This window comes from Tiliqua scincoides, chromosome 8 (assembly GCF_035046505.1).
Source record: "Tiliqua scincoides isolate rTilSci1 chromosome 8, rTilSci1.hap2, whole genome shotgun sequence".
In the NCBI taxonomy this organism is placed as follows: domain Eukaryota; kingdom Metazoa; phylum Chordata; class Lepidosauria; order Squamata; family Scincidae; genus Tiliqua; species Tiliqua scincoides.
In genome coordinates this window covers 24650763-24794941 of record NC_089828.1, presented here as the reverse complement: position 1 = coordinate 24794941, position 144179 = coordinate 24650763, and the positions used below count along the sequence as shown (strand labels likewise).

General features: G+C 45.3%; 1 protein-coding gene and 3 pseudogenes across 1 annotated transcript; 2 read left to right on the top strand and 2 right to left on the bottom strand.

Annotated features, from left to right (window-relative positions):
* Positions 1-43859: 43859 nt before the first annotated feature.
* KLF13 (KLF transcription factor 13) lies at positions 43860-114050 on the bottom strand. Its single transcript, XM_066636352.1, has 4 exons — positions 112966-114050; positions 66462-66739; positions 52088-52309; positions 43860-44266 (listed from the first exon to the last, which is right to left on the bottom strand). The coding sequence occupies exons 1-4, from the start codon at positions 113516-113518 to the stop codon at positions 44240-44242; spliced, it is 1080 nt and encodes a 359-aa protein (XP_066492449.1). The 5' UTR covers positions 113519-114050; the 3' UTR covers positions 43860-44239.
* Positions 72187-72300, bottom strand: LOC136659773 (5S ribosomal RNA; annotated as a pseudogene).
* LOC136659743 (5S ribosomal RNA) lies at positions 92164-92286 on the top strand (annotated as a pseudogene).
* A 3348-nt stretch (positions 114051-117398) lies between the features above and the next one.
* LOC136659664 (5S ribosomal RNA) lies at positions 117399-117515 on the top strand (annotated as a pseudogene).
* Positions 117516-144179: the final 26664 nt, after the last annotated feature.

Genomic DNA, 144179 nt, shown 5'->3' with positions numbered 1-144179 from the left:
TTAATGGCATGTTTGGCGTTGCCCAGGGGGTCATCCTGCTCCCCCAAAACAAACAAGTCTTGCTTTCATCAATAGGTGGTGATCCTCCCTGTTCCCAAAATGAAATTTATTTTTCTCCCAGACAAAATGTGCTTCAGCGTATATGAAGTGTATCATGATGTAATTGATTACATTGGGAAGTTGGGGAGGAAGTACTTTCATCCTCAAGTGAAACTGTGCCTATTCTTGTAATGGCAGAACCAGAGAGTGAGAAAAATAATAATGGACTTTGATTGTAAGTGGCTTTTCCGCGCAGACCATGTTTCAGTTTTGCAATGTACAAACTGTGCTATCTTTATTTGAAGGTAGGGGAAACTTTGTAAAGTTATTGCCAAACAGGATATGGCATAGAATTTAAATGACTTCAGTAACTTGTTTGCACATTTGCTTTTCTGTGTACATGATTGTTGTTTTTTTTTTTCCTTTTACAAACAAGAATAGTATATTGGTTTCTTTTAAAAAAAAAAAATCCCTAAAGAATGGTGTTTGTAAATGTGTTCTATTTGTAGACATAACAGGCTGTATTATGTTGGAATTTTTCCAAGCCAAGTTTAAATTATAATATAGAATTATTTTTATATTATTTTCAAAATATGCTACAAAGCAATATTTTGCGCCTTTATTATAGAGAGTTGTCATCATTTTAATAGGCTGATGTGGAAAGTGTGGTAGTACTACCCATGTAAAGAAAGCTTTGTAAATGTTCTGAATGCTCTTTGTCTGTGTATGCCAATGTCTACTGAAGGTTGGAATACAGAATGATTTTTATTGAAAGGCTTTATATGGTGGTTTATATATTTTGGTAAAAAAAAAAATACAATTCGTCCCCTCTTTATTTCTCTATTGAATCCTGTTTTCTAAGCAGATTGTATCATAAAATCTTCAGGAGATTATTCACATGATTCAGCAAAAAATAAAAATAAATTCTTGCATCATGACCCTTCCCAGTGCCAATTTTATGACGCACAATGGCCTGATTTTTCCAGAGCAAAGTAATACTGTCTGCTGACAATACCTTTAAAGATACAGAATACAGCTATTGTTGCCTACAATTTGCTTGATAGCCTGTATTCTAGAAGTTCTTCTGCAAATAAAAGAATTTCCACTGAGGCAAGAGGAGAGGAATTACTTTTTGGGTTGCCCCCTTCCCTGTGCAGTCTCCTGCACCCCAAATCTGCTTCTGGAAATCCCCCAACTCAGGAGGAGTTTTCCAGAGGACTGCATAGGGAAGGGGGTATCGGTCATCATCATTCTTTGTACAGATAAAACATCCGGCATTCTCAGAAGTTGTTACAATACAACCCAGTTCTGTCTCTCTGTGATCAAAGTGATATGAAATACTAATGACCTACAAAACCACTTTGACCAGATAAGACAGACTGTGTACACACCTAAGTCAATGATGACTCTTAATATACTACTTTTGAACCTAGTGTCCATCCAGTTTATCTGGAGGAAGGGTTTACATGTTTACTTTTTCTGCATCATTCTTGTTGGTGGTGAATTTCTATACCAGTGAATTTCTATACCAGATAATAAAAACTGGCTGCAGTTGATGTCATAAGGTGGTTTCCATCATAAGACATAGATAATAAAGGGCGCAATCCTAACCCCTTATGTCAGTGCTTTCCAGTACTGACATAAAGGCAATGCAGCTCTGAGGTAAGGGAACAAACATTTCCTTACTTTGAGGAGGCCTCAGTGAGTGACACCCAACTGCAGAGTGCAGCACATGTCCCATTGGCACTGTTATGCCAGTGCTGGAAAGCACTAGCATAAGGGGACAGGATTGCGCCCTAAGTCACATAAAACAATGGGACTCCCTTATACCCTCTGGACTCATAGGTATTGCCACCACTGCATTTTATCTGGAAGCTTGAGTCCTGAAGCTTGGTGCATGCGTTGTAATCAACAGATGCAAGATGTCATGAATCCGAAAGACAAACACATAGATCTCACCCCAGGATCCTCAAAAGTTCCCAATGATTTGAGAAAAGCACCCATCTTACCCCACTAGTACCACTAAGATAAGGGAATCTAGGGACACTTTTGTGTCGCACAAGTGTACTATATTTCTCTAAATTTTAATCAACTTTCATCAAGTATAATTCACCATTATAAGATGCAGTGCCCGCAATCTGAGACTTTATTACCATGCATTCCCCAATAAATACAGTCGACAACAGGTATGGGATTAAATGGGCCACTTTATTAACTTAAAACAAGCGCAACAAGGCAAAATAGGTAAACAATACCCAAACTAAGTGCAGGGTTCTAAATGGGGGAAACGGCCCTAGCCGTCTATGTCCCCCAGTCTCATAGAGCATCCACCCGACTCCAGGCGTAGCTCAATAGTTATTAAGCCCGCCTTTCACCGTCGCCCAAAGAGGGTAAGCCAGCCAAACTACTATGCCTTCAAGTCACCCTGCAAGGCCCCAAAGTTCAGACCAGGGGTAACCTGAAGGCATAGTAGTTTGGCTGACAGACCCTCTCCCGTTCCTGGAGAAGCGTCCTGCCCGGTCGCTTCCAGGAACGGAACTGAGCCGGGTCTAGTGCCTGCGTGCTAGATCAGGCTCAGTCGTCCCGCCCCCCAATGCCAGCCAACCAATCAGCTGGCAGCAAAGCCCTGCTGCCGGCTGATAGGGGGGTTAGCCTGGCAATCATTGCTAGCGTGCCCATACAGGCATGCTAGCTGCCTTACCAACCGATATCCACCACTAAAGGGGTTAAACGGGGCTGTACCCTGGCACAGCTATTCAATCTATTTCAGAATAATCTTGCTTCAGCCTTAGAGAATGCAAATAGTCATTGCCCCAACCTTGGTAACCTTCAGGTGCTGCTGCTTTTATATGCGGATGACACAGCTCTCTTACCTTGAACTCATGTGGGCCTCCTAAGGTGGCTTAACAGATGTGTTGAATATTTAACAGTCAGTAAGCTGGAGATCAATTACATCAAGTCTAAAATTATGATTTTTGCAAAGAGATGGAAACCTTACAGTTGGATTAATAAGGGCAATAAGGTAGAGCAGGTCTGCCAGTTCAAATACTTGGGCATTACAATTTCACTTTAGGCCAGTGATTTTCAACCTTTTTTGTCTCACGGCACACTTGCAAGGTATTAAAATTGTCAAGGCACACCATCAGTTTTTTTGACAATAGACAAGGCACACCATGCTGTTGATTGGGCGCTCACATCTCCCAATGGCCCCATTAATAAAGGACTCTCCCCCAAACTCCCACGGCATACCGGCACACCATTCGCGGCACGACAATGTTCCATGGCACAGTGGTTGAAAACGGCTGCTATATGCACTCATGGGCTTCCCATCATAGCTCGCTATTTAACTTGGCCAAGCTTTTATCATCGTCAATTGCAAGATTTTACTATACCCAGGGCAACAGATGTGTACCAGCGGTCCTGGAGGTTAGTAAAGCTACAATTGCAACACAAGACCTATATGGTGTTCCGGTCTGGTTCAGGGCATCAGTTCAAGCTACGGAGTGTATTCAATCTATTTTTCTTTGGAAAATTTTAAGCATGCAGCACTGCATCCCCTATACCAGGCATGTCCAACTTCAAACAGGTCGTGATCTACTTTTTCTGGCCAAAAGTGCCAGTGATCTACCACCATGAAAATTAAGTTTCGAATTAGTTTCAAATTAAATTTTAACCCAATAAAGTTGGAGGATTCCCCCCCCCCCACATTTTTAATGAACCTTCTGTCATTTACTTGGATGTGATCAGCCATTAAGCAAATTAAGCAAATACAAAACAGAGAGACGAAGATCCAGTAAGAACTGCGAAGGAAAATGGAAAGTACATTTTTTCTTAAAGTTTTATGAGTAATAACTTTCTTTAACTGTCTTAATAACTTTCTTTAACTTTTATTGAGTAATTTGTGTTACATTTAGGTTGAGTATTGATCCAGGCTGATCTTGCATAATCTTTAATATTTCTCTCTTGCTCATTAGTGAGACGTCTGAGCCTGCATTTCATCCACCAGCTTTTGGAAGTTGGGTGAATATTGCATGAGGGCCAGTCTCAGGGAATCCTGGAGATGTTCATCTGTCATGTTGGAACGTTGTGTACTCTTTGTCATTTTCAGATAGGAAAACGCAGATTCACACAAATAAGTTGAACCGAAACACGAGTGTACAGCTTCACTGCATCTTCTCAAGTTGGGAAATTTGTCTCTAGGCACTAGCTTCCAAAACGATTCTTGCTCAGCATGAGAAAAATGTCATTTTTAAGGGTTAATATTTCGTTTTCAAGAGATGGCTTGTTCAATGAGTAATTTTTACTGATAGCAGCTGCAGTTTCTTTAATGTCCACATCTACTTTGAATGGGTATGACAAGTACTCCACAACTGTTCTGATTTTTTGGAAGTCACAGAATCTATTTTCAAATTCCTGGATAACAGAACAGATTTCTGTCACATACTTCTCGTTCTGAAAAACAAAATTTGGATATTGTCCCATATGGTCCTGCATATTAGGAAAATGATCAAAAGTGTTGTTTACAAGGTCAGTCATCAGCTCAAATTTGCTCTTGTAGGATGAAGCTGTACTCATCATCTCGCCAATGCATTTGTTTTTACCTTGTAGTTCAAGGTTCATATCACTTAGTTCGCCTATAAAGTCAGCGAGAAATGCCAGACCACATAACCACTCCTCATCTTCCAACTCTGCTTGGACATCTCCCCTCTCCTTCAAAAAACTTATTTCATTCAGCAAATCACGAAATCTTTGCAGAAATTTGTGCCTACTTAGCCACCTTACATCTGTGTGCAAAATGATTTCCGCTGCCCCTTCATCAAGAGTAAGTTTGAAAAGCTGTCTTTGAAGTGATGTTCCATGAACTGAATTTACAATTTTGAAAGTGATGTCCTCAACAGTCTTAGTATTGAGTCTCTTGCTTGCCAAAACTGGCTTGTGAATGATGCAGTGGTAAGAAAGGAAATCTGGTAAGTCATCATGCTGTCTACAGAGGGCTATGAAACCGTTAACCTCACCTGTCATTGCTCTTCCTCCATGAGTAGTGATGGAAATAAGTCTATAAAATGGAAGATTACACTTTGTCACAAAAGAATGGAAAGAACTGAATATTTCCTGATCGGTAGTTCTCCCTTTTAAAGAAATCATTCCAAGTAGTTCTTCCTTAACACTGAAGTCTTCAAAAACCATCCGGATAAAGACTAGTAACTGGGCCATGTTTCTTGTGTCTGTAGATTCATCCAGTTGGAGTGAGAAAGCAACACAATTTGAAACATCCTCCAATTGTTCAGTTGTGTCTTTACACATCTTTTCTATTTGCCGCACGATGGTGTTTCTTGACAATTGTACATCTTGAATAGCAGCTATGCTCTCTTATTTTTAAATCCTTCAAAAAGATTGTCAGCTGCTTCAAGAAAACAATCTTTTACAAATTCTCCTTCACTGAAAGGTTTGCATTTCTTTGCGATCAGGTTGCTGACCTTGAAAGATGCTATGGTTGCATTGACTGAATGTGACCTTGGCTTCGCCATCAACTGTTGCTGAGTAGCCAATTTCGATTTAAGTTCTTTGAGTTTCAGTTTATGAATTTCACTTTTGGGTGGAAAATCAACATCAAACTTGTTGCTATGCAGAGCCTTATAATGACGTTCCAGATTACCCTTTTTGGACAAGGATACTGGGGCGTTACAAATTAGACAACAACACTTGTCTTTCACCATGATGAAGAAGTAGTCCATTTCCCATTCATCATGAAAGTAGAAGGTTTTGCTCTTCTTTGGAACACTCATCTTCGTTATACTGGGGTGACTGGATGTTAGAATGCCAAATCTGCTACGTTAGTATAAATGCTGGCTGAATCTGGTCCAAAACTGTCACTGTCCCAAAGTATTAAAGATCAACAGGAACTGAAGACCTCTGGATGATGTGCAGTACAAGGACTGGCGATGCCAAAACCACATATGCAGTTCTAAAAGTAAAAAATAAGAATTCATCATACTGACACCAATAATCAAATACCACCAAACAATCATCAAAAAAACTCAAACACCTGTCCAGCAAACCAGATAAAATCAAATACTGCCAAACCAGTTCAAATACCACCACACACCATTTAATAAATTCTGCACATGGTGTAGAATCAACGCAAAGTCAAGGCGAAATACAATTGCAGTGTAGAATCAACACAAAGGCTAGGCAAAATAAAATTGCAGAGGCAAGCAAAAGTCACAGTGGTTTGAACCAATTCGAAGGCAAGGCATAGGCAAGTTAGAACAAAATTGGAAAAGCCCGCCAAAATCACCAAATTCTTGACACTTTGTTGTGTCTGCCCGAAAACGTTTAATGAAAGCGAACTATAAGGTGACCAACAACCAGCACACGACACAACTAATACGGAAAGTGTATTCAGTTAAAGCCCAGGCGAATGGATATCACCTGGTATATAACACACTTCTAAGGGGTGTTGGGGCGGGGCAGGAATGGGTGATTCTGAGAGGCAGGAGACCACATATGATGCCGGGCCTGTGGCGTCTTGTCATGGGGCGCAGGCGGCGGCCCCCTGGGGTACCCACAAACTATTGGCATGAAAACAACAAGCGCCTGCAATACACCCACAGGCAAGATTCCCGCAAGCAGGGAAAAAAGACGGGCAAAGGATCAGCAGCGGCGGCAAGCCCTCTGCAGACAACCTGCCAGCAAGAGCTCTCTCCTAGCAGCTGCTGGAGCTGCGAGCTGCTGGAGAGATCGAGCCAAGTGGGGCTGGCGATCTTCTTCTGACCAGTCTGCAATTTACAGGTAGATCGCGATCTACCCATTGGACATGCCTGGAATAAGGGCTTTTTCCGAATTCAGCTTTCAATGTCAAGTCTTATATTTGTATTAATTAATCCTCTGTACAAAAAGAATTATAACTAGTCTAGTGTTTAAGCCTGCAATTCTGTTCACACTTACTTGGAAGTGTCATTGAACTCAGTAGGACTTCTGATTAGATGTGCATAGGATTGTGCTGTAAGTGTATATAATTTGAAGTTTGCCAGGCAACAGCAAATATTGAGAACTGAAAAGATTATGACCTCATCAGGATTGTGGTACTGCTGAAATCTACAGCTTCTTATCTAGGTTTCCATCCTGTTTTGATAGCTCTGCTGTCACTCACCAGTCCTTTCAAGTTGCAGACTTTTGGGTGAAAGGTAGCTGGAGGGTGCTGTTCTAGCTTCTTGAACTGAGCTAGACTCACCCTTGTGTGTCTCCTGCCTTTCTTGATCTGTTGTTACTTAGGAGAAATCTTGTCTTGATACCACAGCCATTTGCTGAGAAATCGCTTTGAGTGGGAAAGTGGGAGGCACTGACAAATTATCTTTTCTTTCTTCCACCCCACATTAGGAACTCCAAGCGTTGTGAGCAGGTTGACTAACAGGAAACTGCCTCATAAGAACAGAAGCAGAACCCTAGTGGATCAGGCTAAGGCCCTGTCTTGTCCAGCTTCCTGCATCCCACAGTGGTCCACCAGATGCCTCAGGAAGCACTCAAGCCAGCATGATACCTGTATTCAGCTATCACTCCCTTGCATCTGGCATTCAAAGATAGGCTACCTCTAAAACTAAAAAGTTGCATATAGCCAGGAACCATGGGGAGTGGCTACCAGATCAGAGTGAAAGACAAGGCTGTGAAATATGTATAGTGAGGGAACATCATAGAGAAGTCCCTGACTTGCATGCATGCCAGCTTTATGACAGCGCACAGACCAAAAGAGCCATTCAACCTTCTTTGCTGTGTGGATTTCATATTCATGATTTGGAAATCAATGACTTCCTCAGAACCATTCTAAACATGCATGGCAGACTATGTAAAAGGAAGTCCATACCTAGAGTACTGGTCAGTGTTTCTGATCCTTTCCTGGAGTTCCATTCTTGCCCCTTCCCTACTGTGGTTGAAATGGAGCACTATAATTTTCTAGTTGAGGGAAAGGGCTGCTGCCACTCACTAAATCTATCTACAGACTTTTTTAAAAAAAGAAAAGATAAAAGTCAGTATTTCTGACTATTTCTGGCATCCCCTTTTAGCACCCTGCTCTACTCACTCATTAATAGCTAACACAGGATCACTGACATAAGCACAAGAGCTGTGATCCTGAAAAAGCCACCATGACTCTGGGGAAAGCCTGAGGGAGCTGAGCTCTGCAGGGGAGGCTGGTGGAGTTTAGAGCAGTACTCCAAACATCTTACTAGGTGGGCAGGACATTGGGTCTCAAGGTATGCAGGCCTCAAACAAAACAGAACTTCCTACCAAGGAATGGAGTGATGGCAGAGCACTGCTTGGAAGAGCAGCAGTTAATCCTTTAAGACAATACATGCAATGGTCTTTTTAGAGGAGGGAAAAGCACTGTAAAGGATAAAATCATTTTATTTACTGTACTGTACAAAATTAAATCATACTGGAACAAAAATCATAAAGGGGCAGTCTATATTGAGCAGCTGGAGAATAATGAGGAGGGACTTCTAGCAGATCTTCCATCTACTTCTGTAAGCTCCATTATAAGAATCATATTTTAGGCATGTGTGGCGGATAAAATACCTGGGTTGGTGTTTTATTTAGGTCTCTCCCAAGGTATTTCTAGGCTTTGGATTGGTTGTTGCTCACAGCAAGGGGTTTGTGTCTTCACAATAACAGGAACCGCCCTGGAATTGCCTGGGGGAGACATTGCTGTGAGACTTAGCCTAGAATGGCAGCAGTGAGTTAACTGGCTTGGAGGAGGATTCCGAAGAACTATTTCCAGAGCAGGATGCTGATTTTCAGTTATTGGTGTGGGTTGGTCTTCCTTTTAGGCCCCTTCCATTGTATACCTTTGCTTTGGATTGGTTGTAGCTCAAAGTAAGGGGCTTGTGTCTTCTCCACTACAGGAACTGTAGAATTGCTCCTTGAGACTTGCCTGAGGGAGCCATGGCTGTGAGACTTGGCCCAGAACAGCATCACTGGATCAAATGATCAGGAGGAGGATCCAGGAGAGCTATTTCCAAATCCAGATGCTGACTTTGGGTTCTTTGTTGTGGGTTTGTCTTCCTTTTAGGCCACTTCCAGGGTAAATCTTGGCTTTGGATTGGTTGTTGCTTAAAGCAAGGGGCTTGTGTCTTCACCACAACAGTAACTGCCTTAGAATTGCCTGGGCGAGCCATGGCTGTGAGACTTTGCCCTGAACAGCAGCGCTGGATCAAATGGCCTGGAGAAGGATCCAGGAGAGCTATTTTGAAATCAAAATGCCGACTTTGGGTTCTTTGTTGTGGCTTGGTCTTCCTTTTAGGCCCCTTCCAGGGTAAATCTTGGCTTTGGATTGGTTGTAGCTTACAGCAAGGGGCCTGTGTCTTCACCACTACAAGAACTGCCTTAGAATTGCCTGGGGGAAGCCATGGCTGGGAGACCTAGCCTTGAATTCAAGCAACTGGCTTGGAGGAGGATTCTGAAGAATTATTTCCAGACCAGGATACTGGTTTTGGATTATTTGCTGTGGGCTGATGTTTTGTTTAGGTCTCTCTCATGGTATATCTAGGCTTGGATTGGTTGTAGCTCAAAGCAAGGGGCTTGTGTCTTCACCACAACAGGAACTGCCCTGGAATTGCCTGGGGGATACATTGCTGTGAGACTTAGCCCTGGATGGCAGAGCTGGATAAAATGGCCTGGAGGAGTTGGAGGATCGAGAAGAGCTACTTCCAGAGCAAGATGCTGGTTTTGGGTTATTTGCCCTGGGTTGATGTTTTGTTTAAGTCTCTCCCATGGTATATCTAGGCTTTGGATTGGTGGTAGCTCAAAGCAAGGGGCTTGTGTCTTCACCACAACAGGAACTGCCCTGGAATTGTCTGAGTGAGACATTGATGTGAGACTTAGCCTTGAATGGCAGCAGTGAGTAAACTGGCTTGGAGGAGGATTCCGAAGAACTATTTCCAGAGCAGGATGCTGGTTTTGGGTTATTTGCTGTGGGTTGGTGTTTTGTTTAGGTCCCTCCCATGGTATATCCAGGCTTTGGATTGGTTGTAGCTCACGGCAAGGGGCTTGTGTCTTCACCACAAGAGGAGCTGCCCTGGAATTGCCTGCGGGAGACATTGATGTGAGACTTAACCGTGGATGGCAGTGCTGGATAAAATGGCCTGGAAGATTTGGAGGATCCAGGAGAGCTACTTTCAGAGCAGGATGCTGGTTTTGGGTTATTTGCTGTGAGTTTATGTTTTGTTTAGGTCTCTCCCACAGTATATCCAGGCTTTTGATTGGTTGTAGCTCAAAGCAAGGGGCTTGTGTCTTCCCCACTAGAAGAACTGCCTTAAAATTACCTGGGGGAGCTATGGCTGTGAGACTTAGCCTTGAATGGCAGCAGTGAGTAAACTGGCTTGGAGGAGGATTCCGAAGAACTATTTCCAGAGCAGAATGCTGGTTTTGGGTTATTTGCTGTGATTTGTTGTTTTGTTTAGGTCCCTCACATGGTATATCTAGGCTTTGGATTGGTGGTAGCTCAAAGCAAAGGGCTTGTGTCTTCCCCACAACAGGAACTGCCCTGGAATTGCCTGGAGGAGACATTGATGTGAGCCCTGGATGGCAGAGCTGGATTAAATGGCCTGGAAGAGTCGGAGGATCCAGGAGAGCTACTTCTAGAGCAGGATGCTGGTTTTGGGTTATTTGCTGTGGGTTGTTGTTTTGTTTAGGTCGCTTCCACGGTATTTCTAGGCTTTGGATTGGTTGTTGCTCACAGCAAAGGGCTTGTGTCTTCACCACAACAGGAACTGCCTTGGAAATGCCTGGGGGAGACATTGATATGAGACTTAACCCTGGATGGCAGAGCTGGATAAAATGGCCTGGAGGAGTTGAAGGATCCAGAAGAGCTACTTCCAAAGCAGGATGCTGGTTTTGGGTTATTTGCTGTGAGTTGATGTTTTGTTTAGTTCTCTCCCATGGTATATCCAGACTTTGGATTGGTTGTAGCTCAAAGCAAGGGGCTTGCGTCTTCACCACAACAGAAACTGCCTTGGAATTGCCTGGGGGAGACATTGATGTGAGACTTAGCCTTGAATGGCAGCAGTGAGTAAACTGGCTTGGAGGAGGATTCCGAAGAACTATTTCCAGAGCAGGATGCTGGTTTTGGGTTATTTGCTGTGATTTGTTATTTTGTTTAGGTCCCTCACCCCGTATATCCAGGCTTTGGATTGGTTGTTGCTCACAGCAAGGGGCTTGTTTCTTCACCACAAGAGGAACTGCCCTGGAATTGCCTGGGGGAGACATTGCTGTGAGCCCTGGATGGCAGAGCTGGATAAAATGGCCTGGAAGAGTTGGAGGATCCAGGAGAGCTGCTTCCAGAGCAGGATGGTGGTTTTGGGTTATTTGCTGTGGGTTGGTATTTTGTTTAGGTCTCTCCCATGGTATATCTAGGCTTTGGATTGGTTATTGCTCACAGCAAAGGGCTTGTGTCTTCACCACTAGTAGAACTGCCTTAGAATTGCCTGGGGGAGACATTGCTGTGAGCCCTGGATGGCAGTGCTGGATAAAATGGCCTGGAGGAGTTGGAGGATCCAGGAGAGCTACTTCCAGAGCAGGATGCTGGTTTTGGGTTATTTGCTGTGGGTCGTTGTTTTGTTTAGGTCTCTCCCATGGTATATCTAGGCTTTGGATTGGTTGTTGCTCACAGCATAGGGCTTGTGTCTTCACCACAACAGGAACTGCCCTAGAATTGCCTGGGGGAGACATTGATGTGAGCTCTGTATGGTAGAGCTGGAATAAATGGCCTGGAAGAGTTGGAGGATCCAGAAGAATTATTTCCAGAGCACGATGCTGGTTTTGGGTTATTTGCTGTGGGTTGGTGTTTTGTTTAGGTCTCTCCCATGGTATTTCTAGGCTTTGGATTGGTTGTAGCTCACAGCAAGGGGCCTGTGTCTTCACCACTACAAGAACTTCCTTAGAATTGCCTGGGGGAGCCATGGCTGTGAGACTTAGCCTTGAATGGCAGCAGTGAGTTAACTGGCTTGGAGGAGGATCCAGAAGAACTATTTCCAGAGCAGGATGCTGACTTTCGGTTATTGGTGTTGGTTGGTCTTCCTTTTAGGCCCCTTCCATGGTATACCTTGGCTTTGGATTGGTTGTAGCTCAAAGTAAAGGGCTTGTGTCTTCTCCACTACAGGAACTGTAGAATTGCTCCCTGAGACTTGCCTGAGGGAGCCATGGCTGTGAGACTTGGCCCTGAACAGCAGCGCTGGATCAAATGATCAGGAGGAGGATCCAGGAGAGCTATTTCTAAATCCAGATGCTGACTTTGGGTTCTTTGTTGTGGGTTTGTCTTCCTTTTAGGCCCCTTCCAGGGTAAATCTTGGCTTTGGATTGGTCGTAGCTCAAAGCATGGGGCCTGTGTCTTCACCACCACAGTAACTGCCTTAGAATAGCCTGGGCGAGCCATGGCTGTGAGACTTTGCCCTGAACAGCAGCGCTGGATCAAATGGCCTGGAGGAGGATCCAAGAGAGCTATTTTGAAATCAAAATGCCGACTTTGGGTTCTTTGTTGTGGCTTGGTCTTCCTTTTAGGCCCCTTCCAGGGTAAATCTTGGCTTTGGACTGGTTGTAGCTTACAGCAAGGGGCTTGTGTCTTCACCACTAGTAGAACTGCCTTAGAATTGCCTGGGGGAGACATTGCTGTGAGACTTAACCCTGGATGGCAGTGCTGGATAAAATGGCCTGGAGGAGTTGGAGGATCCAGGAGAGCTACTTCCATAGCAGGATGCTGGTTTTGGGTTATTTGCTGTGGGTCGTTGTTTTGTTTAGGTCTCTCCCATGCTATATCTAGGCTTTGGATTGATTGTTGCTCACAGCAAAGGGCTTGTGTCTTCACTACAACAGGAACTGCCCTGGAATTGCCTGGGGGAGACATTGCTGTGAGACTTAACCCTGGATGGCAGCGCTGGATAAAATGGCCTGAAAGAGTTGGAGGATCCAGGAGAGCGACTTTCAGACCAGGATGCTGTCTTTCGGTTATTTGCTGTGTGTTGGTGTTTTGGTTAGGTCCCTTCCATGGGATATTTTGGCTTTGAATTGGTTGTTGCTCAAAGGAATGGGCTTGTTTCTTCACCTCTATAAGAACTGCCCTGGAATTGCCTGGGGCAGCAGTGACTGTGAGATGTCGTAACCCTGAAGGGCAGCATCTGTTCAGTTTCAGCTCTTGCATGTTGTAGCCTGGGCTTCCTCTGCTCAGCATCATAGCCACCATATGGCAACAGTGAGACCCTGGACGTGGCTCTGAAGTATCCCCATCATGTTTTGCTTGCAGTTCTTCTTTGAGGCCCAAAGCCTGCAAGGAACAGACAATATACCATGTCTCCATGAACACATAAATTTGCCCACCCTCCCAGCAAAGAATACTACAGTACCTGATAAACTGCTCTGCCTGCAGAATGTATCAGAACAGTTAAATGTAGCATAATTTTAAGACTACAAATAACAAAGGAAAAACTAATAGTATAAAGACTAAAAACCTAAACTTAGGACTATTGGTATAAATTTTAGTAAATAAAAGCCTAAACCTAAGCTTTACTATCAATAGCACAAGTAGGGAAGTAAATTTCGAGCACAGCTGTGTGTCTCCACCTATCACTAATGAAAGCTGAGTTGGAGATGAGTTATCTCCTCTGCCTCCCCTGTTTGTCTGCTGTGGTGGGATTGTTCAACAATACCCCCATTGTCTAGCATCATAATGCCTTATAAGGAGCTAGCCTTATATGGTCAAAGAACCTTGAGGGAGAGAAGTACTTGTCCTGGCCAGAGGGCTTTTGCAGGCTTCTGGTCAACAGGATCCTGGATCAGACTGACCTTTTGGCCCAATTCAGGAAGGCAATTCTTATTTTAGACTTTGTGGTGGTTACCACAGTAGAGCCTCCACATTCAGAGGCAGCATAGCATGGTGCTAGGATCAAAGGCCAGCCTGTCCTCTTCAAGCCCTGCTTGTGGGCTTCTGGATAGCATCCAATCACCCTTAGAGAAAACAGATGGCCCTTTGCAAGAATCTAATCCAGTTTGCTGTTCTTTCTCACTCAGCCCTCCTCAATATCACCCATTTTTAATATTTTTTTCTCCATGCCAGTTGTTTGAATTGTGTGCTGCTTGAAAACATTTGTGTCTTCACAGTCTATGTGATACAATCCAAGTGACTTTGAGAAGGAGCCCTTGAATACTTATTCTCCTAGCCCTTTCATTTTGGGAGAAAGTTTCACGGGGTGGTTTTTTTATAAATCTGGGAGAAGCACTCATGCTTTGGATTAACTATTATTCACTATTGTACTTTCTAAGTAACCCTGCCAGTGTTTCTACAATGATGCAACAGTTATCCATTTTATTTACTTATCACTAAAAAGATCAGAGCTATATACATGGCTTCTTCCCCAGTGAGATCTCCATGTTCAGGTTAGTCTTCCTTGGGTAGGTCCTTCCTATAAGGATAAGCAGGCCAAAAGAAAGAGTTCCTGAGGGCGAGTTGCTGCCTGGACTTCCCCCAGTCTGGCCTAGCCTCTCGCCCAAGCAGGACTAGAGTTGGGTCATCTCCCTGTGTATGTGACCAGCTAAAGATCATCACCTAAGCTAGACAATTGAGTCAGGTTACATTCAACTATACCTCAACAGATACAAATAGGATAGACAGAGCAGCTACATTAGAACACAAAGTACTTGCTGAAGATAATCCTTCCCTTGCTAGAACATACAAAAGGGAGCGGTGTTATCCTGAACATGGTGCCCCTATTTCAGATTTTTGGGCATAATTCTTAGCCCTTGTTTGTCCATCTTTCTTTTAGCAGCATTCTATATATGCTGTACTAGGGATAGGCTGGGATAGGCTGGTAAGGCTTATGAATAAAGGGCTTTTATGCCCAAATTCTGCATTTAACAAGGTATCAAAGCATAAATAACATGCAGCTATGTAGTGTTGATATAGTCCAATCCAAAAACCAATTGATTCGATTTTTGATTTAACTTGGCTTTACCATTTAGAAGAACCAGACTCAGATAGCATTCTGGATAGGAGACTGCCTGGTTTCACGTTATAATGTAATTGGAGCCAATAGCGTATGGTTAAAAGCCATGCTCTTGATACAAAGAGCAATTGTCCGGTCTCCAAACATAATGCAGAGTATGGGACAGATTTAGGTAAACCCAGGATAGCCCTCAAAAATTTAGCTTGGATACTCTCAAGAGTGTGATTTATAGCACTAATCCAGATAGGGCACCCGTACAGGAGCTGTGCTGATACCTTGGCATTAAATACCTTGAGAGCAGCTGGTATATAACGATTGCCCTGACTAAAAAAGAATCGATTGGTGCTCTGCAAAGTGACACGGGCCAAGTTGGTAACCAATTTTTGATGAGTACCCCAGCAAAGATTGTAGTGGAAGTGAATTCCAAGATACATATTTAAAGCTTTTGACCTGTTCCAGTTTCTCCCCTCCAATAGACCAAGTGCCTGGGCTCCATGATTTTGAAAAGACCATAACTTTGGTTTTCTGAGAGTTCAGTTCGAGTTTGTTACATTTCAGATAGTCAGAAGTTCTATTTAACAGTCGCTTAAGTCCAATAGGTGTACAGGATACTAGCACTGCATCATCTGCATAAAGCAATGCTGGAATATGCATTGAACCTAGTTTGGAAAAATGTCCATCTATCTGAAGCAAAAAGGGGGTAAAATCGTGTAGAAAAAGATTAAAAAGAGTGGGTGCTAAAATGCACCCCTGTTTCACTCCCCTTTTGACCTGAATTTTGGGGGTCAATTTCCCCCAAGATGAAAATTTAATTTGGCAGGTGGTGCCTGTATAAAATTTCTGAATAAGAGTTAGAAGTCTAGGGTCTATATTGAGTTTAACTAGTTTGTCCCATAGCAGCAATCTATTAACGGAGTCAAAGGCTCCTTTAAGATCCAGAAATGCAACATATAATTTTTGATTTTTTAGCCTTGTGTACTTGTCAATCAAATGAGCTAAAACAGCACAGTGATCAATTGGGGAAGATCCTTTTCGAAATCCTATCTGATCCCACCCTGGAAGGCCCAGATCTTCCATCCAGGATAGCAGCTTGTTTAAAAGATGTTTTGCATAAAGTTTTCCCCCCACTGATCAAAGGCTTATAGGTCTAAAATTGGAGGGATCACGATGGTCGCCTTTTTTGTAAATAGGCACTATAGTAGCATTTGTCCATTCAGCTGGTATTATACCTGTTTCGTCCACCACTGTGAATAATGAGGATAGACTAGGGGCCCACCATTCGGGGTCCACTTTCAGGATCTCTGACAATACCAAATCTGGCCCAGGAGCTTTCCCTTGTTTACTTTGAGAGACTAGCTCTATAATTTCTTCAGTGGATACAGGAGGCCATGGGGTGGTTGCTGAAGGATTTAAAGTAAAAGATGCTAAGCCACTTTCATCCTCTTGGCAATATAAGGTGGAGAAAAAGCGGCACCACTCGTGTGGGGTGATGACCATCTGAGAGCGAGGTGCAGTTTTCTGAGCAGAATAGGTGATTATACCCCAAAATTGCTTAGAATTTTTATGTTCTATGGCAGCTAGTAGTTTATACCACAAGCGGGAAGCATAATTATGTCGCTTTTCTTGGATCAGTTGTTTCAGCTGCTTCTTTAGAATAAAATATGTATTGGGAATTTGAATATCCCCGAATAGCAGTATTGCTGGTAAATGGATCTAATCTGATTTTTGAGATCCATATAATCCCTATCAAACCAAAGGGATATTGTTTGGGATTCGTCCCCTGTACCACCTTTAGCAGAGGGTATACTAGTGTAGGAGACTAAAATGGATGAAACCCTAGAGATCAATAACTCATATATCTTAATTAGTTCTATCGGATCTGACTCATTTAAAAGTTGGATTCTATAGCTCTTGCACGGCTCCGTGTAGAGCGGTTTGCTCATTTTCTGATTAATTGTAGTATTCCACATGATTTTAGGCCTAATTTCATATTCATTTTCAAACTCTACATCAGGGGTAGAGTACTGGAAAGAACCTAAATCTAGCTTGAGTATTAAAAGAAAATGGTCACTCATTCCTAGATCATCAACCAAAAAATCAATAACATTGACCTTGAGGTGAAGTGGAACCAAGAAATAATCTATAACACTGGAACCAATGGCTGAAGCATAAGTGAATTCACCTGAATTGGGGAAATCTACAAGGCCATTTAACCATATTATATTAAAATTGACACGGAATCTGGCCAAATAGAGGCCAGCTGCATTTGTTTTATTATCTTTGGAAAATCTTTCTAAAGAAAATAAATCAAGGAGAGATGAATCAGGATCTACGTTTGCGGCAGTACTGAGCAACGGCTCTGAATTTCCAACCCTGGTGTTGAAATCCCCACCAATAAGACAATGGCATGAAGGAAATTCCATGTCTAACTCCTTGACAATTTTAGAGAAGGTGATCCAATTCTGGGATAATAATTGGTTGTTCAAGCTAGGAGGAAGATAAACATTTACAATTATTAACTGGAGATTGTTAAGAATAAGCTTGACTGCATGACATAATTTGCTAGTTGTCTTGGTGACCACCAGTTCTGAATTTAGCTGGGAAGAGACAAAAATTGTCATCCCCGCTTGCAAATGCCCCTTGGAGCTTATTCTATAAGCTGGAATGTTGTAGGAATTAAAACCTTGAAGGTGTAAAGGAATTTGAGACCAGGTTTCCTGCAAAAGGATTACGTGAAAATCACATAAATATCTCTACAGCTTCTGATCTAGGTTTCCATCCTATTTTGATAGCTCTGCTGTCACTCACCAGTCCTTTCAAGTTGCAGACTTTTGGGTGAAAGGTAGCTGGAGGGTGCTGTTCTAGCTTCTTGAACTGAGCTAGACTCACCCTTGTGTGTCTCCTGCCTTTCTTGATCTGTTGTTACTTAGGAGAAATCTTGTCTTGATACCACAGCCATTTGCTGAGAAATCGCTTTGAGTGGGAAAGTGGGAGGCACTGACAAATTATCTTTTCTTTCTTCCACCCCACATTAGGAACTCCAAGCGTTGTGAGCAGGTTGACTAACAGGAAACTGCCTCATAAGAACATAAGCAGAACCCTAGTGGATCAGGCTAAGGCCCTGTCTAGTCCAGCCTCCTGTATCCCACAGTGGTCCACCAGATGCCTCAGGAAGCAGTCAAGCCAGCATGATACCTGTATTCAGTTATCACTCCCTTGCATCTGGCATTCAAAGATAGGCTACCTCTAAAACTAAAAAGTTGCATATAGCCAGGAACAATGGGGAGTGGCTACCAGATCAGAGTGAAAGGCAAGGCTGTGAAATATGTATAGTGAGGGAACATCATAGAGAAGTCCCTGACTTGCATGCATGCCAGCTTTATGACAGCGCACAGACCAAAAGAGCCATTCAACCTTCTTTGCTATGTGGATTTCATATTCATGATTTGGAAATCAATGACTTCCTCAGAACCATTCTAAACATACATGGCAGACTATGTAAAAGGAAGTCCATACCTAGAGTACTGGTCAGTGTTTCTGATCCTTTCCTGGAGTTCCGTTCTTGCCCCTTCCCTACTGTGGTTGAAATGGAGCACTATAATTTTCTAGTTGAGGGAAAGGGCTGCTGCCACTCACTAAATCTATCTACAGACTTTTTTTAAAAAAGAAAAGATAAAAGTCAGTATTTCTGACTATTTCTGGCATCCCCTTTTAGCACCCTGCTCTACTCACTCATTAATAGCTAACACAGGATCACTGACATAAGCACAAGAGCTGTGATCCTGAAAAAGCCACCATGACTCTGGGGAAAGCCTGAGGGAGCTGAGCTCTGCAGGGGAGGCTGGTGGAGTTTAGAGCAGTACTCCAAACATCTTACTAGGTGGGCAGGACATTGGGTCTCAAGGTATGCAGGCCTCAAACAAAACAGAACTTCCTACCATGGAATGGAGTGATGGCAGAGCCATGCTTGGAAGAGCAGCAGTTAATCCTTTCAGACAATACATGCAATGGCTTTTTAAAGGAGGGAAAAGTACTGTAAAGGATAAAATCATTTTATTTACTGTACTGTACAAAATTAAATTGTGGGTTGCTCTTCCGTTTAGGCCCCTTCCATGGTATACCTTGGCTTTGGATTGGTTGTAGCTCAGAGTAAGCGGCTTGTGTCTTCTCCACTACAGGAACTGTAGAATTGCTCCCTGAGACTTGCCTGAGGGAGCCATGGCTGTGAGACTTGGCCCAGAACAGCATCGCTGGATCAAATGATCAGAAGGAGGATCCAGGAGAGCTATTTCCCAATCAGGATGCTGACTTTGGGTTCTTTGTTGTGGGTTGGTCTTCCTTTTAGGCCCCTTCCAGGGTAAATCTTGGCTTTGGATTGGTTGTTGCTTAAAGCAAGGGGCTTGTGTCTTCACCACAACAGGAACTGCCTTGGAATTGCCTGGGCGAGCCATGGCTGTGAGACTTTGCCCTGAACAGCAGCGCTGGATCAAATGGCCTGGAGGAGGATCCAGGAGAGCTATTTCCAAGTCAAAATGCCAACTTTGGGTTCTTTGTTGTGGGTTGGTCTTCCATTTAGGCCCCTTCCCTGGTATATCTTGGCTTTGGATTGGTCGTAGCTCAAAGCAAGGGGCTTGTCTCTTCACCACTACAAGAACTGCCCTGGAATTGCCTGGGCGAGCCATGGCTGTGAGACTTTGCCCTGTACAGCAGTGCTGGATCAAATGGCCTGGAGGAGGATCCAGGAGAGCTAATTCCAAATCAAAATGCCGACTTTGGGTTCTTTGTTGTGGGTTGGTCTTCCTTTTAGGCCCCTTCCAGGGTAAATCTTGGCTTTGGATTGGTTGTTGCTTAAAGCAAGGGGCTTGTGTCTTCACCACAACAGGAACTGCCTTAGAACTGCCTGGGCGAGCCATGGCTGTGAGACTTTGCCCTGAAAAGTAGCGCTGGATCAAATGGCCTGGAGGAGGATCCAGGAGAGCTAATTCCAAATCAAAATGCCAACTTTGAGTTCTTTGTTGTGGGTTGGTCTTCCGTTTAGGCCCCTTCCCTGGTATATCTTGGCTTTGGATTGGTCGTAGCTCAAAGCAAGGGGCTGGTCTCTTCACCACTACAAGAACTGCCCTGGAATTGCCTGGGGGAGACATTGCTGTGAGACTTAGTCTTGAATGGCAGCAGTGAGTAAACTCCCTTGGAGGTGGATTCCGAAGAACTATTTCCAGAGCAGGATGCTGGTTTTGGATTATTTGCTGTGGGTTGATGTTTTGTTTAGGTCTCTCCCATGGTATATCTAGGCTTTGGATTGGTTGTAGCTCACAGCAAGGGGCTTGTGTCTTCACCACAAGAGGAACTGCCCTGGAATTGCCTGGGGGAGACATTGCTATGAGACTTAACCCTGGATGGCAGAGCTGGATAAAATGGCCTGGAGGCGTTGGAGGATCTAGAAGAGCTACTTCCAGAGCATGATGCTGGTTTTGGGTTATTTGCTGTGGGTTGATGTTTTGTTTAAGTCTCTCCCATGGTATATCCATGCTTTGGATTGGTTGTAGCTCAAAGCAAGGGGCTTGCGTCTTCACCACTAGAAGAACTGCCTTAAAATTGCCTGAGGGCGCTGTGGCTGTGAGACTTAGCCTTGAATGGCAGCAGTGAGTAAACTGGCTTGGAGGAGGATTCCGAAGAACTATTTCCAGAGCAGGATGCTGGTTTTGGGTTATTTGCTGTAGGTTGTTGTTTTGTTTAGGTCCCTCCCAAGGTATATCCAGGCTTTGGATTGGTTGTAGCTCACGGCAAGGGGCTTGTGTCTTCACCACAACAGGAACTGCCCTGGAATTGCCTGGGGGAGACATTGATGTGAAACTTAACCCTGGATGGCAGAACTGGATAAAATGGCGTGGAGGAGTTGGAGGATCCAGAAGAGCTAATTCCAGAGCATGATGCTGGTTTTGGGTTATTTGCTGTGGGTTGGTGTTTTGTTTAGGTCCCTCATAAGGTATATCCAGGCTTTGGATTGGTTGTTGCTCACAGCAAGGGGCTTGTGTCTTCACCACTAGAAGAACTACCTTAGAATTGCCTGGGGGAGACATTGCTGTGAGAATTAACCCTGGATGGCAGCGCTGGATAAAATGGCCTGGAAGAGTTGGAGGATCCAGCAGAGCTACTTCCAGACCAGGATGCTGGCTTTGGGTTATTTGCTGTGTGTTGGTGTTTTGGTTAGGTCCCTTCCATGGGATATCTTGGCTTTGAATTGGTTGTTGCTCAAGGCAATGGGCTTGTTTCTTCACCTCTATAAGAACTGCCCTGGAATTGCCTGGGGCAGCAGTGACTGTGAGATGTCGTAACCCTGAAGGGCAGCATCTGTTCGGTTTCAGCTCTTGCAAGTTGTAGCCTGGGCTTCCTCTGCTTGGCATCATAGCCAACATATGGCAACAGTGAGACACTGGACTTGGCTCTGAAGTATCCCCATCATGTTTTGCTTGCAGTTCTTCTTTGAGGCCCAAAGCCTGCAAGGAACAGACAATATACCATGTCTCCATGAACACATAAATTTGCCCACCCTCCCAGCAAAGAATACTACAGTACCTGATAAACTGCTCTGCCTGCAGAATGCATCAGAACAGTTAAATGTAGCATAATTTTAAGACTACAAATAACAAAGGAAAAACTAATAGTATAAAGACTAAAAACCTAAACTTAGGACTATTGGTATAAATTTTAGTAAATAAAAGCCTAAACCTAAGCTTTACTATCAATAACACAAGTAGGGAAGTAAATTTCGAGCACAGCTGTGTGTCTCCACCTATCACTAATGAAAGCTGAGTTGGAGATGAGTTATCTCCTGTGCCTCCCCTATTTGTCTGCTGTGGTGGGATTGTTCAACAACACCCCCATTGTCTAGCATCATAATGCCTTATAAGGAGCTAGCCTTATATGGTCAAAGAACCTTGAGGGGAGAGCAGTACTTGTCCTGGCCAGAGGGCTTTTGCAGGCTTCTTGGAAGCATCTGGTCAACAGGATCCTGGATCAGACTGATCTTTTGGCCCAATTTAGGAAGGCAATTCTTATTTTAGACTTTGTGGTGGTGACCACAGTAGAGCCTCCACATTCAGAGGCAGCATAGCATGGTGCTAGGGTCAAAGGCCAGCCTGTCCTCTTCAAGCCCTGCTTGTGGGCTTCTGGATAGCATCCAATCACCCTTAGAGAAAACAGATGGCCCTTTGCAAGAATCTAATCCAGTTTGCTGTTCTTTCTCACTCAGCCCTCCTCAATATCACCCATTTTTAATATTTTTTTTTCCATGCCAGTTGTTTGAATTGTGTGCTGCTTGAAAACATTTGTGTCTTCACAGTCCATGTGATACAATCCACGTGACTTTGAGAAGAAGCCCTTGGATACTCATTCTCCTAGCCTTTTCATTTTGGGAGAAAGTTTCACGGGGTAGTTTTTTTTTTTAAATTTGGGAGAAGCACTCATACTTTGGATTAACTATTATTCACTATTGTACTTTCTAAGTAACCCTGCCAGTGTTTCTACAATGATGCAAGAGTTACCCATTTTATTTACTTATCACTAAAGAGATCATGGCTTCTTCCCCAGTGAGATCTCCATGTTCAGGTTAGTCTTCCTTGGGTAGGTCCTTCCTATAAGGATAAGCAGGCCAAAAGAAAGAGTTCCTGAGGGCGAGTTGCTGCCTGGACTTCCCCCAGTCTGGCCTAGCCTCTCGCTCAAGCAGGACTAGAGTTGGGTCATCTCCCTGTGTATGTGACCAGCTGAAGTTCATCACGTAAGCTAGACAATTGAGTCAGGTTACGTTCAACTCTACCTCAACAGATACAAACAGGATAGCCAGAGCAGCTACATTAGAACACAAAGTACTTGATGAAGATAATCCCTCCCTTGCTAGAACATACAAAAGGGAGCAGTGTTATCCTGAACATGGTGCCCCTATTTCAGATTTTTGGGCATAATTCTTAGCCCTTGTTTGTCCATCTTTCTTTTAGCAGCATTCTATATATGCTCTACTAGGGATAGGCTGGTAAGGCTTATGAATAAAGGGCTTTTGTGCTCAAACTCTGAATTTAACAAGGTATCAAAGCATAAATAACATGCAGCTATGCAGTGTTGATATAGTCTGATACAACAGCAATCTACTTCTCTCCTATTAAGCCCAAATTTTATCAGAGAAACACTGTCTCCCCTCAGTAGCTCTTCAGGGCAACACTCATTTTCCACTGAGTGACAACTTGATCCAAGTTCAATGGTGGAAGTCACAATAGATACCCTGACTAATCCCCCATCTCCCTATACTGAACACTATCTCCCGATCTTGTCTGATCTCGGAAGCTAAGCAGGGTCAGGCCTGGTTAGTACTTGGATGGGAGACCGCCTGGGAATACTGGGTTCTGTAGGCTTATACCATAGTCTTTTGAAACTGAAGGTTGCCAACCATAATCCCTCACCCAGCCTGTTTTATCTATGCAGTAAGAACCCCAAGCATCCATAGTTTTTGTATAGCCCATGTCAATTTCAGGGATATTAAATGTCGCCCTTGAGTTTGGTGTTGTGCCAAGTGTTAGAAAGTGCAGAACACAAAAACCACACCCTCTTAAACACCTGCTCAGTGGTCAAGGATCCACCAAGAGCCTGGCCTTTGTGAGCTGCTGGTGGTACTAATTACCAACAATCTCACATCCCCTCTACTGCATGATTGTCTCTCTACAACTGACTCACAGAAGGTTAGAGGCTCAGGAAGGGTAGGAAATATTCATGGCTAATAATGTCTAGTTGCTGTTCAGGTCATAATTCATGATGCTCTTTATCTCCTTTCTAACAGTACAAAAATGGTAGTTGGCTTCAAAACACACCTAATGAAAATCCTATGCAAGGAAGCACTTGAGGGCATTAATGATAAAAGGTGACAAGAAGACCTGCGCAGCCCTACAGTAAATGTTACATTTTTAGAGTTGAGGTTATAATTGTGACTACTTACTTTCAGTTACCCCTCTGTCACTTGTTGGTAAGAAGGTATATTCTATAAGACAAACACCACATTTATAGGGGAAAGCATTAGAAAACATCCTTTGTTTTGTTGTCTCCAAACCCAACACACAAAAATCAGCGCTATTGCTACGGGCATCTGAGCTCCTTGAGATGATTCGCTCAAAGCGAAATAAAACAAAACAGAACAGAGATGGGAAGATGAAAATAGCATAGTTGCTTCTTTGGTCATCCTGTATGGTTGGCCTTGATTGTGAAATACAGTGGTACCTCGCATAACGAATACCTCACGCACCGAAAAACTTGCAAAACGTAAGCATTTTGCGATTTTTGGTGACTCGCACAACGAATTTTTATGACCCGTGCTTCGCCAGACAAATTTTTTTTTTAATGCTTCATGCCAGTTTATGCTCACATTCACCCTAAGGAAGGCGGGGGATCTTCATGCCAGTTTATGCTCACATTCACCCTAAGGAAGGCGGGGGATCTTCATGCCAGTTTATGCTCACATTCACCCTAAGGAAGGCGGGGGATCTTCATGCCGGTTTATGCTCACATTCACCCTAAGGAAGGCGGGGGATCTTCATGCCGGTTTATGCTCACATTCACCCTAAGGAAGGCAGAGGAAGACAGCGAAGAAAGTGATGTCAGTGATTGTGAGCAAATGAGCTTCATAAATTCTGACTCTAGCGATGATGAGTTCTTGGGGTTTCCAGAAAACTAGAGTACTCAAACCTTCAAGTTAATGACCATTTGTCAATGACAGTGATAATGGTTCTTAATGCCACTGTTGACTGCTGTTCACTTTACAAGGAGCGAAAAATACGGTATGCCTTTAAAGAGCACTTAATAAACACTTTGTAAACAAAATTTGACTTTGTTCTGACTTTTTTTGCCCATAGGAACGCATTAATTAAATTTCAATGCATTCCTATGGGAAAACGCACTTTGCAAAATGAAAAACTCGCAAGATGAAAGGACTCGCGGAACGAATTAATTTCGTTATGCGAGGCACCACTGTATTAATAACTTGGGCCAGGAGCATAATTCTCCTACAGCAAATCTAAGATAATTCAAACAGATATCAACAAAAGCGTCTTCAAGTGGAGTGCAAAGAGTCAAGGTAGTCTAGGGAGAACATACACACCACACTACTCAAACATCCAGCTAAGACAAGAACAGAGCAAAGTCAGAGCTGTGAACACATCACAGCCCATACACTGCAAAGAAAGGCATTATCTTTGACCCATCAGTGTGAGGGAACTTATTAGACTTTCTACTCTGGTGCAAGATTAAGGTAATTTACCGTGCTCTTCACCCTTCCCAATTCCCAAGTGTTCTCAGACTCCCACCTGTCCCACTAATTTTGAGTAATATTTCAAAGGTTCCTGTTCCTATCTTCTATCAAGGAGGAAGGAAAAATGCTCCCTTTTACCTGTTAGCCTGGAGAATCATGAAGTGCAAGGTTAATGTGAGTAGACTAGGTATTACCTTTACAAATATGCTCCTGCTCATTTCTCAGAGTGCCTTTAAAAAGGGAGGAGGGCTTCCACAAGATCTTTATTATGTACAAGCATACAGAATATTTAATAATCTGTCTTAAAAAGGCCTCCAAAGGCCACATCCAGAAGGCATCTTTTCCATAAGAATGCAAGCAGTCTTCATGTCAGCTGCCTGGATTCCCCCAGCAGATGTGCTGCAAGGTCTTTAATGTAAGTGCAGTTCAGCTCAGGGATGGTGCTAATCCTCATGAACTTGCTGCTGGAGTACTTGATTGCCTGTGCGAGGTTCAAAAGAAGAGACTACAAGTCCTGGCTTGATGCAATAGCCAAATGGATTTTTTCACTCCTGCTTTTGGCCTTAAACAGCTCTTGTTTCCACGGTCGAGAGTGAAATGGACAGAGAAAGGTAGGTAAGCTAGCCATGAAGGTTTTTACCCCCACCTTTCTTTAGCCAGGAGGCCTTAACAGTACACTTGTATCCACCATTATAAGGCAGTTGGGCACAGAGATATCATGACAAATGCTCATTGGTACCATCAGTGGGAGGTACAGCAGAAAAAACACGTCAGACCACACATGCTTCAAAATCAAATACAGTATTTCAAAGGCAACTGCTTCTAGCAGTTATCAGAGAAGGGTTGCATTCAAAGCTTGCCTTCTCACTCTTTGAAACTGCCCTCTCCCCTAGAATTCCCTCTTCTCCCAAGACAGCAGCAGCAGCAACCACCATCCCTCCTCCCACCCTCATGCAGTCCACAGGATTCAAGAGCCCTAAAAACTAAATTCCCAATGGTCCTTGCATCTGGGGCATCTACCATCGTACTCTAGAACTCTGAAGAGAATGAGCATCGTCCAGATCAGAGGTGTCAAACTAATTCCATACAGCAGGCCAAACAGCATTCGTGGCACCTGCTGAGAGCCAGTAGTGTCATTAAACAGGTGATGACCAGAAATAAACACTTGTTTTTCCACTTAGGAACCCATTAGCTGCAAATGACAAGAGAAAATATGCAAATCTTGATCATATTTTCAAGATGTGGAGGAGCCCAAATATTACACCGGCCACCCTTTCAGCAGCGCTGCTTCTGTCAAGGCATCACTTCACAGCTCCACAACTAAGAGGTGGTCTGCAAAGTGACATCTCACCAGAAGCAGTGCTGTTGAAAGGGCAATCTGTGTGATAATTAGGCTCTCCCAGCAACACTCTTTCAGCAGTACTGCTACTACCCATAAGTCACTTCACAGCTGGCAGCTGAAAGCAAGTGATGGTGGTGCTGGCACAGCCCAATTAGCACAGGGGCTGGATAAAGAGCTTCCTTAGGCCAGATTCAGCCTGTGGGACTTATGTTTGACACGCTTGTTCCAGAACTTCTGAAGTGCCATATGATCCCTCTGGATGACATTAGTCATCCATAGCAACATCTGGGGACATTTGTGCCGGGGAAGATACTTACAATATATTTTGTTAGATTCTTATTGACTCTCACCACATTCTTGGCCATGTGTTGCATGACTGGGGTAAGATTCTCTTCTTCATATCCAGTGTAATAACTCAGCTTGAGGTTCTACAAGAGGGAAATAAAACTCAGAAGCCTTCAAAACTGGCAAGGAACTGCTGCTCAGACTAGGGCATTGCTAGGGTTTGCGTCACCCAGTACGAGATCTCATTGCATCACCCCCATGATGGACCTCCTCCTGTACCGGACCATACAGAATTACAGTATGGATTATATGCACAACCTAAATGCAGTGGCACCACTAGGATTGGTGTAACCGCCATTAACTTTATTTATTTAAATATTTAACAGTACAGGTCACCCAACAAATCTGTAACCAACAAAAAACCAGTGGCCAACGTGATGGCACTTACAACTAAACAGTTCTAGAATTAGCTCTGATACATGGAAATAAGAGCTGACTCATACTAACACCTTGCTGCTTCCCTGCTGTGTCATAACACCACCTCATTGGCTTTCAGTCTCATTGGTGAGTTTTGAGTTAAAGAAATCCACTTTTTGTTACATAAGGCAGTTGCGTTTTTTTTCCTGGTTATTCATTTCATATCTTTTGATAGAATATAGATATTTCAACATGGTTTGTTTCTTAACATTCTGCACTGAATAATATAACATGATGGTATTATTTGAAAATACCAAAATTTCACAATTTTGGCCAGTAGTGGTGTTACCTCCCTCCCCCAAGTGCCGTCACCCAGTGAGGTCCACACCCTCTGCACCCAACTAGCGACCCCACTACTCCTACTTGCTTGGTCTCCTATGACAAGTGAGAATCCCAGGCATGCAGGAATGCTTTTGTAAAAAGCTGGAAGAAACATCAGTGTGCCACTGTAGCTGTGTGTGGGCAGGCTGGCTGAAAAATCTGAATTTGCAAATCTCATTCAAAATAAGTCAGTCATTCATTTCAGGTCAGGCTCTCAGAACAAGACACTTGGATGCAGCCACTTTACTGAAGCTAAGAAGGTCTAGGTATAGTCTTGATGGGAGACCACCCAGGAAAACCATGCAAGGAAGCTTTGAATTCTCTGATGGAGGAATGCAGGTTATGAATGAATGAATAAGTAAATAGCTACAGTTCTAACGAACGTTTTAGCATAGATCCATTTCACTGCATTTTCCCAAAGCCCATTCTGAAATGTGACATTTGTGGCTCAGTAAGATTGCTCTGGAACAGAGTTGCCCAGTTCCTCTGTCTTCTGTCCCATGATGGGGCTTGTCCTCACATTTGATATGCTATCAGCCAGGGTAACCAGACAGCTGCTTTTTCTAGGACACATCCTCTTTTTAGCCTTGTGTCCTGGAAAAGAACTTAAATGTTCTCCTTTTCCCTGTAAGTGGCCCCTCCAGGCAGCACATAGCCTTCTTGTAATTAATAACTTGCATGCAAAAAATTATATGTAATATAGTTTAAAATTTAATAATAAGTAATAATACTTATTCTCTTCCTTGATGGAGGGGACATTACCACTCACTTTGAAACGGGCAGTGGTTCGCCCCCTCTTGAAGAAGCCCTCCCTGGATTCTACTGTGTTAGACAACTACCGGCCAGTCTCCAACATCCTGTTTCTGGGCAAGGTAATTGAGTGGGTGGTGGCGTCCCAACTCCAGAGGGTCTTGGATGAAGCGGATTATCTGGATCCTTTTCAATCTGGTTTCAGGCCGGGCTTTGGTATGGAAACTGCCTTGGTCACCTTGGTGGATGACCTACGCCGGGGACTGGACAGGGGGAGTGCATCCCTGTTGGTCCTGCTGGACCTCTCAGCGGCTTTCGATACCATCGACCATGGTATCCTTCTGGGCCAATTGGCAGAGTTGGGAGTTGGAGGCACTGTTTTGCGGTGGTTCCGCTCCTACTTGGAGGATCGGTCCCAGATGGTGGTGCTGGGGGATGCCTGTTCGACGCCCTGGCCCTTGAGGTGCAGAGTGCCACAGGGCTCAATTCTGTCCCCCATGCTATTTAACATCTACATGAAACCACTGGGACAGGTCATCCAGGGGTTTGGAGTGGGGTGCCATCAATATGCCGATGACACCCAGCTCTATCTCTCCTTTCCTCCAGACTCCAGGGTGGCAGTTGAGGGCCTGGTGCGCTGTCTGGAGGCAGTGAGGATCTGGATGGGGGCTAACAAGCTGAAATTAAATCCGGATAAGACAGAGGCTCTCCTGGTTCGGAAATCCTCGATGCAGGTGCTGGACTATCGGCTTGCGCTGACTGGGGTTGCACTCCCCCTGAAGGAGCAGGTCCGCAGCTTGGGGGTCCACCTGGACTCGCAGCTACTCCTGGATTCCCAGGTGGCGGCTGTGGCTAGGGGGGCCTTCGCTCAGCTTCGGCTGCTGCGCCAGCTGCAGCCGTACTTGGATCGTGCAGACCTGGCCATGGTGATCCATGCCTCGGTGACATCGAGGTTAGATTACTGTAACGCACTCTTTGTGGGGCTGCCCTTGAAGACGGTTCGGAAACTGCAACTAGTGCAGAATGCAGCAGCCCGTGTGGTTGCTGGAGGTAGGCAGTTCGACCCTGTCAGTCCGCTTCTCCAGCGGCTACATTGGCTGCCCATTCCTTTCCAGGCCCAATTCAAGGTGCTGGTTTTGACCTTTAAAGCCCTATACTGCTCTGGGCCAGGGTATCTTAGAGATCGCCTACTCCCGTACAATCCAGCTCGTCCTCTTAGGTCATCAGAGAAGGCCTTTTTACAAGTGCCGCCGCCTAGGGAGGTACGTGGGTCGGTGGCAAGAAATAGGGCCTTCTCAGTAGTGGCACCAATGCTATGGAACTCCCTTCCCCTTGACTTAAGAATGGCTCCCTCTCTTGAGACTTTTCGGCAAGACCTGAAAACCCTTCTGTTTAAACAAGCCTTCTGAGTTCTCGGCCTTTTTAACATCTTTTTAACATCTTTTATATTTTTTACAGGCCTGATTCTTTTATGATTTGCTGCTGCTCTATGCTCTTTTTACCGGACTATTTTTTAATCTGACTGCTGTTTTTATGATATGTGTTAATATGTTTTTATTTGTTTTAAATTATGTTTTTAATCTGTTTTAACCTGTTGTAAGCCCCCTTGAGTCCCTTCGGGGAGAAAGGCAGGGTAAAAATAAAGTTGTTGTTGTTGTTGTTGTTGTTATTATTATTATTGCTTAAATTTACCCCTTGAAATCAATATATGAGTGTTTTTAGTTTTACTTTGCCATGTCCTACATTTTTCTTGGATGTCCTGCATTTTGGGATGCCTTGCCCTCTTTGACATTTAGATCTGGTCACCCTGCTTCTGCTCACATCAAAGGAGTTTCTGCCACTCCATTATAATTCTATCCTTAGTAAGTCATTAGCAACCAGCTGCTTTGTGCTCAGTTTCATAAAAAAAAAAGGGGGGGGCAACATATGGTGCCTCTTAGGAACCATCAGCCACAAGCATAAAGCTCCCAAGTCATCAACTGGCAAAGTTTGCCCAATCTTCCTTGCTTGTTGGAATGGCCAGCTACTAGTGGGCCAAGCCTCACTGTGCAAGTGCAGACAGTAAACTGTTAGCCGCATGAGATACAAGACTGCATTTTCACTTGAGGAATCATGCCTTTGTGTGGTCACAGCTGACCACAAAATAACCACAGTTGGTCCCAAACATAAGACATTCCCAACTTCCTCATCAAGGAAAGCTGGATTCTGTAGCTCACAAAAGCAAACCACATGGCATTTCCTTCGTTTGGTCTCCTTAACTGGTAAAAGTTAGGTTGGAAACTCTCCTCTAGGGACAGGAACCAACCTTTGGTGCTCATTACATTCTAAAATACCACACCCACCAATGGCTCTAGCAATCAGTATCTCTGTTTTTCATGGGGTAAGGCAAAGGACCCCACGCAGGGCACTGGAGTCCCCATGAGTACCAGAGTACCCAATTTGTCCAGAGACATCCTTTGGGCTTCTGCAATTTCAACAGGCCATGCACTTTCTGAGGACTTGTGGCAGCCTTGAAAGATGCTTGCTTAGAAGCCACACTAGACTTAAGAAGCAAACACATTCAGGAGGAGAAATTTGACACAAAGTACCAGCTTGTACTAACTTAATGCTGGCATGGAGAAGCAGAGCACCCTTGCAATGAGACTAGAAGGGTCTACTAAATTAAACAAAATATATATTTTTAATTAAACAAAATAGGTTTTTTTAAAAATCACATTGTTGGCCCGATACGGTTTTCTTAACACTAAATAGCAGGTGAGCCCACCACCATGCAGACTTGGATCAAACGGGCTAAACAATTAAATCTTCCCATTTCATTATCTTGCTCCAGAATCCCTCATGCCATCCTTCAGGATTTACCCCTCCAAAATCCATATATACTAAACCGAACCAAAGTCATGAAGTATATACCATTTCCCCCCCCCCCCCACAGTTACTTCTTCTAAATGGACTTATCCATAGGAATTGCCGATGGGAGGAAATATGTGATGACATGACTACAAGAAGCCTTGTGTCCACTTTCACCACCTTGCACTCGGCCAAGACTTACCCAGCAGCCCTGCAAAAAGACTGTTTGAGACGGGCAGAGCGCTGCAGCAGCAATCTCTGAGGGGTTATAATGCACCATATCGTAATCAACAAGAGTCAGTTCCATGAGGTATTTTGCCAACATATAGGGTTCAGCCGTTGCCTGGCAACACAAGAAATCATTTTCAAGGACACAGTTGTCTGCCCATAAGTTTACAAATGTTTGAATCTCTACGGTCAGAGAAGATAATATATCCCACATGTTCCTCCAAATAAACAGAATGCTCAAGGTGGCTCAGAACATATAGAAAACAGTTTTCTAGGCCCCAGAACAGAATACAAAGTGCAATGATAAAAAGTCATAAAGAATAAAATGCAACGCACATTAACACAACCACAAAACCTCAAAGCAACTCATTAAGAGAAAAGGCCAGGTATTCATCGCTGGAAGGCTAACAAGGAGAAGGCAGTTCTTAAGAAATTTCTGCTCAACATTCCATATATGCAACAGGGACCAAAAGTGTACACCTGTGGGCCAGGCAGAAATGGGTTAATTCCATTTATCCCAGCCTTTTTTCCCCACTGGGGCTTGTATCAGAACCCAAGCAGTAAGAGGGAACAATTTTCTTCCAACTGTTGTACACCTCTCTTGGTTTCATTTCCTTGTCGTCTCCAAGAGTCCATGTCCACTTTTGTATTAGAACAAGTTTGCCTACTGATCTTCTGCTACCAGCTAGCAGTCATACGGTTCATGCATCCCCTTCACTTCAACTATTCTCCCCCAACCCATCTGCCTTATTTCAGCCTTGGCACAGTTTTGGTACTAAAAACAGCAGCAAAAGCCTGCTCGCACACAGCTCCTCTGCTCATGTTACCCAGTGCAGAAGACACTATTTTCTGACTGCAGGATCAACATACATGCAGACGACCTGCTGGCACCAGCTCTCTCCTAGCGATGGGGCAAGCTGCTGGAGAGATGGAGCCAAGTGGGGCTGGCAATCTACCTCTGACCCCTCCACGATCTACAGGTAGATCGCGATCTACCTGTTGGACATGCCTGCCCTATACTGTTTTATGCCTTGATTCTGGTCTTATTAGTTTGAACACACTGGCGTGGCTAAGATTTGTGCAATTCTTGTTCGATATTCTCTTTAATGTGGCTAATGATAGTCTGATGTACCCATTGGTATTAGACATGGTCTTGCCAGATGGGATCACTGTTCTGTTTGCCAGCTGGAAATCAATGTCAGCTTGGCAAATCTGTTTGCCAAGTTGCCATTGAGAGGCTGGGTGCGATGGGTGGAACTGCAGCATTTAGAGCTATCAGGGAGAGAACTCTTGACAATGAATGCCAAGAGTTAAATAGTATGGCTAAAACCTCTTGTCTTCCACTGTATTTCCATATACTTGTTCAGTTTGGCAGGATGCCATCTTACCTATTTTACCTGCATAACTCACAGTTAAGAAGCGCCTTTATGCTGGCAAGGACACCCTTCTTTCGGCCCTTTTATGGGAATGGTATAAGGGGATACCTCTGTCAGCAAGGCTCTGCCCCTGTGACTTCATGCACATGGTGACACTTGAAAGTATCTTCTTGTTTTGCCCCTTGCACAATCCTTATTGCCAGAAATATGCCAATTTTGGCATGTCTCCAGGGATGGGTGAAGGCAGTTGTGCTGCAAGCCCTTTTGTCAACAGCGGCCGGAGAAACTCTTGATAATGTTGCCGTCTTTGTCTATATAGTTCTGAGTTCTCAGGAAAAGGGATCAAAAACTTAGTTCTGTAACAAGCTAGCTTATGGGGCATTTTGGGCGCGTGCCATGTAATTATGGATCCATTGTGTGTTTTATTTCGGTATTGTCGTGATGTTTATGCCAATAAAGTTCTTATCATCATCATAATCCACCATTTTGAGTAGAAACCCAGATATTGCAAAAAAAAAAAAAAAAAACAACAACAAAAAAAAACACCCATTTAAAAAATAATCATATAGAATAATGCTGACACCAGGGGGCGTGACGCTTATTGAACGTATTTTAATCCGGGATCCAAGTTTTTATTGTGTTTTATTGTTTTTAAATCTTATTTTACCCCCTGCTAACTGGTTAAGAGGCACTTTTTCAAGTGGGTGCTCCTCTTTTATTTAGCAGGGAGAGAGTAATTGGCCCACCTCACCCCCAGCAGTGTCTTTTCTAGTGGCTGTCTGCTGGTGTTGCATCTTTTTAGATTGTGAGCCCTTTTGGGACAGGGAGCCATTAGATTTATGATTTTCTCTGTAAACCGCTTTGTGAACTTTTTGTTGAAAAGCGGTATATAAATACTGTTGTTGTTGTTGTTGTTATTTTTATACATATATGTATATTTTATGTTTTTAGTATGGTTTTATCTATGAGCTGCCTTGAGCGCCCTTCTTTGGGATAGAAAGGTGGGATATAAATTTTATTTAAAAAAAACTAATACCACATAGGCCAATTTTATTGACAGCAGAATCTCACATGAAATATTTGGCCATAAATTTACATCTCAGGATCTGAATGCTGGAATTTGAGTCCATCATGTCTATTGTTGAAATCCAGACCAAGAAAGACCCATTATTACAATCAATATTTTCAGATTCAGTGAAATGAAGACTTTGGGCCCAATCCTATCCAACTTTCCAACACCAGTGCAGCTGCAATGGATGATGGCCGGATCCCAAAGGATCTCCTCTATGGAGAACTCGTGCAGGGTAAGTGCCCTACAGGTAGACCACAGCTGCGATACATCTGCAAGAGGGATCTGAAGGCCTTATGAATGGACCTCAACAGGTGGTAAACCTTGGCCTCTGAGCGGCCCGCTTGGAGGCAGGCTGTGCAGCATGGCCTTTCCCAGTTTGAAGAGACACTTGGCCAACAGACTGAGGCAAAGAGGCAAAGAAGGAAGGCCCATAGCCAGGGAGACAGACCAGGGACAGACTGCACTTGCTCCCAGTGTGGAAGGGATTGTCATTCCCAAATCGGCCTTTTTAGCCACACTAGACGCTGTTCCAGAAGCACCATTCAGAGCGCGATACCATAGTCTCTCGAGACTGAAGGTTGCCAACTCACTAACTCATGCAGCTGCAATGCAGCCCCGAGGTAAGGGAACAAATGTTCTCATACCTTGAGAAGGCCTCTGTGACTACCTCCTCACCACAGGATGCAGTGCATGCATGACTGCACCGGCACTGGAAAATTAGATAGGATTGGACCCTTTGTTTTCAGATATGAATGTAGTAATTCCATTTTGTCTTTGCTTTTTATTGCTTCTCAGATCTTTGCTCTTTATTGCTTCTGGATAAGTTTCCCCTTTCCTTCATGCAATCCCAATCAAGGTCAGCCCATCCATGAAGCCAACTGAAGTCGTCTCCTCAGGCAGCAGTTTGTTAGTGGAAGTCCTCTCTTGTCTGCCTACTTGCCTCCACTGCCCTTCTTCCATTCCCTGGATTGGAAATGGAAGAGGGCAACTGAGAGGAAGAAGAAATGGAGAAGAGATGAGAATGATGGAGCATGGGCAGAGCAGAAGCTGGCACATCATGGCACAAGTGATGGAGGGGTCATTTGGCAGGCCCAATTATAAGGGGCAACACTGGTATTTGGTCTTGTAAAATTCATTTGATCAATAACCTCTCAGTGGCTATAAACTGAAAACACATAACATGAGCAAATGGATGCCATATGGCTGACGTGACTTGATCTGTGCATCAAATTCTCTTGAGTTGATCGCAACGTGTTTCCATGCACATGAAAACTGGGCTTGTTTGGGGACTTTGCCTCCTCCTGTACATTTCTGTAGTCTTCTCAGTGTCTGTTAAATTATATATTTGCTATTCAGTCCCCTTAATTATGTGTTGTTTCAAGAGAATTTGTTTTGGAAGCTACAGATCTTTGATGGCTGCCAGAATGGCTGGGAATCTCAATGACAGGGAACGAAGGTGGAAAAGACTCATGATAATTAGGTAGATTATTGAGTACCCATGGCAACAAAATCTTTTAGTAGAGGCAGCATTCCCAGTATCAAAGGCTACTGCGTCCTCTGGCCCCTAGACCAGACTCATAACATGTCATTGTCTTTACTTGATGTTTGCCTTCTTAGCTAAGATCTATTTTAAGAGGGGAGCAGATTCTATGGTTTTTTTTTTAAAAAAAAATCCTTTGGGATCAAAATAAATGTGATTTCATCTTGAATATTTTTGGTGCATCTGGGTTCATATTTTCATGGTTATCAAAAGAAGTTAAGAACAGCAATTCCATTTCCAAGAGCCCAATCCTAGGGGCCTCAGCAATGGTAGAATGCTTGCACCACTGGTGCTGAGTGTCATAAAAGTGCCGTAAGGCACATTTGCGCCGGCGCTCAACACTCAGCGGCAGTACAGAGGCCAGCCCCAGTTGGGGCTGGACCTCTGTGCCACAAAGACACACCATGGGAGCGGGCAGCTGTGAATTCCCCCACTGGCCGGTGGAGAGGCTTTTTGGGGTGGAGGGAAGGCGAGGGAGGGCACAACTAGGCAGAGGTAGGGTGGACCAAGGTAAGGATCAGGTCCGGGAGGGGTGTGTGGATGGCAGCAGAGGTTGCTACTATATCCTTTGCTTCCTCCCAAGCTTCAGGGCTCTACGCAGGGCTCCTCCAAGGAGACTCATTGTGGCTGCCACAGTTCTACATAGGGTAAGGGAACAGTTGTTTCGTTACCCCAAGGAGACTCCAGGATACACCGGCGCCACTGTTTCTTGCAGCAGCCCCGAGGCATAAGATTGGTCTGCCCAAGTCATTCATTTTCATGAAGCTGCTTCTCCAGAAATCTTTGTGATAAAGAGCGCATGCTCAGCTGGCTCAAGGCAACCATAGGATTGTACTGAACATTTGGGATCCAAAGGGCTCTTTTAGGTGTAACCAGGAGCTTGGGCATGCCCAATGGATTTCCTTTTTTCCTTTGACTGGCAGACTCTACCTCACCCCATTCAGACACTGTTTATTTTTGAAACTTCCCTCAAAGAGGTTTGATTATGCAGCCTTGGGAGCTGATGTTTGAGAAATGTCAGTCTAATGCTTCCTTGGGCATGTTGATCTGTTCCCATGAAGTTTCTTGGATCCAGGCCAGTGTGCTAGTCAATTTAAGCTGCCCTCCATATCATATTTAAATTGCCACAAAGTAGCAAGAACGCTAAATAATATGTACAGGTAATGAATATTTCTTTTCTTGTGGGAAATGTGTGTCCTTGACATTTTTTCTAATCTTCCTCTGATTAAAATTATTTTTTATTATCATCCATGCTGTGAGATAAGAGATGTGTAAGAGCCACTTTAGCCCTGGATTGTTGTTTTATAGACTCTGACAGCACTAAGCCAATTTTGTTTTTGTTTTGTTTTTTGCAATAGTTCTTAAATCTAGCTTTGATTTCAGAAAGTCTACACTTAGACCGCCACTCTTTTTATAGAATTGTAATTAATTTCTTTCTTTCATGAAAGAATATTACAAGTTACTGATCATCTGTGTGATTGGCTTCTCTGCTGTTTGAAACAGGGGGAGCCTCTCATACCTATTCAATAAAGCTAACTTATTTGTAAAATGCCTGGATTTATGAGCAATACGTTTTCCCCTGTGCTGGCAGTTTATAAGTGATCTTTTTTCCCCTAGGGCTGTCAACTAGTTAAATAATTTTTGGTTGTATAATCCCATGCATTTTAACAAATTACAGGTAGTTGATGAATGATTTACAGCCCAATCCTAACCTGCTGCTGGCACAGCTAGGCCGCATAGCCTGCGCTGTATCCAACACAGGTTTGCAGGAGGCTGGAGGTCTACTGAGGTTAAGGGGTACTCAGCCTGCCCTAATAGGCTCCTTGGATCCCCACCAGCTCTTTAGCTGGCACAAATCCAGTAAGCCCAGTGTAATGCTGCAAGGCCCAGGAGAGAGGATAGGATACGGCGGAGACCTCCACTGCCCCCTCACATGACTGTCCCACCCCATTCTGCCTTCCTCTCAAAACACTTCCTCCTCATCTCCATAAAGCCCTCCTGCCACCCTCCTTGTGCCAGTTAGTGCAAATTCGCCTTCACTCCTGTCCCGGGGGGCTGGTTACAATGCTGGTGAACCAGAACATGCCTTCCTCTTGGCACTGCTTGGTTTCAAGTTGGCATAAAGCACTTTACAGTGCTTTTACTGTGGCTACACCAGCATAGCAGCCACTGTGCTGGCCCTAGTGTAGAATAGGATTGCGCTCTTAGGACACAATCCAAAGGCAACCTTGGGCCGATGCGTTCCCGGGGGCAGGCATTCCTGGGGCTGGCGGGAAGCAGGGCCAGGATAAAGCACTTATGCTGGATCCTAACGCTGTACCTGGGCTGCTTGGATTTGCATCACCAATTTAGGTGACATAGATCCAAGTAGATTCATTGGGGCTGCTGCAGCTTTCCCTGGGGTAAGGGGAAAAATTTCCCCTTGCCTTGAGCCAAGCCTCAGACAGCCCCAAACTTGCACTGGATACAGCGCATGTCCACCAGCCTGCCTGTTCCAGTGCAAGTTAGGATTGGGCTGCCCGTGACATTTTAGTTGCATAGTATGAAAATTTCAGCATAGCTGTCTCTTGGAGATTTTGAAGGCAGTGGGGAAAACTTAGTTAAGCTAAAGTCCTGCCGTCAATGTTTTGGGTTATATTATGTATCTCATTCATGCATGCCACAAGATGAAGTGATCTCAGAAAGGATATCATAGAACTGGAACAGGGCAACCAAAATAATCGGGTGGGGGGAGGGGAGTCTAGAGCACCTTCCCTACAAGGAAAGGCTAAAGCATTTGGTGCTTTTTAGCTGAGGACAAAAGTCACCCAAGTAGACAGGGCATGAGAGAGGTTTATAAAATGATGAATGGTGTGCACAAAGTACATAAACAGGTATTTCACAATACTTGAACTTATTGCTACTCAGAATGAAGGCTGTTCCATGCAACACCCCTTTGATGCTGCTCAAATGATAGCCCAGGTAGCCACATCCATGTATCGGTGGAACGCCAAGGCTGATGGCCATGATTTACACTGCATATCGACAGCTGGTAACTCTGCAGTTATTCTGACAGCAACGATGAGGGGAGTTGTGGCGAGAGGGAGCAGGAAGCAACCTGGGGCTAAAACCTGCACTTGTAAACATCAGAATTATCAGGATTTCTAGGTAGAGGGATCTGGCACAGAACAGACCCCCCAAGACTCATAAGACTGTTTTTGTTCAATTCAAACTTCTCCTTTTTTTTTGTACAACAGCTGTAAGGAACTCTAACAGGAAATCTTTGCTTGGGTGGAGTTTCCATCAGAGAAGGGAGGGGAAATGCTTCTGGTTAACAGCCTCTGTGTGACGTGGGAAGCTAGACTTTGTGTGTAGAAACCACACATGTTTCTGCTTTTGCTCCTTCGCAGCTTTATGTGGCTGTGAGCTAACAACAAAACTCAAAGAAGGAGAAAACCTATACGGATTCAAGCTTTTTATAGCTCACTGCAAGTTGTTCACTTTTCTAGGCCAGCTATCTGTGCTTCTCTCTTTCTTATCTGTCCACCAACCAGTCTTGTGTATGTGTGTCTACTGTCACTTTGTCGCGCTTGAGCGTGACCAAGAGATGGAAAGCTTACAGGTGTGAAAGGAGAGAAAATGTGCCTTTGGTGTATTGCCTCCTTCACACCAGGATTCTCACACTTCTCAGGATTCTCTCCAGGCAGGTGTACATAGGATTGAGTTGTCTGGGTTTTAAGGGTTAAAACTGACGCTATGACTTGGACTCAGACACCAGCTGGGAGCTAATGCAGCTGTGTCAAAATTGGTATTAATCTACCTCTGTATGGAAGCTGCCTCACCTTTGTGAAGCTCCCAACAGGTTCCTGCTAGAGTTGTCCCACCCTTTCTAGCTGCACAGAAAGGAACCCTTCCAAAAGGATCTCACTAAAGACCTGTACATGCGTAGAACAAGCTCTTGTTCTACGTATACTCTTGTTCTAAGTATGTTCTTTGTAGTGGCTTCTCCTCTGTAGAAGCATGGCAGAGTTTGGAGTCCCCATTTGGGAGCAACAGGGGGCAAGGAAGCTGTGGCCAGCAGCCATGGCACACGCCTATCTCCTCATTTGGCAGCTTCCCTACCCCTTTCCTGTTCTTGGACTTGTAGCAGCTACATAGTTGGTGCAGATCCAAGGTGACCCACTTCAGAGCAGGAGGCTAATGGAGGCGTAAAGTGAAATTATTTCTCTTTCCTCTCTGAAGCCACCTGATTCCCCCCCCCCCCACCTGCTGGATACAACATACTCCTTTTCGGAGTGGCTGCATCGGTAGGGCAAAGAGGATAGGATTGGGCCCCTATCTACCCAGATGCCCTAGGGTACAGTATATACACAATATACCTAGGGTACAGTATATACACAATATATATATATTGTGGTGAAGTTGTGTCCTTGGGGTTTTTTGTGTGTTTCTTAAGAGGGAGAGTTGACTTTAAATGAAGAAGAAAAAATAGGGAATTGGCATTATCCAATTAGGAAGTAGGGCAGGTTTCAACTGGAAGATAAATATTTAAGAGTTTAGAATTCTCTGACTTGCTGTTCTAGATAGTGGGAGTGGAGGATTTAGAAAGAGTGTTCTGGTGGTGGATTATGATGTGAAAGTACTCACCAGTTACATAAGAACAGCCCCACTGGATCAGGTTATAGGCCCATCTAGTCCAGCTTCCTGTATCTCACAGCGGCCCACCAAATGCCCCAGGCATTTACAGTTACAGTTAGAGAATTAAAGGTCTTAATTTGGGGATTAACCTATTTCTGCCCTGGCCACACATGTGTACATTTTATTCCTGTTGTGTATATGCAACAGTGTGCAGAAATAGCTTAAGCTTGTCTTTTACCAATCAGTTTATAAATTTTGTGATGGTATTGTATTGATAGCTTAAATTTGAACAACCACTTGATCTACTTTAATTGGGTTTTACTTTGCAAAGGTTACTTGATTTTCCCAATTTAGTTGTAACTGGGAGTTTAGTGTTTTACTTTTCTGTTTCTCCCTTTTTATTGTATTGGCAACCTTCAGTCTCGAAAGACTATGGTATCGCGCTCTGAAAGGTGGTTCTGGCACAGCGTCTAGTGTGGCTGAAAAGGCCAATCCGGGAGTGACAATCCCTTCCACACCGGGAGCAAGTGCAGTCTGTCCCTGGTCTGTCTCCCTGGCTATGGGCCTTCCTTCTTTGCCTCTTAGCCTCAGACTGTAAATTCTTATTTGTGTTTCTTTTTCTTGTTTGGGAATTATTGGGGGTGATAACTCTCTTCATGAGTTTGTTTAAAAGATAATCTTAGGAAAGATCTTAAAGGGCTCTGCCCAGGGAGCCTTTAGGGAAAGCCTGGGTTGGTGGCAGCGGAGATATAACTAAGTTCTTCCACACCCGGCCATGACATATGTCAAAGCAAAAATTATGAATGAACAGCAAAAATAAACAAGATTGAATAAAAGTGGTGTGTGCTATGCGCACATGCGTGTTCACTATCTCAGCCTGTGCTTCTGTTCCTTTCGAACCATAACCAGTAGTCTGTCCAAGCCATCCTTTGCCCCCTGTGCAGTTCAGAGAGAAAGAAATGCATTGCCCCATCAAGAGAAGAGAGAGGGCTGCGTGCTTTAAGGTGAAGACGACACCCGAATGAGTTAAGTGGCTGTAAAGCTTTACTGGGAGAGTTCTGTTTGGTGCATGGAATATTCCCTTGAGGTATTCTGTGCTAGGCTGTTATTAAAGTGGTGCCAGAAGACTTTCCAATTCACTGCAGATAAAGGCACCAGGAATTAGCATCAAGCCTATGATCAGATGACCTGCCTGGATTGCTGACTGCAAAGGAAACCTCCCTTTTCCCCATAAAGAGCTCTCTTGTTTGCTGTGTCTTTTTATTTTTATTTTATTTAAGATTATATATTTGTACTGGGGAAGCACAGCAGAGGTGAGGCCAATGTTTCTCTTTTGAACTGTTTTGGGTTTGTCTCATGTGGGGCAGGCACATGCTGGTCTGAGTTTTTTCAGGTGCTATGAACTAGTGACACTCCAAAGAAATTTGCAGGGCGGTGTTATGTTCCACAGCTTGGGATCCACCCTGCTGCAGACGAAACTGGTGTTTTGGACAAGCAAGATTTACTCACAATTGTGATAGTCGGAGGATCAAAGTGTATCGTGCAGCCAATCTGCACAAAGCCATAGATCTGATCAGGGACTGATCATGGACTGATCATGGACATTCTGTGAATCATGGAATACATGTATTCTGTGTTATAAGCAGCTCTTGAGCAGAATTTTTGCAAGCAAATCTACCTTCGTGCATATTTAAAAGCCTCTTTTTATGCTGTGTGTCTCAATAGAGCACAGATGCATAATTATCATACCACAGCAGAGTAAGGGCCCATGTATAGGAGGCTGCATTTTCTGCTGTTTTCCCTGGAGCCACCAACTTCTGACCGAAAAAGCTCTGTGCCTCACAGCTCAGTTCTATGCATGGTTACTCAGATGTAAAGCCCACTGTGTTTGGTGGGATTTCTTCCTTACCATGTGAGTTTCGTGACACAGTCTCAGTCACCAAGCTGACATTTTTCATGCTTCCACAAAACCATCTGAACAGGCAAATTGGCAATGACTCACAAGAATATTTCATCTGCCACAAGCAGGCAGCTGCGATGAGAAGACAACAAGCAAGAGCCTTAGATGCACAGGCCCTTACATCCTGAGAGACAATGGGCTTATCTACCAGGCTTGTGCAAGTGGCTTCAGGTTAGGCTTGAATTGTGTCCATACATATTTGGATCTTGGACTTCAACCCCTGAGCCCAGATTGTTTCAATACATTGAGATCCTGCTCCACCTATGCATGAAATATGGTGCACTGTATTAAAATATACATGTTGGCCCTCCTTATCCGTGAGTTTGGGATAACTTGAGTCAGGAGGGTCTCCCTGTAACTCCCAGATGTGACTGGAAGTGTCTTCCAGTTGCGTCCAGGAGGGAGGCCCTTTGAGGCCTGGGAAGGTTGCAGAAGGCTTCCCCGGGTTTCAGAGGGCCACTGGAAGGCCTCCAAAAGGCAGTTCTAATTTCAGTCGAAAATTAGAAATATCTTTCAGAGTCCTCTGGCAGGCCTTTTGAGACCCAGGGAAGCCTTGCACAGCCTCTCTGGGTAGAAGGCCTCCAGAAGGCTCTTCCGATCGCATCCTGGAGATACAGAGAGGACCAACCTGCAGATTTCCTTATCTGTAGGTTTTGGAATCCGTGGGGGCTTCAGGAACGGATACCAAAGACCAACCTATATAACCAACACCACAGTGCTTTGACAGATCAGTAGATTAACCCCAGGAGTCTAAAGTCTTTGGCTTGGTGTATGCATGCAGCAGAATGAAGTGGAGCCCATAGGAGGATTCAGACTGTGGGTGAGGGACCACATTTTTGAATTCACTTTTATATTTTTTTAAAAAAAGTTTGAAGAATGATGCTTTAGATCCTAAACCTGGTCCTAATGCCCTTGGCAATGTTTCTCCTAGTCCTTGTTCTATGCTTTCATAGAAGGATCCCTGTCACCTAGGCCCAGCCCGGGTGGCCTGGAATTCTCAGGAGCAGGAGTCTCCTCAGGGGTAGGGGCCTCCTCGGGAGTAAGACCTAAGCACTGTCAGGACTGGGGTCCCCAGCAAGACAACTCCCTGGGAGTAGGACCTAGTGCCTCCTGGGAGCAGCCAGCAGTCACGTGGGCAGAAGGGGTGGGGCTGGCCCAGCCCAAGGCTGGCTTCATAAGGAAGTTGGACAGCCTAGAGAGAGGTTGCTCCTCTCCAGTTGGGAGCAGGGTTGAAGGGAAGGCCAAATGGGGTAGCCACCCTGGCCTTATGCAGACAGTCCAGGACCCGAAGGGAACTTGGCCTACCTTGGCTCTGGAGAGAGGGGCCGGGGGCTGGGAACTCCCCTATCCTAGGCCCGCCCGGGCCCCGGGGTTGACAGCAGGAGAGGTGAGGTTGCAGAACAAATGACCCAGTACTGACTACCAACTGATCGAGGGGCTAGCCTGGAGGTACCAGGGTCCTCCTGTGGACAGCTAAGCTGACCCCAGACAACAGCACTGCAGCCCTCGGGAATCCATACCCCTGGCCGACAGGCACCAGCCAGAGAGCTCTGTCTGAAACCTCAAGGGGTCAGGAAGGAGCGAGGAAAGAGCCTATCGTGCACCGACGCCACGAGTCTGTGTAAGGCAACGGGGCCTATGATGTAACAGTCCCCATGAATGTCAAGAGTTTGACGCGAGTAAACCGTCTGTGCAAAACAGCTGTGTCTGCCTCCTGTCCTTCTTTCCGCCGGTGACCAACTTGCCTCGACAGGGTAAGCTCCCTGCGCTGGGTCGCACACCAAGAGGCGGGGTCTCCACCCGCCACGGACATTACAATCCCCTACCACTGTCCCAAGAAAAGCTGGTTTTCCTGCTGCCTAATTAACTCTTCCCTGCCCTTTGGCCCAGCTAGTGGCACTCTAATTTATTACAATGCTCTGCTGACCTAATAAAAGAGGTGTGTGCGCCGAGGGCCTGTGTCTTAAAAATTCCATTTATAAAGCTTGTTTACAGCATGGCAAGTGGGTGTTTTCCATTTGTCTCGAAGTACACAGATGACTCAGTGAAGTTTGCTGGGCTTCCTGTGGAATTGGGAAACTTTCCTCAGACAGCAGTTTCCTTGACTCATCATTCAATTCGTGCCTGGCCTTGCATGAAGCTGCCAAAGAGAAGAAGAAGAAGAAGAAAGCTTCATAGACAGGAGACATGAAACTTGGAAATAGCTCCTGTGCCATAGAGGCTTGTTTACAACCAATTATCTCAGAATAAGAACCCTGGAACCAAGTCCCACCTCTGATTTTATTTTGGCAGGCAGTGTGCAAATGGTCTTTCAGAGAATCTTGTCTCTTCTTACCCACCTTGTTAAAGATCTCCTTGTGAGCATCTGCAGGTATACATATCCTGAAACAAGTTTTAAAGAAGCACAGCCCATCCACAAAGTCCATCCACAAAGCAGGCAATGCAGTTCGTGTTGAGCAGCAAATAAGACTCCCTGTGCAATCCTCTGTGTGTCTACTCAGCAGTAAGCACCATTTAGTTCAATGGGACTTACTCCCAGGTAAGTGCACATAGGTTTGCAGCATCAGAATGCCCTTTGCCCCAAGTCTGCTGCCAGCATTCCCTCCAATATGCTAACTGGGTGAGCCCCTGCTAACTGGGTGAGAGGCACTTTTTCAAGTGGGTGCTCCTCTTTTTAGCAGGGGGAGAGTAACTGGCCCACCTCATCCCATCAGTGTCTTTTCTAGTGGCTGTCTGCTGGTGTTCTTTTGCAACTTTTTAGATTGTGAGCCCTTTTGGGACAGGGAGCCATTTGTTATGGGATTTTTCTCTGTAAACCGCTTTGTGAACTTTTAGTTGAAACGCAGTATATAAATACTGTTAATAAAAATAATAATTTACTGCAGATGGGAGCCCCACTGATATGCTTCCTTACCCCCTTACCTTGCTCCTTACAGGATTCTTGCTAGAACAACATGGGAAGCCAGAAAAATGGCAAATGTTGCAAATTAACTACAGTTGTGTATCTCAGCTGTCTGATTTCAAGCTGCCTTTAGCATGGAAGTGGTCGCAATTATCATCACTTAACCCCATAGTTTCTCCATACAGTTCTACGATATTATAGGATCAACAAAAGCATGGCCTTTTGTGCATGAAGCAGGGCTTCGGAATGTCCCCAACATAGCGAATATGGCCAGCCTGCTCTTTTGACTGGGCTCCCAAGGCTGAACTTAGAAAGTACAGGGCCCAGTTCAGCACGATTCTTGCAGGGGGCCCTCACTACATGACCCACGCAGGGCCCGCCATTTACTCACAATGGGTGGTAGCAGCGCCCTCAGCCAGGCGTGACACCAAGTGCCCCCTCGGCACTCAGAAGTAGGTTGGCAGTGATGCACTGATGTTGGTGCATCACCGCCAACTGCTTCCAGAGTGGTCTGATTTTGGGCCAGTTGGAAGCAGGGGTGGGTGGGAGCTGCTTCCAGGGTCACCCAATATCAGGATAGTCAGAAGCAACAGTGGGTGGGAGTGCCTCCAAAAGCCCTGCTCACTGCACTACCCTCTACATGGCGGCTTAGCTCCATGCAAGGTGCCAATTGCAGCTGTGGGTGGTCTGCTTCCCCTGCAGCCCCCTCAACTCAGGGCCCAATTGGGTCAAATCAGGCTAAAGCTGGCTCTTTGGGCTCCTCTAAAATTGCCAGCAATGGCCGCTCCCTCATGACAGCCACAAGCTCAGGCCTGGCCAAGGCTGAACTGCAGCCTGAAGTTCTGCCCAAATTCCACCAGCACCCCTTCTTAATACATGCATAAGTGTGCCCCCTGCCCCTCCATCACTGCCACCTCCTCTACCTCCCTACCTCCTTTACCACTCAGTGATTCTCCCAAACTGACCAGGAAGGTTTTTTGAGAGCAGGCAAGGAGAGCCATCAAGATTGCTGTGGCTCTGATCTCCTCCAAATCCGCTGCCAAAATTTTTGGCTGCAGTGCTAGAGGAGGAGGTGAGCCACCCCCTATACTCCTCTTCCTCACTGTTTAAGGAAAGCAGAATAGAAAAATAACCCAGTGGATAGTGAGGGCAAAGAGCAGGCACAGGGTATGGGGCATCCCTGCCAATCTCCCTCCTCCTTAGCTTGCCTGAAGCCACCTTCACCTTAAGAACATAAGAAGAGCCCTGCTGGATCAGGCCCAGGCCCTTGCTGCATGGATGGACCAGCCCTACACAAAGCTTTATATGACCTGAAAACCACTTTGACCCTTGCAGTAGCTTCTAAATTCCCAGATGGTGAATGACTGGTGTCAGATGAGAATGGTGTGATTTTTAGTGGTTTGTCTCTTGCCTCCTTGCCTGTCCTCCAGGGAACTGCACTGCAAGTCTTTCCTCTGAGATCTTCCATGACATCTTTGTTTTCTGACTTTAAACAAGGGCCTTTTATGCCTAGAGGAAATGGACTGTCCTTACTTGAGCCTCCTGCCTACTATGCAATGGGTAGGGTTGTCTCTGCTACAACCCAGTTATATGTTCATTCTTCATACAAAGAATCGGAGATGGCGAAGCTAAAAACCTTTATGCTTATAATAAACAAAACAAACCTTAATTCACATTTGCTTGTTTTGCATTCGCGTTCTCTGGCTATGAAGTTAGAAGAAAGTAGCCCTGAAGAATGTGGCAATGTTTGGGCTTTCTCAAGAGAGGAAGAGGAAACCAATCTAGATTGTTCAGGAATTATCAGAATCTATGTGAAATTCTGCCTGAACAGCATTGCAGAATAGCAGAGTAGCTCATCATCAGAATAGTGCATGCTTTTAAAATGAATGAACGAATAAACGTCTGCACCAAACAAGCTTGATTTCTGTCCCTGAAAGTGGAGCTAGCTATTTACATGAGGCACGTCTGTGTTGTTTCTTACTCCCTCTCCCATAACATTCACAATCATTGTGTCCTGCGTTTCTGGGCTCTCTGACCAGCAGCATCCAGTTGTGTGGGCCATGGAAATGTACGACGTGATGCAATGTACAGTCACAACGCAGGGCTCAAGATCGACACATTGTGAAGGAGAATGGGAGAAGCCAACACAAGGGTGCCATTTTGGGAGAGTTGGCATTTTGCAACCTCGCCTTTGTGGAGGATGTGGAAAAGAAGAAGTTTTGCATATCTGAATATATTTTGCACAACATACTCTGTTTCTGTGGGTGATAGGACTGAGAGAGATGCATGGCACTGAAGTTCTATCTTCTGATCTTTGTTCCCGGTAACTCCTTCTGGGAAGTGCACGGAGCTCTATGATGGCTGTGTGGGGGCAGCCCCTGAGCACCAAGAGAAGCTGCATGGGATCTCAGTTGCAACATACAGGGCACTGTGTTTCTGATGCCTCTAAGTTCAGTGGTGCCCAATCCCAGTTTGTTTGTGTGGTACACAAAACCCTTCCCAGAGTGATTTCTTAGGCTTCACGATGTGAGAAATGGCTTGGAATCTTTTGCAAGTCATGCCTGGGCAACATTTTGGTGCTGCAAGTCCCCTTCAGGTACACAGGATGGATTTGGGGAACGGCTTCATATGGGAAACAAGCCAGAGAAATGTATGACTTTGGTGGCCTTTGGTGAGAAGTTGTACGAACCAGTGGGAGAATGATCACTGACTGACAGCACAATCCTATGCATGTCTACACAGAAGTAAGTCAATGGGGCTTACTCCCAGGAAAGTACGCATAGGACTGCAGTCTGAGGAACCTGTACTGAAATGACAGCTATGTGGCCAGAGTCCTAGAGAAGGCATCTAAAGAACACTGCACAGCCTTTTTCAAAGAAACACAAGCGGCTTTGATACATTTTCTGATGCAAAGTTAAAATGCAAAGACAGCCTTGGTGTGGGCTACATAATATTTTTACCCATCTAGATTGGGTTGGTTGATTTTTTGTGAATCTCTTCTGCTGCTTCTGAATTTGTTGTAATCGTGTTTTTACTTGTACAACAGCATCAATTAACTTGGTGCACTCTGGAGTGACATAACACAAGCAGGTCAAATGAACTAGCCAGATCTCTGACTTGAGGAGTTTTTGAATTTGAGAGTGGGTGAGTCAGCAACAGGAACAGAGGGAAAAGGGAAAGCTGTAATAAGAGAGGGATATAAGCAAACTGAGTTACCAAGGAAGGCATGCTGGGATCACAGCCTGAATGTTCAACAGAGAGCAAAGTGACTTCTTGTACTGCTCCAGCAGGTGGCGCTGTTAGCCTCTCACATGGTCCTGGGGAATCCCTTTGGCAGCTAAGCCTTTGTTGTGCTCCTGTTTTTATTTTTTTTGACAAAAAGTAGCCTTGTGTAACTTCTCAGGGTGATCAGGTGCTCTTATGACTCAATTTTCCTTGAAGAAGCAACTCCCTCTGAATGCAAAAGCTGATTAATCATGGAATGGGGGTTTCCCTGCAACAGGATGCCATTTCCTTCATTGTGATAGTCCATTCTTTGGTATGGTTTGCTCCATGTCCCTTTTCTTCTTCTTGTGATTTTATTTATCTATTTATTGTATTTTTCACATTTTTATACCACCCTTCCTCTAAGAAGCTCAGGGTGATGGATAGGGGGTTCCCAAAGTCCTGTTATCCCCCATAGATTGCAGCACCGATTCCCAAAGTCCTACTTGAACTGCAATAACTGCAATTTGAGGGGGCAGAGCAGGGCAGAGCACAGTGATCACAGCGCCACTGAGAGTAAGAGGCTGTTAAACTTACCTGGGGGTCATACTGACCACCAGGAGGGTCTGGAAGGCTCACAGCCTCCTCTGCAGGCCTCCCAGACCTTCCCTGAGGCCAGCGCGACACCCCCCCTTCCCCGGTAAGTTTATCAACCCCTTGCTCCTGGCAGCACTACAACTGCTGCGGTGCCATTGGGGCACCCATTTCTGAGCCACTCCCCTTAAGGCAGAATGACCCTCTTCTGGATCCCCTGCTGGCTTGTGACCCACCAGTTTGGAAACCACTGGATTACAGAAATCATTACTAACCATTGCTAATTATTGTGTTTTCTGATTACTGATATATTGACAGAAATAAATCTTTGTTAGATTTTTGTCCTCTCTGTTCATACGAGATTAATACAGCAATAGTTTGCACACATTGAACAATCTATATGGGGGGACTTTTGGATCACCCTGTACAGTACATGGTTCCTTCTCTCCTTTTGTCCTCACAACAAACCCTTGAGCAAGGGTGGTATAAAAATGCGGAAAAATGTAAATAAATAACAAATCCCTGTGAAAAGCAGCATGTAACTAGAGAAGGCCAGAGCTGGCCATCATTAAACTCAGAATTGCTGTGTTTCTTTGAAACAAACACAACTCTCGTTTTTCCTTTAACAGGAGGTTGGCAGAGCTTGAAGGCCCAGTTAGATGTGCCAAGCAGTGAAAGCCTAGCTTTCCCTTTGTGTTTTCCATGTTTTGTAAGAAACCAAGACAGCATTCCACTTCTTCAAGATGCAGAGCAAAGGGTTCTGAATTTCCCTTGGTTGGGGCTGCATCAAGTCAGACCCCTTAACGGGGTCCAACCTTTGTCCCAGTCTGAAACATGGAACCCATGTTTAATGCTAAGCCCTTTCTGTCCTTCCTTTTCTCGCTCTGGTCCCCCCTTTCTCTTTTAGCTATTCTCCACCTTCCTTCCTTTACGCTTTGTCTCCTTCTCTTGAAATCAGCCATAAGCAAAAAGCTCAGTGCTGGGGCTTGTATTGAGCCTTGACTACTGCATGCAGGGGTTTGCAACTTACGCTGCAGTTCTGAACACACTTAACATGGAAGTAAATCCCACTGCACATGGTGGGGCTTGCTTCTAAGTAAGCTTACATAGGCTTGCTTGGTGCGTCAGATTTTACAGAGTTCATCTGGAGAATCACACTCCTGAATCTCCAACTTCCATCTGAAATTTAGCTGATGGGAACAACTGCTGGGGCTGTTATTGCACCTAGACTTTGGAACTCCCTGCCTTAAGAGATCCACATGGCCTCTTTCTTACTGAAAGAGGAGACCTCTTCGTGAGGTGGTCTCCCCAGGCAGCAGGTTGTCATGTGCCAACTTTCATCCACTCGCTTCCACTGCGCCTCCTCTTCTTCCTCCCACTGTCTAGACTGGAAAAGAAAGAGGGCTACAGAGTGAGAGGAAGTATGGAGAAAAGGAGAGTGGTGAGCTAGAACACCAGCGACATTCTGGCCCACCATACTCTGTCCTCTACTCCATCTCCCTCCTTCTTTTCCAGTCCAGGAAGGAGTAGGGGTTGGCACATCACCAGATAAGGGAAAGTGTTTGGCATGCCACCTGAGATGCTGGAAGATCTTGGGCTGGCCCTGCCCCCTGACATTCTGGGAAGAAGCCAAAGACCACTTTGTTCCTTCTAGTTGGCTTTTGTATCTGCTGGACCTTTAACTTGTTTTGTTGCCTCACTCCCTGAGAAGTTTGGTTTGGGTTCTTACCTGCCATCTCTTGTTGTATATGCTTTGTTGTTTTTAATTTCATTGTATTGTCCATATTGCTTTGCTTGTTAGCCACCCTGGGCAATCCTGTATCGAGGTGGAACGGTTGAGAGCACGGCTGTTTTCTCATTCTGACAAAGAGACTAACAAACACCAGCCATCGTAGAGGCCGTTGATCAAAATCAGTAGCTAGGAGTCCAGTTTTTTTGAAGAGTGGAAAAACCATGTGTAAAATCAGTGGTAAGATTGTACTGTACAAACTGATCTTGTTTGTCCCTTGGCCAATTGCCCAGGCATGGGGAAAGTCGAATAAATAGAATGAGAAAAAAGTTAGGCAAGTAGCTCTGGTCGGCCTGACACTTGCTTCTGTTCCACTTGGAACACTCGGGTGCATAAAGAGCGTTTATGTAAAATGTGTACGTAGCAGAGGAAAGGAGAACGGGGAGGAGTTTCTGGGCTCCAGTTGCTATTGTTCTCTTTTGTTTGGTGTCCATGCAATTTTGTCTCCAGGATCTCACAAGAATGACTCATTTGGTGAGTTACCCACAACAGCGAGCCTGGGAAAGCGCAAACATTCACCTCTTAAAGGCACATGAACTCTTTGATTTAGAAGCAATGAGACCGAGTGCTTGAATGTCCTATGCTTAAAAAAACTGCGTATCTACACTCTTCACATTGCTGGAGCTAAACGAGACACCGCTTTTGACAATATAACTTCTGTCCTCATCAACGAACAGCGTTAGTGTTTTGGCTGCCCAGCATATAATCCATGCTTTAAAAATGTAAACTGTCCAACCACAGCACAGGCAGACCTCTGGCAGCAGAAATAAGGAGGGAGTGGAAGAAATGGTGCCTTTGAGATCAGGCTACATGTCATGAATCAGAGCATGTGGCGCACACAGTGCCATTTTGGAGATCTTGCTGGCATTTTAATGCCTTGCTACCCGTAACAGCAGGATAATGACACTTGCACAACAACACCACAATCACATGCCCATCGCTTATTTGTGTGCTAAAGTTCCTGCTGGATGACTCACGCACCCAGTGCACCAATGTGTACAGCACCTTGCAGTTGTATCATTCTATCTACGGTATAGTCTATAGAGCCCAGGTCAACTGAGTTTCTCAATGTGGAGGCCAGGTCTACCTGCCTGCATAGCCTTGGCTAGATACACGGAAAAACCAAAAGCATTTCTAAGGGTGCAATCCTATCCTGCGCTGGAACAGGCAAGCCAAGAGGCTTGTGCTGTATCCAGCGCAGGATTGTGGCCATAAGTAGCTCAGCTAAAGGCAAGGGGAAACATTTCCCCTTACCTTCAGGTAAAGGCTGCTGGTGCCTGCAGGTCTCCTCGGACTTGCACCACCTCTTGAGGTGAAGCCACTTGAAGTCGCTCTGTTCTCCCCAGGAACGGGGGTTGGGATCCAGCATAACTGCCGGATCCCAGCTCCATCTCCAGCTCCCCGCCTGCCCTCCCCCCACCCAGGAACGCCTCCCTCCCACCTTCTCCCTGCCTCCCCTCCCCCCCACATACCTTTCTTTGTTGTGTTGACCCACTTGGGCTGATGCAACTCGCAAGGAGAAAGCCGACACGGAGACCTCCGCAGGCTGGTGCTTCTTTGAGCGCCTTTGAGTGCTTCTTTGAGCGCTGGCCTGGCTTCCTCCTGAGGAGGCTTTGCGACTCTCCTGGACCTCGGCAAGGGACTTGCGTTGGCCCATGGGCGCCTTTAGATTGCGCCCTTAGTCTCTTTGAAACCTTAAATAAAGAAAATCAGTGCAGTAAATTAGCATCATCATATTTAGGCTCACACAAGAATGGAAAGTGTTCAGTGTAGACCAAAACTTGCTTCTGCAGCAGCTGTAGCACCACAGCTGTGTTCCTGAGCTCCTATACACTCCCTCAAGGTAAGTGGATCAACAAGCCAAAAAGCTACTGCAGCAGGCCAGTTTGCTCCCCTTAAATGTGTTAAGGATTGTCATGTATGCATTTCTTAGCCCAGCACATTTGGCTTGTGCTGGCAGCCGCCACCATGCATTCACAATAGCACCCCTAGCATCCTGCAAGGGTGACAAGTCTAAGTGAGATCGGAAAATGTAAGTTACCAGGAACTTTCTGTGCCCCATCCTTTGGTTCATGGGCTCCCTTTTTGACCCTGGGCCTCAATATAATTTACTCCCTGTAACCCCCTATCGTTGGCCATGGTACCCGTGATGACAGAGTTCAAGGCAAGGCTTTGGAAAGGGAGAGCAAAGGGAATGCTGGGATAAAGAAGGGTGGTTCTGGACAAGCTGTGTGGCAGGAATGTGACTAGATGGGTAGTGATAAGAGGCCATTCAAGATAAGAGGGAATCACACAGCCATTGGGACTCTAAAACAACAGGTTTGCATTACACACAAATATGGTGCTGACCTTGAATGGGGTTGAGGTATTGCAGCAGCTGGTGCCCACAAAGGGATCATGAAGTAAGACCATTGCTGAAATTTTGCCTGGAGTGAATGTCTAAGTAAGCTTGCTGGTTCTTCAGCTGCAAGGGAAGCTAGCGTAGTTTCAGTAAGTTCTTTGGCTCAATTTGTAATGTGTTTTGATTTGCCACTTTGTTTTTGCCAAGGTGTGTAACCTGCCTTGAGGGCAAGGCTGTGGAGCTGGTACACAAAATCCCCACCCAAACTTGCTTCCGACTCCCTGAGCAGGGCTCTGGAGTCAGAAGCAGTTTGGAATGGAGTTGGAGGTTTTGTGTACCGGCTCCAAAGCCCTACTTGAAGGGTCTATTTTTTTTCTTAAAGACGTAGTTAGACCATGAAAATAAGACTAGGAGAATTCCTGAGGGGGGGGGGGGCTTCACACAAACCTAGATTGTCACCAGATTTCTCAAACAAAGTGTGAAGAAAATTTGGTGATTCCTCTGGAAATACTCTGGAGGAATCTCAGGGGAAGATGAAGGCATTTTGAAAAGACGGGTGAAATTTTGAGGGGCAAAGGTGAGCTGTGCTCCAAGTAGTGTCATAAGAAGTGTCCCACTGGATCAGGCCACAGGCCCATCTAGTCCAGTTTCTGATATCTCACATTGGCCCACCAGATACCTCAGGGAGCACACATGACAATGGAAGACCTGCATCCTGCTACCCACCCTTGCATCTGGCATTCTGAGATAACCCGCTTCTAAAATCAGGAGGTTGAACATAGACATCATGGCTTGCAGCCCATGATGGACTTTTCCTCCAGAAAGTGATGGTAATGTAAGTCTTAAGAGCAGAAAATGGCACATTTGGACAAATGGGAGTTTTTTTTGCCCCCTAATATGCATCCACATATAACTTGTCAAAACTCCTCAGGAGCATGTGTTTCTTCCAGGTCAGAGCAAAAGCAAATAGAAAACCCCATATAATCAAGTTGGGCAGGTTGATATTTTAGTCCACATTCTGATGAGACAGCAATTACACTTCTTAGATGTTTTCATTCCAGTTATGTAGAGTAATTAAGTTCTTATTGATTATTATGTCTTTTAACAGTGCTGTGTTTATAGGCCTCCAGGGCCTCTTCCTTTCTGAAATGCCACATGAGAGAGAGAGAGAGAGAGAGAGAGAGAGAGAGAGAGAGAGAGAGGTGTTCTCTTTCCTGCTTAGTTTGAGGCCACTTCCATTCTGGCTTAGCACAACCATTCATCCTTTCTAATCCACCCCTCTAAGAACATTCATTTTCATATTGAGGTTCCCCTCACTTATTTGGAGCAAGGATTCAGGAGATCTATTAATGGCTCCCTCTCTTCAACATTTATCTCTGTTAGCAACATGTGATCTTACATCGCTGGAAATAATCAAATTCACGATCTGTGCCTGCCAAGCAGCCAACACCTCCCCTGTTCAACGTATCTCCAACTTTTTTTTTAATGAGAAGGAACTCTGGTTTGTGTTCTGCCAAATTTCCAGTCCAAGCTTCACCCAGAGAACTTATGCCCACTTCAAACTAATTAGCTCCCTGTCTTCCCCCAACAATGGCCCTAGTTCTGCACTGCTGGACCCCACCACCAGCGTAGCTCGTCTGTTTAACCTGCAGTAGTCCTCCTTCCTCCCCTCTCCTGCCAGCAGCTTCTCCAGCCAAAGTAGCAACACCTTGGTTCCCAGCTGATGTGGGAACCAACACCTTGGTTCCTGAGTGTGGCAGCCACACACCCATCTCCAGCATCTCCAGCATCCAGCAGTCTCTAGTAGTCTCCGTTCATTCAGTCCATCAATCAGTCCATTTAGTCAGTCAGTTTGTCCATCAGCCCATCCTCTTTCCTCCAAGCTCCTGCCTTCCACTCTCTCAGTCTCTCCAACCTCCTTCCTTCTACACCCACCAAACCTTATTGCTCCAGGTGCTGTTTTTATCCCTGTAATCCCTGGCTACCTCCAGTGTCTGGAACTCGGCAGCATACCCACTGCTAGTTATAGCCCTGGGGTTAACTCTATGCTTGCCTGCCGAAGCAAGGGGCCACTGTTGACACCACACCCTATCTCTTAATGGGTTACAGTTTGTTCCTCACTTTCCTAGGGCAGATAGAGCCCCTTAGCACTGTGTATCCAATCTCTTAATAAGTCAGTTGTCTGAGTCAACACCTATGACTGATTTATGACACATTTAGCCATATATCGGCACCTGCTGTGCGGTTAAATTGTCATTACCGTTCGACAGGGTAATAAAGAATGTTCACCTCAGTTCAGTCATCCATGTGGATTTCAAATACAAAGCCACCAAATGATAAGGACAATTTTACCTCATATCAGTTGCCAGATGTGTGGCAACTGGTCATATTTTTAAATTGCTTTTAATATAAAATTAAAATCTGTATGTGACAGTCACATGTTGATGTGCAGAAAAAAAATAAACTTGCTCTCTGTATCCTCTGTACAAGCACTATGTAGTCATTAGCATGTGGGATATTTGTTAAATGGAGTAATTGTATGGGAAATGTGGCTTAAAAGAATTCTCTGGCTTCCTCTGAAACCATCACCAGGAACTTCATTCTCCACTGGGGGCAGAGCCAGAAACCATTAGCTTTTATCACAGGGAAAGAAGGGTTAGGAAAACTTTCTCACTGTAACAATCATTCAGTGGAAAGAGTCATCTTGGGAGCTTGTAGAATCCCCACTTCCAGAACTTTTTTTCAAAAAAGATTCATTCAAGCATCCATCAGGAGTGCTTTCTGTAAACACTGTCAAGGTCAAAGGACCACTGACTTGTGCAACATAATGGATCTCTTTAAATTCTGTGGTTGCTACATTCATGTAAACTCCATGTTATGGTAAGTGCATACCACACCATCCAAAAGTGTGGGATGTTAGATTCCCCCCCCCCCAGTTTTGTTTGGGGGAATTTAGGGGGGAGAATCAGGAGGGTTCATTTCTGCATGTCCTTTGTACATTATCAGGTAGAGTCATCCCCCTCCCCGTATCCACAGGGGATATGTCCCCACTGCCACAGTGGATACATGAAACCACAGATAGTAGTAAACCCCACTTACCATGTTGCTGCTAACAAAGACGGACAGGAAGCGGGTTGGAGGACTGCAATGGACAGGAAGCAGGCTGGAGGACTACAAACGGATAGATAGGAAGTGGACCAGAGGGCTACAAATAGCATAGGAGACAGCACAGGGAGACTGCAAACAGGGATAGATGAGTCATGAGCGCGACGGGGTGATGGAGCATAATGGGGAATTTGCCAATATGGGATACATGGATGGGGGTTACTGTACATGCTTTTCCCAATAAACAGAGATGAATGATGGTTACTTTGGGTACATTTGCTACAGCTTGGCCACTTCCAAATGGGGACCATAAGTTGCTGGGCTAGTGATCTTTGCTATGAGTGATATGGAGATAGGACTCTCTATAAGGATATATTTACTCTACAGACTGAAACCAGTTTAACAATCATCCATCTGCCCAGGGAACCCTGAGAACTCTAGTTCTGTCGGGGTCTCTATTAGAGAATTCTCCGCATTCTCACCAACTACAGTTCCCATGATTCTTTGAAGGAAGCCAGGGTGCTTCAACTGGTAGAAAGTGAATATAAATGTGTAGCATGAATTAGATGGACAGGCGGTGTTAGCTAAAGTTAAGTGCCGATGAAAGCCTTGAACCAGCTAGTGGATTCTGTTTGCAATATGTTGGGGAGTAACACAAACAGTGTCACGTCACGTTCTGTGATTTTTTTTTTTAAACCATGGTGTTTCTGTCTCTGTTCCATCACCCTTCCTTGCACTGTTGGGTTGTTGCAGCTTTAATTAGTCTCCAGTGATCAGTAGGGACACACACCATGCAGTTGTTTCCTTGAAAACCAGAGGCGGGGTTAACCTCCTGGAATGCCCCTTTGTCAATCTCACGTTCATTATCTCCAGCACAGATGGATGTACGCCAAGTCTCTTCGGAGTTAATGATAAAGTGTTGAGTCAAGGGCAAGACAGAAACTCCCATTAATCTACCTGCCAACGGCACATGCATTCAAATGTGTGGGTGTTTGGGTGTGTAAGCCTCTAACATTATCGTATCTGGGCAGCAGCAGACAAGAAAACCTGAGTCTATCCATCTCCCAAGAATTTAGTGTTGTAAAGGATGGTTGCCTCTTGCTTTTATCCCAGTTAACATCACAGTCCTAAGCATGTTTGTTCAAAATAGGTTCCCTGTGTTTGACAGAATTTATTTCCTAGGACTTAGATACAGGATTGCTGCTTAAATGTTCGAGTACAGTAGGAAGCTCCATGAAGAGAAGGGAAATATATCACAGCCTGTGTCTTTGGGCAGATCCTACCTGGATGTTCTCCTGTGCATGCCCACGTACAATGAAAGTTCCTGCACTGCTTCCTTTGAATTCAGTGAAGCTTGTGCAGCAGAAGTTTCAAGGGGATTGTGCTTTTTCACAGTAATTTTCTGTGGATGAGAGTATTTATGCTCAAAGAGAATTTCCTGCTACATGCAGAGGGTAGGACTAGATGACCTTGTAGATCTCTTCCAACTCTATGATTCTACAGCTGTGGTCCCTAGGCCCTCTCTCCAGAGAAATACAGTTCCCAGGATCCTTTGGAAAGAGGGAGTGACTATTTAACCAAATCAGTGGCATAAATGTGCTCTGATGGTTAGGTAGAAGGATATCCATATGGGCCTTTTTTTAAAATCATTAATTTTATTTAGAAATGCAAACATCACTAATCATGCATACAAGTTGACATTTGACATTTGTTGGTTGTCTGTCTTCTCTTTTCTGTTTGTTGCATAGGAACATTGTCACAATATAGAAATCTATGCAGTACAAAATACATTTTAAAAAAGGATTACAGCAGAGCAGGAAGAGATCAACATATGGCTATACAACTGCAATACTTCAATGTAGTGATTCATTTTTTTAAAAAAAATCCAAAAAGTGACCCATGAAAGCACTCAGCTTCTGTTGAGAAAACGGATAAGGTGAAATGATGACAAGAACTGTCGTCTTTCATCTTAAAGTGTAAAGATGTATGTAAACATGTGTAACATCCACATACTTCCATTTGTGTACTCACACACAGAGTATCTCTATCTATTTATGCATAAGTAACTATACAGTTATAGCTTCAACAGGAATGAGACTTGGGGATGGCCTATAGGTTATATTTGCCATGATGCCGCTAAAGGATTACTTGGCCCGGTTGCCTTCAGACCATTGAGGCTATTGATTTATTATATGGTGCCAACTGTGTTCCTGGTACTTTACAGAGAAACAGATGGATCTCTGCCCCAGGGAGCCTACAATCTAAACTTTAATAGTGGGGAAGATACCAAAGAATGGGGAGGGGAAGAAGAGTGGACATTTCAGAGGAGGCAAAGCTAGCAAGAGATGAGTACAAGCAAAGAACTCTATCCTGGATGAATAACATGTCCCTCGGGTAAATATGCCTCACCTTCTTCACATGTAGTACATCTATGTTAGCACCACATGTTCCTGAGGAGCTGATCCTGGTGTTGATGTACACCAAGTGCAAAAATGTCGGGATGTGTTTAGCAGTGGTGCTACATGTACATATAACATAGGTATCTAAACAAATTATTACATGGAGGCACTTCCATGCATTTAGCATAACACAGGGGTCTCCAAACTTTTCAGTACAAGAGCCAGCCCATTTTTCATGGATTGAAAAAAATCACGTTATAGAAATGAATGAATGAAATTTAAATGAATGAATAAGTTTTACTTGGATCCTTTTTTGTAATCCACATGATACATTCAGGACAAAAGAGAAATGTGATATTACAAAGAAACAATGCGGTGTTTAAACTGGGAAATGATATATAATGAGTAAAAATGTCAAACATTAGCAAATGCTCTAACAAAAAGAAAAGTTGCTATGAACTGAATAAAACCTTGTGGTCAGATGTGGCTTCCGGGCCATAGTTTGAAGACCCCTGGCCTAAAAACTAAACCACCAACAAGTCATGTAGGAGAACTTTACTTCTCTAAAGTTCAAAGATGTGCCGAGAGCTTTTGGCCAGGCTCATCTCTAGCTATAATGAAGTGAATATCCATATTTGTCCTGAAGACTTTCCCCCCAACCCCGAGTAGAAGATATGTGGATATGTTTCTGTATATACTGTACTTGGATACACTGGGAAGAATTAAACACAGCTCAGCTATTTTCTACACTATGCCTGGACTGTATTACAATCTCTAACATGTAAGAGGCTGCTATACTGCTCTTGGCCAGACAGCCTGCTACGCACAACAGTCGCAATGCACTGGCAATTCCTCCTGCACAAATCCATTGAAACAAACAAACAGTAGGACAAGACAGCAAATGTTTGTTTTATTTAATTCCTTGGAAGGGGGCAGTTGATGCAATCAGTATGCTACCACGGAAAAACCTTTGCCTGGACTGTACCACTTGAGGCTATGAATGCAAAGGTGGTATGTTCCAACATTCCCCCATGAACAAAATCCCTTGCACATAGAACAAAATAATATTGTAAGAAGACAGCTAAGTGGAACCTTAACAAGTATGTGCAAAAAGCAGAGGGAGTTCCCCATGGGAAAACTTTTCGATAGAGTACCTTCACCACCCTGCCTGTGCACCTTGAATTGGTACAATCCGGGAAAATCTTTACCACTAAATTTTGCTGATTGTATAAACCGGTCCCCTGTAGTAACTAGCACAGAAATTCCCAGTGGATTGCTCCCATTTTTTTTTTAAACATTGTTCAAGTTCTACATGGGAGAAATAGCACATCAGGAAATCAGTGTTCAGGTATCATTTGGTTAAATTAGTAAAATAAATGATTATGAGAAGGCAAGCATTATTATATACAGAGTTTGTTTTCCTTACACTGGGCAACATAAAACACATTTCCAAAAAGAATGCAGAACTCACACTGTTTAACTTCTAGGGCTCCTAAAATGGCCTGGACAAAGTTAGGCAGGAACGCAAACCACTTAAAGTGGACGAAGTGTGCCTATGTCCTTGCAACCTGATTCTGAGATGCAGCAACTACATTACAAAGCACTCAATTTGCTTCAAGGTAATGAGGTTTTGGAGGATGCGAGGCTGAAAGGTATTGCAAGACAAATGCCGTTTAAAAAAAATTTAAAAAGGCCATTTTTACAGTAAAATGTGTGTAAAGTACAAAAATCCCATCAAACATATATGTGTTTAGTTATAAATATACATTTTGATACACCTCTCCCATGTCACAATTGTAAACAGCTACCAAGTAATAAATGGCAAAGGCAGAAGCAAGGAGAATCTAGCTGTCGGATGGGAAAATGGGACCGACCAGCTAGTATCACAGAGCCCTCCTCCTCTAGGAGGCCTCTAGGGCCCTCCAAAGTGCCCTGGCACAGGAGTCTAACTCTAGGTGACTTGGAATCCACATTGGGATCCACACCAATACACTAACAACCCAATCCTAACCTGCCCTGGAGCAGGCAGGCTGACTGGCCTGCACTGCATGCAGGGCAGGATTGGGACTCCCCATGGCACTGCCCAGGGCAAGGGGAATTCATCCCCCTTAACCCGGGTAACACCCCAACAGCCCCAATGGGGCTACACAGCTCTGCGCCACCTCATGAAGTGGTGCAGATCCGAGTAACCTGGGGTTGCTCCGGGTCATCCGGGACCAGGGTTAGGATCCAGCCCAAGTGCCAAATCCTGGCCCTACCCCCACTTGGCCACGGCCCACCCACAGGCCTGCCTGCCAACCACCCTCCCCCTACCCCGGAATGCCTCCTTCCTGCCCTCCCCAAGCCCCTACACTGGCCTGCCTTGGCCAGTGTGGCCTTAACCTTCTGCTGGCCAAGTGAGGCTCACATCAGCCTCCAGCAGCCGGTACACATCTGTACACCAGTCCCCCTCCTCACTTGGTGGTGCAAACATGACTCATGGCATGTTTTTGACACCTCTGGTACAGCTCAAGGGACTTGCGCTGGCCCATCTCCTTTTTTGGATTGTGCCCTAAAGTTCTCACCAAGGGAAGATTCACATGACCAGGTGAGTATGAGGGAGGAGAGGAGACACTATACTGTTTTCTTTGGGGGCAGTTGTTTTGGGCAAGGCATGTTATTGTGATGAGGAGGCCCAGTATTGTGATGATGGATTATCTGAATGCTCCTGATGCACATGGCACGCCTGGCCCTCACACATTTCATGTGTGTTCCAGTAATCAAGCAATCCAGGAACTCCCCGTTTATCATTGATTTATCAAAGCCTTTGGACAGTGGTAATCAAGTCCCTATTGAAAGCCATTTCTGCCCAACCCACAGGAGTACACATTTGATCCCTGTTGAGTATACACAATGTTGGGCAGAAATGGCTTAATATCATCATGGTTATGCAGAAGCCACCTAAGTGGTATAGAAGAATCTACTTTCAGTATGTCACCATGCTGTTCTTCAAGGCAGCAGCTGGTCTACATGAAGAGCCAATTGGACTGTACCACTTCAGACTTCAGGTCGGAAAAGTTAGCATTTCAGTGTTCTTCCGTAAAAAAAGAAACCACAGAAAATTAGGCTAAGCTAGATCCTTTCTCCCTAACATTTATTTTTCTATGTCCTAGGAGTGTGCTTTGGGGAGAGCATTCAACCCATGCAAATCTCTCGTCCATGGCCCAGTCCAGGAATAATTTTAACACCTGATCTACTATTTGTGCAGGTGTGCTCTTTTTGCAAATCATTGTTGCAATAAGGCAATTGAGATCACATTACCAGCCATATTGCTATGAGCTGAAGTTGGCTTTCCTTCTCTCAAGGCCTAGATCTATACTGTAAGACTATACTATGTACTGTATCTGATTCTACAGTGGGCTTAATCAAACAGGGAATTGGTCTAATATTGTGTTTATTCATTAGTATGCTCTGAGCACTTGCCACTTCTTTTTTCTTCTTTTTTCAAGCACTCTGTCATGTCTTCACCGCATTGTGATATTTGTCTCAATCTACCCTTTCTGGGCGCCCCTAGAACCATTTTTACGATTTCGGCAGAGAACTCTCCATACTGATTATTGGGCTATAGAAGTGCAACCATGGAGAGCAGCCTGAAGGTAGTGTCTGCAGCTGTGAAGATGTCATTGTAAAATCAACTTATTTACGGAGAAATAGTCTGGGACACAATGACCCAGCTGACATTCTCCTGACCTAGTGCAGAAAAGGATTCACAGCATGTACACACGACCACTGACAGCCTAGCGTAAATCAAGTGGGTGTGTTCAGTGGGCCGTGTGCACAGTACACAACAGACTTTGCAGGGGTGTGAGAGTGCAGACCTTAGTGAAGAAGCAGGAAGCTGGAAACCCCCAGAGAGTGATGTTTTATCTTTTTCTTTTCTTTTTTTACAGCAGAGGTTGTGATAGCTTTACAGATAGCTACATAGAATCAAATAGCCTGATATACGTGAAAGACAGAGAAAACAGAGGAGAAAAAAATATCTGCTCCTTTGCCTTGTTGGCGTGCTGTTTACATTAATAATAATTAGTCAAAAAGTTGCCAAAGGTTAAAACAAAGCTTCATGTCCTCTCTGTTAGTGGAAAGAAGTCTTGTTATTAGCAGATCCTGAGTGTGTTGCTTTATGTTTGCTACAATTTACGAAATGGCAACAAATGAAAATTGGTGGTTTAAAAAAAAAATCTCAGATACATAAATCATAGCTTCCCTTCCGTTTACATGCCCAGGGTCACAGTCCTGACCCATCTGTAATAGAGTATTACATTGAGATTAATAAGATTCTAAGTAGTTTTAAGAGGAGAGCTCACATCAGTTTACAAAAGCAGCCCCTATCGGGAGGATCCATGGATGGGTGATAAAGCATATATTTTGCTTGTACAAAGAACCATGTCTCTGGCATACCCAGTAGCAGGATTGGGGAAAGACCTGACGGAGCTGAGATCTTGAAAAACCACTTCCAGTCAGCATAGACAGTGTTGAGCCATGTCCATCAAAGGCCTCACTAGGTACAAGGCAATTTCATATGTTCATATACGGAAGCCACAAATCAAAGCTGATCTCCTGGACCACATAGGGCTTCATTCTGACCCCCAGTCATATAGCCATGCAAGGTGGCTGCTGGGTGTGTCAGCGCACATGAGCCTGTCCAAATCTGAAGGAACATCACTAAGGGCCCAGTCCTATCCAACTTCCCGGTGCTCATGCAGATATGCCAACAGGGTGTGCACAGCATTCGGAAGTGAGGGGACAATCACGGAGTCCTCCTTAAAGTAAGAGAACGCGGGGTTGCATTACGACTGCATCGGAGTTGGAAAGTTGGATAGGATTGGTTCCTGAATGTGTAGTACCATTGATGATTGCTTGTGTAGGATGTGATTTCAAACTGTTCGTGGTAGGGAGATAGAAGAGAAATATCTTAGAAAAATAACATTTCTTAAAGGATCAGATAGATAATGTTGGCATTAATGTAAACATTAACAGAAGATAATGTTGGCTTAAATTTTGCAATGGTTTATATCCTATTTACTGTGTCAATCCCTATACCTATCAAATCATAAATCAATTCCTACTGCAAGCTATGTTCCTACGACGAATGGCTTTGTAAACAGACAACTAATGTCCCTTCTTTGTTGTCCTGGACATTTCTCATTATCTGCAACTGAAGTTCATGGCTAGGCTTAACTACTAAAATTATTTGGAATGTGAATTTTTTTTAAAAAAATCTCTGTGTATTATACTCACACAGCCAGGCTTACTGGATATCCCGAGTTATTATCGCCATTGCTCCAGAAACAGAAGGTTCTGTCTTTCCCCAAATCTACATAAGTCTGGCAATTCGTTATGCAAAACAAACAGAACTTTGACCTCCAGAAATGGTGGCGGAATTGGTCCGTTGTTGCTGCATTCAGTTATGAATCCACATTGATGAGTTTTGCCTAACCCAGCTTATAGTGAATAAAGTTGAAAACATTCATGTAATGATGAACTTTGGAACCAATGCCCATAAAATACTGAAATATCTACATTTTGACCTTTGTTTATATAAAAGGTGGCAGTACAATGGAGACAGTGCCTGGGACTTAGAACAATATTTGCATGTACCTAGAAACTACTTTTAAATTGCTGACATCTTATTGTCCTCTGACAGTTAATATACAGTACAATTGGTTCTCAAACAAGCTGGCACAACGGAATCATTGCAAAGCAGGAAGGAAGATCTTGGTTAAGACACCTTTGGAATGTTGAGAAGATCCCAATTACTGTAAACAGCAGTTTGGGGTTACGATATTTGTTCTACTGTACTACGGTCGACTGTAAGTTTATCACTTACAGTAATTTTAAAATCGGTACAGGATCACAGAGAAAAGCACCTGAATGTTCACCATGCAGCATGTGAGCCAGTTGATCTGACAACAAGTTCCTGAAGGGTGTAGTCCTGACCAACTTTCCAGCATTGAGCTAGCCACAATGCAGACCCAAGGTAAGTTTGCAAACATGCCCTTACCTTGACGAGGCCTCCTTGACTTCCTCCTCACTGTAGGATGCAGTGGCCCAGCTATGTCAGTGCTGGAAAGTTGGTTAGGGTTGCACCTGAAATCTTCCAACATTGGCTTTTGAACTTTGCAATTTCTAACTTTGCAATTTCTAGTTCAAGCATAAAGTATTCCTCAACCTCTGGCCCATTCCCGCCAATCATGCGTTGCCACTGGGGATCCCAGAAGCGAATGTGCATGTGCATTCTCCTCATTCAAAAGACACACCAGATGCACATTGACAGTTTATGCAGATGGCTGGTGATGCACACAGATCTGTCTTGCTACATTGGGATATTAATTTTTTTTTTTTCCTAAATAGTCACCAATTCTTTTTTGGACCTTGTCCATTATAGGATGTGGGCACCCTTGACCTACTAAGAGATTCTCTCACGGGCTGTAGGGCTGGAGAGATCTGTTGCAGTATGAGAGGCCGGGAAGATGAAAGCTTAGTCTGGGGACTCTTGATTTCCTTGTTGAGGCAGGAGATTCTCTGATGTGCGGTCAGACCCTGTACAGTGCTAAAAGTGTAGGAGAAACATGAAGTACTGTTGAGCTAAAACACCATTTTGTAACACTTTCTAGATGCAAGTTTTTTTCCAGTATGAAAACAGTTTTCCGATTACAGCTACGTGGTTTTGTCTTATTACTTACTGACCATCACTACGTTACAGTGTTGTACAGAAACCTTCTGCTTTTACGTTCAGCTTACTGGGATACAGAGTCTTTATAACAGAGAAGTACCTTGATATAAGTTGGATGAATTTGGATACACAGTTTCCCCAGTTTGTTTATTCTTTTTGCATAAAACTGTTCAAGTTGAGAAGTCTGTGTGCCTAACTTTGTGAGCCACATAATAGACAAGCAGTGCAGAGAGTCAAGGGCATAGGGCACAATCCTTGGTGAAAGTCTCCTGCGCATACCCCATTTGTTTCAATGGGGCTTCCACAAGGGAACTCCCCAGAGGACTGCAAGTTGTCCTGCCTCTAAATGGTGGTGCTACCATTTTGTACTGTTTCCCAGTGTAAATACATTTCCCTATATTTAGAACATTTGATTAAGGCATCTCGTTTCGCTGTATTTTTGCTTTTACAAAACATTTCCAACCCACCCAAAAAAGAAAGAAAGAAAGAAAAACCCACAACTCCCAACATGTCAAACTTTGTAGACAAGCTGTGTTTTGCCACAGGAAGCCGGTGTGGTAGAATTGTCTCTGTACAAAATGACATTTAACAAAAAAAAATAAAGAGCAACTGAATGCAATGGTATTAGGGCAATTGCCTTATATGGTCCTATTTTCCCAAGTGTATTTATACCAACTGTGAAACCAGACCATGTGAGCAAAAAGTCCATGTCTTGGTTTCTTCCTGGAGGTGTGAAAGAACTCGACACCACTGTTTTGAGTGCAAATCCGTTTACCGAGCAAAGCTGCTGAAAGGTGTGTGTCTTCATTGTACTTACTGTGTCACATAAATACGTATCCCTGAGAAAGATGAAAGGGGTTGAAAAAAGAGGAGGTTCCTGGTTTGCAATCTCTTTCTACAAAATTTGCATTGTCACCTGAGCAAAAGTCTTTAAAAAATATTTATCTGTTAAAAAAAACCTACCAACAGGAACATCTTCTTAAGGCTTGTGGGGGAGGGAAACAACCCAAAAACATTCTGGAAAAAGAATTGCTGGCAGGAAGATGAGAGGTGATCCATTGATGCATGAGGTTAATTTTGCTGTGCTGAAATATTTTCTGCTTGGGAGTTGCAGTGAGAGAAAACAACATATAATTTTTTTTTAATTAAGCAAATGATTACGTGAAAAAAGCAAAGTGTGCAATGCAAATAAAACTCCAAAAAAATTATATATATTTATGTATAGATATAAAAAAAATGACAGAGCAAAGTGCTAGCATCCAGTGCAGGCAGGACTACGGGGAACTTGCCGGACTGATGGTGGGACTGGAAGCATCTGACCGACTGTAGTCACTCAAGGAGCCCGTCCGCGAGCTACTCCCACTCCTCCTCTTAAGCATGCTCGGGTGGAAGTTGGCATGTCGACGGGCATGCTTCGTCAGGTGGTCGCTGCGCATGAAACGCTTCTCGCAGAGAGGGCAGCCAAACTTCTTCTCCCCGGTGTGCGTGCGGTAATGTCGTGCCAGCTCATCAGAGCGGGCAAACTTCTTGTTGCATTCTTCCCACCGGCATTCAAAAGGTCGCTCACCTGTTGAGAGAGAGAAAGCAAAACAGTTTCATTGGCCATGGATTTCTATAGGGAAGAACATAAGAAGAGCGCCGCTGGATCAAGCCAAAGGCCCATCTAGTCCAGCTTCCTGTATCTCACATGGTTGGCAACCTTCAGTCTCAAAAGACTATGGTATAAGTCTACAGCACCCGGTATTCCCAGGTGGTCTCCCATCCAAGTACTAACCAGGCCTGAACCTGCTTAGCTTCTGAGATCATACAAGATCAGGCATGTGCAGGGTAACAGTTGCTGCCTATATCTGTATCTCACAGTGGCCACCAGATGCCTCAGGCAGCACACAAGTCAACAAGAGGCCTGAAACCTATTGCCGCTCCCTTACACCTGGCATATTGAGATGTTACTTTTAAAACCAGAAGGCTGCACGTACCCATTATGGTTTGTAACCCGTGATGGACTTTTCCTCCATAAATCTGTTCAATCCCCTTTTAAAGGTATCTAGGCCAGGTGCCATCATCACATCCAAAAGTAATGGGATCTGTTTCAGACAGGTGTGACTTGCATTTCAAGCTGAGCCCAGCTTGAAAAGGGGCTGGACACAACCTATATGAGCAGATTGAATTTTGTCCTCCCCTCTTTCAAAGCTTCAACTCACCCCTAACCTGGCAAGGAACACTTTCCACATTGAGTGAAATGTGGAGAAATCCACCCAGCCTCCCACCCACGTGCGCCACAGGGCCCTTTTGCAGGGCCAAGTGTAGGAGATTCTAAAATGCATGTTCTGTTCACCCAAAGCACCCTCTTGGCCTTTGGTCTTGTTCTCACCCCGCATGACTTGAGGCTGTGACCCCAAACACCCCCAATGCTCTTCTGCAACTGCGCACTGCAGGGCATGATCAGTAGAAGTGGGCAGTTTGCCTATCAAAGACACTTATCTTCTGGACCCCTGACAATTTTTCAGTGTATCCCAGAGTTCCCTAGGAAATCACAAATCTAAACAATGTAGAATGTTTAGAAACAACCTCGACCAGTAATTGGTCAAAATAATGACCAATATAGTCAGTCCAATCTTCCGAAGAAGAGCTATGGAGAAAGGGCTGTTGTTCTTGTGAGTCTCCTGTACTGAATACACAAATTCTAGTTGCATCCACTGGACTACCTCTTATATTGTGTATGCAAGAGGCTTTCACAGTAAGCATTGCTGCAGGCCTAAAGTCACCCCCACTCCCAACCAGTGTAAATATTCTTGTGAATCTTACTGTTTTGTGGAGCCAAATGGAGCAATGACACTCGCCCTCACAACAGCATGGCTCCATCATTGATGGGGCTTAATGGACTCTGATGGGCAATTTGACTTCTTTCTCTAAAGCCATACTGATGGGTGAGTCACACACACCTGCAGTGACTCCTGGCAGAGTTCAATCTAGCATAATTTGCTGTTGGGTGTGGCATTTTTGTGCTGGTTTTTTGCTGGCAAGTACCTTAGGTAGAACAAGCTGGGACATTGGCTCGCTTCTTTAAAAAGGCTCAAGAAAGACTGGCTATCCTGAGACTATTCTGACTATCCCAAACTACGGAATTACTTGTTAAAATAATCTAGGGGAGGCTGCCGAAAGAGTTTGGTTGTGCTTGAAAAAGAGGGTTTGAGAGCCAGGAGACAACAGGCTTATGTTGTTACAACTTTACCTATTGGTATTCCTAGCTGTCATTATTTTGGCTAGATTTAAAAAAAAACAAACCCATTACACACCTTGTAGCAGTGAGTTCCACAGACAAATGGGGGTGGTTTTTTTGTGTTTTTTTTTTGTTTGTTTGTTTTTAAAATCTGTGCCACACAGCACAATCCCTTGCATGTCTACTCAGAAGTTCCAATATGTTTAATGAGACTTAACTCCTAGGAATCTGTGAATAGCAGTGTTTCTCAAACTGTGGGTCTGTGTTACAGACCTGTACTTTTAACAAGCTACTATGTATATGCTTTTAACAATGATAGTCAATGGAACTCACTCCTGTAAGTGTAAGTAGGACTATAGCCTAGGATTGTTAAAAAATTTTCCTGCTTGATACTGTCACTTCTGTCATGGCATCGCTTCCTGTGGGTCCTGACAGATTCTTATTCTAAAAAGTGGCTTCCAGTGCTCAATGTGTGAGAACCACTAGTGTATAGGATTGCAGCCTTAAACAAACAAGCCTGCTTTGTGTTACTTACACTGAGTGATGACTAGCTTCTGTTATCTAACAGGTCATAAAATGACTGCATCTGCTTCCAAGTCATTCATTATATTTATTGAATATTATTATTCAACAAATTATAAATTTATTATAACCATTCATTATCATTTATATTTAGAATTCATTTTATTATTTTATGCTCAACTTTTCAGCCAAGTTTGGCCTCAAAAGTCAATTATAATGCAGATAAGGGTAAAACTGTAATATGTATACACTAGAGTTCTGGCCCCTTGATAGCTGATGACATAGTCCAGAGTCTCCCCACCAGAGGATATTCCTCTTCTGTTTCTATGAGGGAAGACATTCATCATTTAGCTATCGCATTTCTTTTCCTTTTGTTTAAGCTTTTAAAATGTATACCCTGCCTTGCTTGCTAAAGCAAAGCAAGGCAGCTAATAGCACTAGTAAAGCAAAAAATATAACCAACAACATTAACAGGAACAGTAGCTAAGGGGCAATGGTTGGATCCCAAAGGATCTCCTCTATGGAGAACTCGTGCAGGGAAAGTGCCCTACAGGTAGACCACAGCTGCAATACAAGGACATCTGCAAGAGGGATCTGAAGGCCTTAGGAGTGGACTTCAACAGGTGGGAAACCCTGGCCTCTGAGCGGCCTGCTTGAAGGCAGGCTGTGCAGCATGGCCTTTCCCAGTTTGAAGAGACGCTTGGCCAACAGACTGAGGCAAAGAGGCAAAGAAGGAAGGCCCAGAGCCAGGGAGACAGACGAGGGACAGACTGCACTTGCTCCCAGTGTGGAAGGGATTGTCACTCCTGAATCGGCTTTTTCAGCCACACTAGACGCTGTTCCAAAACCACCATTCAGAGTGCGATACCACAGTCTTTCAAGACTGAAGGTTGCCAACACAAAGCTAAGGGGCTACACCAGTGGTTCCCAAACTGAGTCATGGCTCCCTGGGGATTTATGGAAACCAGACAGGGAAGCAGTGGAATCCTCATGAAAAACCCACTGCCCTAGACAATTTATAGGATTTTAGTTCTGATGGGGAGCCACAGCCAATGGCCTCGTAGGTCAAATGAGCCACCAGTCAAAAAATAGTTTGGGAACCACCGGTCTACACAAAAGTAAGGAGGTAGGCTGCCTCTGCCCTCCTCCCACCACTGTAATTCAAGCGCTGATTGGACCTGGAAACAAATAGTAGCCAATGGAGGGCAAATAAGGGTGGGGGGGTGGTGGTGGAATATGATTGCTGGGTTGCGACATTCAGCAGCAACCGTTGCTTCCACATGTTCTGCCACAGCAGCCCCATGCAACATTCCAGTTGCATAGCCGAGGAGATCCTACTCTGTGGAGTTTTTCCTTGTAGAGGAGGTGAAATGATACATGTAGTACCTGCATCATCGTAACCAGTTCTGTGGGTTTGGGCAGGGAGATGAATGAGGAGGCGTGCTGAGGCTGTCAACCCCTTCTCCCCCTTGAATTATATCAGTTGTGCTCCTCTTAATAGGACAAGGCACTCCAGAGAGTTTTAATCAAATTAGTCTACAGAAGCTGGAGGTACCACGTCAAGCCTTAATCATGCTAAATGTATGAGAGGAGAATCCTGGTCAGGCTGCCGGCGACTTCTCCCATCCACAAGACAAATAGCTGATAAAAGAAAAAAATAACTGGAGCATTAATGAGTCCAGCTTGGCCACTCCTACGTGACTGCAGAGCTCCCACTTCCTCCTTCCATCCATCACACGTGCATTCGTCATGAACGTTCAGTCATCCTGTTTCAGCACATTCATGTGGCTGACTTTTTCCCGTGCCACTGTGCTTTCCAGAACATAGGAGTGATGCCCCAGCTTTCTCTTTCATTGCACTCACTATTGCTAATTACCCTTGGATGATTATGTGTACCTATTAATAATTACTGAACATTTGAATGGTGATTTCTGAATAGGCTCCACATGTGCCTTACAACCAATGGCAAGTAAGTAAATATTATTATCCCCATACTGCAGTTGAGTAAAACTGAGGCTGAGTGATTTGCCTCAAGCCAGTTAGTGAGCTCGTGGCAGAGGCAAGAAAGAAACCTTCTGGCACCTGAGGTAGAATGCTAAATGCTGCCCCACCTTATTTGGTGACATGCCAGCCTCTGTTTTTCCCACTGGCTGGACTGGAACAGGATAAGGGAGATACTCTAGCCCACCAGTCTCCAGTCTTCCTCTCCATTCCCATATTGGCTGGGGGAGCAGTGGAAGTGAGTAGGTAGACAGAGGAGGGTGTACCTCCACCTGGGTGCACCTGAGGCAACAGCTTCACTTGGTCTCACTTGGTTGACTCGGCCCTACTTTCAGAAATGTTGAAGGGGATGCTTGCTTGAATCCCTGATTTCTTCCAAGAGAGCAGGAGTGCATGCCACAAATCCTATGACCAAGTTGCCCAATGCTTACTCCCTATGAGTTGGGACCTATTGTTAGATCATCTTGCAATATCATTATTGCCTCCAACAACTAATGATCACTGCACATGTCATCGGGACACTTCCAAATTTTGTTTTGGCAGTGACCTGACAGTCAAATCATGTAATACTGCAGCTGCTTTCCCCTCTCTTTGGTTCATATGAAACAGCTTTTACTGAAAAGGCCAGAGTCTGGGCCTTGCAAAATGCATTTCAGGTGATTACTTGAGCTCATTGTCTTCCATCAAGTCACTGCTCTTTCAGACGCCTACCTTCTGCCACACAAGGGGCGGGAAAGAGGCCGATTTATGGTCTCATGTGACCCCGTGCAGAATGCAAAATGTTCTTAGGTTAGCTTTTCCCCTGAGTGCAATGCACACATGTTATGGTGATGGATATACTTGAACTTTTCCATTAGCTCAAGATTCCATGTGTAAGAGAGTGTAAAGGGAGCTCTGGGTTTTCTCTCACAGCTCAGTCATGTGCTCGGGGGAGCTTCTGATCATTTTATCGAAGATGCTAATTATCAGGTTAGAATGTGTTTCTGTAGCAACCACAAATACTGTTGGGGTGGAAGATATGATTTTGAATGCTGAAATTGATTGGAGGGGTGGCAAATTTTCAGTCTGGCTCTCCTCTTTCTTTTTGCAAAGTTTTGAATTTGCATTCATATCACATGTTTCTAGTCAAACATTCCCAATTATAGAGGTTCTTGGATCCATGGGCTTTTCTTAAGGGGTGAAAAAAAAATGTACAAGTATTAAACTTGACCTGTAGATTCTTAACATGAAATAATGGTTGGCAACCTTCAGTCTCAAAAGACTATGGTATAAGCCTACAGCACCTGGTATTCCCAGGCGGTCTCCCATCCAAGAACTAACCAGGCCTGACCCTGCTTAGCTTCCGAGATCACACGAGATCGGGCATGTGCAGGGTAACAGTTGCCTAACATGAAATAATTTCCTTAACATTCTCCAACAGGTCATATAGGGTGATAGTTGTTTTAGAACTGTCCCTCCATGTTTATTTTTTATCATGAAAGTTGATGCATTTTGAATTTTTTTTTTAAGGAACATCTCAAAATCTGACATTGTGCAACACGTCAAACTTCTGCACAAACATGTATCCATGTTCAGCCATTAATTCTGCCACAGCTGCTAAAATAGCAGAAGTATATGTAAATCTGCCAGAGTTCTTGTTTTCTTGGTACTGGGAATTGTTCTACAGCTCCAGTCTGTTTTGGACTGCAGGTTCACCTGGTGCCACTTTGCCCCAGCTTTCCAGCAGCCACTACAGATGGAAGCAGGAGGCTACTGGCAAGCTGATCAATGGCTTGTTGGCTGTGCCCTGAGCTTACTTGCGCACTATTGTGTTTGCTTTCCTTTGCTCTGCCACTTCCTGGTCTATTTGCCTGTTCCCTGCTGAGCTAACCTTGGTTTCCAATCCCCCCAATGAGTATCACCCACAAACAGCTTAGCCTTCTGACAAAAGCTCAAGAAAGAAGCAACCTCTCATTGACCAGCTGTTAGCACCTAAATGTGTATTAACATTTCTCTTTTGACATCCATTTTAATGTATTTTTATTACTACAGGTGGGGCCTCTTCATCTGTGGGTCTGGCACCCACAGATCTGACTCACTGTGAGTGCCAAATCTGCACTGTTGGGCCACATCTGACCTCCCAGACACAACCGGAAGAGCCTTTTCAACACCTCTGGGAGGCTTTCTGAGGCTTGGAGAGGCTGCGCATGGCCTCTCCTGGCCTCAGAACACCTCCAGATTCAACCGGAAGGTGCTTCCAGTCACATCCAGAGATTCCCTAATGGCCCCCTACCCACAGATTCCATTATCCACAGGTTTCATTATCCGTGAGGGGTCCCACAGATACCAAGGTCCAATTTTATTATTATTACTTTTATTAATACTACTATCAGTGGCATCACAGCCCACCAGATGTTGGGTCTGGGATTTTTGGATGCTGACCAGTTTGAACTCCACCCAAGAGTTTAAGAACTGGTGCGATATTACACTATTCCTAATAGTGCAGCTCATTGAGGTTGTTCAGCTGTTATCTTGTCAATGCCTCTATTGTCCAGCTATTTCTTAAGGGCCTTGGGTATTGTACTTAGTGCACCAATGACAATGGGGTTGCTTGTTTTCTTTCCCCAAAGGCATTGGATTTCAATTTCCAGGTCTTTGTATTCTGTGCTCTTTTCCAATTGTTTTTCCTTGATTTGATTATCTCCTGGATAATGATAATGATGATGATTTAAAGCCAGGCGAGCCATTTCTCTTTCCTTTAAAAAAATGTAAAAGAAATGCGAATAGGGGTCATAAAGCACAGAGTGTGGAAAACAGACTTTTGTATTGTTGGAAAGCCAGCCACTAGAAACATAGCCATGTAATTGAAATGATCTGATGGGTTTTCCAGTCCCTCTGAACAGATGAGGACATGTGCCATGATCTGCCATCAGTTACTATTTTTGCTACAGAGGTTTGGGTTCAGTTCATTCACATATGTAAATTCATCAATTGATTGGGGAGGGGGGGGAGGCAGCCTGGAGTGATAGGCCGCTTGTTTTTGAATGAGCTGATCACACAGCAGACACAGCTTTCACATCATCTCCAGGCATAGGGGCTAAGCCCCTAAGCTTGTCAAAAGGAAGTCAGAAACTGGGAGCCAGAAGCCAGGCATTGTGCCAGGGGTAGGAGCTGAGGGGGTTAAATCAAGAATCAGCTAGATCAGGGGTGCCCAAACCCCGGCCCAGGGGCCACTTGCGGCCCTCGAAGCCTCTCAATGTGGCCCTCAGAGAGCCCCCAGTCTCCAATGAGCCTCTGGCCCTCCGGAGATTTGTTGAAGCCCGCACTGGCGCAACGCAACTGCTCTCAGCGTGAGGGCAACTGTTTGACCTCTTGCGTGAGCTGTGGGATGAGGGCTCCCTCCACTGCTTGTTGTTTCATGTCTGTAATGCAGTAGCGGCAGCAAAGGAAAGGCCAGCCTTGCTTTTTGCAAGGCCTTTTATAGGCCTTGAGATATTGCAAGACCTTCAATCATTCATATAAGTTCATCTTTAACATATTAGTTTATGTAAACTTATGCAAATTTATTCAAATTTTAAATGTAAATTAATTCTTTTTTCCCCTGGCCCCCGACACAGTGTCAGAGAGACGATGTGGCCCTCCTGCCAAAAACTTTGGACACCCCTGAGCTAGATCCAGGGAAAGCTATCATTGACCAGATCAGGTCTTAGCCTGAGTAGGAAGAAGCCCTTCCTGTTGAGAAGAGCCACTGCCAGCCAGGGTACAGCATGCATGGAGACAGGGGTTCAGAGTTCTAGCCCTAAGCAGTTCCTTAGACAAGGAAACCAATCCCCTGCTTCCTGTGCCACAGGAGCTGTGGGTCAGAACAGGCAGCTGCCAATAGTTTGAGCCAGGATACAAAATCCACTGACCGGAATCTTCCTGGTCTTGTGGTCAGCTGACTCTGAAAAGCCAATCCAGTGCCACTGCCTTCTATATAGCTCCGTGTTCTGCTGGAATCCCTCATTCTGGGCAACTGGTCATGAAGACACTGGGTTGTCCATCTGGGCTGCCAGCCAATCCCTTTCCCTCGTCGCTCCACATTCTTGTCACCTCTCCAGCTGGTGTGGTATTTCCAAGAGCACAAAAGTGTGAACATTTCAACATGCACAGTGCATGTGTAGGTGTGATATCATTATACGCTTGCGGGGAGCGCAACAACTTATTTAGGTGCCTCTCGGAAAGCAGCCTATCAAGTGGGCAACTTGCAGCAAGAAGAAACCTGCCTTAAGGTGTTCATGAAAATGTGACATAATTCTCATTGCATTGCACCCATGCCCTGTGTGGAAACTCTCAAGTGGCCGCACCATTTTTGTCTCTCAAACCGGGGGGGGGGGGGGGTGAGGATGTGGTTTGCTGGTGCAGGTGAAATTGTCAAGTGCCCTTTTACTGGCAGGAAAGAAAGCACTCAGGAGCAAGAGCAATAAGAGAAGCTCATTGCTTCAGATTTCTTAAGGAACCAGCAATGTAGCAAAGTTTTCTTGCATCAGGCTGAATTCTGCCGAAGTTTGCTACAGCAAAATAGCTGCGCCTGTTACCCTGCAGATGCCTGATCTTGTCTGATCTCGGAAGCTAAGCAGGGTCAGGCCTGGTTAGTACTTGGATGGAAGACTGCCTGAGAATACCAGGTGCTGTAGGCTTATACCAGAGTCTTTCAAGACTGAAGGTTGCCAACCAATGGTTCACTATGGAGAAATGCTTGCTATTAGGGCCAACCCAAGACCTCCTGATACGTGAAGTAGCAAGCCAAATGTTGCCCCCTCACCCATTTATGTGCTGGCCTCTGCTCCTCCCAGTCTCCAATGCTCTAGCTCAGCACTCTACATTTGTTCTTCCTCTCTGTCCCCCTCTTCCTTTAACAATCCAGGGTGTGGAGGGGGAGGAGGAGCAATGGAGGCAAATAGGCAGGCAGAGATGAACATCCCTCACCAGTCTGTTGCATGAGACGACCACTTCAGTTGGCTTCATGGATGGGCCAGCCCTATTTGCCATCCTGGCCTTGAGGACATGTGGTCAAAAGTGGTCCCACCCAATGTTTTGTTTGGGCCTGTCCTCCACCAGTAACTGGTCTAAGAAGCCTGAATTCCCTTTTCCAAATCTCTCCAAGCAGACAAATACCACTTGTCTGCTTGCCCCCCCTCCCTTTAAAAGGTTTTTGATGCTAACAAAATTTTTAAAAGGTAGTACAATACTCCCCTTTTGCTAAGGCAATGCAGTGCAAATCCTGGCCATGCAATCCCCTACCACAGTTGTTCTCAAACTGGTGGGTCGTGACCCACCAGGGAAACCAGAAATGGGCCATTCCCCCTTAAGGGGAGTGGCCAAGGAATGTGTCCCCAACGGTGCTGGAGTGATCGCAGTGCCGTGGGGTTCTAGGAACATCCTGTCAGCTTGAGTTCTGAGTGAAGCAGTACCACAGCTTACAAGTTGGTAAGAGCAGGTGTAGAGTGATGATTCAGTGGAATCAGCAAGCACCTGGGACAGGCACACCCTGGGTGTGACCAAGCCAATACTGATTGGCTGAGCCGACTACATAAGCTTAGTCTGCTGGAGCTTCCAGGGCAGCAGTAGGGGAGTTGATAGAGATAACTGTTTGACTGCTGCCAGCAACTGAGGAGGCTGGATACTGTATGTATATGATATTACTGACTTATGGACTGAACCTTTGACTGTGTATTATTGGAACTGATTTGGATTTTGTTATACTGGAACTGATTGCTCTCCATGCTGACTCTTGGACTGTTAACTGACTACTCTGAATGTGATATCCCTTGCTCAATACAACTGCTGAAAGTACTCTGCTGTAGTTGAAGTGTTTTCTTGCAACCTGCTCACATTGGGACAAGACTGGGATCCTACAACATTCCTCTCATAATTTTATACAAAAGCCCTTTAACCTTAACACATCCGAACGCTCCTGGGGGTGTCCTGCATCTTCCTGGAGGATCCTGGATGTTTGCAGCTGCCTCTGCGACCCTCTGTGCAGCTGCAATGAGCTCTGATCTGCTATCGGAGTTCACTTCCAATTTGCCCAATTGCAAACTGGGAGTGAGCTCCAATAGCAGAACAGAACTCTTTGCGGCCACATGGAGGGTCACAGAGGCGGCTACAAGCATCCAGGAGGTTGCAGGACACCCTCAGGTACGTTAAGATGTCTCTGGGTTCCCGCAGTGCCGCGATCACTGTGGCACTGTTAGGGCCCCCCCACCCCCACTATCGCATCAACTGAGTGCAATCCCAAAGTACCAGTAGGACTTTGGGAACTGCTCCCCTGCTAGATGAATATGCAGTTGTATAAAAGGCAAGGCTGTCCCAAGAGGTTCCTGCAGCAGTAGAAAACTGTAATAACTTTCTACCTGCAGTGAGACAAACATGTAGCAACTTTCTAAGAAACACCACCCTGCTCTTTGCAAGAGCGCCACCTGTTCGATGCTGATTTTAGACTTTGATGTATTATTTTATTTGAATTTACTACAACGTGTTTCTGTGAAAGGAGACTCTGCACTGACGTATAAACAAGACTGACCTGTTTATGATTTAAATCTTCTCTATAATTCTATGTTCTTTCTTTTTTTGCTTATTATTCAGTATTCAGTGTCTTTTAATTATGAGCATACCCCTCAAGGCAGGCACGTAGTTAAAACACATGTCAAAATGTAAAACAATAAAAATATTTCGGCAAAGGCGTCAACAGTACTGTCTTGAACCAGCAGCAGCAGCAGACACAAAGTACAAGCTCTACCGACGTGTTTTATTTATACTGGATCCCTGGGGGCTGCTGGTAGCTGGGGCATCACCACAATGGCAAGAAAGGGTTTGTTCCAAAGCAAATGCTGTAGAAGTAGAGCCGGCGTTATACATTCTTGAAAGGAAAGGAAGAAAGAAGTTCATTGTAGCAATGACGGTGGACTCAACAGTGGCCTGGCAGGTTGACCAAACCCCATGCGATAGTCTGCAGTGTGATTTCCAAGCAGCACACGGAGATGTTAATTCCTGCTAAGGACAGTTGGAATGATACTTTGAAAAGAGCAAAGAGATGGCTGAGGGTGCGGATGAATGGACACACACCTGTTGTGATTTGTAAGTGATCTGGGGAAACTTGGTTAAAAGTGATAGCCTGGCACTAGTGACAGGGAATTTGTGAGGGCTTGCCAGGGTTCAGGCTCCAGGTTCTGAGCCCCAGGGGCTGGGGAAGCTGGCTGGCAGTAACACTGGGTCAGAAGCAGGTACGTGGTGCAAACCAAGCCCTAAAGTAGCCATTGGAGGACGGGACTAGGGCTTTATATGGCATGGTGTGCAGGGACTGGACCCTTGGAGCCACCTGACGGAATGCTCAGGCAGGTACTGTAGCCTCTATCACTATTATTGACATGGCTCAGCTATGTTTAAGCCTTAGGCCAGTGGTTTGCAAACTGGGGCGTCGCGACACCCCAGCTTGTGCGTCCTGGCCTCTGACCCCTTAAGGGGTGGGGCAGCCAGGAGACAGGGGGAAGGCAGTGGTGCGATCCGCAGGGTGCACTTGCCCAAGCCTCCTGCAGCCTCCCAGGGGTGCAGGGAGCCCTGCGCAACCTTTGGCAGGGCTCCCCAGGTGAGGAAAAGGGGAAGTGAAGCGATTGCGCCCCGTTCCGCAAAACTGGAAGCAGAGCACGATCACTCCGCTTTCCCGTCTGACAGGGCTGCAGGGACTGGGGTGCACCCTCCAGTCCCTACAGCAGCCGTCCCTGTGGGCGGGGAGCCCTGCGCGAGTGCCTGCAGGGCTCCCAGGTCAGGGAAAGGGAGAGTGGGGCGATCGCACTCCGCTTCCGCTTTTGCAGAGGCAGAGCAGATCGCTCCACTCTCCCGTTCCCTGACCTGGGGCACCTTGCAGGCGCTCGCGCAGGGCTCCCCACACACAGGGATGGCTGCTGCAGGGACTGGTGAGTGCATCCCAGTCCCTGCAGCCCCCTGAGTGACGCGATCCTGGGGATCACGTCACTGCCTTCCCCCTTCCCCTGATGCCTCCCCCCACCCCCGCAAAGACTTACTGCGGGTTTCAAACTGTGGTTTGAAAACCGCAGCCTTAGGCTTTAATCCTAACCACACTTTCCTGAGAGTAAGTCCAATTGAACAAAATAGGACCTACTTCTGAGTAAACCTGGTTAGGATTGTGCCCTTAGTCAAGCAGGAACAGAACAGAGTTCTGTCTGCAGAGCTCTCCGTGGAAATTGCATATTGGTGATGCAAGAGGTTAGGGGCCAAAGCCTGACTGCTGGGACCCCCAGTTTCTTTCTCTCACTCTCACTCTCACTCTCACTCTCACTCTCTCACACACACACACACACACACACACACACACACACACACACACACACACACACTACCACTGGCTTTCAAGACTCTGTCAGCACACTAGTTGGATTTGGGAGTGTGGCACAGGAGGGCTGGACCTCACCTGTGTTCCCTTGGCCAAAATGTTAAACCAGCAAAAGAGGCAGCGTAGGTTAAAGCACTTCAGTAGTAGTCTCTCTCCCGTATATTAGGGCCATAAGATTGTCCTGCCCATGTCACTTTGAAATACATCCTTTAAACCATCTTTAAACACCTTTCTGGTTATTTATTTGGGCTTCAGGGTTGTTGTTTTCCTGGCAGCCAGGGCCAGTTTCATGCATGGTTCACCGAACTATTGCTTCTGTCTGTGTCGCAGAGGATGCCATGCACCTCTTCTTCCATGTACACAACAGCCACAGGAGGTAGGCACTCCAGATCTAAGTCTGCTAATGGCCTGCTTAGTACAACCTCTCCATTTTTTGCAGGGTGGTTTGTGGAACTCGAGCCATCATGCACACAGGGCTTTCTGTGGCACACTTGTCTCGCGCATGGTGTTATGTGCGCAGATGAGGCAGAAGCACAGCTTCTCCACTTTCTGAATGACAGCACTGCCTTGGCAAGTGTATAAATGGGGCCCGGCTTACTCAGAGGGCCACATAAAAGAGCAGCTGGAATATTTTTTTCCCCCTGCAGAATGGGAGACAAAGAGAGCTTTCCAAAGATAGCCCGATTGTGCATGATTTCTTGGGTGGAACTGTGGTCTTCATCTGACTGAGCAAACGACAGAGTATTTTTAAACAAAGCGTCCTTAAATAACGTTTGGCGTGGTTTGAGAAAACATTTCCACTTCCACTGTTTTTCTACAGGCACATCAAACTGACCAAAAAGCCAAACCCCAAACCATCCTCAAGGCAACGGGGCATTAAAGCCTTAGGCTGGGCTGGATAAAAAATCTTTCTCTGCAGCATGTGGAAAAGAAACAAATTCAGAGGCCCTCCTTCCCTAAGCAGAGAGCAGGACTATTTTCAGCCCTGTAATTTATTTATTCCCCTTTAATGTTTTCATTTTATCCACAGTTTTTCTCCCCCTGCAGTTGTAAAAACTCCCAGAGTCGCCAACCAACATCTGTATCATCATGACCTGATCGCCGTTTAACTTTGGTCTTGGCTAGGCTATTTTTTACTCCAAGATGTGTGCCACCCCTGAAGCTGGAAAGACAGCTTGGAATAGATCTTCTGCTTTTTCCATGAAAAGTATGAAAATGAAACCTCACCCTTCCCCCCCTGCGCTGAATTACTCATTTTCTCTGGTTATTCTGGCTTCCTTGTTCTCTGCTCTCTGCAAATACGTAAAATTATCCTGACATCGGTACTCCTCCAAAAGAATATATTCTACGAGTATGGTTCCATATGGGATTCTTCCTGACATTTTGTTCTCCTGCCAGAGCAGGTGCCAAAAGAACAGGATCAAATACTGAAAAATAGCCATATTAGCAAACTGCTCCCACAATATTTTTAACACAGTATCTCCCCCAAGTCAAGAGCAGGGACAGAAATGGGAACAATGAGCAAAGACAGGGATGGTTGGAGTATATGAAAATGGAATGAATAGGAAACTAGTGGCCAAGGGCTCAATCCTGTCCCCAAGTACCTCCTGTCCGAATCGCAACAAAGCCTTGTTATATAGGTGTCCCTCTCGTATGCTCAGGTCCCACATCCACGGTTTCACTTATCCACAGTTCACAAATTCCGCCATTGCACTAATGACACTAAGGGAGCAATTCTAGGAGCGTCGTGGGCCGGTGCAAGGCCCTTGCACCAGCCCAAGAGGGTCACAAATGTGCTGTAAAGCACATTTGCACCTCCTCGGAGTCAGATGGGCCGATGCAGGGATGAGCGCCGACCCATGGAGGCTGAATCCAGCCTCCACGCCCACTTCACGGGGGATCCAAGCTTGGCTGACGTAAGGCTCTGGGGAGGGTGGGGAGGAGGCGGGAGGGAGGCATTCTGGAGTGGGGGAGGGCAGGCGGAGGGCAGTCCCGGGGGCAAGTGGGCGGGGAGCAGGAGGTGGGGTTGGCACCTGGCAGATATGCCGGAACCTAGTCCCCATTCCCGAGCTGTGTGGAGTGGCTGCAAGTCGCTCGGCTCTCTTTGGACTTATGCCACCTCCAGAGGTGGCGCAAGTCCAAGGAGACCCATTGGGGCTGCAGTGGCTTACCCAGGGGTATGGGGAAGAGTTTCCCTTGCCTCTGATTGAGCCACTTTGGGTCCCTATATTGCGCTGGATACAGCTCAGGCCTCCTGGTCTGCCTGTTCCCACGCAAGATAGGATTGCGCTGGGTTACATTGTTTTCAGTCCTCCAACCTGCTTTCTGTGAGCTCATCCTTCTGTGGACTTCAACAGCTCACTGCTACCTGCCCACATCTTGGTGCATGCAAAAGAAGGGCCAGTTGAGATACAAGATAAGGGAAGAGCATGGCCAAGGCCTCTGTTATTGTTTCAACCGGAGAGGAGGGAGAGCCCTTTGAGAGCAGCCTGGCTTGTGTGGGAGTGAGGCAGTGTAGAGACCCAATGCTGCAGCCCTTCATTTTCTTTGTTCAGTTCAAAATACACCCCGTGATTAACAAACAAACAAAAAATTAGCAGCCGATCAGGTCCACAGAGCCTGTGGACTCCATACATGGTCACCTGCGCTGGGCAGCCACCACTCAGAATTTTTGGATGTGTAACCAGTCCCTTTATGTTGCCCTTTCCACCAGGCTGTTAACTAAAATTAGCTGTGGTGTGTCTGGCAGCTTGTGATGATTCAAGAGTAAATAAGACGGTTAATGGAAAAGTTATACAGACAAATAAAAGCCAAGAAAGGCGGCCCCTGTTCCTTTTTTTCACACATACACATCATAAGGGTAGGAAGACCTGCCAAGCTGATGAACGCATTCTGAAGGAACCTCCTGGCTGAGGAACTGGCAAACACACAGTTTCCATAAATGCTATTGCTCAAGAGCCCAACCAACCAGGGAGCTCCCCCTTACACAAGCCATATGAATGAACCACCATGTTGTTGTGTAGCTAACATTATGGGGCTTATGCTGAAGAATGTCCCAGTGGATTTTGCCTAATGGCCTTTCTTCAAGGATCTGGAAGGGATCTCTTCAAGGATCTTCCCATCCTAGCATTCTTCTCTCATGGGAGACGGTCTGCAGAATACTCTCATAATATTGAAGTCATTCAAACAGCAAATTGCAGAGTCACACCAAAATGTTTCTGAAGTCCCCCCACGCATGTGTTTGGCTCATCGCAAAGTACACGCATGTAGAAACCATTCTTGCATGAACCCTTTTCATCACGGGGCATCTTCTGCAATATCAGGGTTGTGAACAGATAATAAAAAGCAGGTCAACAAGGAGACCTTCAGAAAGAGCCCAGTCACAAAGACTGTGTGCATTTGTCTTCATTAAGGAAAATCCTGATTTCTTCAGCCTGTGTCAATTATGATCATTTGCATGTACTGGCTCCGTTTCAATGACAAGGATAGGCAGTAAAGCCCTACTGTGAGGATTCCACTGTTGGCTCATCCATGCGACCAACTGAGCAATCTCCTCTCCGGCAGGAGATTGGCAAGACAACCACCACTTCCATCTATTCAACTACCTCTGCCATTTCCATTCCCAGGATTTGAAAGGGAAAGGAGAAGCAAAAGAGCACCTGAATGCTCTATCCCACCACTTTACTTCTCAGCACTCCCTCTTCCATTCTGTTCCCCTCTGTTTGTGTCTTGGGAGAAGGAGAAGAAAAAGCAATAGCTGGTAGGCAAGAGGATGATATGTGGTGCATTGTCTCAAGCATGGGAGGTCTGGGACCAATCCTGCCCCCACTCGGCTTCAGGGCTTCACCAGACATTGCCCACATCATTTCAAGCCCATTTTTGCAATCAGAAGAAGCACCAATGGAAACTTGCTCCCTTTTTTAATCCAAAGAAAGATAAGATTCTTAGCATGCTCACCTCTACAGGATATTTTTCTGCATAAAACTTAGCATAAAACTGCTCTATGGTTTTATGCTACACCTCAGTTTGCATAAAACTGAGGAATACTTATAGACACGCCATCCACTACATTTCCTCAGAAAACAAAACCTTAGATTCTGATTGCTAATCATTCCACTATGAACACCACTATGAAACTATTGTCCCCCTTGCCCTCTGCTCTTCAAATTCAGCAAAAATTCAGCAATAATGTCTGACATCTGACATTATATCTAGCTTGGCCTTTGCTCTCTGGACTACCAGGAACTGTTGACTCTTGGGTGCCACTGATGCCAAAATGGCCAGGAGGTGGTACTGCAGCTTCTAATTCCACAGTAGTCAGTTGGCACAAGGGGCCAAGAGATTTCATTTGGCCCTGCCAAGCCTCAAACCCTGCCCAGTCTCTGCAGTTTTCACAACTTCAATGCAGACCAAACTGCTTTCAAACAATGCGAGCTTGCTGACTGCTAGCTTTGCCGCCAGATTGCCAACAGCAGGAGCAGATTGCCAAAAGCAGGAGCAAGAAAGAACAGGGTACAGCAAGCCAGAAATGCCTGCAGCTACATATTGCTTAGTAAAGCAATCCAGATGACTCAAAGCATGCCAGGCGAAGACAAAAACACAGGCCATTCTAAAATGATTGACTGAGAGAGGCCATCAAAAGACACTGGTTCCTTCCGAATGGCCCTAGGAATGCACATCATTTCCAAAAGGCCATTTGGAAATTCAGTGCATTACTAAGGCTGTAGAAGGGATACATGCATTTCAGTGGCCATTTGGAAGGAACCAATGCGTTCCTATCACAAATACTGTAGACGAGGGGTGGGCAAACATTTTGGCAGGAGGGCCACATCGTCACTCTGACACTGTGTTGGGGGCCAGGGCAAAAAAAGAATTAATTGACATTTTAAATTTGAATAAATTTTACATAAATGAATACATTAGAGATGGAACTTATATGAATGAATGAATTTTACTGAGCTTATTTATAATACACATGAGAACTATAATACAGGCATGTAGAACCACATAAGAACTGTGAACTCTTTGCCGCACACCTCTTGCCCAGTGAAAACATACTGACCAAGCCAGAAACACATGGAGACATAAGTTGTTCAGAGGCAATGGGGGGGGGGGTGTTAAAATAATGCCCAGGGAAAAGCAGAACTCATCTGGAGACTATAAAGTCCTTGCTCTGACTTGGCCCGCAGCTCGTGTCTGGCTGTCACAACTGGTAGCCATAGGCCAATGCAGGATCAAACAGTCTCCAGTGGGCCAGAGGCTCACTGGAGACTGGGAGCTCCCTGTAGGGCTGGATTGGGGGTCCCAAAGGGATGCAAATGGCCCCTGGGCTGGGAGTTGCCCACCCCGCTATAGACAATGTATTGTAATGGCCATTCTCTGCCACTCTTTGCTGCATCCCCCCCCCCCCCAATTTCTCATGTCTCTTCAACAACTGGGTGCTGGATAACATTCCTTCTCGAACCACCCAAATTAAACTGTCAAGTAATGACAGCACTACTTGCAGATGAGGTCTATCTTTGGAAAACTTGTCCTACTCCAGACTAGAGTTCTTGACACACATAATTTAATGTAGATGATCATATCAGCAAAAAGGCTGCATTAGATCCTTTCTTCAAGACATCTAATTTTCTTCATGGACTTCAGCATTGCAGAAGAAGCAGGCTTTCATTAAGTGTGGTGCTTGTGATAGCAAACAGTGCTGTAAAGCAGAGGCACTGATACCATGTGCTTGTGACCAGTACACAGTGGAAAGTGGAAGGGAAAGGGGCCATTTCCTTTTCTTTACTTTCCCCCCCTCCCTACTGATTATAGAAACATTGTTTCACAAGACAGCAGGGTAGAAGCACTTAAGCCATGTACAGCACCCCAACCAGTTAAAACACAGCATATGGCTTCTGCGAATGGACCTTTAACAATAGCGTAGGAGAGAGAATTTCGGCAGGTACAGCTCATCATCTGGGAGATGTTAAGCTGCACCTGCTGAAATTCCCTCTTCTATACAATTGTTAAAGGTCCAGGATCCCTAAAGTTGAAAGTTTGCTCACCCCTGATGTATAGGATGTACATATGTATAGGATGTAAATACACATGTATAAGATGTGTAGCATAAAAACATCTTCCTAAAATCAAAAGACGTACTTGCTGTTTTAGCACAGGGAGCACCCACACACTTTCTGGGGACAGGCCTCGATGTGGGTAAGGAATGAGAGCTGCATCCCACAATCTGAAGTTTTAAAAAAGAGCTGGCCTTTTAAGTAGCAGTTGACTCAGTAGTTGCTGGAATATTGATGACGATTGATGTCATTTAATTTTAATGACTGTTTAATTTAAATGCGTGCTTATTGCCAAAACCTCAGTATGGGTGCCTGTTTGAGACAACTCAGAATTCAGTAAACAGGAGACTTAACACATTGTTAAAGGAAAGCTCATCTTGGATATTCTCCACTCTTTCTTCCCAGCAGGGCTTACGTACATAGGAAGCTGCCTGAAACTGAGTCAGACCATTAGTCCACCTAGCCAAGAATCTGCTGTGATGGGCAGCAGGTTCCCAAGGTCTCATCCACAAACTCTTGCCCAGCCCTGCTACCAGATGTTCTTTCATTGCTGATGTCAGGGACTGAATCTGGGAACTTCAGTCATGTGTCGTACAGCTGGCACACTTCACTCTGCACATGACAGTAAAACACTAGAAACAATATAGCCTCAGGGAGGAAAAAGAAAAGAACAAGGTATAACCTTAACTTTAAGCCCCACCAATTGAAATTTGCCCTAACTGATGACAGGAAGCTCTCAATCAATCAATCAATCAATCAATCAAATCAATCAATCAGCTAAAGGCTGAGTTAATTAATCTGTCAATTTAATTAAGCTGCAGCCTTTTTAAAAAGTTGCTTCTAAGACAGTGGTTCCCAAACTGTGTGCCACAGCACCCTAGGCTGAACTCACAGGGATACTGTGGAATGTCCCCAGTAGCCTCTTTTTCATGGTTTTCCCAGGCACCACCATCTTGGCCTGGACAAGATCTCATGAGATCTTGGGGGAGTGCTGGCAGCTATCTCATTCCCCCCTTTCATGGTACCACCGCAACAGGGCACCGTGAAAGAAGGGCACAGTGACCAGCGTGAGTTTGGGAATCGCTGCTCTAAGACAATACAGTTTATAGTCACAGCAGAGTTGCTTAGCCTGTTGTTTATATCAGAAAAAGTTGAGGCATTTTTCCCCATCTTAATTTATTCAGATTAGCCTATCAAGCCAAAATACCTCGGGATGGGGGAAACATCTCTAAACCAGAACTGAACATGTTCAATTCCTTTCCCCTCCTACTTCTCCACTTTTCTAGCTTGCCAGCTGTTGCTTCAAAACCAAGATTCTTATCGAGGCTTCAGCAAACAGGTGGCAGCAGACCAATGTTCTAATACAGGTGCATGCAGATTTTGCCCTAAACTCCTACCCCCAGCAGCACCCCTGTCTACAAGTGGGCCCAGCAGGGATACCAGAATCTTCACTGAACACCCTGGACCAGGTGGGTAAAATATCCCATGATTCCTTTATGGCACAACCCCAAATATGGCAAAGTGCTCTGTCAGCAACCCATTTCATCCTTTGTTAAACCTTTTATTATTATTTTTTAAGTGTCACTTGGGAAATGGCTAGAAATGTGGAAAAACAAAGCGCATGGCCCTGGCATATCATTAGGCCTTAAATAAATAAAAGCATGAATGGGAAATCAAATGTAAATGCTGCAGGAAGACTTTGTTTTCTATAAAAGCACTGTAAAAAAAAATCCTCTTGGCATTTTGATATACACTATGAAATATAGGCGATTCCTGAAGAGAGCCTCTGTATTCCAGAAGCGGCCTATATGGTTCTACAGTAGTACGGTTGCCTTGATGAGCAGCCACTATTAAGTACACAAGCAGCAGGAAGGAGATCGCCAATGGCCAAAGCATAAATTAAGAGCGCCCGGGGTCTGTTCACTTCATTATAATCTCATGGCTTGTAAAAGGCGTACATCAGCCCTGTCCAATGAAGCACGCCCCTTGTACGTTATGGGGTTCAGGAGAAAATGGTTTCATTTGCCCCTGCTATAATACATCCTGGACAAGCTTTCCTGAAAGATAACGTGTCTACCACCATGGTTTTCAAAGTTCAGTCACAGGACAACATTAGATACGTTGTAGGGTGATCAGAGGAGTAACGCACTGCCCCAGCACCCAGGCAGTGACGTTATGATGTCATTTGACATAATGACATCACTTCCAGGTTCTTTGCGGAGGAGGGAGCGTTCGCTGTGGTGGCTTCACACTTGCTTCTCCTTCAAAGGGGAGCCTCCACAGGAGAAGGAACAAGGGTGCAAAGCCACCAGTGGCTCCTTTTCCAGGGAGAACCTGGAAGTGACTGTCTTGCACCGCTTATGGCGCACAAAGCCGCCAGCACCTCCTCTGTAACTATGGCAGAGCTTGGGGGCAGTCATGCACCCCCCTTGACATAGAGCCTGGAGAAGTGTTTGCAGGGTGATGGTGGAACCCGATGGTTCTGGTCAGAGCTCTGTGACAGTTGACTCAGGCCACAGAATGTGCCAAGGTCTCTTCTGTAATGTTGGTAGATGCATTTGTGAGTGAGTGAGTGAGTGGGTGAGTGAGTGAGTGAGTGAGTGAGTGAGTGAGTGAGTCTGATTGTTAGTTTTTTTCTTCTTTCTTTTTTTCTACTGGCCAAAATAAATTTGCAAGCTAAATAAGGCTCTGCTTAGACATTCATCCATTTTTGACTTTCATCCATGCTCTCAACCCGAACCAGACCAAAGTGCAAGGCACTGCTGCACCACATACTCCACCAGGATTGTGCTTCAGTTGCAACCCTGGCAAGCTGAGCTCTGCACTTCAATGGTGATGTTCAGGCTGCAGCATCAACTTGCCTAAGCATCTTGTCAGCTGACTGTAATGGTCAATCCCTGTCCACCAGCACCTGTTATAAAGACTGGCCCTGAGGCTTGCTCCTAAGTGTGGGCACTTGTCTCTTGAGTGAGGGCATTCCTGGAGTTCCTGATTCCTGTCCTTTCCTGAAAGTCTGGAAGTCATCCCTGCCTGGTTTGGACGGTGCACTGGATTGACAGCTGGTCCCCACCCCCCCACTCCTGAAGCCAGATCCTTATGAAGAACTGACAAATACGGAAAGGTTCTGTGGTGGACAAAGGGTAACAAGGGTAAAAAATTTGAAACTCTCTCATCTGTGCCCTGTGTATTTTTATTTTGGCATGACCCTACAGAGTCTATTGAGGCCATTCCGGGCAAACCATCACGTATTATCTTGACAATCTAACACAGCTCCATAGAGATTTAAAAATAAACACATTGTTGAAGCAAGATGATTTCTCTTTGATAAGCGCTGTTTTCCTCCATGAGAGCATACAGTTCCTGCTAAAAGTCACAGGCGCAAGAGGTGAGGCAGAGGTGAGGCCAGCCCTATGGAATGATGGGCCATTCCCCGTCTAAGACCCTCTGGTATGAATGAATCCCCTTGAGGCCTGGTTCATAGTGCCAACAGAACCAAGTGGTAAAAGTGTCCTTGGTTCATGTATGGATGCTCCTTAGGGTGCAATCCTAACTGGCACTTATGCTGGCATAGGAGCCCTGGGAGGGTCACAAACCTGCTGTAAAGCACGTTTGTGCCTCTGTAGAAGGAAGCTGTGTCGGTGCATCTAGATGCGCCGACGCACAGAGGCCAGCAGAAGCCTCCACGGCAGCTTCCTCCCCGCCACTTGTGCCAGCGCACCCTTGCCAACACAAGCGGCGAAGGTAGGCATGGGGGGGCGGGGAGGAGGCGGGAGGGGGCATTTCTGGGCTGGGGGAGGGTGGGCAATGGGCAGCCCCACCTCCAGAGGTGGCGCAGGTCTGAGGAGACCCATTGGGGTGCACAGCCCTTACCCAGGGGTAAGGAGAAGAGTTTCCCCTTGCCTCTGGCTGAGCCGCTGCAGCCAACGAACCTGTGTTGGATGCAGCGCAAGCCTCCTGGCTTGCCTGCTCCAGCGCAGGTTTGGATTGTGCCCTTAGTGTGTGTGTGTGTGTGTGTGTGTGTGAAGCCTGCTCCCCACCATGATAGTTTTGAATTGATTGATTGATTGATTGATACTCCACCCCACTTAAGTGCCCTCAAGGCAGCTTCCAAAAAGTATTTCAATGTAATAGATAAAACAATGCTACAATAGTAATATACAAACAGTATACAAATAGTATACAAAATATACTAAAACCATAAAAACAATATGAATGCATGGGAATTGTATTCATGGGGGAGTATAAAAAACCTGCTGCCTCTTTGGCAGTTTTTTTTTCTATTTGAAAATCCCTCTAAAACAAGAGTATTGCTTTCTAATTGGTCCTAGTTCAGGAGGGGTATGTTTCAGACCCATATAAGTCCAAGAAAGGAGGGACTGATAACAAGAGTGACAGTGGTTCTGAGCAAGTTGATTTGTCCTAGCATTTATGATATGTTACAGGTCAGATCTGTCAGTATTTAGAGTCTACTGCCTTTTCAGACCTGTGCCAGTTTCCTGAAATGCTCCCTGATGATATGACTTTGTTCCTCATACTGTGAGTCGTGACCCACAAAGCCTCATTTGGGGAGTGACGGCAACCTTTCAAAGCCTGTGCAAGACAGGGCAAGTTGGATCCAATCCAATAATGGAACTGCCTTATCAAAACTGAGTTCTTGATACACCCCTGAACAGCCTCTTTTCCCTCTCTTGGCCTGCAGCTCTTAAGACTGGCCCTGCTCAGGCTGCTGCTACCTCACAGGGTTGTTGTGAAGACACAAGACTGTAGGGAGAGACAGGCAGGGGGTGGACAGTGACAGGGTTGGGGATGGGCGGATTGGATCTCAGTAAGGGGGCAGGAATGTTGGTGGGTCCCCAGTCTCGTATTTTAATTATTTGTTGGGGTCATGGCATCAAAAGGGTTGAAAATCACTGCTGTAAACCACTTATGAACTGTTTTGTTAAAAAGGGGTATATCTTAATCATTGCCATCATCAGACCACTGCAGTACTGGACTGGCAGCCTTAGGTGGGCAGATGGGTGAAACAATGATGCCTCTTCTTCCTGCACGCCAGATTGGCCAAAACAAGTGCCTGACACCCATGTCTGTAAAGTGAGCATGTTCCTGCTCAACTCCCTTTCATTGTGTGCAGGAGAGCTTGCCAGTGTGTTGTGCCCCATGAAAAAGAACAGGAATTGTATTGGAATTGCAGAAGGTATTGCAAGGAGATAGGATGCGGCTCTTTGCCACAGTGGCTCTTTGCTCTGGTGAATCTGGGAGACATGGGGTTAAAGCCTGGGCTTTCAGCAGGGTGTGTGCTGCACAGCTGCAACCACTAGAGGCAATGAGGTCTTCAGGGATATAAGCAGCACTGAAGCAGGGAGAGTTTGTGGGTTGTAGTTGGAGTGAGTGAGTGAGTGAGTGAGTGAGTGAGTGAGTGAGTGAGTGAGTGAGTGAGTGAGTGAGTGAGGACGACGACGACGACGACGACGACGACGAGTCGTCTGTGTCGACGAGTGACGACGTCGACGAATGACGACGACGACGACGATCATGACATGACATGCTGGCTCATTGGACTGATTTTCTGGCACACTGACTCACAGACTGGTGGACAAACAACTTCCTGGCACACTAACGCATGGACTGACCCACTGCTAATGGACCGGCTAATGACTTACTGGACTAATGACTTAACTGGCAACCTGACCAATGGACTGGTGCATTAACTAATGGACTACCCAACTGATTAATGAACTGATTGCCTGGACTGAGATTGATAGGTGGTGGAGAGCTGAAGGGGTGCTACTGCACCTGGGTGAACTGTTGCCTCAGGAATTGGAAGGAGGGACCCTGTAGACCCACAGGCAAGTTACATCTTTCACTGGTGCTGGGGTACAGTGGTAGTGTTTGCTAGAGCTGTCTGTGCTTAAGTGGGGGGAACTAATTAGCCTTAAGGTGGGCTTAAGTTCTCTAGGCCAAGCTTATAGCAGGAATTTGGCAAGACAGGAATCCATCTGGACTTGCTATGTCTGGAAGCAACATCTCTTGGGCCAGCTCTGAGATCACTGCTCTAGAGATCATTCCTCTCGTGCCAGCTGCAGAATAATTTAAAAAAAAAAAATCCAAGTAGATGTTCCCAACACAAACTGCTGAAATGGCAAGCTTTGAAAAACACAGGATACGTTTGTCTGGCCTCGGAGCCTGCACTTAAATAACCCTCATTGTCCGACTGTTGTCTCACAATATACAGTAAGATAATGATCTCACCAACCACGTGAGCCTCCTCTCCAGCCAAAGTCAAGTGGGTGACCAGCAAACAACAAAAATAGAAGCGTACTCGGAGGAGGATTCCTTCAAGAAAAACTTCTGAGATGGTTGCCCTTAATTTGGTTTGTGGTTTCTCTCTCTGTGTCTCTGGCTCTGTCAGCAATATCTGGCCTCCAAACAGCTGATCCAGGATTATTTGGAATGGAGAAGGAGGGGAAAACAAATTGAGGCCCAGTTGGAGTTATAAAACAGAACTACAAACCATGTGGTGGACATAGGCATGTTCTAGCTTTCCAAGTTTTGACACGCCACAACTGTGCATAGCCAGACAACAAAAGAGTACAGCTACATGGTGTTTTGAAATGTTATAACGAGGCTTTCTCTTCAAATGAATTCTGAATTGTTTTGACTGCTGCGTTGGTAGCAACATTGTCCCCCTCCCTTGTCACGAAAACCACAGCATCTAGGGATCCTCGTTGTTCCCGAGCCTTACAGAGAAGCGAGCGTGCAGAAGCTCGTGGTCAAAAGTTCTGTGGTGCCATGCTCCTCAACATTTATATGAATATATCTCTGCCTTTAGCAGCAACTGTTACCCTGCACATGCCTGATCTCGTCTCATCTCGGAAGCTAAGCAGGGTCAGGCCTGGTTAGTACTTGGATGGGAGACCGCCTGGGAATACCAGGTGCTGTAGGCTTATACCATAGTCTTTCGAGACTGAAGGTTGCCAACCATTTTTAACAGTGGTATGGTGATGGCATGGTCTGAGAGCGCATGTTACAGGCACCTTGCTGAAGGTCTGGACCTGGCCAAGCACCTGGATGAGAGAGTAGCTGGGAATCCTGCACATGCTGCCCTAAGTTTCATCATGGCAAGGTGGCATCATGGCATAAGCACAGTCCACACTTTTTATCCATGGGGATCCAGGATGTGCAAAACTGTGGTCACTTCCAGTTTGATGAACAAACCGGAAGTGGCTTTCCCCTAGTATCCTCAACGTCCATGGTGAGTCAGATCCACAGATGCTGGACACTGGTGATAACATAGGCAAAGGCACACGGGAGTGTCAACTATTGCTGTTTAATTTATACAGTGTATCGGGCTGCAGGTTTTGCTTAACACCCCGGTTGTAATTCAGCTTCAGCAGTTGCAGTGAAAAATCTATTATCCCTTCCCTTACTATTAGCAATGGGTTGGCATCTTGCTTTTCAAGCAGTGGCCCAAGACAGTGTAGCAAAGCCAGTGCCAGGTCAAGTCTTCCTGAGAGTCTCTCAAATCCACCATGCTTCTCTCCTTCACATGTCCTCTTCTGCTCCACCCTCCTTTTCCATTTCAAGGAACAGGAGGAGGTACAACAGTGGAGTGAGTGGGTGCAAGGCAGAGACATGAAGGCAGAGGAGGTAGAGCCTCACCAGAACCAACAAAACAAAGCACAATGATCCAACAAGTAAAAAGAAAAAGTATCTTGCTTTTCTGTGCCTCTCCTTTCTTCTCCAGCACACCTAGTGCATTAAGCAGCACGCACATACATTACAATTCCTAGGGTCTCAGCTAGCAGCTGATGTGCTGCAATCATGGCTGGCTTCCAATGAAAAGCAGGCAGGGTGCTTATGTCAGTAATCACTGGGGAGGCAGCAGGCAGAACTGCCTCAGAGGTTAGGCTGCAATCATGGCTGGCTTCCAATGAAAAGCAAGCAGGGTGCTTATGTCAGTAATCACTGGGGAGGCAGCAGGCAGAACTGCCTCAGAGGTTAGGCTGCAATCATGGCTGGCTTCCAATGAAAAGCAGGCAGGGTGCAGATGTCCAATAAAAAAAGGCAGGGTATATTAGCAATGGGGGGGGCCTGGGCTGGGCAGGGCAGGAGTTCTGTTCTAAGAAAGCCATGAAAAAGCAGGGAACCTGTGTAAAGGGTTAGGGCTTTCTAAAACACCAGGGGAGACAGCTATCTAGTTGCTTCAAGAGGTGTGTTGCTGAGCTCTCCTTAGCTCTGAGTGGGGGAAGATGAGGTAAGCATGGTAAGGCTTTCACACCTGGAATCCATACTGAACTTAAGAGATATTGACAAATACTGTTACTCAGAGAGTAAGGAGCCAGGTGGGGCTAACAGCTGACAACAATGTTCCCTAATTCAATAGGCAATCAGTTACAACCTGTATGAGAACAGCACCAAGTTCCAGTGCCTGAGGTAAACTGTGGCCTCTGAGGAAGCTCACCAAAGCTGGGAGTGAAACTTTGGGTTTGAGTTTTTAGCTTCTTATTTTGGTCTTTTTGGTTTTTAGTCTCTAGTTTTAATCCTTAGTTATTTTAGCTGCAAGTGCCTTTGGTTTTTAGTTTGCAGAGTTTTTTAGCTTGGTTTTAGGTTTAGCTTTTTTGGTTGAGTTTTAGTTGTTTTTAGTTTTCAGTTTTTAACTTAGTTTTGAGTGTTGGTGATAGTTAGCCCCCTCTTTTAGGACTGGTTTAGACTCATTAGATAAAAAAGCTAGACCATGGCACCTAGCCTGAAAAACTGTTAAGTTCAAGAAGAGGAAAGTCTTTTTAAAATTTATTTCTGGACAGACGGCCACTGAGAGCTGGTATTGATTTCCCCTCTCCTTCCTAAATTTTCCTACAAAGCAAATGTTACTAATTTTAAAAACAAAATTTTAACTGACAGTTTTAACTTAGTATGAGTAAGATTGAAACTAAATGAAAACATTTATTGGAATAGGATAATTTCCTTACTTTAAGTAGTGTTACTATGTTCTTTTTTTTCTACCTCAACAAAGTCTTCCTCATTTACTTTTTCTTCTTCTAATAAGGCATAGACATCCAAGGACTGGCTTTCACTATCTCCCTCATTACTATGTGTGTTGATTTTGAAACAAAGCCCAGGTGAAATAAACCTCCCTGGCCTTTCATTTTTCTTTCTTTTTTTCCTTTCTGTGTTCCTGGCTTATTTGTACCCTGTACTGTTAATTTCACCTTCAAACATGCCAGAACACACGTGGACTTGATCCAGTGAGAGTGTGTGTTTCAAGGAAGGTAAGATCCACTGAGACTGAGCTTAAGGAGGGGAGGGAGGAAGGAAGTATTCATGTGGCTGTGACTCCCCTGACCTGGACCTCACTGCGCATCACTGGTGGAAGTTGATAGATTCCCCCTTCCCCCAACACACAAATCAGCTGCCTGTATATGTATAGTATATATGTATATGGTTATGTAGAGTCTTGGTAGAAAGACACTTTCATTGCTTGATGAGGCACTGCCTGATGTCTTCCCCCCAACCAAGAAGAAAAATAACCAACTATTTGCTTCAATTCCTTCCCACGTGATCACCTTGATAAAACAGGCAATTCATGCCCTGCACATTTTGCTTTGCTTAAGGGAACTATAAGGAAGGAGCCAGGTAATCCAACTATGTGAACACCTGTAATCTGAAGAAGTACAATCCAAGAACCGTTCAACCGTGCAATCTGTTGTTTGTATAATGTAGGTTGGTCCTGAGTTAATATTCACATTTATATACCAGCCTTCTTCCAAGGAGGCAGTGTACGTAGCTTCTCCTCCTCTTTTTATACTCACAATAACCCTGGTATTGTGGCTGACCCAAGGTCACCCCATAAGCATCATGGTTGGGTAGAGCTTTGAAGCCAAGTCTTCCTACTCCAGGTCAAGCACTCTAACTATGACAACCATAGGTGGGAGTTTCAGGTAGACATAGTACAGATCTACCACAGATCACTCACAAGTCCTGCACAATCAGAACGTTGATTTCAGAGGCAAAGCAAAAGAGTGGCCCTTTGCTTTTGACGAAGCAGCTCAGGACACATTTGAGTAACTTTCCCTGGCCTTTCCCACCCTACCATATCCAGCAGCTTGGAGAGAAGCACCTGATCTCTACAACTGCAGCTTTCCTCCAGTGATCCTTATCAGGTTTCATGCACACCTTGAGGGTTAGGCTGACCTTGTTAAACCAGCTTGTCTTCACAGATTGGTGAATTAATATTAAAATAAAATAAAATAAAATGTGAACACTGGAATACAATTCGGCTCCTTTGTAGCCTGTTGGAAAGTAGAAAAATAAACCTGACTGAACTCCTATCATGAGCTTGATATGTTAACAGGGCTAATTAGTCACCTGGTACTCCCTTGCCATTACCTCTCGCTAATGTTGCCAAGGAACTGTAATGAAGCCATTTGGTTCATTGTCAAGAAGGGATTGGAAGGGGGACTTGTGGGTGTTGTATAAACAGAGACAGAAAACCCTCAATCCATTATTCTTTTGTCCAAAGGCCCATTTATTAAAGTGAGAACCATAATTCAGGACAACTGACACAAGAGACCACACTGGGCTTCCATTTGGGGAATTTATATTCAAACAGGGAGCTACTGCATACTTTCTCAGGGTCTTATTTATGGTTGTTGGGAGCATTCACCTAAGAATATGAAGTGTGAATGTGATAAACAAGAATTTTGGAAACGCATGTATCATCCAAGTACACTCATCAGAGCGCTGTGATTGAGTAAGTCTAGGACTGAGTGTATTCTCTGTGGCAAAATCTATGTTTGTTGCTCTGCAATGTACAAAAACAACCCAGAAATTATATCATAGATCGATCAAATAGGCTCATGCAGATGGTAGTCTATGAACTGCCTCATACCTGTTTTTAAGACCCTTAAAATGTATTGTATGAATGAGGTATCTGCATATTTGAAAATATAGGCATGTGCCGCTTAACAACCTTCCACTTAACAACAGACTGCATATAAGATGGTGGTCAAAGCACAACAAAGAGGCTCTTAATGAGGCAGTCAGGACTCCTACAGCAGAGTTCTGTTTACACAACAAAGAGGCTCTTAATGCAAAGAAGAGGCAATCGGTCTCCAGTAGCCTGTGCAGCCAGTGAGTGTCTGGCAGGGAGTGTCTGTTTATACAGCAAAGGCATTCAACTGGGCTGAATGTTCGCTTAATGACCTAATCTCATAACAACCAGGATTGGAGAACATATGCCCATCTTTAAGTGACACACACCTGTAAATGTATCTTATAGGTCCAGTCATCAAAGAAACAGGATTGGCTGTGACTCCCTGTCAATCAGCTGAACACTCAATAGCAATCTTGGGTCCACTGCCATATAATGTGTGAATTGGTCAGTAGCGGTATAATGATTGTGCTCTATCATTGTAAAGTCTTGTTAACAGTCCCAAATCCTGCCAGACTTGTTGATAGCATCTTCCAGTCCCTTTGTTTGGTTTTCGTCAATCCAACAGCCTCAACTGTGTTTACTCCGTAACTGGGAGGGACAAATGTCATTAAGAGCACAGGAGGAATTCGTATCTGCTGGCACACCATGGATGTGCACCAGGGAGAAGCCAGCTGTCCAAGCCAAAAGATATTGCTTGAGTTGAGGAATGACAACTTTCTGTGCTTGAGAGCACTAATGGGAAAAGGCATTGATCAAAGTCAATATTTTTGAGTCTAAAGAGCTGGGTCATTCTGTCCCCTCTTCCCATTAAAAAAACAACATGGGCCGGAGGATGTGGGAGTGTGTGGAGGGGTGTAGAGGAAGAAAATTAAAACAATCAACCTTGCAGTTCTCTCCTCCCTATTGCCATTTAGGAGGGCAAGAAGGGCCCTGTAAAGGTTAATTAATTTAGCTTTCCTCCAGCTTTCCAGCTTAATTTAGCTTTCCTCCAGATGCCTCCAGCAGGCCCCTAAACAGGGCACTCCCTTACTGGTGCTCCATAACAGCCCCTGAAAATGGAAATTCCACAAAGGCTACCAGAACCACCAGGAAGATTTATGCCAACGTCTTTGAAATGAATGGAAGCTGCACTCCAGTGCTTTTGCACAAACTGCGTTCATTTCAGCATGGTTTGCACTGTTGAACTTCTTGTGGGTTGTGCTCTGTGTCTCCAACTGTTCTCTGTCCCACTTAATGGCACCCAAGGGCCTCACCTGGTCTCATAGCAAGACTGCTTTGAAGACCATCTGGAGCGGTAGATGAAGAAATTAGCCTTGCTGTCATATGAACAGACTGAAATCACAGGCTGCATCCCAAGCAAGTTCAGATTCCGAAGTCCCGTTGAAATTAAGTTCGCCACAGCTAACTTGTCTCATTGATTTCCATGATGCTTAGTCAGGATTCATTTTCAGGAGAAATTCCTGTTAATTATGACATAATCCCAGATTGCTCTGCGGTTTAACTTTCAGTGGTAAATCAAAGTTCATTCTTTCTGCGTGCTAAAATAAGTTTCGTTCCCTTGATTTACAGACCTTATCAAGATTTCTGTTCACCTCTGAGAAACCCTGAAAGCAAACTCAAGGAGAAGGGAAGAAAAACTCTTGCCAGGTAAATTGACTACTGCTCTGGTTCAATGCTTATCATTTAGTTTTATGATTGCTGTAAAGCATTTCAGGAAATGCTGAGAAAACTTTTCTGAAAGTAAGTATAGATATTTTTAACCCCATGCAACCATCTCAAGCTAGTTTGGTTTGGATCAGTGCTTAACTTTCGAAAGAGAAAAGGGAAGAGGGCCTCATGCATTCTCCCCCCTCTCTGAACTGCAATTTGGTGATAGTGGGAAGCACATGCTCGGAGGCAATTTTGCCATCTGGTGTAAAGTGGAGGGATACTCTGAACACAACATAAGCCCTCAGTAAGGGGAGAGGAAAATCGTGTTGTTAATAGTGGCTTGTTAATAGTGTTTTTGTCTTGGTTTATGCTACTAGTGTGTTTCTGCCATTGACTTCCTTCCACAAATGGCTCTCCAGGGACAGTAACGAAATATGCTGTTGACATGTGAAAGATAGCAAAGATAGTTGGTATGCTTTGTTTTTAAATCAGGGTATGTGCACACCCCATGTGCGCCTTGGTCTTCTGACAGTTAATGCTGTGGAGTAGCAGACAAAAAGCAGAGCTGCCCCCTCTGAAATTGGCAAGGCAGGAGGAAAGGTAGGACCCAGGGGAATTCAATACCTTTCCTGACCCCCTTGGTGTGTAGGGCAGGGCTATGGCTGAAGCCAATTTCAAAAAGATTCCAATTCTGACCAGTTTTTCCCAGTTTGGATTTTAATGCTGCAATTTGGCCATCAAATTTTGAGGTTCTAATTTTGCTCTTACAGCTTGGACTGGTTTGGATGGGTTTTTGTTTCCTCTTAATTATCTAATTACTTGGATCAGTGCAGAACGTGTACTAAATGTGATCGCGAACCACCTGCCAGCTGCTGTCCAGGACAAAGTGTTACCATGCATCACATGGTGCTACCGCAGGAAGATGCTGTCAAATGCTAAATGCCACTGCAATGTCATCTCAGAGTATTTAAGCTGGTGGTCCAGAAATGTTTAGTCCCATTTCCAGCTGCCCCCACCTCCAGTTGTCTGAAACCTTGAATAGGGCCAAGGACTTAGCCTTGGCCCATGAATATAGTGCTGTGAAATTCCGAATGCTTTGGTGGGATTAAATCACAGCCGCTCTGTAAGGCTATAATTTGATGCTATATTTAAAAATACTGCCAGACTACCAAATATGATCTTGTACAACAGTGGCCTGCTTCTTCCAACCGTCCCTGAGGTCATTGTCAGGCAGTGATATCAAACTAGCATCAGCTAGGAAATGAGGGAACCCTATGGCCTTAGTAGGTTTTAATTCCTCCTCTGAGAAGCTGTTGGAGACTTCAACTCCTGGTTTTCCTTTCACACCTTATCCTATTCACACACAATCCTATGAGGTCAATCAGACTGATAGGGTCCGTGATAGACTTGAAGACACCTAGTGATGGGCTTGAAGACAACTTCATGGATGAGCAGGAAGGTGCTGTGAGGTTGATTTTCGGTATTCATGTGGGTTCCATTTCCAGAACTTACATGGATGGCAAAAATTGCATTAAAGCAAAACCATTTAAAAAATAGTGTCCCTTTGCTAGGCGATTTAAAAACAGCCTTGCTGACCTTTGTGATGTAAAACAGAGTCATTAGGTAGACAGTTCATCAATCAGTCTCTCTCCAGGCGCTTAGAAAGGCTTCACTCCTTTCGAAAGAATGTAAAGTGATTATCTTTCTTTTATGTGCTCAGGGGGAAGGGAGGGGTCATTGCCTTGGAGTGAAGCTGTTCTAAGTGCCGAAGTGTTCTAAGGAGAGAGAATGATTGATGGATTGTCAGCCGGCTGCCCTCTCTAATGAGGGTATTGTTAAACTTTAATTTAAAGGGCCCTTCTCATCATGTTGAGATAAACCGCAGGTGAAAAATCTGTGGATAATTAGGTTATATGCATACTCTCTTGACTGATAAACCAAAGTTCAAAGTTCCCAGTCAAAGTTCCTTGGGGACTGTGATGCTCACAGAGATGGCTGATTCACACATGGCTTTTTTTTTTAATCCGATGGACCTTCTGCATGCATGTGATCATGTGATCCACTGATGCAAAAAGTGCAGCAATGGTAGAATCATTGGGCTACCATCGCATGTGATGGAGCCGCTGACAGAAACAGCCAGCCGCTCTGTGTGCTCATCAGATTCAGCTGGTGCAGCTAAGTTGGCAGAGGGGTGGGTTGTGGGCAGGGAGGGGGAGGAATAGGGTGTTTTGAGGAGGACCTGGGGGAGATGTTGGGGAGGCAGGGGGTGAATCTGGCAGCAGTCACACATACCAGGTCCTTTCCCTATAACTCTACCCCCAAAACGCCCACTGACTCTTCTCAGACTTCTCGAACTCTCAGGTCCAAGGAGACCCACAGGTGGCCGGAAGGCCCATGTGGAGGTAAGTAAAAAAGTTTTTTTAGTTACCTCCAGTTTGCCACCTTGTCACCCCACCCATCCTTGCATGAAGCCCAGCCTCCATTGCCATGGCTGCATGCTATGACACATAGGGGATAGGACTGGGCTGTGAGGTGTCCACCTAAGACATTTTAAGTACAAGGGGGACCTGGGTACCCACTGATTTGGTATCCATTGATTTGATTGATACCACTGATAGTGGGGTCCACCTTTAAATGCCTTGTAACAAGGGGAAAAAGCACCAAAATCCAATTTCCTACCTTCATGCTGTTAAATAATTACAATTTCATTCCATTAAATTCCTTTATTAACTTCATCTAATGGCTGAATGTGATATAGTGTCTATCCGGATTCATTCTGGGGCAACAATACAAGCGCAAGAAACCTGGAAGTGGATCTTGAAAGCTATTTTTCCACTTATTTGGTATCCACTGATTTTTTTTTTTTTATCCACTGGGGGTTCCGGAACGAAATCCTAGAGGATAACGAGGCATGATCTGTATGCAGTTGAAAATGTGAAGTGTCATAAAAGACTGCAAACAAATTGATATTTGTGAACCCATGTTCCCATTAAGAAGCTGGGATCCGTGATACTTTCTAGTGTTCCACTTTCTAGTGTTTGGTGAGGACACGCTTTAATGTTCACTCTTGTTTCAGATGTAGATCTGTGTGCACAATGGGAGACTGCAGCAAGTTATAGGGGGAAGAATTTGGGGGGGGGGGGCATTGCAAAAGACCATGCTGTAACTCTAACGATCAACTCTGGGGTCCCCTCTTCTCAGCATGTGGGGGCTGCTTTCTTGCGGGTTCATCCCAGGGTAGGGCTGTACCTACTAGTTGGGCAGGGCCGACCTTGTGAGTCCTTACCAGGCAATCATCAGTGGGATTGTGGGTAATGATCAGGGAAGGACTAAAACAGTTGGGTGGCGAACAATGAGATAGCGAATATTTCAACAGTATAGCTGTGCACTATGATGAACCCTGGAAAAGCATTTCTCAGGCTGAACTTTATCATCTAAGGAGCATCTGAAACTGCTGATATGGTGGGTTTCTTGCCTTCCGCTCTAAAATAAAAATAAACATTCTGTGTTCTGGCAATTCAAATTCTGAAAGCTGGATTCTGTGACATGTGTACGTTATGCAAATTCAAAAGGTATGTGTGATTTCCCCTTTAACATGGGGAGGGGTAGGAAGTCTGTAGGGCACTGAAGGTCCACCCCCAAGCACGTCACCCCTCTTCTGATATTTCAGCAGGTATTGTAGACCCACTTTGGACAAAATGACACAATATGTGAATGCATCCTTGGGCATAATCCCCCCCTCCCTGTGTCATCACTTAGGAGAGTGCAGGGGGTGTGGACCACACCGGGTGACACATTGGGGGGGTGACCTCTACTGCCCAAAATTGTGAAATCTTGGTATTTTTGAATAGTGCCATCTTGTTATACATTATATGATGTGGAATTTCACGCTGAATGCAATGGAACAAACCATGTTGAAATATCTGTTTTCTAGCAAATGTTAAGACCAAATAACCAAGAAAGGAAAACACAACCGTCTTGTGAATCTTTGTAACTCAAAAGTGAAACTTTGTAACTTAAAACCAAACAATGATATTGATTATTCAGAAAGCCAATGAGATGTTATGACACAACAGGGAATCAAAAAGGTGTTAGTAAGAGTCAGCTTTTATTTCCATGCACCAAATACTATTGCTCTTATTCAGTTGTGTGAGTGTCATCAACTTGGCCACTTGTTGGTGTTTTGTTGCTGACTGTTTTGTTGGTGACCACTTGTATGGTCTAGTATGGGAGGAAGTTCATTATGGGGGTGACGCAATGAGCTCTTGCACTGGGCGATGCAAACCCTACTGGTGCCTCTGCTTCAGAGGTGTAGCTAGGTCATTTGACACCCGGGGCCCATAAATTTTTGTCACCCCATATGACTTAATCAATCAATCAATCAATTATTAATTTTTAATTAATTAATTCGCTTTTTATACCACCCTTCCTCTAAGCAGCTCAGGGTGGTGTACATAAGAACAGCCCCACTGGATCAGGCCATAGGCCCATCTAGTCCAGCTTCATGTATCTCATAGTGGCCCACCAAATGCCCCAGGGAGCACACCAGATAACAAGAGACCTCATCCTGGTGCCCTCCCTTGCATCTGGCATTCTGACATAACCCATTTCTAAAATCAGGAGGTTGCGCATACACATTATGGCTTGTACCCGTAATGGATTTTTCCTCCAGAAACTTGTCCAATCCCCTTTTAAAGGCGTCCAGGCCAGATGCTGTCACCACATCTTGCGGCAAGGAGTTCCACAGACCAACCACACGCCAAGTAAAGAAATATTTTCTTTTGTCTGTCCTAACTCTCACAACACTCAATTTTAGTGGATGTGCCCTGGTTCTGGTGTTATGTGAGAGTGTAAAGAGCATCTCTCTGTCCACTTTATCCTTTCCATGCATAATTTTGTATGTCACAATCATGTCCCCCCTCAGGCGTCTCTTTTCTAGGCTGAAGAGGCCCAAACACCATAGCCTTTCCTCATAAGGAAGGTGCCCCAGCCCAGTAATCATCTTAGTCGCTCTCTTTTGCACCTTTTCCATTGCCACTATGTCCTTTTTGAGATTTGGTGACCAGAACTGGACACAATATTCCAGGTGTGGCCTTACCATCGATTTGTACAACGGCACTATAATATTAGCCATATTGTTCTCAATACCTTTTCTAATGATCCCAAGTATAGAATTGGCCTTCTTTACTGCCACTGCACATTGGGTCGACACTTTCATCGAACTGTCCACCCCCCCCAAGATCTCTCTCCTGATCTGTCACAGACAGCTCAGAACCCATCAGCCTATATCTAAAGTTTTGATTTTTTTGTCCTAATGTGCATGACTTTACACTTACTGACATTGAAACACATCTGCCATTTTGCTGCCCATTCTGCCAATTTGGAGAGATCCTTCTAGAGCTCCTCACAATCACTTCTGGTCTTCACCACTTGGAAAAGTTTGGTGTCGTCTGCAGACTTAGCCACCTCACTGCTCACCCTTGTCTCCAGATCATTTATGAAGAGGTTGAAAAGCACCAGTCCCAGGACAGATCCTTGGGGCACACCGCTTTTCACCTCTCTCCATTGTGAAAATTGCCCATTGACACCCACTCTGTTTCCTGGTCTTCAACCAGGTCTCAATCCAGAAGCGGACCTGCCCTCTAATTCCCTGACACTGGAGTTTTTTCAGTAGCCTTTGATGAGGGACTGTGTTGAACGCCTTCTAAAAGTCCAGATATATAATGTCCACGGGTTCTCCTGCATCCACAGGCCTGTCGACCTTTTCAAAGAATTCTATAAGGTTCGTGAGGCAAGACTTACCCTTTCAGAAGACATGCTGATTCTCCCTCAGCAAGGCCTGTTCGTCTATGTGTTTTGAGATCCTATCTTTGATGAGGCATTCCAGCATCTTACCCGGTATAGATGTTAGGCTGACCAGCTTATAGTTCCCTAGGACCCCCTCTTTCCCTTTTTAAAGATTGGAAAGACATTTGCTATCCTCCAATCCTCTGGCACCGTGGCCATTTTGAGGGACAAGTTGCATATTTTAGTCAAGAGATCAGCAACTTCATTCTTTAATTCCTTAATAACTCTTGGGTGGATGCCATCAGGGCCCGGTGACTTATTGATCTTTAATTTATCAATGAGGTCTGAAACATCTTCTCTTTTAACCTCCATCTGACTTAACTCCTCGGTCAGGAGGGGCTGTTTAGGCAGTGGTATTTGCCCGAGGTCTTCTGCCGTGAAGACAGATGCAAAGAACTCATTTAATTTCTCTGCCATCTCTAAGTCTCTTTTTATCTCCCCTTTCCCTCCCTCACCATCCAGAGGGCCAACCACTTCTCTGGCGGGTTTCCTGCTTCTAACATATTTGAAGAAGCTTTGCTGGGCATGCGTTCCTCGCTTGGCCTCCCGTATCACCTTCTTACATTTCTTACATTTACCCAGCACCCCCCAATAAAGACACAGGCAAGGGCATATGGTACAAAGGGCCACTTTATTAATTATTTAAATATACTCCAGATTGCAACAGGGCCTAACAAATAAGTCATGCAGGTTCTACATGGGGGAAGCAGAGCTGCCCGTCTACTTCCCCCTATAGTGATTTGGACGACCACACCAGACTCTGGGCAGCATCAGTACAAGCCTGCCACCCCCTTCATTGTCACCCCGAAGGGGCAGGGTGGCAGGCTAGCTCAGGCCACCTGAGCGAACCCACAGTGCGCCTTTACCACCAGGCCGAGGTTCATCCAGCCTGCCTCACCCAGCAGGGAATGCCTGCATGACCAAGCATGGAGTCCACCCGGCCCTTGCCACACTGCGGTGTACACCAATATGACCTTACCTACCCAAAACCGGCACGACACCTGCCTAAAGTGACCAACAAGGCCTATGGAAAACCCCATTCTGCCCCTAACTCCACAGTCCGAGGTAGACAAAAAACCACCAACCGACGTGCCAATTAGGCTGATGGCAAAAATTCCTACCCTGCCCCAGATGGCAACCAGCTAGTCTCGGACTGCAAAAGGGTGGGCGGGTGGGTGACTGCTGCCTGGTCCCGACTGCGCAGGCTTCTCCAAGCACCCTGCATGTGGCCCCAACCAGTTAGCCCCCAGCCAATCGGCTGTGAGGCTGGCCCTTCCTGTGCCTCGTGCGGGGGCAGGGCAAACGCCGGTGGCACGCTAATTCACGTGCCACCAGAATTCTTTTGCCACATTTCTCCTCATTAGGGCAAGACTTCCATTTACGGAAGGAAGCTTCCTTGCCCTTTACGGCCTCTCTAACTTGGCTCGTTAGCCATGCGGGCACTCTCCTGGACTTAGTCGAGCCCTTCTTCCTTTGTGGTATACACTTCTGCTGGGCCTCTAAAACTGTTGTTTTAAGCAGCCTCCATGCACTCTGGAGATATTGGACTCTCTTCCCTTTCAACCTCCTTCTAACCAGCCTCCTCATTTGAGGGAAGTCCGCTCGTCAGAAGTCAAGGGTTTTTGTGAGAGATTTGCCTGGTATTCTTCCTCCAACCATGTTGAAATGGATCACAGCATGATCACTCTTCCCCAACGGCTCCATAACATTGACATCTCTAACCAGGTCCTGTGTACCGCACAATATTAAATCCAGAGTCACCTGTCCTCTGGTGGGCTCCATGACTAGCTGCTCTAAGGCACAGTCATTTAACATGTCAAGAAATATGGTCTCCTTTTCATGACCAGAACACAAATTGACCCAGTCTATATGAGGATAATTGCCCCGTGATTACAACCCTGTCCCTCCTTGTCACCTCCCTGACCTGTATCCTCATATCAAGGTCCCCTTCCGGTTTCTGGTCCCTCCCCTTATTTTTATTCCCCCCTTATTTTGTCCTTACAACAACCCTGTGAGGTAGGTGAGACTGATAGCAATAGTCATGACATGGAATGAATAATAATAATGGCCAGAAAAATAAATGCAGTAAATATTTTTCCACAAGCAATGAATGAAATTCTGCATCAAATGGTGTATAACATGATGGTATTATTCCTAAAAGCCATGATTTCCAGAATTTTGGTCACTAGGATGTCACCCCCCTCCCCCAGGATGTCTCATTGGCCTGTTTGAGTTAAAGCAGGATTCTCAAACTTTTCACACTGGGACCCACTTTTTAGAATGGCAATCTGTCCAGGACCCACTGGAAGTGATGTCATGGCTGGAAGTGACATCATCAAGCAAAATAAAATAATTATAAATAATTAAAGAAAAACAGATAAATAAGGGGAAGCCAGCCCTGTTCCACCAAGCAGATTTTCTCTGTAGCCTGCCTGCAATAACACCTCCCCCCCCCACACACACAGATAAATCAGTGAGATTTTCGGCCCTCCCCAGTGCCCACCTTACCAGCTCAAGCCTCTGGTTTATTCTTGGGGGGGGGGGGGGACTGCCTTCAGAAGCATTTGTTGAGCTCCACTTTCATTAGATGGGGACCATTTAGCTAGCCTTGCATTCCTCTTTGCCTGACTTGACCAGAAGCCAAGGCACACTTGCTTACTTGCAGGTAAACTCGACCGTGTGGCTTACTTTTGCTTTCCATAGGGCTCAATACATTCGTCTGCTTGGAGGGAGGGACTTCCTTCTTGGGTGTTTTTTGGGGACTGCTTTTATTTGATAGGAACCATTCTGGTGTCATTGGATTCCTCTCAGCCTGCCCTTTCCGACGAACTATGGCAAGTTCACCTACTTGCAAGTAAATGTGCGATATGGCTCAGTTTCATTTTCCATAGGGTTCCATGCATTTTTTGTTTTCCAGTTTTTTGGCCATAGCTTTTGATGGAAAGGAGATATTACAATCTGGTTTGTTGCATTGCAATCCACTGGAAATTCTGCATTCAACGGTATATGGCACTTTTAATATTTTTTACAGGCCTGATTCTTTTATGATTTGCTCCTGCTCTATGCTTTTTTTACCTGACTATTTTTTATCTGACTGCTGTTTTTATGATATGTGTTAAAATGTTTTTATTTGTTTTTAATTATGTTTTTATTTGTTTTAACCTGTTGTAAGCCGCCTTGAGTCCCTTCGGGGAGAAAGGTGGGGTAAAAATAAAGTTATTATTATTTTATTTTATGGCATGATGGGGTTACACCTAACCTTTGCGATGTTAGCAATGTTGGGGCATTTGTGGTGTTACACCCCCCCCAAGCGTGGTACCCGGGGCGGACTGCCCCCTGCTAGCTATGCCACTGCTCTGCTTCCCCCTAAATAGCAGCCTTAGGGGCTGATATGGAAAGCGGCTGTGGGGAAAAGTGTCTTCAGCCATTTCCCCAGAAGATGTCCCAATCCATTTGTTCCCTGGCTTCTCTTTTGCGCAGGAAGGAAGCACCCATTGGTGCTAATGGCAGCTTCCCTCCCAGGGCAGATAACAGCAGAAGCCCCCCCCCCCCATCCTGATAGCGTAGCATCATACAGAAAGGACTAAAGTCTCCTTCCAATTCTTATCCTGATTATACCCCCTCCACCAGCAGCTGCTATTTTTGAGAGGGGAAAGTATGGGGTATAACTTTTTGAAAATATATTTAACAAAGAAAAAGCAAACACTCTGCACTAAGCTATAGAATTAACATAATGTGTAGTTTGGTTTTTTTCAGACTTATCTGGATTGCTATAAGGGCTAGAAACTTGCTAGAAACTGTTCTCGGTATTTTTGTTTTGATGAAACCTGAGATTCCCAAGAGGCTAAAGCAGTGGTTCTCCAACTTCTTAGTTAGCACTCTGTCCCACTTTTTAAAATGACACTCCATTGGGACCCAGCTAGCTTTATGAGACTTTAAAAAAAGGTGCTCTAGAAAGGAAGAATATTTTAATTATTTATTTACAAGTAATTTATTTATTTGCCAAAAAAAAAAAAATCCAAATTCGATCCATTTCTTGCAATGAGGCAGCCCTAATGAATAGCCTCAAGGCTTGAGGAGCTTAGTTATGTGAACCGGCCTTCACCTGCCCTCGCTATGTCATTGACGGGCTTGGGGGGGAAAAACCACCAGTAAAAAGATGCTCAAACATTTATTTCCCTGTATTTACACAAGCTTGCAAAGTGCAGGAGCTCAGCTATTTGCAGGGCAATTAGCAACTATCATGCGTACTGCAGGAGCTCAGCTCGTGGAGGGCAGCATCTATCTGATTTTTGAATAGCCTCAGGGCTTGAGCAATTAGTTAGCTGATCTTTTCATCACCCATGTGCATTTCACTGGATGCTCTGTGGGACCCACCAGAAATCAGGTCCCAACCCACCAAGTGGGTCCCAACTCACAGTTTGAGGAATGCTGGGCAAAAGTGTCTATACTCACTGACACACGCTTTGCTTTTCCTGCCTCTGCTCCCAGACAATCACGATACACACCTAGCCCAGTTCACTTTCTACTCTTCCACTAAGCCCAGCTGCACTACCTTCCCTTTCTAGTACATGAATTTGGGTCGCTTTGAACATCTTGCCGTAGGAAAGCAGCCTGTTTACTGCAAGCAGCAAAAAGACAGGCATCTCCTAACGAGTACAAGGTGTCCCATCCATCTGTGTCTCGCCATCATCAATCATTACATGTTCGTCTGCTTCTAGCCTTGAGGGGAGCGCTTAACTTTCAAGTGGTATCTAAAACTCTGTACAAGCTATTCCAGTCTTGCAGAACACGCAAACGACCCGGTTCCTTTACAGTTTTGTTCATACAGGAATGGAGACATGCCAGGGGATATTGTTCTGGCAAAAAGTTGTAGTGCCTCGCGGCTGAGGTTCTCAGAGATAAACAATAGACACCAATTTGAAGACCAAAACGGCAGATAATGTGTTGGGTGGAACATCTTTGTCATTATCCTAATGCAGTGGTTCCCAAATGTTTTTTACTGACTGCTTCTTTGACCTACTGGGCCATTGGCTGCAGCTCCCCTTCAGGGCTACAATCCTATACATTGTATAGGGCGGTGGGTTTTTTGCAAGAATTCTGCAGCTAGTTTCCACAGCTCCCTGGGAAGCCCTGGGAACCACTGCCGCAGTGTTATTTGGGAACCACCGCCCTAGAGTTATTTTGTTAGTCTGTTTACAAGAGTTGACATCCTGTTCTTGCCGTCTCAAGGGACCTCTACGGTGGAGGACCCTGGTGGATAAGACCCAAATCAGAAGTCCAGCCAAATCCACCATCGTGTTTCATGCAGAGGCAAACCTGATGCCTCTCTGGAAATTCCATATGCAGTGACTGTGAAGCCGGTGGCTTCTTGCTGTTCCTCCCTAGCAGCTCGAGTTAAGTGGTATACTACCTCTGATCATGGAGGTTCCATTTAGGCCTCATGGCTAAGAGTCATTGAAAGATTGCTCCTCCTCCATGGATCAGTCTAATCTCCTTTGAAAGACATCTATGCTAGTGGCCATTGTTATATCTTGCCTCAATGAATGCCATAGATCAGTTGTTCCCAAATTTTGTAGAAGCCCTAGAGGCTGCTGCCTCATTTATAAATGCCAAGGGGTGTGGCTATAATGGGGAATGGGCAGCAGTGCTTCTCCCCCCCCCCCCCAAGTAGCAGGCTGTTTAACCTGTGATGCACATAGACATTGTTACTGGCCAGCGCACCAGCAGGAAGACTGAAGCCTTCCCTCATCTACCAGAAGACCATTGGAGCAGCTAAGTCTGGCATAGGGGTGGAGGAGGGTGACAATGTGAGCCGGGGGGGGGGCAGGTCAGGCCCCAAAGGAGGGCTGGGATCAGCAGCAGCAGTGCATACCATATCTTATTCCCCCTTCCCCCTATCCACTTACATGACTCAGCTTGGACTTGCACCATCAATTTCACTGCTGCAGGTCTGAGTTGAACTGTTGCAGCTGCTGGGGCTTATACAGGAGCAAAAGGGTCAAATGTCCTCTTACCCCAAGAAGACCTCTAGCAGCCAAAACTCCCCTGCAAGATACAGTGTAGCCAGCGCCTGTGGCATCACTGGGAGGTGTGTGGGGGGGTTTGCGGGCCACACTGGGTGACGTGCACAGGGGGACACCACTACTTGCCAAAAATTTTTAAATCTTGGTATTTTAGAATATAACACAACATGTTATATATCATTCAATGTGCAATTTCATGCAGAGTGCAATGAAACAAACCATGTTGAAATATCTCTATTCTGTCAAAAGTTATAGCCGAAAAATCAGCAGGGGCGAGGCGATGGTACATTGCCACGCCCACTGCCAGGGGTATTGCCACGCCCACTGCAGGGGAGGAGGTTCCTCATGGGGTGCCCTGCTGGCCTCCAGCTCTGGTTGACACAAACCTAGTGACGCCATTGGCTAGCGCTGCTGCATCACCCCGTGGGAATTTAGTTAGCCTTGGGTTGTAGCGCTGACTTCTGAGCAGACGGTAGAGGAGTGCACTGTCAGTTACTGGACCCAAGCTTTTGGGATGATGTGGATGAAAGATTTAAAAAAAAAATCTGTCATGGCAAAGGCATCAGCCTTCACCTCTTCCATCGTTTTTATCTGTGAGATTGCCCTCCAAATCCTGAACATTTCATAGGCGATGTCTCTCCCCGGGAGTGGGGGGAGCTCAGAAAAGGAAACAACACAGCACTGACTGCAAAGTTGCTGAAAACACACCTAACTCTAGTAAATGAATGTTTCCCGCCTTCCTTTACTTTCTCTTGGCAAAGCTGCCACGGTTTGAATGGACCTGCTGGGCTGCCAGCAGCTATTCCGAGACCTGACACACGTCCAATGCAAGAAGAAAGAATGGGGGACTGTTAACAGCTCTCCTGCCACAGCTCTGCTGAATGCTTTATCTAACAGGAGGAGGCCTTTTAGCCTCTCCAGAACCGAGTTCCAAGAAGGTCCCTCTCCTTGCCAAGAAGGGGAATCTTGGAAAGTCTGTTTTCTTCCTGTCTTTAAGGCCTTTCCTAAGTGGGTAATGATTTCAACAAAGAGATCCAAAGGGCCCCCCCCCCCCCGGAGTCAGCCTGCTGCAAGTAAGACCTGTCGCCACCTCTGTTCCCCACCTAGCACAGCACTGCAAGCTTTGCTAACGACAGCACAGAATCCTGCGGCCTCGGAAAAGCAAGCAGAGGGGAGGGTTAACATTTGTTGAATAGTAATAACAAAGAGCGTGGCCCAAAGCCAATGTCCCCGTATGACTCCCGCCTCCGCAGCCCACTCTTGAATGACGTCCGTCCGCTGGCTCTTTCCAACCCTCCCTCTCCCCAGAGGCACGAGAAGCCAAGCCCTGCTTCTCTCTATCAAAGAGAGGAGTTTCCCTTTGCAGACTCCTCTGCTTAAGTTTCTAGCCAGCTTTATGAGCTTAAAATCCTTTTGTCTCTGTGTTTTAAAAGGAAGCCGGAGAAGTTTGGGCAAGAGAGAGGCAGAGCAGGGCGTGATTCCTGGACAATTTGCCAAGCACCAGGTGGTACGGGAAAGAAAAGGAATCGGTTTCATGAAACATGAAAGCTACAGGAGAAGGGGTGGCAGGAGCTGCAGGTTCAAGAATGCTTACTTGGAAGTAACGCCCTTGCAAGAGGCCAAGAGGGCCTCATCCTAAATAATGCATATAGGATCAAGATATGCGTTTTTTGCTGTTCCCACCTGGGCTGCACCACAGGTCCTTTGTACAACATTTTTTGTGCACCACTGAATTTGTCTCACATCTCCTAAGCCAAGTATGCCAGGCAAAGCCCTGATTCTTTGGAAATACAAGAGGGTGACACAAGATGGCATAAAGTTTGACCCAGAGATGGAACTAGAGATAGGTACTTCAGGCGGCAAAGTTAGGTGCAATTAAAGATGGCAGAGTAGGAGACAGAAGGGTTTGTCCCATAGTGTATAAGCTGCTGGAAAGTTTTTCTGCGCAAGCCCCAGGGACACAAATGGGATTGGCACAAGAGCACAACTGCACTCACGCAGCTCCCATTCATTTCAAAGGGAACTGTATTGGAGGGTTTCCCAATGGCTTGTGCCGTGTGTTAATTAATTGGGGAGGGTGCCATTTGTATTTTCTAACTCAGGGATCAAAATCACCTTGCGTTATCCCTGCCTGAATCATTATTACACAGAATATGCCGCATGAACAAATCCAACCAGTAACCACTTGTTTTGTGAACCGAGCAACCGCACCACGTATTAACAGCAGGGGGGTGGGCAGATGGACGGGGACCCTGTTGACTATTGCTCTTTGCTTCCTGGCACTCTGACATGCAGTTTCCTTGATAGGAGCCGAACTTGAAATGATAAGCCACAACCCTCAGCGGTGTTAAAAAGGTTCCACACCACTTAATACTTTCAACCACTCTTTACTTTCTGTGTCTAACAAACTTCCAGGAAGATGTTTTTTTTCCCCTCCATATGGAAGAAAGATAAAGAAAGAGAGATATTCTTGAAAAAATATTGACGCTGTCCGATTTAGGGTTAATCAGGGTATGCTTAGCTATCAGCTTCTCAACTACATGGAGGATGTTCTTCTTTGTGTCCTCTCTTGCTGTCAAACACATCCTTCTCAACCCCTCTCCTTTTGCTATATTTAATTTCTAGACTACCCTTCAACCCAAAGCAGTCCTCAGTCCAGCCTAGAAGATCTACAGCTGTGCTTTGCTCTGCATTGGACATCATACAAACATACACAGTACCGAAGTACTCAACTTATAGTGTTTCAGAATACTGTATCCAACACCTCCATGTTGCTTAAAAAAAACAACACAAACTCATTGGCATAGACATTGGCTCAAAAGAAAAAAAAACTCATTGTCTGCCCTGCTGACTTTAAGCCTGCACCAGAAACAAAGAAAATGAATCAGTGCCTAGAAATAGGGCACTGGGTTAGAAAGGAGAAGGAGAAATCAAAGATGACAAGGAAAGGTTTTAATTACACCTCTGTGTTCGTTAAGTACACACTGGGTTAAACTACCTGTTAAGGTAGCAAGATGAGTTAAGATGTTAGTGTCTGCATTTACCATTGTTGATACTCGCATTAACTTGTCCTGGATTTTTATTCTATCTAAACTCCAAATGTTGCCCAGTTTTGTTACTGCTATGGAGCTGTTAGAAAGAAGCTTCCTGGCCAGCCAGAAACTAACCTGTATGGGTCCTCAGATGAGCTTTCAGATGGGAAGACTTGCCATAAACCTTTTCACATCCCACGTAGTGGCATTTATGCTTTTTCAGAGGTAATTCAGGGTCAAGCCGGTTTCTCCCTCTCCTGCTCCTTTGTTTGGGGCTTGGCTCGTTCATTGCCACCAAGCTGATAGGTGTGGCTGCTTTTCCTCCTCCACGTTTACCGGCTAGCAAAGTACTTTCTTCCCCAAACTCTTCACGAGAAAGAGAGGGGTTTAGTTCCTCCCCTCCTTCGACACACACAGTCTTCTCCACCTGAATCAAAGAAGGTTTTGAAACGTGTTGATTGAGGTCAGCTAAAATGCTGGCCACGACGTAGGCAGAGGATCCACCTCCACTGTCTCTTCCAAGTTCTTTTGCTTCACGTTTCTGGTCTCGGTTTGAGGTGGCCAGAGGTGAAGGCACCCCAACAGGCTGAGGAGCTGTTTCCCCCGAGGGGCTATGGATTATAGCACAACTGGCCATTGAGACAAGGCACTCGGCGGCAATGTAGGCAGCTGTGGCCATCTTGCACATCCACTTGAGGTGTATCAGTCGACGGCAGTCTTTCCTGTTGTGTGAAGTATTAAAAAAAAAAAACGCACCTGGAAGACACCTGCACACCCAATTCTGCAGAAATGATGGTGGCTGGTTTTTCACCGCAACCAGAGAAGAACTTTTGTTTATAAAGGTCACACCCAGTTTCTCTCTTTCTCAGGAGAAAAGGCATCCAACGAAAGAATCAAGCAAAACAAACCCCGTCCAGAACAGCTTGTGACTTGGCACAGAATTAATGATGGTCCGTGATCACAAGCCGGCAGCTCCTCTTGCTTTTCCATGACATCCTGACGGCAGAACCCAAACGTGCGCGCTAGTGCTTCTTGGGTTGTTTCAGACCCCCGGGGGGTGTGGCTTTGCCAAACATCTGGCCATGAGGTCACAGAGAAGCCGCATCTTGGGCTGATCAGGTCATCGGCAAAGAGAGACCTCAGCTGCTGCTGCTGCTGCTGAAGGAGCTGCTTCTGCTTCAGAAGAGAGGAGAGAGGCAGCAAGAAGAGCAGCAGTAGCAGCGTCGTACAGACAGCAGTGTGACTGTGAGCGTGGGTTTGGCAAGAGCATAAGAGCAAGTCAAACGAAAGGAAGGAACTGATTGGCTTGGGCTGGGCCAATCAAAACCATTTGCAAATTTCCACAGGCTAATGAATTTCTTTTTCCTGTATGACCCAACAGAAGGCAAGACATTCAAGATTACTCCTTGGCTCTTTTTTAATGAAAAAAAAACACAGAATGATATCCTTGCAGAAGGAAGCTGCTTTTTCTTTGATCCTGACAATGCAAAGCAGTGAACGTGCATCTGGAAAGCAGTCTTATGCAGGCACATGTTTAATGCCCAAGGTAACTTATGATGCAACTTAGGGTGCACTCGTTAACCTTCTGTTTGTTTTCAGACACATTCCTTCTGCAGCACCTTAACAACTCCAGGGCACAATACAGTAAGCTGTTTACTAGACAAAAAGGGTAAGCTAACAGGCCTGGAATTTGCCAGGGCACATTGGGCCCAGCATTTGAAATGCAAAGGTGACACTAGTAACGGCGAACCAGGAATGTTTCGCAGAGTTGCTGAATACAAATTAACCCGGTGCAAGAAACCGGCCTCTCGAGGCAGAGGGGCACAAGAGACCTGTTGTAAATTAACTACTTTAAAGCCAATTCTACCAAACCCTCTCATTTGCAGGCTGCGTCAATCATCTGCAGCACGTAAGGTCACGCTTGAACACAGTTCAATCAAACCTTTAAGCAGTGTGTTGGATTCTTGTGTATTTTTGTGATCGGTGAGAAAATTGTGGGGGGGGGAGGGCTTGTGGCATGCATAGATAGATAGATAGATAGATAGATAGATAGATAGATAGATAGATAGATAGATAGATAGATAGATAGCATTAAAAAAATTCTATGAATTCTTTTGGCTTCCTTCAAAATGCCTACATTTAGGCAAAAATTCAGCGATGTCTCTTCAAAGCAAGCAGGGGTCCACACACCAAAGGGTTGTATAAATCAGGCCTACATTTCTCGCTCCTTGGAGCACACAGCCCTTCCAGTGTTAAACTTGATGAAAGGAGTACAATGTAAGGGCTGAGGAAAAAACAGACCTTGTAATTTGAAACACCACTGCAATTTACGAATCAATTCAAGCCAACTGATCTGCGCACCCAGAGTTGGTCAGAACCCAGGCAGGGCCAGCTTCATACCAGCGTTCCTTGTACCGATGGATTACATTCATTAGCACGTGTTATGGTGACAGAATCGTGAAGAAAGAATATGCAAAGACTAAGTTTTGAAACGGGACGAAGAAACTAGAAGGGCCCGACAAACAGTCCCTATTGCGGAAAACTGACATTTAAAAATGAGTATTTCTTTGCAAACATTTACATCTGCAAAATATTGGTGTTATTCAGCCTTTAAGCCACTTTAGTGTAAACTGTTCTGTTAATTTACCTAACACGCAGCAAAGTCTTATGCATGTTTATTCAGAAGTACGCCCCACTGGGTTCAGTTAAACGTGTATAGGATTGCAGCTGTAGAAAGTTTCCTTGCTAAGTTTTAGCTAAAACCTCGATTACTTATTAAATTCTCTTTATGCCCCCTAACCATATCCCGCTCTCTTGCCATCCAAAGTCCCCCACCTGCGTCCTGCCTACAGCCCACACATTCCTAAAATGCCACCAACGTGGCCTTGTTACCATAGCCCACAGCAATCAGTGTCCCCCCTGGTCAAAACGAGTCCCATGATCAGGACATTGCTCCGATTAACAGCACCAATCATAATAGTCCCCACCCCGTACTTATGTGGCTTTGTCACTGGAGGCCACAAATGATGCTTTTGTATGCGGGCTGTGTTTACGCACGCTTCAGATTGGCGTGCTCATTTAACATTGCTGCCTATCTACAATTCTCTGAAGGGAAAGAGACTTCTTCTTAACCAGACTACCACCTCCCTTTAGCACTGCATGTATCAGAGCAGCAATTTTCAGCCACTGTGCCGTGGCACGTTGATGTGCCACAAATGGTCCGCAGGTTTGCAATGGGAGTTTAGCGGAGGGTTATTTATTAGTAGGGCCATTGAGAGATGTGAGACCCCTTCCAGCAGTGCATTGTGCCTTGTCAATTGTCCAAAAACTAATGATGTGCCCTGACAGTTTTAGCACCTTGTCAGTGTGCTGTGAGATGAAAAAGATTGAAAATCGCTGTGTTGGAGGATATAGGACCTGATCTTCTCACTTTCCAATGAGCTGCCAGGGATAGTCCATGGCCTTTGAGTGCCGGAAAATAGATGCCGAATGTCACCTCACTGCTGCCTCTGCTCACCACCCATGCAGTGACAAGGGCATGAAGGCCTCGCATTGAGTGAGAAGGACAGAGGTGGCCAAATGACAAGGGGCAGCCCGCACGCCGCTTCTTCCTGCCACCTCTCCTGGTCTGCCACTGACAAAGGCACTCCAGTCTACACTCTAATCCTCTGATCCCGCTTGCTCAAGGTGAGCAGAAAGAAGACCCAGGCAGTGCCAGCTGCTTGGTGAGGGAGCCTGTTGGGTCATGCTCTAGTGTTCTGGGTCATTCTAAACAAGACCTGGGTGGAGTGAGGAGGTTGTGCCCAGGGCACCTGAAACTATAGATAAGAGAAAGGAGTGGGTGGCTCTGCAGCTCAGCTTAGCTCAGCTTCACTCCTTCCCCCCAGCCATCCTGGGGGAGGGGAGGAGTGGGTGGCACCCATTAATGCATGCACAAGATTTTTTATTTTTATTTGGAGAAGAGAAAGGCAGCACTTTGTGGCTGGCTTGGGCAGCGTACCAGCACCAAGCAGGATTGATGGTAGAGCAGGAGGGGGGCTCTGATGCTGCCAAGTCAGGTGCAACAATGGCAACAGGCAGGCAATGGGCACCTTCACGCCACCAAGCCTGATAACAGCAGGCAGGTGGTTGGCAATGGTGCTTCTCCTGCTATAATCTGCTGCCTCCCTCATTTCACCTCATGATGAGGCCTGACCTGATTGCTGTTGTTGACCACAAAGAATATGGCTGCTCACTCTGTAGAAAGCAGGGCCAAGAATTCTGTGGTATTCATGCGTGGCTTCAGTGAAGGCAAGCATGAGGAAATGATGTTGCGGACACACGTTCTTCAGCAAAGATGATGCTCCCATTGATGCTCGAGAGATACTCCCAAGTAACTCGTCTAAGGCTGACTGAATTTCACCGAAAGCGCAATTTCAGGGTGGATTTGGAGATTGCTGTCCAGGCAAAATATCTCACGGTGCAGTCCTAAGCGACTTTCCAGCCCTGACCTCAATGCAGCTCCAAGGTAAGGGAACAAACATTCCCTTACCTTGAGCAGGCCTCCATGATTGCCCCCTACAACTGTAGGATGCAACTGTTACCCTGCACATGCCCGATCTCGTCTGATCTCGGAAGCTAAGCAAGGTCAGGCCTGGTTAGTACTTGGATGGGAGACCGCCTGGGAATACTGGGTGCTGTAGGCTTATACCATAGGCTTTTGAGACTGAAGGTTGCCAACCACCCATTGGCAGAGCTATGTCAGAGCTGGAAAGTTGGTTCGGGTTCGGGCCTCAGGAACTTTAAAGGAGACAAAATTGCAGTGCAATTAGTAGTTTAAATGCATTGCAATTAGCAAAACTGTAGGGCAGGGCCATGCAGACCCTGGCATGTCTACTAATTTTTAGTTGGAACAAAGTTTTGAGGCAAATTTGGAACTGCTTGTGAGACACTCCTGAAGGGAGCAAACACTAATTCTGATAAGATCAGTTTTTAATGAAATCACTGAGGTTTCTAGGATTTTCAGCACATTGCTCAATTCCGAGAAAAGCGTATCGTATAATTTTTTCCCCCAATTGTATTGCATCAGCCAGTGCAGCCCAGAGGTTAGAATGTTGTACTCGAACCATGGAGAACTGGCTTCCTCACTTGGCTGTGACGCTCACTGGGTGACCTTGGGGAAGTCACACTCTCTCAGTCTATTCCACCTCACAGGGTTGCTGTGAGTATAAAAGTGAGAGAGAACCATGTACACCACCCTGAGTTTTTGAGAGGAAGTGTGGTATAAGAGAGGAAGCCCTTTACAGCTCGGGTCCGGGGTATTTGAGGGACCGCCTCCTTTCTACAATCCTGCCCGTGCTCTTAGATCATCTGGGGGGGGCCCTTTTGACTGTGCCGCCACTAAGAGATGTGAGAGGGGCGGCGGCCAGGAAGAGGGCCTTCTCGGTGGTGGCCCCCGAACTGTGGAATACCCTCCCCTTAGAACTGAGAACTGCTCCCTCGTTGCTAACGTTTCGGCGTGGACTGAAGACCTTTTTATTTCAAAAAGCTTTTAATTGTTGACAGGCTGGCTGGCGTTCTTGCTTTTTATATGAAAATCCATGGGGTTTGTTTGTTTTTAGATTTTTTTAATTATTGTAAATTGTTTTTTAATGTTGTATTTTTAAGGTGTTGTAAGCCACCTTGTGTGCCCGTTGGGCAAAAAGGTGGGGTATAAATTAATAAAATAAAATAAAATAAAATAAAATAAAATAAAATAATAATAATAATAATAATAATAATAATAATAATAATAATAATAATAATAATAATAATAATAATAATAATAAATGAAATAAATAACAGCTAGCCTGTGGTAAGCATGGTACAGATGGTAGCAGTCCTAAACACCGGCTGGAAAAATGCTGAATCAAGGAACATTAATAACATAAAAGGGAATGGAAGTAAGAATTTGGGGGCTGGTCCATCCATTCCAGTTTTCAAGGACACAGTGCTAGCCTCAGCCCATTCACAAAGATAAACCAGGCCCTACTCTGCCCTTGGGCTGCCACACAGAAGGAGCCTCTCCTTCCAGACACACCCTTTCCTTACTCCACACCTATAAACCACTTGGTTGCGGAACTCCCAAGAGCATTTCATGTATTTATTTCTCTGTGCTTCGCTGTCCCCATCCCTCGACACCTTGCTGTGTACCAGAGCTGCAAAGGAAACCACATATTAATGAGACCCGGTGTGTGGTCCAGTTTCTGCGGTACTTGGGGGGTGGAGAAAATGCATGATTCAAAACTGCAACTCAGGAGTAGCTTCCCAGGATTGAGGGTTCACTTTGGGGGGGAAAAAGTCTCAGTTTCCCCTGCCTATAAAATGGACATAATCACTACTTGTTTAAAGGGATCAAATAAGGGAAACTGGAAAAGCAGCAACTTTTGGAGAGCTGGTGTTGTGTAACAACTTGCATATTGAACTGGAACCAAAGACTTTGATCTTTGCTCAGCCACAAAACTTAGTAAGGTGAACCTAGATGAGTCACAAAACTTTTGTTCAACTTGCCTCGCAGGGTTCTAACAACAAATGGAAGAAAATTCACACGTGCCACTCAAGGATCAAGTGTGATTACTGTAATAATAATTGGTAATCGTCGTAATTTCTATATAGAGCAGAGACGAGCATTTTATCCCAAATTTTTCATTTACTAGTCTATCCGCTCTTCCTATTTGCAAAATTGGACTTAAGATGTATTTACTCTCTCAATAAACCATGTCTGAATGTGCATAAATCTCCTAATTTTACTTTTCTTACAGCCCAATCCTTTAGGGCTATAGCACTGGTGGAACTAGTGTCCCGGCAGCTGTACAAGTTGCAAGGTGCTGGAATACCAGCAGGAAAGCTAGAGCCTACCCCATATGCCAGAGAATAAACAAAGACCTGCCATAGGGAGGCAGGATGGTGTGCGGGGGAGGCAGAACAGGGTGAGAGAAGGTGGAGAGAAGTGGAGAGGTGGTAACAGGAGTTGGGGAAGGGTGGTTTGGGTCTGGGAAGGGGATGGGCTCGGATTAGCAGCGGCCACCAAATCCTAGCCCCCTTCCCATACCAAATCCCACTGCGTGGGTCTATATGCACCAGTACCAGTAAATTTGCGAGCATAGGTCCAAGTAGACCCCTACATGCAGTGGAGGCTTATCCCCAAGTAAGGGAACAAATGATCTGTTAGCCAGAGGAGACCTCCACAGGTCTCCCCCCCCCCCCAAGGATGTAGCTATTTTGACATCACTGCATCGGTGGTGGTGAGAATAGGATTGTGCTGTTACAAACTTAGAAACTTGTTTGGCTTCCTTTGAGAATTCTCAGATGTTTCTTATTGGAATAAACTGACAGAATTTCACTTTCTTGAAATTTTTGTAAAAACTCCCAAGTATTTTGTTTTTACTGCAAGTTGTTATCCAGAGCAAATAACTTATCTTTATGTAGAAATCCAGATGTATTGTCGCTATAGCAATCAGTGTCTACACATGCAACAATCACTTCCATGGGTTTCTTCTGGCTGGCCAAACTGTTCCTGCTACAAACTGTGTTTTCAGAAATCATTGTTTGAGTGCCCAGGGCAGGCTCATCCATGCGGCCAAATGAGCCAGTGGTCTCAGGCAGCAGATTGGCAGGGGACAACCACCTCTGTCCATCCACTAGCCTTTGCTGCTCCGACTCCCACTCACTATATTAAAAAAGAAAGGACATGGAGCAGAAGAAGGATGTGGGGAGTTGGACTAAAGTGTCAACTTTTCCTCTTTTGCTTCTTACTCTTCTTCCTTTTCCAATTCAGGGAGGAGCTGAAGCTGGTGTACCATCAGATCAGAGGGGGTAGCATTTGGTATAATGCCTTTGGCTACCAAATGCCTTGGTAGCATTTGGCATAATGCCTCATGTACCAAGGGCCTTGGAGGCATTAAGTGGTACATAATGCCTCATGTACCAAGTGGCCCAAATGATATGTGGTCTGCAGTAATGGTGATCCACAGTGTTGTTCTTTTCCCTACTCCCATAACCCCCCAATGGAGTACATAAAGTCTACTACAAGGGGTCCATGAGGAATGTGTTGTATTAATTGTATAAAGGGCACAATGCAATGCACCCTTTTGGCCAGCACTGGTTGAAGAGTGTAGCAAAAGTGCCATAAAGTACTTTTGCACCACTCTTCAGTGAGATAGGCCAACACATGGATGCGCACCGACCACCCCATGCTGATGCAGGCCCCGAGGATGAGTGAGTTTGCATTGACCAAGCTCAGCCGGTGCAGGGGTCTGAGGCGGGGTGTAGGGAGGGCAAGGAGGAGGCTGGAGGGAGGTGCTTCAGGGTGGGGGAGGGTGGGCAGCAGGCATTCCCGGGGGTGGGTGGCGGGGAGCGGAAGGCGGGGCCAGGATCCAAGACATGCTGGGCGGCCCAGGGCAGTCCCAGGCTGCTCAGATTTGCACCACCCATTTTGGTGGCACAGATCTCTGATCTCGGAAGCTAAGCAGGGTCAGGCCTGGTTAGTACTTGGATGGGAGACCGCCTGGGAATACCAGGTGCTGTAGGCTTATACCATAGTCTTTCAAGACTGAAGGTTGCCAACCAACCAGATCTTAGCCCCATTGGGGCTGCTGTGGCTCTCCCTGGGATAAGGGGAAAAGTTTTCCCTTGCCTCAGGCCGAGCTTCAGACAGCCCAAAACATGCGCTGAATACAGCGCAGGCCTGCCGGCTTGCCTGTTACAGTGCAAGCTGGGATTGCACTGCCCAATTCACAAGTTGTCATTTTGAGACCACTGAATTTGTAAACAAGGAATTTGGGGCAGGGGCGTCAAACTCATTTCATGCAACGGTCTGAATAGCATTCATGGCGCCTGCTCAGGGTCAGACGTGACAGTACTAAGTAGAAAGTGACACTGTTAAGCAGATGATGGTCAGAAATAAGCACTCTGTTCTCACATAGAAACTCATCAGCTGCAGGTGACAGAAGAGAAAATGCGCAAGTCTTGTTCATAATTTCAAGGTAAGCGAGAGCTCCGTTATCATGGCGAGAGGTCCCAATTATAATGAAGGCCGGATAAATGGCTTCCAGGGGCTGCATCCGGCTCATGGGTCTTATGTTTGACACCCCTGAAAGTCATAAGTGAAGCACAAAATCAAAGCAAAAAGTCATAAGCAAAGCACAGCTTGCTGTCTGAGTATAGCTGCCCACTTAAACTGACCCTCGGGGGTGTAACCTTGGCCCAGGCCTCAAGCTGACTCCCCCTTCTCCTGCATAGCACTCATTATTTATGCTTTTCAGTGCTCGCCTTCTTCCTGCAGATCAGTTCTCATTTGTGAAATGAACCTTGCAGAACAAATCTACCAGGTTTCAGAATCCTGCCCGGCTGCAGTTTGTTGCTATGATCGAAGACGATCCTGTTGTCTTGACTCCTCAGGAAAAGCAGAGCTGTATATGGCTGTATCAGAGCCAGAGCTGCCCTTTATTACAAATATTCTTCAAGTTTACATTTGTGGTTTCCTCCAAATTCTAGAGAAAAACACTATTGTAAGTGCAACTCTTTCTCAATTCTAAAACTGCAGTTGAATATGAGTTGCATACAGACAGGAGCAACCTTGGGCATTCTGATACCTACTGTGGCAAAACATCAAAATTACCGTAGATACTCGCCTATAGTATGTGAAATTTTTGCCAAGTAATCAAGCTCCAATTCTCACTTTGCCTTATCTCTCAGTCCATCAGAGGGCAAAACCTTTCAACTCTGAACAGTTTCGTTTCTCAAGGGCAGACAGGCGCCAAGTTTCTCAAGCAGCAGGCAGGCACAGCTCCTTAGAAGCAATTGGTTAACCTTTTATTCTCCTTCCTTCTGCTGCAGCCTGGTTCTGCTTTGCAAATGATTGCAAAGCAGGTCTGTTTTTTGAAACACCAGGATGGGAATCCTCCTTTCCATCTGAAGCAGGCTACAATTCAATGCACCCTTACTTAAGAATAACACCCACGGAAAGCAGTGGGTCTACTTCTGAGTAAAAAGGTTTGCAAATAAGTGCAGCTGCATCTCTCTGCTGTGAATTGAATTGCACACTCCCAGTTATGTGTTACGGGTTGTATCTTGTATGTAGAGCTTCTGGCTTAACACACCAGACACCTTAAAGGTGGATTTGATTCATGGATCTCCTGCAGTGGATCCCAACCTTTTTCACTTGCATATCCCTTGGCGGCCCATTTCCATAAATTGTACACTTCATATTAGCAAAATGTTTGTAATTAATAATACAAGCCCTCATCTTCTCTATATGAAAGCCCAGACTTCATGTATTCATCACAGTGTTTTCTCTTTTCATCTGTTTGAAGAACAGAAGACTCTGCCTTTGCACTGTTTTGCACTAGAAGTGTGCGGAGAAATTCTGGGTGATTGATCACTTTCCATATCACATTTCAGCTTTTTTACTGTGCTGGTTTTCAATCACTGTTTCATACATGAATTGATGACCAAAAACTATCTATTGGTGGGGCTTTCACAGCCAACTAGCTACCTCCCTTCCTGCCTTGCTGGTCCTTGCAAGGCATTCCTGTCTTGCAAGGCATTCTGGAGCATGACCTGCCTTTTTCTACCATTATTCCATTCTTTTTCAAGTACCCCTAAAGGTTCTGTTGAGTGTCCCTGGGAGTACATGAATACCAGGTTGGGAACCACTGTTTTACTGGTATGTTGTTTACAGTGCACTTACTCTGATAGTGTTTACAAAAAGGTGATGAAGACTGGAATTTAAAAAGAATAAAAATGTATCTTATGATCTTTCACTGTGTTTTTAATAAATTAGAGTTCTTAGGTAACAATTAGTGGTGGGTTATTTTTCAGGATCTGGCCTCGAGTAAAATCAAAACTATAGTCAGACACCCCCCTAAGTTTAACCCCCGACTTATCCGAGGGTCAAAGAAAATCCCGTGATTGTTGACTCAAAACCTGGCCTCAACTTATCTGCGGGATCGACTTATGGTCGAGTGTCTACGGTGCATCCCTACACCCATCTGCTCTAACATGGGACACAAAAGCTGTGCTTGGTACAGCTCCCATTCATCTCAGTGGGGTACTTGCAACAAAGCTTCCTGATGGATTGCATCTCGTGGCTCAGATCTGTTTGGTTCCTGGTGTCAGTGGCACCCAATGTCCATCACCAGAGATGACCCCCTTGCCTCACCTTTGTTCATGAGACTTTCCCAGAGGACTATGCTCCATGTAATTTATGGGTGGAGAGGGTTTTAAATTGTCTATTTAGAATGCCTTGGGCCAGCCACATTCGACACTGATGCCAGAACATTCAAAGAGAAGTGGCATCAGCATCACTAGGAGCAGTGGCACGCAGGGCAGAGATGACATCATGAAGTCACGTGACATTGTTACGTGAGTTGTCACATGACTTCCAGGTTCTTCTGGAGGACGTGGCAGTGGCAGCTTTGGAGTCTGGCCACTGTCCCCATTCCTCCTCCTTTGGAGGCTGTTATGGGAGCCTCTAGAGGAGGAGGAAGGGGAGTGGCAGCCAGATCTCAAAGCCTTCGAAACATGAAGAGGAGGAGACAGTGGCAGCGGTGGACACATGGCGCCCCCTTCCGGGTGGTACCTGGAATGGGTCACCCTCTGTCCCATGTTTGCTATGCCACTGGAGAGGCAGTATCTGGAGACAGCAATTATGGAACTTCATGAGAGCTGTTTTAGGAAAGCATTTTTCAAGTGATCTCCATTGTATATCTTAGAGCCATTTTTCTCCCTTTCTTTATTACACACTGACAGTTTGCCTCTGAGAAAGACCTCTCAAGAAGCAATCCTTAATTCTCCCCCTCCCCTCTCAGTTATTTTTGTGCCATCTGACCATAAAATGTTGTCTTTGCTGCTTGGTGGTGTCAACCTTATTAGGAGACTTACCATTCAAAAGGGAGTTGGGTGGTTTTTGTCCCTGGTCTGCAGAACCCAGAATAGGGAAGTTGGCCACCTTAGACAATTCAGAGACTGAAGGAAATTTGGTAATAATTATCCTAGGGTTGTGCATTCGGCTACAGCCTGGGTGGGCTTGACTCAAGATGCAGCTACTACTTGTTAAGCACACATCTATAAGCATGCTTAGTTCAGAAGCTGTGAATTAAACCTAGACTCCTGAAATTGATCTACAAAACCATCCTTTGGGACTCTGTTAAACTCATTTTAATGTTGTTGGTGTTGGCCCTCAGTTAGCATCCCACCCAGAATCCTGTGTTCTTGATTTATTTTAATTTTCCCCCCCGTTTTACTGGACAAATGTACTGCATGTCACCAGCTGTGCACAAATGTATTTTATTTGAAACTCTGAGGGGAGGATAAAAGAGCCAGGTTTGAGAAGAACACATTGATCCAGCCGGTTTACGTCTTCAATTATTGGATCAGTTTTCTATCCATCTTGAATGTAGAGTTGTCAGTCTGGTTTTTAACCACCTGGCTTGTTCAGGAAATTCAGTGTCTGTACACAATCGGTACCTATGCTTTATTTGTGGTGGCTTTTATATGTATTGTGAGAGTGGTTTTGTATTTTCTTATTTATCACTCGCCCCAAAACCTCTTTAGATAGGACAGATACAAATCAAAGCAAAGTGTGTTTATTATGGTTTAACTGTGGAGGAATATTCTTACCCTATTGAATTCCCTTGCCCAAATCAACCCCTTCCCCCAATTCCTCTCCATCTCCTTCCTATCTCTTTCCACCCCTTTCTACACTTCTCACAAGATATTTCTAGTAAAAATACTAACACTGATTAGGGCATGGGGCTGTAGCACAATGGGATCACAGAGTGGTGTTACTAGGATTGGTGTCACCTGGTGTGGGGCAGGGGAAGGGGGGTGGCAGAGGTTGGCAGAACAGGGTGGGGGAAGGCAGCAACAACCTGAAAAGTCTTCAGAGCCCAGGTCTTCTTGCCTGGTAAACCTGGCCTCCCAGTTGGCCTGGCCAAGAAATTTCTGGCTCACTTCCTTTGGTGCCACCCTCCCCGATGATATCACCTACGAGAGAGGTTCATATGTGAGAGGAATGTATGAATTGGGCAGCAGGTGAAGACCCCCCCCCCGCCCAAGTGGAAGGCAGAGGAATTTATTGGCCCCTTAATTAAGGCCAGACTGATAACAGGTACAGGGACAGAGAAAAATACTTGTTTTTCAGGATTTAGTCTTTTGCACTTAAAGGACAGGATCAATAGAGACATTGATCCCAGGAACAGCATGCAGTGCCTTTCTTGGGATCCTGACTGGCATCAGAAACAATGCAAGATACCCCCTGTGCAGAAAGATCATGTGACCAGTTACTTCTAGAATCAATTGGATCAACTGGTTCTAATAGGGGCCATGCCCAAGAACTGATGAAATAAAGCCTCTTCCATCTGAGGATTTTGGTGGAACCTCCCAAGGACTGCTGGATTTATACTTCCTTGTAAATATTCACAATCCCCTTGCTCTTCAACGTACATTTAACTTCCCACAGCACATAATGTACTTGCGAAAGCCATTATGAGATCAACATTAATCTCCCCACCTAACAAATTTATCAGACTTTCTTAGAAACAAAGGAACACAAGAAATGAGGCAGAGAAGTTATTCTGGGGGTTTCCGGGGAGTCACTGATTAACTGCTGTCATCTCACCTTTATATATGGCTGCCTCTCCAGGTGATTCTGGATGGTGGTGCTCCTGTCCCAGCTCAAATGCTTTTGGCTTCTGTCGGAATCAGGAAAATCTAAATTTGCCTTGGAATTTTGATTTAAGTGACTCTGAGTGGCAGTTCAAGCTGCTACTTCCTTGACCCCCCACCTGTAATTCTGATGTGTGTGCCTAATCTATTAGTAGATTGTTAGGGGAGGTAAAACACCAAGGTTCTGATTTCAGAGAGAAATTGCCTTCTTCTCCCTTGCTGAGGGTCCTTTGCTGTCAGTCAATAAGAGGAGTCTCCTATTTTAGACAGGGCCTGAAGTTAGTGTGGCTCAATGATCAAAGTCCTGCATGAGCACGATGATTCCAACCAAGCTATTTTTTGGTGCTGATTTCCTCCTTGCATTATTTATATATTCTGCCTTTCTGTTGGGATGATCAAGGCAGCTAACATCATTTGAGTGGCACAGGTATTTTGCGTTCTAACACTGGGAGGTTTGCTATGACAAAGTGTGGGAGCCTGTTGGCTGCCATGACTCTCCCTGTTCCTTCTGGCTGTCCAGCTTTGGGTTTATAAGAATCAAAGTAGGACCCTGCTAGATCAAAAGTTTCTCCGGTTCTGCATCCTCCTTTCCAGATGTCAAGTCCACAAGCAGGGCTTGAAAATTCTCTTCTGCTGTTGCTCTCCAGCATAACTGCCTCTGAATGTGGAGGTTCTAACTAGTCATCCTGGCTCGTTGTTGGCAACCTTCAGTCTCGAAAGACCATGGTATCGCGCTCTGAATGGTGGTTCTGGAACAGCGTCTAGTGTGGCTGAAAAGGCCGATTCGGGAGTCACAATCCCTTCCACACCGGGAGCAAGTGCAGTCTGTCCCTGGTCTGTCTCCCTGGCTATGGGCCTTCCTTCTTTGCCTTAGCCTCAGACTGTTGGCCAAGTGTCTCTTCAAACTGGGAAAGGCCATGCTGCACAGCCTGCCTCCAAGCGGGCCGCTCAGAGGCCAGGGTTTCCCACCTGTTGAGATCCACTCCTAAGGCCTTCAGATCCCTCTTGCAGATGTCCTTGTATTGCAGCTGTGGTCTACCTGTAGGGCACTTTCCTTGCACGAGTTCTCCATAGAGGAGATCCTTTGGGATCCGGCCATCATCCATTCTCACAACATGACCGAGCCAACGCAGGCGTCTCTGTTTCAGCAGTGCATACATGCTAGGGATTCCAGCTCATTCCAGGACTGTGTTGTTTGGAACTTTGTCCTGCCAGGTGATGCCAAGGATGCGTTGGAGGCAGCGGATGTGGAAAGCGTTCAGTTTCCTTTCCTGTTGTGAGCGAAGAGTCCATGACTCGCTGCAGTACTGAAGTGTACTCAGGATGCAAGCTCTGTAGACCTGGATCTTGGTATGTTCCGTCAGCTTCTTGTTGGACCAGACTCTCTTTGTGAGCCTTGAAAACATGGTAGCTGCTTTACCGATGCGCTTGTTTAGCTCGGTATCAAGAGAATGAGTGTCAGAGATCGTTGAGCCAAGGTACACAAAGTCATGGACAACCTCCAGTCATCCTGGCTAGAGTCATCCTGGCTAATGACTGTGGATAAACCTCTCATTTTCCATGAATCTGTCTAACCACCCCTTTAAAGGCATTGAAGCCATCACCGTCACTTGTGGCAGTGAATTTGTTCCCTTAATGATGCATTATGTGAAGTCCTTTCTCTCATCTGCCAATCTGCTGCACATCATTTGAATTCTAGTATTATGATAGATGGAGTAAAAGTTATTTTCCCTTCCCCCAGTTTTTGAGAACGACACACGTGTAAAGCAGAGTTGCGTATGCAGCAAATGGTTTAGACCTTATGCTCCTTGAGGTGGACAACTATTTTTTGCTTATATCAAGCGTGCGAATGGTGCTCTATGCGTAGTAAAATAATAGGAAGACCAACAGCAGTAGGGAGATTGTGAGGACTTCTGCTTTAGGGGAAGCTGACGTTTGCTTTCCAAACCGATAAGTGCAGAAATGCAATCAGGTGTCTAAAATACCATCTTGTGCCGTTGTTATTCCAAGACTTCTCCCGGCCCACCAAACTGGTTTTCCGCTCTTGGGGGCTGCAGTTTTACGATCCAGAATCCTTGACTAGAAAGGGAATGAATGTGGTCGGTGGCACTTGGTTCAGCAGGTGCTGGCTAATTGCATGTGTTCATTTGGCAGCTGCCATGTGGCCCCAACGTCCAGCCGTGGCAGACCCTGCAAGTTCATCTGAACCCTGGCGTTGGCCAACAGCCCTCCCCATACAATGGTGCCATTGTTCTTGCGCAAGGGCGGAGAACGCCCAGGGGCAAGGCTCAGAGATTAACATGTTTAAATTATTCTGTGCTGTACAAATGCCGAACAAAGACCCTTAAATGAGTAATAACATAATGTCGAGGATTTTTTTTTTTAAAGATAGAATAGAGCAGATATTTTTTTCATCCAATGAATGAAATAAAAGGCGTGTGTGTTTTTTTCCTGGTTGCAAAAGAAGTGCTCAGCCCTGTGATCTCATTACTGTTACACTAAGATGGGGAATTGCATTGCAGCTGCATTGAAGTACCATATGTATACATTGCTCATTAATCTGAGCTGTTTTACCCCACCATCCTTTTTTTTTTTTTTCTCCTAGTAAGCTTGCTTTGCTTTATGTTTTAACCAGATCAAGCAGGAGGGCTTGAGTTATAATATGGATAGTGTGCAGAAGACTAGAGATTGAAGTTTTAATAACTTGTTGTGCTTCTTGTTAGCGCACCCCACGCACAGCAGAGTCCTGCCAACTAGGACTTTATAAACACGCATTGTGTAATCCAGCTCGGTTCTGATGACTCAAAACTTGCCACCACCTGCGTTTTCCGCGGCTATGCACAGTAGCTCTCAAAGTTAATCATGTCCAGGCCGCTCCGATTAGAACCCCATAATACTTAATGCTCTCTGGGAATGCTTTATTGATGGCATGGGAGATTAATAACACGGGGGGAAATAAAAAGAGGTTGCTCCAGATGCGGCCAGCGTTCTGTGCTCCAGTTGGTGTGGCTTGGCAACCTCTTTCATGTGCCACGCTTACCTCATGTAACGCTGTGGCTGGCGTGATGCCCAAGCCATTCCCAGGAACGGAAGCTCCCGCCCCCGCTCACAGCCTGTTCTGATGACATTGTGCTATGTGACATGGGGCTACGTGGGATGAGTGTGAGGTGCCCCAGGCCTGTCTCAAACAGGACGTTTGACATTTTATGGTATATAAAGTGTGCCCAAATTTGCAAGCGTATAAAGGATATTCCACTTATCTCTTCTGCTCCCCCTGAATTCCTAAGGGATCCTGCCAGTTTGGAGGGAAAGCATGATGCACTAGACCTATCATCAAGATGGATGGTGAAGGCCACAACAGTCGCTGCCAGACCCTGAAGCTACATGTGCCTGTATTTATCTTCCATCTGCCTGAAGATAACATCCACAAGGCCGCCAGTTCGAGGCCACCGGCACCGTGCGACCTTGAAGCAGCTGACAAGCTGAAGCTGAGCTATTCCATCTGCTCTGAGCGTGGGAGGATGGAGGCCAGACTGTGAAGCCAGATCGGAATGAAACACCTTGAATGTAGTGGTTCTTGAAAGAAAGAACCTTCTTTCAAATTGTAAAAATCCCTATTTAATAAGGGATTTAAATAAAGCCTGCCTATGTAAACCGCCTTGAATAAAGTCTTGAATAAAGACCAAGAAAGGTGGTATATAAATACCTGTTGTTGTTGTTGTTGTTGTTGTTTGTTATTCAGCACTGCTATGCCTTAGCATCTTCTCAACTGAGGTATTTTGAAAAAAAAGTGTCAAAGGCAGCACCTGAGCATTCCTATTGATGGCATCACCATTCCTGCTGTAGGAGAAATCTTGGAGCTCTGCTCCACCACCCACCCCTCTCTCCAAGAAGCTGCAGCCCTGGTCAGTATCAAAGCAGTAACAGGGGGTCAAAAAGGCCAGAAGCAGGTAGATAGGCAGAACCAGGTGAGGATCAAGATTCAAGAAGGCAAGGTGTGTATGCAACATGTGCGCTCTCTCTCTCTCTCTCTCTCTCACACACACACACACACACACACACACACACACACACAAAACAAGTTGTTGAGGAGCAGGTTCTGAGATCAGGGCCTTATAGGGCTGGGTGCATGATAATTGGGCCTAGATGTGTGCTGATTTCATCTTGAGAAAGGCTGGTACTGCAGCCCACACTTAGCCCAGAGCTTAGTCTGCCAGGATGCAGTGGAAACCGAGGGATAGTGGCACATGAGGTGGGGCACCAGAGTCTGACTGTTAGATGCTCCAGTTTAAGATCCTCCTTGGCACTTTTCAGTGGCAAAGTCTGATCTCATACCAACCTTCATGCCCCCCAGTGGTATTTGTCATCATGGTGGGCAGTTTACTTGCTGCTTCTTGATTCCTCAGAGGTGCAATTAGCCTCCCAAGACTTTGGGAAGTGAGGGCACTATAATCCTATGCATTTCTACTCAGAAGTAAGTCCTATTGTGTTCAATAGGGCTTACTCCCAGGAAAGTGTGGATAGGATTGCAGCCTATTTCTGTCCAGGCCACAGTGTGAAGGGAAAGAGGCAAAACACACACACACACACACACACACACACACACACCGTGCACCATGGCCCCAACCCTGGCTGCTGTTTAAGTTAAGAAAAACAAACAAACAAACATGGTGGCAAACCACATGTTTAATGTATGTATGAATAAACTATTCCAACTTGCTGTACCTGACAATCAAAGAAGCAAGCAATGGGAATTATCTGCAAGAAATATCCCAAATAACACAGGCCAACACACATTTTGCTTCCTTAAACGTTACACCAATGCCTGGGTATATTTGGGGTGCCGATTCCAAAAATGGCATCCATTTTGCCCTATCACGTCTAGTTTTGGAGATATAGTATAGCCTCTTTAGTGAATGGTTCAAGCAGCTTCCTCATGAGGAAGACTCCATGGCTTCCTCATGAGGAAGACTCCATGGCTTCCTCATGAGGAAGCTGCTTGAACCATTCACTAATGAGGCTATACTATATCTCCAAAACTAGACGTGATAGGGCAAAACAGATGCCATTTTTGGAATCGGCACTCCAAATTCATATCAAACCACCATGAAGTTTGGGAAAAACTTTTCTGACCCTCAGTTTTGTAGGCCTGTGTGACCAGCAGCGACCACGATGCTAGACAAGTGTGACATTGGAACTGGCTCCGATTCCTTTAGATTCCAGGTGAGAAGGCAAATGACATGATCCCAAACTAGCAAGTACAGCAAGTCCTCACTTGAAGCTGTCAGTAGGTTCTTGGAAACTGCAGCTTTAAGCAAAATGACTTATAACGAAACCAATTTTACTACAGACGAACTCAATAACACTCTCTCAAGTGGTGGGCTCACTAAACACTTCCCTATCTCACCACAAAGCATTGTCGTGTGGCTAAATGCCTTGCAAGGTATTCTGGGGGGCAAGAAGGCCAAGTAAGTGAGTCGCAGGCCCGGCGCTACCCAGAAGCAGCTTCCAGTAGCCCTACAATGTGCAGTCACAAAGGACGTGGAGGTCAGAAGATTGACCTTTAAAACGAAACAATGTTGAATGAAACAACTTCAAGTGAAGGCCTGCTGTAGTTTAAAAACTCCTTCATGATGCCTGTGAATCAGGACACAAAGAAGATACAGGCCACTCATTGCATTATCCACCTCCCCCCCCCATTCCAGCCAAACACCCCCACAACCATCTGCATAACCCCAGCATAAACTGTGGTGTACAAAGTCCTCATTGTATTCCACATACAAGTAATACCTATGTATATTTCAACAGACGTAATGTACTGTGGTAAGTCAATGGGGCAATTACAGGCAATGCATACAGAACACATCAAAGGGGAACTATTGGGTTTCTTCCCCCAAGTCTGAAAGAACTGGATCTTGCCTATTTAAAATATTTCAGAACACTGTAAAGTTTCACTGTTCATTAGCGTCCTCCATGCCCCGTATGACAGGGTTTCAAATGTTTATTTTTCAGTTGCCTTTTGGTGGGGCAGAAACCAGCCTTCTGAGCCTGCCATCCAATTTCACTTTGATTGTACTTAATTTCATTTCATTAATTTGCTTAAATGGCTAGCCCCGTCCCTAGGGCTGTGGGCAATATTAACACACACACACACACACACACACACACACACACACACACACACACACAAAACAGAAGAAGATCAAGAGAAAATAAAATGTAAAACATAAGCCAGTTAAAAAGTTATTCTAACCAAGAAAGGTCTTACCGCAGTCCTGAAAGAGATGGTGGCTTGGTTTTGGGGGAGAGAAAGAGGTTTCATAGTTGCTGGCTGACCATCAAGCTTATAAGTGCATTCTGATCGTACTTGGTAGGCCATTGGAATAATCAGCAGCATAATATTAGGTCTAAGAAATCACAGTGTGATAAGAATACAGTGGAGCTCAACAGGGTCACAAGCCTAAGTAATCAGACTTCAGGTCCATCTGTGTCCGTTTTTGTGGCCAGAGGGGAACAGCTTAATCAAGGGCCAGCTCAGGTCAAGATCTAGAAGCGGCAGTCAAAGGGCCAGAGGCAGGTAACTTAGGCCGGGACAGGAAAGAGATCAAGTTCTAAAAGCAGCCACCAAAAATTATCAAAGTCCAGGAAAGTCAGCCAATGCACAGTGGTGGGCCAAGGCAATGGTGGTACCCACCCATCAGAAAGCACACAAAATTCTGCTACCCACCCGTCAGTGTGCACACCAGTACCCTGCACATGCACACACAAGCTAGCATGCACCTCACCAACTTGTTGGTGAGTGTTGGGAGAGTTAGGACAGACAAAAGAAAGTATTTCTTTACTCAGCATGTGGTTGGTCTGTGGAACTCCTTGTCACAGGATATGCTGACGACATCTGGCCTGGACGCCTTTAAAAGGGGATTGGACAAGTTTCTGGAGGAAAAATCCATTACGGGGTACAAGCCATGATATGTATGCGCAACCTCCTGATTTTAGAAATGGGCCATGTCAGAATGCCAGATGCAAGGGAGGGCACCAGGATGCAGGTCTCTTGTTATCAGGTGTGCTCCCTGGGGCATTTGGTGGGCCACTGTGAGATACAGGAAGCTGGACTAGATGGGCCCTTTATGGCCTGATCCAGCGGGGCTGTTCTTATAACTTCACTGTTATCTTTGTCCTCCTCCTCAGTTGTAAGGTGCTGGGAGTCTCCTAGGAGAGGATCTGCTCCACTCCCAGCATTCTCCCCACCTGGCCACTCTATAAGAAGCAGCACAGAAAGGAAGGTAGGAGTGTGCTCCTCAGTGGCAGGGCATTTGCAAGCAGTTGTTCTCCTTTCACTCTTGGACAGTGGCTGAGCAAGCAGTGAGGGAGCTGGTGGGTGGGCACAAGTCCGATGCGTTTCCTGGATATTGCCTACCAGTTTGCCACCTCCCCAACCCACTACTTGAAGTGGCCCTTTCCGTCAGCTTCATAGAGGGGCTGTCCTGAGTATGTTGTCAGGTTCCAAAGGCAATGAATGGCACAGCATAAATGAACAGGTGCTTAGCCAGGTGCCTAAAATATATATATCAATGAAACTGGCTATGTCAGTTTTCACATAACACCAGAACCAGGGGACATCTGCTAAAATTGAGTGTTGGAAGCAGACAAGAGAAAATATTTCTTTACTCAGCATGTGGTTGGTCTGTGGAACTCCTTGCCACAGGATGTGGTGTTGGCGAATGGCCTGGACGCCTTTAAAAGGGGATTGGACAAGTTTCTGGAGGAAAAATCCATTACGGGTTACAAGCCATGATATGTATGCGCAACCTCCTGATTTTAGAAACGGGCTATGTCAGAAGGCCAGATGCAAGGGAGGGCACCAGGATGCAGGTCTCTTGTCATCTGGTGTGCTCCCTGGGGCATTTGGTGGGCCGCTGTGAGATACAGGAAGCTGGACTAGATGGGCCTATGGCCTGATCCAGTGGGGCTGTTCTTATGTTCTTATGTTCACGTGGGGAGACTTTTCCAAATTGCACATTGTTTTGGATCCAAGCTGATGCAAAATACTCTGACTGGCTTCTATTTTACTTAGAGTTGGACTGTTTCACAACAGGTACATAGCTTGTGATTGCCGGGCGAGCGCCAAGCTATTGCTCATGAAAATTCCCCAACAGGTCTTGCTCTTTCGAACGGGCAGTTGGCTTAGTTGCAAATGCCACATGCAATGTTTTACTATTCCATTTTCCATAGATTTGTGATATTTCCATGCATCACCTGCATTCACTTGACATGGAACAGGGACAGGAGGACAGGAACCTTGCTGCATTCAGCACTTGGCTTTGCAGACAAGCAGTGAACACACAGATGCCTGGGGCTAGCTGGCATGCTCCTGCCCCACTCTACCTGCGTGCAATGAATATGGGCAGATAACATACAAGGGGACATAAATCTGCAACTACACATGTAATTTTTTTCCCCCTCAAAGATGAAGATTATGTATTTTTATTGCATCTCTACAATGGGAATACGAGGGAGAAAGTAGCTTCTAATGTATAGAGCAGTGTTTCTCAAACTCTGGGTTGGGACCCACTAGGTGGGCCACCCAGCTCAGCCAACATTGAAAATATAGAGCTGAAAAAACAGGGTACAGGGCTTCTGGGCAAGGTGGGCTCTCCGTGGGAGCGAGGCATGATGCTTTGCTCTGAATAGGTGGAAAGATGGGATGCCAGAAAGGGGGGAGAGCTGTGAAGGATCCTAGCCTGCATTCTGCTTTGTCTTCCAAACTGGAATATTTGCTTTCCAAGCTATGCAAAATAACAGACAAGTGCACTGCGTAATGGGACCATTGGTGGCTTAGGTTTGAAGCCTAAATTGATGATGTCACTTCCAGCCACAACATAACTTACAGGTTAAGGTCATCACTTCCGGTAGGTCCGGACAGATTGCCATTCTAAAAAGTAGGTCCCGGGGCTAAGAAGTTTGAAAAACCACTGGTATAAGGGATGCAGGCCAGGACCAGAAGCAGCTCAGGGTCACCCACCATGGTTAACATGCCACTCTTCTTCAGTGTTCTTCGCACATATTTAATGTTCACGCAGTCAACAGATTTCAGCCAGCAGATTTCACCAGAGTTCAGCTCAGGTAGCTGCCACGACTCAGCCCTCTTCATGTCACCCACAGGAGTCTTTCAGCAAGTGGATGAGGTTCTCTTTAAAAGGGAGACAGAATGGGAAAACAGTGGTGCATGCAATAGTAGAATCAGATGATGCGTTTCCGCTATTTCTGATTCAGCTGCAATAACTTCGCACACCAAGAACATTGTCTTAGTGGAGCTCCTCCTCGTTGCTGAAACTGAGAGATACAGTGAATAGAAGCAATTATTTTAGGTTCTGGCTTTATTCCACCCATTCAGTAATTCATAAGTCTTCCCTTTCGACCTGAAATTTACTCTTGGCTGCGATGCAAATGTACAGTACAAGTCACGCTTTCTCGTACACTGTACTTTTTTTCCACGAGCTGGCCTTATAACACAGGCTCGTATTTGCTCCTCTGGACCAAGATCAATAAATTCTTTGGCAGACAAGATTTCACAAGCATGTTTGCCAGAGATGCAAACATACACATACACACGTATGATGCGTCCCTCTCTGGGGTACATGTGAGCTGTGCACGGCACACCGGAAGCGGCTTTTTGCCATCACTCAGGCAGACTTGGCAGGGTGAAGCCATGCCTATAACACCTGTTCAGTCCCTGGAGAGGTTTGTAGGAAAGATATTTTGTAGGAAAGCTTTCAATTCAATAAAGACACAGAATTTATTAATAGTTTCCAAATCTAGACTAAAACCCCAGAAATCAGTAAGAAACCAGAATGGAGAAGGCTTTTTGGAAAATTAGACAATTAGACTTATGCAAAATAAAATGCCACTAAAAATCTGGTGGTGCCAAAAGGCATCTTGTCCTGTTTGCATTCTCCTGCCTCCCTTTGTGCCACTGCTGCTGGTTCAGTACATCAAGGCACTCGCCTAATTCAAACTTTTCAAGAGACAGAGCCCAACCCCCCCAAGCTTATGCACAGTTGCGTCGCTAGGGGGTGCGGGGGGTGCAGGCCGCACCGGGTGACGTGCCTTGGGGGGTGACGTGCTAACATTGCGGCTTTAGGAGCTACCCCATCATGCATATACTGTTGGATGCAGAATTCCCAGCGGAACGCAATGCAAAAAACGGAATTGAGATAGTTCCTTTTCTTCAAACGTTATGGCCAAAAAATCGGAAGGAGAAAATGGATGGAGACCTATGGAAAGTGAAAGGGAGCTGTATCATGCGTTTACTCGTGAGTAGGTGTACATGCCATAGTCCTTTGGAAAGGGCAGGCTGAGAGGAATCCAACGACACCTGAATGGTCCCGATCCAATGAATGCAGCCCCCCAAAACATGAGAAGGAGATCCCTGCCTCCCTCCCAGCTGCGAGTCTATTGAGCTGGAAATGAAGCCACATGGCCATGTTTACTCCCGAGTAGGCGAACTTACCTTAGTCCGTCAGAAAGGACAGGCTGAGAGGACATCCAAAGGCATCAGAATGGTCCTGATCCAATGAATGCAGCCACCAAAAACACCCCAGAAGGAGGTCCCTGCCTCCCAGCTGCCCTATTTTTTTTTGAAATTATTTTTTATTATTTTCCAAAATAAAAAACAAACAACAAATATAAACAAACACATAACACAAACACAAACACAAACTCAACACACACACACACACACACACACACACACACACACACACACACAAAACACAAAAACACACCGTTGGAGGGTACAGGCAATCATATATCAATATATCTAATCAATCAGTACATATTTTATAATCTTGTTCTTCTTCTAGCTTAGCCTCTTAATATCATTTATCTATCATATCATATCTTGTATAATATATCATGTATACAATATATTCATCTAAATGCCCTATCTTATACATCTACAACTTCATTTTCAACCAAGCATAAAATGGTCTCCATTGCTCTGTGTCGGCTTGCGCTACTGATCCAAAATATCTGTAAGCCTATCAATTTCCACCACATTCATTATTTTCTCTATTAATTCATCTTTCGTTAGAATTTTAATAACTTGCCAGTATCTAGCATATAAAACCCTTATAGCAGTTCATATCATAATAACTAAATACACATCATTTTCTTTATCTATATCTTTATTATATAATATTTCTTTATCTATAATATCTAAGATAATATTAAGCAAACAACTTTTGCAATTGAAGGAAGACTTTCTTTTGTTTCTGAGGTGAATTTAAGCTATTTATGTTGACAGAGTAAATACTCCATCCTCCCTTAACCATCATATTTCTTTTTACTATTCACCTTCTCTTTTTGTCGTCTTCTTGTTGCTATCGGTGAATGCCTCCTTGCCCCTCTAGTTTCTTCCTTCTCTGATTCCTCAATTGTCTCTGAATCATCTGATTTCTTTTCTTCCAGCTCCATTCCTACACTTTCTAGTTCTTTTCTTCTCAATTCCTCTTCCTCATTTTCTTCATTTCTCGTCTCACCTTTGATCACTGTACTCAAAACATTTTCTGCTTTCATTGTTGAATTTATATTATATCTCTGTGACTGGAATTGAAAAAACATACCTTCTGGGAGAAGCCATCTATATGGTATTTGCTTTCCTCTTAAAAATTTTACTAGCTCTTCATATTCTTTTCTCTTCTTTCTCACTCTCCATGGGACATGTCTCAGAATTTTCACTTTGCTACCCTTCACCATCCATTCCTTTTCCTGTGAGATCTTCAATATTTTATCTCTGTAAAAAGTTTTGATGAATTTCACATGGATTTCTCTTGGTAGTTCATGTTTTCTTAGAAAGTGCTCAGATGGAGAGTGCAGCTTGAGTGGTGAGAATACAAAATGTACCAGATGTCTGATTGGTGATTTAATATCAGAGTGGATCAACATGCCAAACAGAGGAGATACTCATGAATCTGATCCCAGCTGCCCTATTGAGCTCTATGGAAAGCAAAGCAGCCTCATGGTCGCGTTTACTCACGAGTAGGCAGACAAGCCTTGGCTGGTGGTCAGGCCAGGCAAAGGGGAATGTGAGGACACCAGAATGGTCCCAATCCGATGCAGCTGCTCCAGAAGGCAGCCCCCCCCCAACCTAAAAAGGACAAAAAAGAGGCTTCAACTGGTAAGGGGAAGTTTTCTATTTTGCACTTAAAAAGCCAGGTGGACCTTTGTGTTGATATGCCTGAAATAGGGGAACTTTAAACTGGGCACTGGGGAGGGCTTGAAATCTCACGGATTCTTTTTTGGGGGGGTTGCTATTGCAGGTAGACTACAGAGTAAGCTCCATTGACCACGATGGGACTTACCTCAGAGTAGACATGCATAGGAGTGGGCTCACAGGCTGCAATCCTACCCACACTTTCTTGAGAGTAAGCCCCATTGACCACTATGGGACTTACTTCAGAGTAGACATGCATAGGATTGGGCTCACAGGCTGCAATCCTACCCACACTTTCCTGAGAGTAAGCCCCACTGACCACAGTGGGACTTACTATAGAGTAGACATGCATAGGAGTGGGCTCACAGGCTGCAATCCTACCCACACTTTCCTGAGAGTAAGCCCCACTGACCACTATGGGACTTACTTCAGAGTAGATGTGCATAGGAGTGGGCTCACAGGCTGCAATCCTACCCACACTTTCTTGTGAGTAAGCCCCATTGACCACTGTGGGACTTACTTCAGAGTAGACATGCATAGGATTGGGCTCACAGGCTGCAATCCTACCCACACTTTCCTGAGAATAAGCCCCATTGACCACAGTGGGACTTACTATAGAGTAGACATGCATAGGATTGGGCTCATAGGCTGCAATTCTACCCACACTTTCCTGAGAGTAAGCCCCATTGACCACAATAGGACTTACTTCAGAGTAAATTCATTTGGTGGAACAGTACTGGCCCCTCTTGTTTAATTATTTCTTTTATTTTAATTTAATTATTTATAATTATTTATTTTAATTTGCTTGATGATGTCACTTCTGGCCATGACATCACTTCCAATGGGTCCTGGACATATTGTCATTCTAAAAAGTGGGTCCCAGTGCTAAAGGTTTGAGAACTGCTGCAAATAAGGTGTTAGTAAGTTGACATGGGTGTGTGTGTGTGAGAGACTCTACAAGTTTTCAAAATCACTAAAATCAGAATTTGGAGGAATAAGAGCATCATGTTATATATCAATCAATGCGTAATTTCATGCAGAATGCAATGAAACAAACCATATTGAAATATCTGTGTTCTAACAAAAGGTACAGTCAAAAAATCAGTGGGGGTGGGGCGATGGTACATCACCAGGCCCACCACCTGGGATGTTGCCCCGCCCACTGCATGGGGTGATGTGCAGGCCTCCGGCACCAGGTGACGTGAATCCTAGTGATGCCACTGCTTATGCAAATGCATAACTCACTCCTGCCATCCTAAAGGGCCTCATCAAGGGAGCACTGTGCTCTTTCATTTCTACCTTTTACCATCTGCATGCAGTTCAACCACTGCAAAATGCAAAAGTGGTGTGTTTTTTTTTAAAGTAGAATCCAAGGGTGGGAGAAGGCAACAAAACAAACTTAGTGAAGTCAAGAAACGCTCTCACCGTGACCCCTTTTCATCTCTTCAGACCGTCAGCAGGAGGCTTTTTAAAACCCAGGTTATTCGCTACTTCCAAGAAATAAAAAGGCATGGGCATCATGATCATAATTCCTTTGCTAAGATCCTGCAAAAACGTGAAGGAAATTTTGCACTTACTTTGTCCCTGCATAGAGCTCCCTGTCACACCAAGAAGGACATGTCTGAAGTGAGATGACCCAAGATGACATATCTATTTTTACCAGCCCACTTCCACTTCCTGTTACAGGGTTGCTTTTCACAGGCATGTTATCAATGTGGGCAGGATCTAAGTCATTTGCGTACTTTTTTGATGGGTATCTACACCATCCTTCCTCAAAAGGTATCAAGGAGATGAAAAATAAAACCAAATCAATAGGAATGGTAAATCACCACTGCCGGTGATCAGGGATGGGTGGGGGGGCTTAGTGCCCATGCCTGCCTTCTTTCCCTTGATTTGAACACATGCCAAAGTCTAAACCACTGCCACACTGTCTCAGGAGAGAGACTGTCCTTGCAATTCCCTATTCCCCTAACAGGGAGCCAAGGAGGACTGGGGCAAGGGTCTGGCTGAGTTCACCCGACAATAAGCAGGTGAAGAGTTAAACTAAAAAGAGTATATTAAAACACACAAAGGTGGGACTGAGTAGATAATACAATGAATAGCAACAAAGGCTGTCTCTGAGGTCTATGTTTTGTCTGCAGAAGGTTCATGGGTTCAATCCCCAGAATCTCCAGTTAAAGTATCTCAGCAAGATCTGGAAAAACCTCAGACTGGTAACATACTGTCAGCCAATGCAGACCAGCATTTCTCAACCAGTGGTACTTCTACCATCCAGTGGTACTTGAGGTTGTATCTGGTGATATGCATGGGACCCCTAGTCCCCCCAACCACCTGGCAATGAGACTAGCAGTGCAGTGTGACAAGCTGCCATAGGAGGCTTGGCAAGCAGAGCTCCAGTATCTGGTTTTCATGCACTCGTGAAAGCTCTCCCATCTGCCCTGAGCCTCTTACCAGTATTGGTCACGTTGTGCCTGGTCTCCCAGTCTGGAAGTACCTGGTGATGACTGAATCGCCAGTTCCTTCTGGTGGTACTTCCAATAGGTGGACAATGCAAAATGGTATAGAGGGGGACACACACTGAGAAATGCTGATGTAGACAATACTGGGCAAGAAGGATCAATGGTCTGACTTAACACAAGGCAGCTTCTGATGTTCAGGGATCCCACAATCTCTGTTCTCAGAACATGTTGTGCACAGTGCAGCAGTCATGGGAGACACTTCTCTCCAACAGCTCCTGGTCATGATGGTTATATGCTTCCTTCAGGTTCAGGGAAAGTATATATCTGAACAGCAGGAGCTGAAGAACAGCTGCAGGGGGGAGGGGGGGCTGTTGCCTGCTTGCTCTGTCGGCTTCCCAGAGGCATCTGGTTGGCCGGTGTGAGAGGCAAGATGTGGGACTTGATGGAGTCTTTGGCCTGATCCATCAGGGCTCTTCATATCTTGCTGCAAGTTGATCAGGTGGCTTTCATTGTCTTCCTCTGTCTTATTTCTTTATTTTTATTTTATTGTTGCAACAGAGAGAGGCTAGAGTTATGGGAAAAGGCCACCAGCTGCAAGAAATATATGTAAAAAAATTGTTTTTCTGTTCCTGTGGTTATGGTATGGTGATGCAATATATCATTTCCCAGCAGAAGTGCTCAACATCTCTTTTCTCAAAGAAGTGTCAACACCACAAGAGAAGGGTGTGTGTCAGGAACCCTACAGCAAAGCCAAGAAGTTAAAACTTCTTTTCCTTCCCTCTTTGTGAGGCTGAATGATTTTAGACTTTCACAGAGGTGGATGGGAGAGGAGGAGATGGTTGGAACTGTACAGTGATGACTGGCATCTTGAACAATTCTGTCATCAGGGATGGGAACTCAAGTCAGATGATTTGAGTCTGAGTCGTAAAAATGAGTATTTTTTGCAGACTAGTGTACGCTTGAGTTGCGTGTGTGGAAGACTCAGCAAAACATTTGAATCAAGGCCCCCTTGACTCGGCATTCAACCCCATGCATGCAGACTCAAGTTTGTCTGTCTCTGGATGTGCTTGCTTACTTTTTTTGTGGTGTGAAAGACCTCATGGGGCCATCGTTCAGACCGGGTGAGCAGCAGGGAGGTTCCAGCTAGGAAGCAGGGAAGGGTTAATGTTTGCTTTTGCAACAAATAGGAGATGGGAGGCAGGCGTGGGCTCTCTTGCCCATCTCTGAAAGAACTGATGATCGTTGTACAAAGGATGGGAGGTCTGATATTTTCTTTGGCTTAGATAGGGCAGAAGGAGGAGCCCAAGGGGGTTCTTGCCTTACGATTAGCTGGAGGAGCCCAGGGAGGGGTAGGAGTTAGTTAGGAAGGGGGAGGAGATAGCGATCACAGTTTCCTCTTCATGGCTCTGTTGTTACTTGGGAGAAGGGAGCCTCATTGAACAACCGGTACAAATGGGACTACTTCTGAGTAATGCTGTAAAGAATTGGGTCATCCTGGTAAGCGTAGCAGCTCTGCATGGAAGAAGCCCTCCTCCCTCTTGCCACTTCTGTCCCCACTCTCTGGCAGTCCGTCCCACCCCTCCCATGTTTTTTTCAGATGGGATGGGGGCAGCAGGGGCGAGTTTAAAGAGAACTGTGACACGCACACACACCCCAGCTGGCTTTTTAAAGGGGGTGACTTGTGACTTGAGTCCTTTGGAGTTGTGAAAAGGTGACTCGGAGACTCAGAAAGTTCCCCCATTAGGACTCATTTTCAAGTCAAGTCGCAGGGGGTGGAGACTCGTGATTCTACACAAGTCAAGCCACGCCTGACTTGTCCATCCCTGTCTATCATACATTCCATGAAAAAACACTAAATATGCACAAAGGAGGAACTCAGAACTCAGTAGACACAAATTGACTTAGCCCCATTGAAACAGAAGGTAGATTTGCTAGTTCATGGTGGGGCTTTTTGGTAGTTCTGAAGAACTTGCCCAGGATGCTTGTGGTTGGAATCAGAGACACCCTTTGCCCCAGAAACAAGTTTTATCCAGCCAGCAGACATAAATACTTGCTTCTCACTGATAGGGAACACCAAACTGATGATCTTTCTGACCAGCTGGAAAGATTAAACTTGACACAGTTCATTTCACAGACAGTAACATGCAAAAGCCAAACGCCGCCCCCACCACCACTACCACCAAGGGAAAAGAACTGACTGATCCTGTATGAATGAGTCACACTGCCAAAATGGGAACCTATGAGAGGTTGCAAAGTGTTTTCTAATGTTCCAGTTGCTCCCAGGAAACAGGGCCAAGTTAAGACCACCTGGCGCCTGGGGATGTGCACCAGATACTGCCTCCCCTTCCCTGGTTGTGCTCCAGCTGCCACCTCCACTGGTCCCCAGATTCAAAAAGAAGGGAATGGATCTGAAGAGGAAGTGTGGAGGAGAGGAGAATAGTGGGCAAGAGCAAGGGTCTCCAAACCCCGGCCCAGGGCCAAATGCGGCCCACAGCCAGTCTTTATCTGACCCGCAGCCAGCCTCTGATCTACTGAGATCCTCTGGCCAGTTGACCAAACACAACCAGAGTTGTGCTTCTGGTGTGGGGGAATGAGGGTCTATTTAAGTGTATGCTTTATTTCTTGGGCTGTGTTGGTGCTTGGAGAAATCCTGGGCATTTGAGCCCATTCATTCATTTGCTCAGGGAGCAATTCTAACCCCTTATGCCAGTGCTTTGCAGTGCCAATGGGACATGTGCTGCACCCTGCAGTTGGGTGTCACTCACGGAGGCCTCCTCAAAGTAAAGGAATGTTTATTCCCTTGCCTCAGAGCTGCATTGCCCTTATGTCAGTGCTGGAAAGCACTGACATAAGGGGTTAGGATTGCACCCTCATTCATCTAAGTTCCATCTCGAATGTATTTATTAAAAAAAAAATTTCCAGCCCTCGACACTGTGCCAGATATTTGATGTGGTCCTTCGGTTGAAAAGTTTAGAGACCTCTGGGCTAGA

What these genes read in the sequence shown, in the direction of transcription:
- KLF13 (XM_066636352.1), bottom strand. Translation starts at nt 113,518, where the DNA reads ATGTGCAAGATGGCCACAGCTGCCTACATTGCCGCCGAGTGCCTTGTC. An exon ending in TCATCTGAGGACCCATACAG is followed by an intron (nt 66,740 to 112,965) that starts GTTAGTTTCTGG and finishes CTCTCTCAACAG; the next exon opens with GTGAGCGACCTTTTGAATGC. An exon ending in CCAGTCCCACCATCAGTCCG is followed by an intron (nt 52,310 to 66,461) that starts GCAAGTTCCCCG and finishes TCTTTATTTAAG; the next exon opens with GTTTCAAAGAGACTAAGGGC.